The sequence below is a fragment of the Carassius carassius genome, chromosome 4 (genome assembly GCF_963082965.1).
Source record: "Carassius carassius chromosome 4, fCarCar2.1, whole genome shotgun sequence".
NCBI lineage: Eukaryota > Metazoa > Chordata > Actinopteri > Cypriniformes > Cyprinidae > Carassius > Carassius carassius.
Genome location: NC_081758.1, coordinates 11,684,846 through 11,800,085, shown reverse-complemented (window position 1 = coordinate 11,800,085; position 115,240 = coordinate 11,684,846). Strand labels below are relative to the sequence as shown.

At 38.6% G+C, this 115,240-nt stretch overlaps 2 protein-coding genes and 1 pseudogene across 13 annotated transcripts; 2 read left to right on the top strand and 1 right to left on the bottom strand.

Moving 5' to 3' along the window:
• The first annotated feature begins 454 nt into the window (after positions 1-454).
• Positions 455-8,111, top strand: LOC132129597 (TLC domain-containing protein 5). Of its 2 annotated transcripts, XM_059541242.1 has the most exons (4): positions 455-510; positions 4,791-4,938; positions 6,499-6,701; positions 7,228-8,111. In XM_059541242.1, exons 3-4 carry the CDS (start codon positions 6,506-6,508, stop codon positions 7,758-7,760), a joined length of 729 nt encoding a protein of 242 aa, XP_059397225.1. In that variant the 5' UTR covers positions 455-510; positions 4,791-4,938; positions 6,499-6,505; the 3' UTR covers positions 7,761-8,111. The 2 variants fall into 2 exon arrangements, with proteins under 2 accessions (XP_059397225.1, XP_059397218.1); XM_059541235.1 differs by lacking the exon at positions 455-510 and having other exon boundaries at positions 4,698-4,938.
• Positions 8,112-12,110: 3,999 nt separating this feature from the next.
• LOC132134566 (rho guanine nucleotide exchange factor 12-like) lies at positions 12,111-83,119 on the top strand. 11 transcript variants are annotated; one of them, XM_059547114.1, is made up of 40 exons: positions 12,111-13,529; positions 49,811-49,831; positions 50,688-50,782; positions 53,840-53,887; positions 57,310-57,408; positions 57,740-57,789; positions 59,134-59,191; positions 59,284-59,477; positions 60,449-60,568; positions 62,287-62,415; positions 62,533-62,658; positions 62,733-62,825; positions 65,323-65,433; positions 65,594-65,686; positions 65,775-65,817; positions 66,076-66,208; positions 66,348-66,485; positions 67,336-67,368; positions 68,181-68,280; positions 68,367-68,463; positions 70,126-70,332; positions 71,376-71,520; positions 72,043-72,078; positions 73,044-73,198; positions 73,286-73,432; positions 73,527-73,612; positions 73,865-73,990; positions 74,137-74,251; positions 74,714-74,814; positions 74,903-74,980; positions 75,065-75,140; positions 75,465-75,632; positions 75,812-75,899; positions 76,240-76,317; positions 76,413-76,507; positions 76,710-76,958; positions 77,122-77,364; positions 79,061-79,287; positions 81,473-81,548; positions 81,650-83,119. In XM_059547114.1, exons 1-40 carry the CDS (start codon positions 13,498-13,500, stop codon positions 81,658-81,660), a joined length of 4,320 nt encoding a protein of 1,439 aa, XP_059403097.1. In that variant the 5' UTR covers positions 12,111-13,497; the 3' UTR covers positions 81,661-83,119. The 11 variants fall into 11 exon arrangements, with proteins under 11 accessions (XP_059403097.1, XP_059403088.1, XP_059403102.1 ...); XM_059547105.1 differs by having other exon boundaries at positions 68,364-68,463; positions 73,047-73,198; XM_059547119.1 differs by having other exon boundaries at positions 68,364-68,463; positions 81,657-83,119.
• On the bottom strand, positions 82,799-103,654 carry LOC132134659 (centrosomal AT-AC splicing factor-like; annotated as a pseudogene).
• Positions 103,655-115,240: the final 11,586 nt, after the last annotated feature.

Sequence of the window (115,240 nt, the reverse complement as noted above, 5' to 3'; positions counted from 1 at the left end):
CTAAGACGCAGTACTCGTTCCCTCTTCTAGAGAGAACCGAGGTTACGTTAGTAACCAGTACGTTTCACTGAACATATTGTTCTTAAAGGGATAGTTCTCCCAAAAATGAAAATGTTTATCTGCTTGCTCCCAGGGCATCCAAGATGTAGGTGACTTTGTTTCTTCAGTAGAACACAAATGAAGATTTTTAACAAACCATTGCAGTCTTTCAGTCTTATAATGGAAGTGAATGAGAATCACGGCTAAAACATACAATAAAAAAAATTAAACCCTGCGGCTCATGACTATGCATACGCGACCACAACCTATCTCTCAAGTGGACCATTGACACTCCTTACTGAAATTGTAGATAGAGTGTCAATGGTCCATTAGAGAGATAGGTGGCGGGTAATGCACTTATAAATTTGTGATCCGCCATAAATCAAAAAGAAAAAGAAAATGACTTATGCACCTGCTGCTGAGAACGCGCTCAGGAGAGTTCTAACAGTTCGGACACTGCATGAATCAGAGGTAAAAAACAAAACAAAAAAAAAACAATATAAATACTGTATAGTTTCTGGCACAGACCGATCGTTTTGTGTCTTTACACATCAATGTATCGTCACAAGCCGTAGGGTTTAATTTGGTTTTGATTGTGTATGTATTTTTTTTATTGTGTTTTAGCCGTGATTCCCATCTACTTACATTATATGACTGACAGACAGTGCAACGTTAAGTGTTTGCCCCCCCCCCCATACCCCTGGTGTATCCTATCATGTTATATTAATTGAACAAACAGCATATAAAGATGCGCACATTCCGAAATAAATGCTCATGAAATAAAAATAAACAATGCGCACCTCATAATCCCATATAGGCTATTTACTTAAATTAAACAGTGTTATCAAGTAAAAATCTTACAAATCAGAAACAGCTCAGCAAATAAAATTTATTAAATATCACACACCACTAAAAGGGCTTCTTCCTGCTCTTCTTCAAAGAGACTTCCTCAATTAAATCCTTATTCGTCATACAAAAATGTCATGGAAATTATACATACAATATGGCATAATATTTGAAAGCACAACTGACCATCTATGACACGTCAGTCAATAAAGCGTTTTTAAATAATGGCACCATGTAGCCTATGAATGCATGAAAATGATTTTTATTTTTTACTTTTATTATGTTTTTAATGAAAGAACATATAGAGTGTGGGCTGCTTTTGGTGCTTGAATTTGGCTTTCAATAATGAGGTCCAAGTTCAATAGCTAATAAACTAGAAGTTAATCTTTTTTTTATTATAATTTTGTTTCTATATTTCGTGGCAGAGAATATGAATGTGCATTTCCAACAAGCCTTTCTTGCTGTTTCTTGCTGGTCAAGATCAGTGCAAATATCAACTCATGTTTTTTTTTATGCAGCAAACACATAGAGTTGTAAATTAGAAAGAAGTTAATGTGCCTTCTAAAAATCTAAACAATTAAGACAGTAATGCTGACCATTTTTATGTAAAATGACATAAAAATGGTCTAAAGGCTGAAATGCTGTTGTAGCCTATAAGACTTTTTTTGTGTGTGTGAAATTCTTGTATCTGAACTGTAAATCATGTAATTGTATGGCTCAATACTGTATGTTACCATAGACATTGTCCAACACCACTCATGCAGTGTTCATTTTACTTGTGCGGCTCTTTTTTTTAAAATTCTGCAGATACCCTATAAATAGTTAAATGAAATTATTTACTTCATATTTGTTGATATTTGTGTATTAAACATATTTTTGATTGCCATTTACACTCCTATCTCATTTTCTATATTTAAAAGTCTTTATTATTTGGGCTAGTAAAAGAGAATTGTCTCGGGGGCCCCCTAGTGTTTAGGGCCCTGGGCTGCAGCCCATGTTGCCCATTAGGATAACACGGCCCTGCTGACAGGCTGCACCGGTTTGAGTTAAAAATCTTGGTTTGTGTTCTACTGAAGAAACAAAGTCACCTACATTTTGGATGCCTTGGGGTTAAGCAAAAAACAAAAACAAACAAAAAAACAGCAAATTTAAATTTTTGGGTGAACTATCCCTTGTGGTTAGTGTTATTCTGAGTTTTAATTCCATATCGCTAAAGTTCAAGAAATTCACCAGACACATCATGTTTATAATGAAATTTGAAAACTTTAGTCATTCTTATGACAATAATCAGAAATGTCTGAAAGACCTGACTAAAATCATGAAATATGTTTAATTCAACTCAAAATAGTTTCCAGTTCAAACTGATAGAAATGTAGAGGAAGGCTGCCCTCTACAGGTCACTAAAATCACACACAGGACTCGAGCTGCTCTGAATCAGGATTTATTTATCATTGATCATTATCGACCTGTCCTGACCTCAGTGAGACATCCGTGCATGTGGATCACTTCTGTTTCTGCTCAGTCCCTTTAAACTCTTTAACTGTTACCATGTTGTAATTTAAGGAATTTATTATTTAAAATTGTTTAGCAGAAATACAGGCTTTCAGAAATATGCTCTGGTCAAGCCCATTTAAACTTTATTAATTATAGCTTGATTATTTACATTATTGCAAGATGATTAACAGGATACTAAACCAGATGGAATAAAGACATTCAGAGGATTGACAGTTATACTTTAGCTTACAATACAAACCAACCCCACAAAACATCATACAATTCATCAAATCCTATGCTTATAGTTAATAATGTTTGGCCTGCTGAACAAAAACATAAATAAATAATTAAATTAAATTGTCACGTCCTGGGTGATACAATTAAGGAACAGGTTTTTGATAGGGGGTGATTCAATTGTGTCATCATTAACTATAAAATTTGTTGTAATTCTGTTCTTGTTTTTAGTGACTTTCTTAAAATTTGTTGAAATTGTATTATTTTTCTCTTTTGTGTTATTTTGATTCCCATTTTTGTTACTTGTTATTGTGTCGTTTTGTCCAGAAATAAATAAAAAAATACATTTTCAGACATTTCTCAAGTTTATCATGTTATTATAACAATAAGCAGTATTTCTTTATATTCAAGAATCAAAACGATAGTAGTTAGGACAGTATATTCATTGAGACCAGATTTTAGAAGTCAGTCCAAAATACCTGAGAACATGGCAACAATAACGAAATATGATTTATGTCTTTAAAAATGTGAAGTTTCATATTTAAATATTTGCTTAAATTTGTTATATGTGCATGTGGACAGCAGAGCACAATCTTTCAACGTTTACAATTCTCTCTTAAAACTGAGCATACATGAATTGATGTTCATTTACGATGGCAGAACCAGTGTCTGCTAACATGACCTCAAGTTTTACTTTGTTTATTAATCATTGTAAATCACTGGACCTTCTTGGGTGAACTTGAAAAGTGAAAGCATCCGGGTGTTTTCATTTACATTATGCCACAAAATTTCGTTTGAGATTTACAGGTTATTATTTAGGCTCTGAAAAATTTGTATCAAATTTTTTACCTTGAAATGTCAGTTTCAAATGGTACACTGACTTCTAAAAAGGCGAATGGCTTCTGTTTCTTTCATACATAAAGGTCCCCAAAAGTCTGCTCTCTAAGATTGTAATATTGATTGGGTACGTAAATTTACGTACATTTAATTTAATGTACGTAATTCTGCAAGAGTGGATTACTTTACGGCAGGAATCAAACCTGGACATACAATATTTGTTATTTTGTCATTGTCATGTGACCTACAAGCATCAGTCGCATCACTTCACACTGTGGCTGCATCCAAAATCGCATTTTATACTCTTTTAAGTACTTTTTTGTAGAAGTAATTACTTCATGACCGCAGAAAAAGATTATGTTCTATATACCTATGGTATTAATGTAATCTGGACGTACTATATTCTCCATGTTGTCATTGTCACGTGATCTATCAGTATTAGTTGCATGACTTCACTGCCATTTAATGTGCTCTGCTATGAATCGTGCTGTGCAGACCAATTGATGTATGACATCAAAGTCCCGCTAGGGCTATGGAGAACATATGGCTGCATTCAGTATCGCATACTACCCTGCTATATAGTAAGCGAAAAACTGTATGTGAAAAAAGAAGTATGTTCGAATGTGTACAGCTATCCACCACTCTGTTTACGACAGTAAATACCACTCATTTTACTGTAGGGGGCTCCAAAGTCACAAAAATACACAGAACTACATGCAGTTGCTTTAACATCCATGGAACCTTTCCATCACACAAAAGCTACTATTAGTGGAAATGTTCTTTACACTAACAAAAATGTGGTTCTTTTAAAAATGAATCACTTAAAGTTTCTTTAAAAAAATAATAAAACGGCTGGCTGCAACAAAACCTCTATTTTTTCTAAACCTTTATGTATGTCATCACTTTTTTCAAATTCCGCAAGACGTTCTCTTTTATTTTTCTACTAGCATTAATGTATCCCTGTTGAATGCCGTGTACTGTGAGTATAAAAGTAATCCTGTGTCTTATAAGTAATGACCTTCAGGCACCTGAGACTAAGATGTTGCACAATACTTCCTTTTTTGGCACAATTCCCAAATCCCTCCTTACTACAGTAAAGCTTGAATGAAATTAAAGTGGGAAGTTTATGAGGGCACAAATCACCCCACTGTTAGGTCATAGGATGGGCAGATGAATGGCTCCATGTAGTGTGGAATTTATCTGGGGGTATATTGGGAGTGAAGAGTCTAATCTCATAAGAGGCTAAAGCCGCTTGAGGCTGCAGAGAGAAAAGGAAGTGAGTGATCAGAAGCATTGTAGTTTACACCGTGGTTGTGTCTGTCGTGTCACACCGCTTTCAGGACTTTTCTGTCGGAGATGTCACATGCATGGATGATGTCCTGACATGATCTGTAATGCACTGAGAATGCACTGGGTTGTGGAGAGGCCTGGAGCTACATCATGGATTTACCAGGATGTTTAGGTCCATACGCATGAGTTGTATCTGAGGTTTGTAAATGACTTTTTTTGCAAAATGCATTTGAACAATTAAGACACTCAACTGAGATGATATTAAGCATTTTTTTTATAACTTATCTGTTATCTAAGGTATAATATATTGTCAAATTTAAAACTAGATAAACATTTAGACTAGTGTTTTTTAGTATCATACTATTAGATTAGATACCATTATAGTTATTATTAATATTTGTAATTAGTATCCATATTTGAAATTTTAATGAAAATGAGGAATGGTGTCAAATTGATTTTATGGTTTTAGTTTTAGTTAATTATAATAACTATGATGCAGCCAGAAATTATTTGGTAAACACAATTTATATTTTATTAAACTTTCTATTTATCTTTAATTTTTAATAATTCTGCTTTGTTATGCTTTTTTTAAGTAGCCTATGTATATAGTGTTCATTATGTTTTATTTGAGTTTTGTTTGTACATCAAGTTACATGACATAAAAATGAGGAATGTGGCCTCAGCAACTAACTGAATGAAATATGTTTTTAAAAAAATGCATTTTAGTTAAATTACACTCACTGGCCGGTTTATTAGGTACACCTTCCTAGTACTGGATTGGACCCCCCTTTGCCTTCAGAACTGTCTTAATTCTTGGTGGCATATACTCAACAGAGTATCAGAGATCAGAGATTTTGGTCCATATCGACATGATAGCATCACTCAGTTGCCTCAGATTTGTCGGCTGCACATCCATGATGCAAATCTCCCATTCCACCACATCCTAAAGCTGCTCTATTGGATTGAGATCTGTTGACTGTGGAGGCCATTTGAGTAAAGTGAATTTACTGTCATGTTCAAGAAAGCAGTCTGAGATGTTTTAAGCTTTGTGACATGGGTGCATTATCCTGCTGGAAGTAGCTTCCAATCTTCTGTTGTCCAGTTTTGTTGAGCCTGTGTGAATATAGCCTCTGTTTCCTGTTCTTAGCTGACAGGAGCGGCACCCGGTGTGGCCTTCTGCTGCTGTAGCTCATCTTGCTTCAGGGTTCGACGTGTTGTGTGTTCAGAGATGGTATTCTGTGTACCTTGTCTGTAACGAGTGGTTATTTGAGTTACTGTTGCCTTTCTATCATCTCTAACCAGTCTGACATTCTTCTCTGACCTCTGACATCAACAAGGCATTTTCATCCACACAACTGCTTCTTACTGGATATTTTCTCTTTTTCTGACCATTCTCTGTAAACCCTAGAGATAGTTGTGCGTGAAAATCCCAGTATCAGCAGTTTTTGAAATACTCAGATCAGCCCGCTATTCCACGTTCAAAGTAATTTAAATCCCCTTTCTTCCCCATTCTGATGCTCGGATTGAACTTTACCAACTCGTCTTCACCACACCTAGATGCATTGAGCTGCTGCCATGTGATTTGTGTTACCAAGCAATTTAACAGGTGTACCTGATAAAGTGGCCGGTGAATGCATATTTGATTTCAAGTCTTTTTGATTTTAGTTATAGTTAACTAATACCCTGATGCAGACAGTCATTTCAAATATTTGCTACACAATTGTTCATCTTATTAATATGTCTATTTTGTCTTTTCAGTACAGAGATGTCTTTGATGATTGTGGAGACGAGCTGCAGCCTGATTGGCTGGTTCTTTCTGTATGTGCTGCTGTGTCACTGGAACAGTGCGAAAGATTTTGAGTGGAACTGCAGACTGGTAACTCTGCTCCACGGCATCCTGATCGTCTGTGTGACTGCCTACATTGGCTTCATTGCTGGGCCATGGCCTTTCACACACCCCGGTAAGTTGTCCTGTTTGGAAAACCCTCTAAAGCCTGACATATTAAATAATAGTTAGAAAATAAAAAAAACAACAACAAAACATTTTCTATTAAATGGAATGGTTTATTGAACCTTTTAAACAAAACAGTAATAAAAAAAAAGAGTTAAAAAATTTACTCAACATTATTTGAGTGTAATATTTAATCAGGCTTATATACTGTACATATTGCAGGAAAAAAACACATCGGTTTTATTCAGAAGCCCAGTCTGAATAGATACATTCAATTTGGTGCAGTAAGTGATATTTAAATAGCAAAAAAAAAAAACTGTTTTATATATATATATATATATATATATAGATAGATAGATAGATAGATAGATAGATAGATAGATAGATAGATAGATAGATAGATAGATAGATAAATAGATAGATAGATAGCACCTTTGGTGATGGATTGATTATGAATGTCCTCTGTCTGTAAGGTTTATTAAAGCTTCAAGAATTTTATTTAGATTCATTGGATGTGACTTCTGACTCTCTTCCAGGTACTGAAAACACATCTCTCCAGATCCTGGCTCTTGTGCTCAGCTTAGGATACTTCCTCTTTGACATGGCTTGGTGTGTGTATTTCCGCACTGAGGGTCCGGTGATGCTGGCCCACCACACCATGAGCATATTTGGACTCGTGCTGGCACTAGGGCTGGGTGAGTCGGGCATCGAGACCTGTGCTGTCCTGTTCGGCAGTGAGATCACCAACCCGCTCCTGCAGGCCCGCTGGTTCCTCAAGCGCATGGGCCGCTATGAGAGTTTAGCAGGAGACGTGGTGGACCTGCTCTTCATTCTTCTGTTTGCCTCTGTGAGGATTGGTGTTGGGAGCAGAATGCTCTATTGTGAATTATCCTCTCTGAAGCCATCGCTCATAGTGAAAGTTGGTGGAGTGGCTATTTACACTCTCTCCTGGATCTTCATGATAGACATTGCACGTTTTGCCTGCAAGAAAACTCGCACCAAATACAGGCGATGGAAGGAACAGTACAAGTTGGATGATGCTAATGGACATGCTGTTAAAGTCAGATAGGCCTTTCTATGCTTTAGGACTGGAGAAATAGAATTTTTGCTGATAGAACTAAAAATATTTTGTTAATTTAATAGGGTTACATTTTAATGGATATTTAAAAAACTCTCTACAGTATATCTAAAACATACCTAGAAAAATGAAAATACAGTATGGCTATTCCTATCATTTCTGACTTTCTCAAGTTGGATTTACTCTGCAAATTGCCCATGTCATATAAAGATTTTTCTTAATTTCCATGACTTTTCAAAGACATATTATGATATTACTAATTTCCACTAAATATTAACATATTATTAATTTCCATTACTTTTCATAACTAATATATTATTAACTTCTGTGACATATTATGATTTTTTTTTATTTCCATGACTTTTGCATGACACATTAAGATATTAATTATTTCCACAACTGTTGCATGACACACTAAGAATTTTATTTTCATGACCTTCATTTCCGTGATATATTAAGATTTTTTAATTTCCACAAATTGTCCATGATAGGATTTCAATTTTCACGACTTTTGCATCACATATTAAGATTTTATTAATTTACATTATTTTTCCATAACATATTAAAATATTATTACTTTCCAATGACATATTAAGATTTTATTTTATTTTATTTTATTTGAAGGTTTATTAAGATTTCATATTAAGATTTTATTAAATGGCATGAATTTTCTATCAAATATTAAGATATTATTAGTTCTCATGACATTTCCAAAACAAGCAGGACTTCCTCAGACAGAACAGTACAATGGCATTACACTCTTGGAACAAATCTTCTAATGCCATTGAGCCTGTCAGTGGGAGAAGGTGTCCTTGCTCAATGTCATTGCCTGTTACTGCAAAAGACACCAGTGTATTTCCTCAGCAGGCAGAAAGGAACTTCAGTGATATTTGGAGACCAAATACAATGCTACTTCAAATTAGCAGAATTTTGAAAGAAACCCAAACTTACCGCACTCACACAGTTTCTTCTCAGGCATGTCTGCTGAATGTGTGCTTCAACTTCAATTCACCACTGAGGTGGCCAGGGGTGGCCACAGCCACCCCTGTATAAACTCTGGCCACCCCTGCGGCCACCTCTAGGATTATTTACAGTGGGTCCTATTAATTTAAACGCAGAATGTAAATTCACAATAGTTTAAGAAGTGAAAAAAGTGCAGCACCTGCTGCAGCCACAGTTTTGCGTCTCTGAGCAACATTAAAGTGTTTCGTTCCTGAATGAATCAACCGTTTAAATGATTCGGTTCAATCGCAATGACTCACTTATTAACAGTGACTCGCTGCCACCTATTGGCGGTTTTAATTTCACATTTAATGGAACCTTTTCATTTTTTAAATAATTTCAAACATCAGTTTTCAATGTTTTATCTTTAAAATATCAAAACATTATTTGTTCATTTGTAACTGCAGGTTAAAGTATTCCATGTTCCATGGAGCTGCATTAAACAGTGTGTAAAAACATCTAAATGGCACTTCAGATGCAGCTTCTGTTTTATCTGCATTGCAAAGATCAATTTTGTTGATACTGATTGTAGAGGTCTTCACGGGTCCACTTGGATCCGAAAACCCGAGGTCCGACCCGAGACCCGAGCGGGTTCGGGTCCAAAACTCCAACGAGTACCTCGGACACGGGTCGGATTCGGTATTAGTGGTCTCGGGTAATTTAAAATAAATATGCCTTTTCCAAATGGACCCGAGAAGACCCGAATTCTTTTAAACTATGTTGGGCATTTAACAAAATTGCATTATTTAAAACAACTATGACACCGTTCTCTCATTTTTTCTAAGTGTGAGAGCAAATCAGCGCTTCTACGTGCAACGGGCTATAAGCACGGTTGCCTCGCAACGCATTTATTTACTCAGTTCCACATTAACCAACCCCCCTCCCTTTGCCAAGAACTAGTGCGCCATCATGTGGATGGATGTTTGACTAAATGCAAGTACCGGTATTTGAATTGTCGTTAAGCCAGGCCTGTCAATCAATTTGAAAAATACGCGACACTGTCAGAAAAGCATGGAGGCGATAACAGACATTGCGAAAAAGGTGAGGGAAAACGAATATGTAGAACAGAAACATCCAGGGTCGTCATCGGTGTTTAGTCAAAATCAATGACTGGGAGACTTTGTATATTTTATTGAAAATCTGTTATTCTGTAATCTGAAAAGTTATATTTGAGAAACAGCCATCGGTAAATTTTATCCTGTGGTGGTTCTAATGTTAATCATCGTATGGTCCGGTAAATAACATTATGCCAACTTTTAAAGGACGTAATGGGTTACATGTGTGATTGACATTTCAGCACTTCAGCGCGTAGGCTACTCCTACTGCCGCGTCTATGTTAAGTGCATTTTTGAGAAACGCATGGTTGCAGGCTGTGCACATGTAAATGCCGTTTACGTTCGGGTCCAGTCGGGTTCTAAAGGAAATGCCGTCAGGTCGGGTCGGACTCGGGTCTAATTTTATCGGGTCTGTCTCGGGTCGGGTTTTTCTTTAAAAATAAATAATGTATGCATGTCGGGTTCGGGTAAGTAGTGATTCGGGTCGATTCGGGTCGGGTACAGTTTTTAGGACCCGAGAAGACCTCTAACTGATTGCATTTGCTTGGTAACAGCCCAAATGCAAGTATTTGACCTAAAATATGGTGCACACTTTTAGAAACAATGGTGTAGTAAAAAAAAAAAAAAATCAGGTGTCAGCACAATTAAAAATAATATATCAGCACAATAACACTCAGCAAAATAGTGTAATTATCGTTATCGGTAAAATCCTAGAACTCACAGAGATATAACTTTTTGTCTATATTGCAAACCCTTAATTTTTTTTTCTTTATTTTAATGTGCCACCCCCAAAATTTACTGTGGCCTCATTTGGCCACCCCTGTTAACATTTTCTGGGGGCGCCACTGCCACTGACATCTTATTGCTGAGGATTTTCAAATGCAAGTGGTTTCTTGTAGCACTGCAAGACCACTGGCTTCCTGTGTAATTCATACCTGTTTATCCTCAAAGCTGATGAGTTATGGTTGTTGGATTTAAAAGAATAGATTTAAGCAACTTAAAGGGATAGTTCACCCAAAAATTACAATTTTGTCATCATTTACTCACCCTCAAGTTGTTTGATATGATCTGTATGAGTTTCTTTCTTCTGCTGGATAGGTATTTTTATGAATGTTGTTAACCAAACAGTTGATGTTAGAATTGACTTCCATATTATTTTTTCCCATACTTTGGAAGTCAGTGGCTACCAAACATGAGTAAACTGTAATAGAATTTGCATTTTTGGGCAAACAATCCATTTAAACATTTTGTGTGATCTGTTTGAACTGGTACTCTTCTCTCTTACCTAAAGCAATGGCTTTTGTTACAGCACAGACCCTAAACAGGAGGCAGGAAGCCTTATGTATGTGATTGGTTGAAATAGCCAATGTATCCACACAGTAAAGGGTCTCTGAAATTTTAAAAATGGCAAACTATTTTGATGATGCAAGAAGGCTGTATAGGGCTGTTTACTATGCAGATCTTTTAGACAGTATGCATGAGTCCATATGAATCAAGTCTTGCTGCACAAACAAAATTCTCTAAAGATATATAAAATACTAAAGATACATTTGTGGATTCAGATGAAGTTAGTTGTTAACCAACTGCTTATTTGTTTAGTCATTTGATACAATGTGTGTGTGTGTGTGTGTGTATATATATATATATATATATATATATATATATATATATATATATATATATATATATATATATATATATATGTCTCAAACAGTTGATTATTGCTAAATGTTACTGAACTAGGCAATTACTAATTAGTTTAGTTTGTTTTATAGTTCCTACACCAGTAGGAATAAACCGCTAGGTGGCGCAAAAGATTTAAATATGCTCCTACTAATAACTATTGACAAATAAATCACAACTCTACTCTATCAGTCTTTCATTCCCAGATCTTTTTTTCTTTCTTTCTGTATTGCTTTTATTTCTTTTATCTTTGTTTTCATCCTAATTCTATTAGGCCTGTAAACGATATCTTATCTTTCACGGTTCATATTTCCAGATTCTTTATTGAATGTAACAATACTGCGGTTTATGCTGAATACATTTTTGTATATCGAAGTTTAAAAAAAAATTCTAATATGCATAAACATTGAAATATTGATCTGCTTCTTCATCAGAAAACATCTTTTTTATTTTATTTTATTTTTTACAATCACCTTTTTACAGACTCTGGGTAATTTGTATTAATTTACTACCTATAGTTTGTCAGTACTTAACCGCTGACAACTATACAGTAGGTTAGTCAAAAACATTTGGGAGGCGATATGCTGTCTGCGGAAGGATACGCCAAAAGGTGGTGAAGCGTCGCAGGCGTAGGAATCCGGGATGTGATTTTACTGAATAAAGGGAATTATCAGGATTTTTGTGATTTTTTTCCTTAATCGTTTTTTATCTTCGTACAGCGCGAAACTGACACATGTGACAACGCACATGTGTGTGTTTTCTTAATCCGCGTTTGTATAGAGACGAAGTCACTGGTGTACAGATTTAGTTGGGAAAGGAACGGCTAAAAACTACTGAATTTCGGAAAACATGGAGACAAGAAGGGATGGACCCGACTAAACCAAAGTTTCCAAACAAATTATTCCAAGAACAGAGGGAATCATTTCGCGAGAGGAAACTATGTGTTGCACATCCGTTATGTTTGGATTGTATTTATTACACTTTGAAACGAAGCTGTTTTAAGCAGAATTCCTGAACTGGGGACTAAACCGCTGCCTCTAGAGCAAACATCAAACGATTTGTAAAGTTATCTCCAGATTTTGGAGTGGAAAATATGGGAATTCTGGAAGTTGGACTATGTGAGGAAGGGATTACAATGAACGGTTGAACCGTGCGGATGCTTTAATCCATCCGTTGAGTGAATTTCCCCAGATTTCCACACATTGGAAGTGGCCAGGATACACATTCTTCTGGAGAAAAAGTCCATTCAGCGTGTAAGGGGCCTAAAAAGGATGTATATTTAGTTTACAGACTAACAGTAGCGGTTCAATTGATGTTGTAGTCTGTACTGTAAACTTTTGGGATTCTCCGTTTGGGATTAGGTTCATTTTAGGAATGCCGAGTTGGAAGTATTTCAGTGAGAGAAATGAAAGAAAACCGTCGAGACGGACGAAGTAACATTCGGGACTGTAATATGAGCGAAGATCTTTTGGACTGACAGTCTCCTTCATTCGTAAGGCAACATATTAACAAAAGATTATTTCTCTGGCTTTAGCCTACTTCCAGCCGTGGTTTGGGATTGACAAAGACGACTGTATCCAGTATCCAGACAGAGGCGAGGGGAAGCCTGTCGTTCTGTGTGAAGGCATTTTGGCTGGGAAAATGATGAAGCTTCTCAGACAACAGAACGCGTTTTGCTTCATTGATCATCTATGTGTCTGCGTTTAGCGCCGATTTCCTTCGCTAACTCTTGTGTCCTGTAGGGCTACAGTCAAATGACTACGGGAACCAACATAGACAATCCGTGGAAATATAAAACATAAGCTTGTTACATTCACGAGGAGACTTCACCATTCACATCAAGACGGAACTGTCAAAATCTAAAAGTGCCACCAGGCTGTTGCTGGTTTTTGCTTATTATTATTTTCTTTCCCCAAATACAAAGGTGTTTTACTATGGTAAAATGCTAATTGGATAAGAGCTGAAGAAAATCAAGAAAGGAAAGCCCAATGAGCGGCACACAGTCCACGCTTGCTGAGAGGTAAATTATGACATAATATATATATTTATTTTTAGGTTACATTGTGTTTATGATAATGATAGTGACCTGTCTTAGGTTTATGACGCTGTTTATACATATCCAAAACACTATTGTTGAGATTTATCTGGCAGCCTTTAACAAAATATATGATGGATGCTTTGTTGTTCATGTGGGAATACACACAGAAACAAATCACTTACAAAGTGCCATGGTTAAGACCATGATGTTTGGACATTTACCATAGTAATACCATGATATTCTTATAACTACCTCGGGATGCTATGTAGGCTACAAACTTTGGTATATTAGAATAGCTGTCATTCTCTACTATAAAATAGCATGGTATTACTATGTGATATTATAACTTTACCATGACGGTACTGTTCGTCACTGTACTTTTCAGTAAGTTTGTTTTCTTAAAAGAGCTCAAAAGTTTTCAGAAATGTACTGTGGTACTTCCATGTGTGGTACTGGAACCATGGTATTCTTTTAAATATCTTGGATTACCATGTAAATATGATCGTACAAGTATTTTTATTGTCACAATCACTTTAGTATCCCATCACACAGCATGGTTAATGTAAACCAAAGTTAATGTTCAGTGTTTAATGCCGAAACAATCTTAAAGAGCATGGTGGATATTCTGGATAACATTTAGTTTGAAGTCGTTCTGTCTGGTCTTTTATGTGTTAAATGCAGTAAAAACCTGTTTCTCACAAATTAGTAGAGTTGATAAGAATCTACACACTTTATAGCCTCTGATGGTTTGTGAGACTGTGTGGTTTGTATCTGTGGTTTTGTTTTGGCGATGCATTAGTCTGACTGGATGTGTGTTGATTGCACACACCTGTGAACACACAGCTCATGACAGGAAGCACTTAAGTTATTCAGTCAGTATGTCACTCCAGGTATCTCGCTGTGTTCTGCTAATGCTGCTCTTCAGAGCACAGCTGGCCTCGATGTGACTCACTTGTTGAGGTTTTCCACCCCTTGAGTTGTTACCTGAATTACTCGACCAGTCACGCTTCAAAGAACAAAACGTGGAAGCATGCTGGGTAAGCTGATGTGTTGTCATCTGTGTACGGAGTTACGGATTGGTGTATGTTGTTGGACACTTCTGTCTTTTCACACCCACTCTTTTTTTGATTATATCCATTGTGCAAATTGCATGAATACATATGTGGTGCACAGCAGGACTAAAGCTCTCTCAGTGTCAGAGTCTGAGCAGGGTCTGGCTGGTTTTGTAAGGTGATGTGCTGGGTGCGGTAAAGCTTATATATGTTCTGGTGTATATATATATATATATATATATATATATATGCAGGGGTGACCAAAATTATTATAACACTGTGTCAGTAGGAAATATCAGTTTACATTTCCAAACATTAATTTTGCCATTAATTGTAATAATCCAGTGAGATTTTTGTCTGACAACAGCCAGTGCTGCACACAGAGATCTGATCTGATCATCATCCAGTCTGTCTGGAATGACATGAAGAAACAGAACAAACTGAGTCAGACTAAATCCAGAAGAACTGTGGCAACGTCTCTAAGATGCTTCAACGGCTCTTGACTCGAGAACGAGTCAGTCTGTTGTTCGCTATCTGGCTCGGCTCAGTGTTCATCTTCAGTTCTCTCTTCACAGCAGTTCAGTCAGTGTACTGTTTGAGTAAATGAATTACTCCAGGATACTGGTTTATTCTGACTCAGAGGGAGTGTCAGCCACATTAAAAAATTTAACAGCTTAAGTCATTTGTGGATTAATGCATATTGGAGACACAAACCGTTTTAAACAATTAAGTTCGATTTGGTGAACTGGTTCAAGAAGATCCGCTTACATTGAATGATTCGTTTGCGAACCGGATATCACAAACTGCAGTCTTTTGAACTCTCTCTCACAACAGACATGGAAGAGAAGACAATGCTGAATAAAGTCATAGTTTTTGCTATTTTTGGACCAAAATGTATTTTCGATGCTTCAAAAAAATTCTAACTGACCCTCAGATGTCACATGGACTACTTTGATGATGTTTTTCTTACCTTTCTGGACATGGACAGTATACCATGCACACAGCTTCAATGGAGGGACTGAGAGCTCTCGGACTAAATCTAAAATATCTTAAACTGTGTTCCGAAGATGAACGGAGGTCTCATGGGTTTGGAACGACATGAGAGTGAGTTATTAATGACGACATTTTGATTTTTGGGCGAACTAACACTTTAACTAAACAGAGCAAAACATGCGTAAAATATGATTGTGTTTTTGCGCAGCTTGTCAGTGAACAATGGCTCTGTGTTAATGCTGCTCTTCTACACAGAGACTGAAATACAAAAGTGGAGTCCTGTCAATCAAATTGTGGTGTGGTTGTAATACCATTTAAAAAAAGGTAACCATTCAGTATTTCTTTCCAAATAATCAGTTCATAGTTTCTATTAGGGGTGTAACGATTCACTCGTTTTCTCGATGCATCGATTACAAACCCTGTCGATTCATATGCATCGATCTTGAAACATGATTTTTGAATCGTGAATCACCGATCTTGGACAGTAATCGATTCAAAATGCTAAGAATCGAATGAATCCCGATTTCTATAGCGATTCAATGCTTTCAAAATGTATACACATTAAATTACTACACGCATGAATTAATGGAGACCTTGAAGAGTGTTCGTGAATCGTGCCTCTTATCTGTCCTTCACGCACTCCACCGTTTACCGCCTGAGACTGTCACAGGATTGCGTTCGCGTGCCGTTCGTCTATGACGCAGCTGACGTGTGATCTATAGGACTCGTGGCCAGTAGTTTTTTTTCTCTTTAGTTTGTCAATGGCTCTCTGCATCTTACCGACGGAGTTACCGGAGCCGTCGACAGCTGTATTTATTGCATGGACGGAGCAGAAATGTAAGTGTCTAAATCATACGCACAGTTCCATTGAATTATAAATGTGTTTAAAGAATGCGGATGAACCGAATATACGAAGGAAACTGTTAAAATGAACCACAGCATTAACAACGACCTTGAAATAAGAGCACGAGATTTATCTGATAATATGCATGAAAGTAGCCTAGCGTTTGTTTCATTAGCAAACAGACATCTGGCGCGTTTTCTCTCAGAATCATTCGCTGATGGAGAGGAAAAGTTAAATAGAGATGAAGACGTTTTCACACTGAAAGAGAAGCGATCTCGCTCTCATAGACGTGCCAGGCTTTATCTGCAGCTAAACTGAATAAAAGCAGAATGAACTGATGAAACTAAAAAAAAACCCACAAACAATTTATGAATGATGCAGTGCTAATTGACATTTATTACAGTACAGAAACTATAAAGTATATTTTCTACCTTATTCTGTGCAGAAAATTTAAATAATTGCTAATTAAATGTAGCCTACTATATAAAACAATCATAAAATTGCCATTAGGAAAAAAATATCGATTACAAATGATTGAGTATTGTCCAGCAGTGTATTTGATTTATTACAGCTAATTAAAAGTAATTAAAAAAGAAGATAATTCCTTGTAAAAAAAATAATAATAATAATTATAATAATTATTATTATTATTATATAGGGTAAATACATAAAATGATTGTATTTGACATTTCTGTCACTTCTGAAATTATGGCTACGCCCCTGGTGTGACAAAATGTTAGCTTATACATAATATTCTTTAAGCTCTTTTTTAAAAACTTGGCTTACATACATTTTTACGTATGCCATGTCACATCATTAAACTATCATTTAACAATGGACAAAAGGTTTTTTTTTTCTAACCTATGGTTCTCTAACCATAAATGCTACTGTAATTTGCCCCCTGACTAAGCATTTAAAGAATTTAGTAGAAGCATTTAAATAATCCCATGAATGCACTTAAAGAATGCAGAATCGAATCGTTATAATCGAATCGAATCGAATTTAATTGTGAATCGAATCTAATTGAATCGTTCTAAATTTGCAAAAATCGTTCTTGAATCGAATCGAAAACCTATGAATCGTAATCGAATCGAATCGCTGCCTTGCCAAAGATTCACAGCCCTGGTTTCTATAGTTTTTTTTTTTTTGGCTCCAAACCGCCATGAGACAGCACACATAAAATCATGATGTGCCCTCATGTTCTTTTGTGATGATCAGAAGACTGGAGTTATAGCTGTCACAATATGTACTGTATTTTTGCTCTAATGGATGCAGCTCTGGTGGACATAAGCCATTACTTATATCAGTATATAAAAAGAATAATAATAACTTATTGGATAAGTTAATAAGACTTTGGTCATTGTAGATCTGGGTCAGTAACACACTGTAAAGTACATGTGCATAAGTGGAGTTGTCAGAAGCCTTTTTCTTCTGGAAATCTTTTATACATCATCACTTTAATCTCAACAGCTTCCCAAAAGCATTTTATGTTTTTAAAAATAGGGCAGGTGTGAGAAAGAAACGTATGTATCTGTTGGGTTGCATAGACACAACAACTGTGTCCGAAACTGCCTTGATGACTAAACAGGTTGATATTTGTAAAAACACCTAATAGGGTAACTAGGTTCAGACTACATAACTTCACATTGAATGATTAAGAACAAATTAAAGAAGGAATTACTCATAACCAAGCAAATGTTTAAATACTATAATATTTATTACTTGGAAGGAAAATGTTTGAATGGAAAATGAGAGGACATAAGGAATAGTTCACGTAAAAATGGAAATGGTCATTTACTCACCTTCATGTTCTTCTAAAAGAACCTCACAAAAGAAAAAAGAAAAACCTGTTCGTGTTTGTTCTTGTCAGCCTACTGTGTACCGTTGTGGCCAAAAGTTTTGAGAATTACATAAATATTAGTTTTCAAAAAGTTTGCTGCTAAACTGCTTTTAGATCTTTGTTTCAGTTGTTTCTGTGATGTACTGAAATATAATTACAAGCACTTCATACGTTTCAAAGGCTTTTATCGACAATTACATGACATTTATGCAAATAGTCAGTATTTGCAGTGTTGGCCCTTCTTTTTCAGGACCTCTGCAATTCGACTGGGCATGCTCTCAATTAGTGTTGTCAAAAGACCCGGTACTTCGGTACCAAGTCGGTACTAAAAAATATTTTATGTGACGGTACCAGGTTTCTTTAAGTACCGGTAGTACCGAGGTCCCGTTCAAACCCGGTTCAGCGCTATGATTTCCGCGAAGCAGAAAACGAGGACGGAATCTCAAAATCCAGTCATGAAAATGAAACTTACATTTTAATATGGACAGTCATGGAATTTGTCAAAGTTAGCATAAATTCAAATCTCCATATGGACCAGTATCTGTAAATGTTAAGCCGCAAAAGTTGTTTGAAATATGAATCCGTGTTCTGCGTGTCTCTGTGTGAATGATCGAATGACAGAGATGTGCGGGTTTGTTTACTACATATAGACAGGGGCGGCCTTAAGCATCTGGGGGCCCGTTTCAATAACTAATATGGGGCCCTGCCCACATAAAATGTAAACATAATAGAGCAGAAAAAGCAAGGATTCCTGTTGGTTTGCATCATATTATTTTATTACTCGCACTTTCAGCTTCATTAAAAGGCAGCTTTATACAAACTATATACAATACAGCGTTTTACGTTGGAATAAGCCTCGCCCTTTCACGCAGGGCAACATCACTGCTTTTTTGATTTGCGCAGTAGCTATATTTTCAGCTGTCTGGGCTGACTTAAAAAAAAAAAAAACAGCTCAAACATCCCCTCAACTTGCCGTATTACGGAGCCCGGGAAGTCACCTGTGTAAGTAAAAATAATTTTTTAAAAATCCGTGACGACGGTTTTGGCAATCCGTGCGCCCTAAACCGTACTCACGAATTCTCAAACTGTTCCCTCGGTTTAACAAATCGTGCCCACGGATTAATAAACCGTACCCACGAGTTTCTAACCCGCGCTCTCAGATTTGTAAACAGTGCCTGCAGTTTCTGAAATCTGTACCCACGAATTCATAATCCGTGCCCACGCTTTCGCAATCCGTTCCCACGGGTTTGTAAAATGTACTCACGGATTTGTGGCTCACTCATTTTAGAAGATCATTTGAGAGCTACTTTTTAAAAATGAAAGTGGCCGAGAGCTACTCATGCAATAATTAAATCTATTAAATAATGTCTCATAACTCTCATATTAACAACTATGCTAACTGTTTTAGACCTAAAAGAGTAATTGTAGGCCTATATATGTCCCCCTTAATTGACATAGGCTATATATATCAAAATATTATACTGTAAAAACACATAATTATTGTTGATTTTATAGTGCATCATAACTAAAGATAAAATGGTATGAAAATGTAATTTCATGATTATAGTGACCAAAATGAGCATGGTTATCACATAATCCTGTTCAAAAAGTACTAATACTACACAATAAAATCAATTCACCAAGTTTTATGTAGAAAACCAAATAACAAATAAACTTACCATCAATATGCACTTTTTGTTTACATGAACATTAAAATAGTAACATTAAAAATGATGGCCAAATTTGAAAGGAGTGTCTTGCAACATGTTATCTAACATGTACACGTTCAAATAAAGTTTTGACAAAAAAGTTTTTATAAAAAGATAAACCTCGCATATTTCAGCCTTTAAATCATTTTTATAGAAAGAATGATTCAAAAAAAGACAAAATACTGACATTTACAATGCACATTATTAGCTTATCTTTTATTATTAATAGTAAAATTAGGTTCCCGTGGCGTCTCTCGTTGCTATGCACCATGCGCTCTCCACAACGACAGAGAAGTTTTAATAGCTAATGGATTTCCACCACCGAAAAACGCTTTGCTGTAGCTCTGCTAGAAGATTTATTTAGAAAAAACACCCGTAGTTTGGGTGCACCCCCATCCTTCATGTTGACTTGTTGCGCCTGGAAAAAAATGAGCGCGTCGCTTCAATTATTTGAAATAATGAACTTGAGCGTGCAAAAGACGCGATATTGAACGGCCCTCGAGCTACCTCCAATCAGGTCACGAGCTACTCTCGCGAGCGACGTGTTGGAGACCACTTTAGACATTATGTCTGAAAATCAATATCCTAGGGAGAAAATGAATGGGATTTTCCTGTTCTGTTGGGGGCCCCCTTGGAGGGCGGGGCCCGTTTCAATTGAAACGGGTGAAACATAGGTAAGGCCGCCTCTGCATATAGACTGAAGCGCATGACGCTTGCATTAATTTCAGCATCTGAGCTTCAGAGTTCTCTCTCCATCAAGTGATCTGAACTTTTCAGTTCATCTCAATGGACGCACAGCGCACCTGTAATTAATGCTCTGTAAACTCTTTGTGAAGGCGCACGACTCACCGTCGCTTTACTGATAGCGCTGTTTCTCACACATGCAAAGAGAGAGAGAGCGAGAGTCTTACCACGATGAATCAACACGCTATATGTAAACTATTCTTTGTTGTCTTGTCCTGTCAAAATAATGGAGTTCATTTAGAATTATTCATATTCATTTTCGAACAAGCAGAAGACATACCGGTTTCTCCGGTAGTGGGTAGTACCGTCCCTGTTTTGATTTCAGCAAATCATTTTGACCGAAACGCAGACAACGTGATTAATATTCATGAACCCAGCAGCTCATCAATTCATAGTGCATTGTATATACATTGGTATGATAGTAGAATTAGTAGTAGTATTGTCTTTTAATAAAAATTAATATGATCTATTACTATTTTTTTACAGAAACCCTCAATGACCAAAAATATCTTAAGCATCACCACCAGTCTTAAGTTCAGTTAAAATGACAAATATGCATTCATTAGGCCTAAAAGTTAATTTTTACATAAAGGCATTGTGCTAGAAATATTACTATTATTTAGTAAAATGTATGTGATACTGCTACTACTGTTGAAAAAAATTTATAAAACTTTATTTTTTTAAAGAAATAAATCACAATATTTCTTCCATGTTTTAATTTTAATAGCAAATCCCCTTTATTTACCAAAAATCAAATGTGTTTAAATTTCAGAAAATTAAAAGACAAATTAAATTTGGGTGAAACTTGTTACTGTTTTTTATAATTATATAACTTGTAGAAAAACTTTAAACACAGTTGTAAATAAGTATAAAGAATGGCATTGGTTTTATTTTTAGTGCTAAAAAGTTATTTTTATTTTTAATTAGCATATTTTTGTGTTTTGCTTTGGTCCGAAATTGGTACCGAGAACCGTGGATTTTCCCTGGTATCTGTGCCGAATACTGAAATTTTGGTACTGTGACAACACTACTCTCAATCAACTTCTGGCCCAAATCCTGACTGATAACAACCCATTCTTTCATAATCACTTCTTGGAGTTTGTCAGAATTAGTGGGTTTTTGTTTGTCCACCCGCCTCTTGAGGATTGACCACAAGTTCTCAATGGGATTAAGATCTGGGGAGTTTCCAGGCCATGGACCCAAAATTTCAACATTCTGGTCCCCGAGCCACTTAGTTATCACTTTTGCCTTATGGCACGGTGCTCCATCGTGCTGGAAAATGCATTGTTCTTCACCAAACTGTTGTTGGATTGTTGGAAGAAGTTGCTGTTGGAGGGTGTTTTGGTACCATTCTTTATTCATGGCTGTGTTTTTGGGCAGAATTGTGAGTGAGCCCACTCCCTTGGATGAGAAGCAACCCCACACATGAATGGTGTCAGGATGCTTTACTGTTGGCATGACACAGGACTGATGGTAGCGCTCACCTTTTCTTCTCCGGACAGGCCTTTTTCCAGATGCCCCAAACAATCGGAAAGGGGCTTCATCGGAGAATATGACTTTGCCCCAGTCCTCAGCAGTCCATTCACTATACTTTCTGCAGAAGATCAATCTGTCCCTGATGTTTTTTTTGGAGAGAAGTGGCTTCTTTGCTGCCCTTCTTGACACCAGGCCATCTTCCAAAAGTCTTGGCCTCACTGTGCATGCAGATGCGCTCACACCTGCCTGCTGCCATTCCTGAGCAAGCTCTGCACTGGTGGCACTCCGATCCCGCAGCTGAATCCTCTTTAGGAGACGATCCTGGCACTTGCTGGGCTTTCTTGGACGCCCTGAAGCCTTCTTTGCAAGAATTGAACCTCTTTCCTTGAAGTTCTTGATGATCCTATAAATTGTTGATTTAGGTGCAATCTTAGTAGCCACAATATCCTTGCCTGTGAAGCCATTTTTATGCAACGAAATGATGGCTGCACGCGGTTCTTTGCAGGTCACCATGGTTAACAATTGAAGAACAAAGATTACAAGCATCACCCTCCTTTTAACATGTCAAGTCTGCCATTCTAACCCAATCAGCCTGACATAATGATCTCCAGCCTTGTGCTCGTCAACATTCTCACCTGAGTTAACAAGACGATTACTGAAATGATCTCAGCAGGTCCTTTAATGACAGCAATGAAATGCAGTGGAAAGGTTTTTTTGGGATTAAGTTAATTTTCATGGCAAAGAAGGACTATGCAATTCATCTGATCACTCTTCATAACATTCTGGAGTATATGCAAATTGCTATTATAAAAACTTAAGCAGCAACTTTTCCAATTTCCAATATTTATGTAATTCTCAAAACTTTTGGCCACGACTGTATGTGTAATATTGTAGTCTGTACTGTGACAACAACTAAATATTAACTATAAAAACCAATAAAATATGACCGTGAGTCCTCATAATCTTCCAGGACTGTAATGTTAGCTGAAATCTGTTAGTTTACAACGCTAACACAATGCTAAACAGACACCAAAAAATGTCTGTGATCTTATTTGTAGTAGTGAATTCATGTAGCTTGTGGCAAGTATGATGGCGCTGAACATTTGCTAAAGGCTGTACTGTTCAGCTTGCTCTCTGTCACAGCAATTCGCTGATCTGTGGTCCGTATTTTTATTTTTTTTACCCCGAGGCCCTCTCGGGAAGTGGTGACATCACTCATAAACAATGTCTGTCAACTGGGCCAGGCCACAAGCTGGAGATGCTTTATTACTTTATGATATTGCCATTTTGTATGAATTCACATAAGAGAGCCATATAGGCAGTTTAAAATGGCTTTTAGGGGAATGTTTTTTCCATTCTGTTTTTCTAAAGCAAGAAGTTAGTCGCTGTAACTTATATTTTTAGCATTTTCTTTTCAATAATTCATTTTTGTGTGTAAATCTATATCTGTATAATTTTATTATGTCTTTTAAGAAAGAATCATTATTATTATTATTATTATTTTTTTACCAAATATTAGCATTACATTAACCATGTGAAACAAGACCAAGACGGAGGTTTAGGTTTTTAAAATATTGAGGCTGTTTAAAGGACTCCTTGTGGCAAGATATATAATGGATTAATTCATTTACAAACAAAGTCTGGTCTGAACAGCCCAATAAAACTGCTACATTAATCACGTCAGAGATGTCAAACTACGACTGTAAACTGTACTATAAACACTGTATTTCATTATTAAAAAAACAACAGTGAAGCACAGGCCACCTCCATGCAGCCATTAACAAACACATTTAGTTATAGATAGAATAGCACACACATTTGTTATTTAGCACAATATGCAATATTTCTCCTTTAAGATACAGACATGTTCTTTAGACATCACTTTAAATATCTTTCATTGGAGAAGTCAAACAACGGGTCAAGGTTTAGTGTTTGTTAAAAAAAATCCTGGCTCTGGCTCTTATGTTGGTGTAAAAGTATTAGCAAATTGCAGCCTCTATAAGTGCATTTACAAAAATTATTTTACATTGATTATACTTGAGCTGACAGTGTCATGTAACTCCTAGCATGGTTTATTAACAGTGGGCTGTTGTTTAATCAAGAAATGTTCTTAACAGGTTTTTACAGTTTTTAAAGTAACTAATTCTTTGCATGAGCTGGCACATTTTAATCTCAAATATTTTATATTGTGCTTTTTTTTATCCCATATCAGTTCAAAACAGGAAAAAAGTATTTAAATGTACTTTTTTAATGCCCCCGCCCCCACCTCAAGTTTTAATCTAGAATTACAAAATTTGAGAATACTTTAGATAATTTAGATAAATAGATAATTACTTGAGAATTTTTTTTATATATAATAATAATAATAATAATAATAATAATTGGCAGAAATCATAATAGCAGAAATCAAAATAATAAAAATTGTTATGCATATATGTTGTTGAAAACTAAAACTGGAAACTGATTATGACATCTTACCAAGTATATTGTCCATCTGAATGACTTTTTGTTAATAATAAACCAAAAGTCTTGTCACATGAAGTTCTTGTACAAGACCTACAGCAACATGATCCTCACAAACCTAATTTTGACCCGGCATTTTAGCTTTTAACTGTCTGTCCTGATTTTTATCGGATGACAAGTCTTAAGTTGTCACCAACATTTTGGAAAAACAGTTGGAGGGGAGCCATGCTTGGCTATGATTCTAAAGATGGGACATGACACATGATGTGGGAAAGATACCATCAGGTACATCCTGCTACAGGTGCTCGCTCCCTAAAAACTCATAGTGACACTAATCTTGCAAGTCTGCTTGTCCCTAGTTTCTGAAAAAGAATTTTTAGACTCATATTAATGTGGTTATTTACAACCAACCAGTTTGAATTATACAGGATTTCCGGGAGATGTGTGTGTCGCGTTCTTTAACGTTCCACCTCGAAACAAAAATGCTGTGGCGCCAAACCCTCTCAAGAAAGAAGAAAGCCATCGAGTTTACAACTGTGACAACAATGTCAAATATTCAAAGTCAAATATATAAAGAATCTTTTAATATACGTTCGAGAATTTTACACACTGTTATTGTGGCGACATCTCCACACCCTGAAATGTGACACTGAATGAAACTAACTGTCATGGGAGGGCCTTGGCCAATGAAAGCTGCCATAGATTCCAGACCCTCAGCCGTCAGTCTGAAGGTCTGGGTATGCAAGACTAGGTTCATCCTATTGAGGGCTCAGTCTTTTTCTAATTTTATTGATTTAAAATAGCAGAGAATGGAGAAGATGTATGGAGCAGGGCCACCTGCCAAGCTTTCCCCAGCTAGGATGGTTTTGTTGGTGGAAGGCAAGCTTTGCTATGTTTGGTCAGCTGATGGTCGGCAGGCCTAGTCAGCATTTTATGTGCCTCTCTCATTGGCTGTGCAGAAAATGTGTGCGAGCGTGTTTGTGAGAGATTGAGAAATTCTTGAAAAAAAGATGTGTTGAATAATGCTGTAATGATAATATATTAAATACCATGAGATAATCCTTCTAATTTTTCTGGCTCGGAGACAGATCTTTTCTAGTTTTCAACTTTTATTCAAATATTTAATTGAAGTTTTGATGGCAAAGCCATTTCTGATTTGTTAAAGTATCTTAGCCATTTATGTTTTCTAAATATTGTTGTAAATATTCATTATTGCTTTATTGCAGTAGTCAATCAGAAACATTAAATGTCATAATTATAAATCGGACCCAACATCAGCTGTGTTCATTATGGAATACTAGTGTACACTGCATACTGTACTTACTTCTATTTTATCAGCTATTTTTAATTTAAACACCACCCCACAGCCCATTTCACTGGTCAACTCGATCATGCAGTAGGCAGTCAGCACTGTTATTGCCAAGACCAATTAAATCTTTAGAATCGTCTGTGGGGCAGGGATGGTAGCTTTTGTTATCCAATTTTTGCCATTTCGATCAAAAACAGAGACAGCTTATTAAAAGGTCAATCTGTGTGTATTAAATTGAGGCATACAAAATTATATTGCTGCAAAATAAACCTAAATTTATATGACATCAATGTACTACTGCAGAAATATTATATATAATACATATATATAGTGTACTAAAAACAACTTTTGCATCAGTGTATTGGAGGTGATAGCGCTGCCTATTAGTAATGAGGTTACCTTTCGGGACTGTGTATGACCACATAAATATAGACCTGCATTCTTCAACATTTCACCTACAGGGAATACAAATGACATGAGAAAGGATGGGTAATAGATGAGCAGTTCCACATGGTAATTTTGGCTCATTTAATTAAATACCCCCCTCTTACTGTGCTTGACATGCCTCAGCTTGCTAATGGCGGCCCACACCCCAGCGAACCAGACACTGGAGGAGAAGAGTTCCCTACCAAATACGACTTACTGTTCATTTCTAAATTAAAGAACAAATGTCTTTCAGAAAGCTTTTGATAATACAACGTTTGATTGAGTAAACATGGGCTATTGGAAAGAGTTGGGAGAAATTAAAGAAACAAATAGAGAGACTCTCAGATTCTGGCCATAGTAAATCATGGCACTGAAGTAGAGGGGGAGGGGTGGAGCTTGAGTACAACAGGAAGTGACACAATGTCATGGTGTTAAAAGTTGTGGTGATTTTAAACCAGACTATTAAACACTGTGATTTCTTACAAATGCTGCTTCTCCCAGTATTTACGAGCGATCAATTTTTCAGAATGCGTGGTTGAAAAGGATATGTGCAAGTGTTACTGTGATTTTACTCCCATAACTTTTTGACATACTCACTGGATTTGCATAATACATTACACACACACAATGCTGTACTGTGTCATTAAGCAGCATTCAAAGCAATCTAGTAGTGATGCACTGAAATAACAATTTCCAGCCATTTTGTATGCCTCAAATGAATTTTCATTTACTGAAAACCGAACTTCTGTTTTTGGTAATTGTATTGATCCAGTTATTGGTTAACCAAAATAAGGATCCTGTTCGCAAGTGATAAATTCTGAAGTTCTTTGTAAACATGCGCCTCTTGATGTTTCAGCCAAACAAATTTGACATGTTGCAAATCTAGCAGCATTTTTGGTCCATTTGTACTTGCTAGAATATATATTATTACTTTAATATGGGTAACTGTTCTTTAGGAAGGGGTAAGGCCAATACACAATTGCACCATACTACTAACTGACAGTATGTTTAATGTTATCTCAGTGTAATTAACATGAGTTTAATAACTAAAGTAGTAGGCCTGTTTAAATTGAAAGGACTGAAGGATGTTAATCTCTTAAATGGCTTTGCTGCCTACAGTTCCCACAGGAAGTGTGGCTGGGGAGAGAGAGTGAGTGAGAGAGACAGCGACGGGGTTAAAGACCCATGTTGAAAAAGTAGGAAGTGGCTGTGGGAGCCAGTCTGCTTTTGGAGGCTGGAGTTATTGGAGCCAGAACAGCACACAGAGTCCTCGTGCTACACACACGTGACAGGCACTTTGACTCTCCCAGCTGCATCACCTTGGAAACTGCAAGTAATGTTGCTGCTGCTTTCCCATCATCCTGTGCCAGACGAGTAGTTAGGAAAGAAATTGACCTTCACAGATCCAACCTTTGGACATGCCGACTATACAGCTCGTCAACCTGCTGACACACTACAGTCTTTGGGATGAGGTGGTTGTTGAAGTTTACTGCAATTATCTACTCCAGATCTTTGTGTTTTCATTGTGAAAGTTGGGAGGAAAAAGACACATCACTGCAAAAATGTATTTTCAGTCAAGAATTATCTTTTTTTCCCCTGAAATATATTTTCTGCAGTACAACTTTGATCATCATTGCATGTCATGCTTCAACTTTGTCTTACAATTGTGGCATTCCCTCAGCGTGCCAGATTGTGAAAGGTCAGTTACATCAGTCTTGTTAAAGCATGGACAAAAGTGTGTGTCACTCAAGAAGGACCTAATGCATCACTTTCTATAACAATCAATGTATGTAAGAATATGAGAATGGGAAAAATTAGCTTACAAGAACTGATCTTGGAGCCACTTTTTCCTTAGGCGCATCAGTCTCAGAAGCAAAAGATTTTACGGATTGGCAAAGGCCATCCATGCTGTATGAGACCACAGAGCAGACATAAAGCCAAAAGATTTTGGAGCCACAAATATTATACAGCCATAATGACTTGTGACACTGACTGACTGCATTGTGCAATTTTAGCTGTAAGTCAATATTTGAGGTCAAAACCTCAGTATTCTTGTTACCTTAGAGGTGAGGATCTGATAACATGGTCCTAAATAGTGCTTTCTTAATAAAATAAATATATTTTTCAATTTCCAGGTAAAATGTGACCTTGAAGAGTTTTTAAGTGGCTTGTTATATCAGGTCATATTGAGTTTGATGCAAGCTGTGCTGTGAAGATACACATAGATGGATGCAAATAAGTGTTCAGAGGATGTGAAAAGAAAAAGTGGCTTGGGGATTTGTCATGCAGAAGTCAAGGCCAGGCTCTGTTGGTTGGTTGTAGGTACAGAGTTGTTTACGTGGCGACTCAATGTTGTACAGTAACTTAAAGGACAGGTGGTGCATTGTTGGGGATTAACTTAATTTTTCTAGTACCATTTTTGTCATTTATTACTTTAATATAATGTCATACCATTTAGCCTAAGTATCTGCATAAACTCGCATGATATTTCTTGGTGCAGTCAGGGCTAATTTTATGAGGCAAGGGAGAATTTAAAACTGAACTTGTATTCATCTCTCTCTCTCAAGCAATCCTCAAGTCTGATTTATTTATGGAAGTCAATTTGTTTAAAAAGTTCCAGTGCAGCAGCTTACGTCAATTCGTCACTCAAACATTTCCCTGTGGGCATTTTTAAAATGTGTAAGTATTTAGTTAAATTTTGCTTCTTATATTTTTAATTAAGTTGTGTAAGTAGATGCCACATTCACAATCTCTGTGTCACAATCTCTGAGGTGAAAAGCATTTGGAGCTGTGAGGTCTCAGGGAGCTGTAGGTCATGGGGGTTGGGTGGTGAACCAAAGAGGACCTTGACTAAATACTATTTAAAAACTGGTTCAGCTTGTTGGCCATCTCCAGGTTCTTCTGCTGCTCCCGAAACAGTGTTACTGTTAGGTGTCCCTGAATTCTTTCCCTCAACTTCAGTTTAAGCTTTCTTTGTACACATTAGTTTTTTTTCCCTGTCTCCCTTGTTTAAGGGTCTCTTGCCATTCAGTAGAGCCTTTAGGGCACTGGTGTTTTTGGGAAAGCAGGTGCTGTCAACACAAATGTTAATAATATTATTATTATTAGTAGCACTGTCCACCATTCTGTCAAACAGACAGGCAAGTTTGCTGGTTCAGTATCTATCACCATTGTGCACTTGAGTAAGGCCCCCCAAAGCTGCTCCAGACAGGTTGTTTATGTTGCTGTTATATGCCGACATTTATATGATAGTCAGTTCTTGGTTTCACAGACAGAAAAACTGGTTTCACATAAGGAAAAATGTTATGCTTTTGTTAATTCCAGAGGTGTTGATGTACAGTAAGCTTTAGAAGCACCTGATCATGTTAAATTGTCTGAGAAATGTGTAGCATTTTAATGGACTTGGCTCAGGGGTAGATGACGCATTTCATTTGACCCAAAAGAAAACATGGCATACAGTCAGTATAATTTGTTGTACTTTTGTGTACCTTTGTGTTGATAATTCAGTTGTGAAGTACACGGTTGAGAACACATGTTTTCAGAAAATCTCAAAAAGTCATCTCAAGTGGCACTCTTAAAAAATCTCTCTCATGTTGAAATTGGCTGAGATATGATTTATATTATGTTCAACCATGGCATTTTTTATCATTGGTTTTGAATCAGCATCAGGTTGATGTTTAACATTTTAAGAAACACAGTTTTGACCTGCTGTAGGCTCAGTAGAATCTCTGCTGTCAGAATCTGTGGTTGGGCCTGTAAAGCTGTATCCCCAATGTATCCCGCTTTCTCCCCCACCTCTCCGCTCTCCAGTCCATTGGAGCGAGTCTCAACAGGAGGCGCACCCCGATCACTATCTCTGCTCCACACAGCTGGCAACATCTGCTTCTGAGAGGGAGATAAGACGGGCTTGGCCGCTCCACCCTGCCACACGTTCCACACAGCATCCGTGCCCGTCTGCTTCCTGCTCCAGCAGACCATTACCAAACCCACAGAACTATAGCACTGCACGTCTGCCTGCTCCATCCCTCTAGGACTTTCCCAGATGACGGCGTGACTCAGGGATTCAGGTTTAGCTTGACATCTGCCAGGACATCAGAATATGCTTGTGACAGTAATTAACAGGAAATCTCTGCTTTCGTTTTAGCAGCTTGTTGCCACTGTTTTATATTTATGAGATATGAGAACAGTGTAACTTGATGAGCTATGATTTTAGGGCAGGGGTCAGCGTTGCCAGGTCTAGGAAAACCCCCCCGACACATTTGATACTCAAAACCAGCCCACATTCCAGGGAATGCTATCACACTATCAAAATTGTGTTCAGGGAGGTCAAAAACTCCTTCCAGGGCATTAAATCTCCGTTGAAATCACGTTCCATGGGGGCAGGGGGTTTTGCTTCAACCTGCAGGCTAAAAAAACAACCCATGGCAGTAGTATAAAAGTTTCCCAAATCTGCAGGAAAACCGCAGACTTGGCAACACGGTCAAGGGTGTCCAATTCTGCTCATGGAGGGCCAAAGTCCTTCAGAGTTTAGCTCCTACCAGCCCAAATCTCCTTTCCTGTAATTAGTTATAAGGATGCACTGATACGATACTCTGTATCGGTATTGCTCCGATACTGCCATTTTATGCTCGATCGGGTATCGGTCAGATGAGACGGATCCAAATCTGATATTGTGCGTATACTATTCTGTGTTATTGTTTAAGCCCCGTGAAAGGTGCAAAAACTTCACAAAGCATCATAAAGTTTGCGTGCACTATATTCCAGGTTTTCTGAAGCGGTTACATAAATTAATGTGAGGTACAGATATACATATGTTCAAATAAAAGACTGTATCACAGATATAATGCACTGCGCAACTAGGGCTGGGCGATATATCTAACAATATGATCATGCACAACTAGTCAGTAAATCCGGTTCCGTGATTACCGCTAAATCGCCATCACCTGCTTTTAAATGGAGCGGCATTTGTCACAGATGAATCGCCTTTGATAATGAAAGCGATATTGCGTAGCTTGTCAGTGATCTACGGCTCTGTCTATTAACTGCCGCTCCATTTGAAAGCAGGTGAGGGCGATTTAGCGCTAATCACGGAATCGGATTTACTGACTAGGTGCGCATGATCATATCGTTAGATATATCGCGGCTGTAGACGGTAATGTTTTCTCTTGGTTCATTTCTCTCGGTCCATGTCAAATTAATTTTGATAAATAAGTCGCACCTGACTATAAGTCGAAGGACCAGCCAAACTATGAAAAAAAGTGCGACTTATAGTCCGGAAAATATGGTAATCTTGAAGACTTTGATTAGCTGGTTCAGGTGTGTTTGATCAGTATTGTAGCAAAACTTTACAGAATATCTACAGGGGTTGTGTTTGGATAAGGGTTTTGGATACGGCTTTGGATTGTTGTTTGGCATTATTTATGTTTCAGGAGCAACAAAAGATCTTAACCCAGGAACATAGCTTTATCGTTTTGGCACGTGGTTAAAATTTCTTCCATTAAGTTCAGCAAATGTCAAAAATCAACAGACAACTGATCCTTATCATCAAACATTGCAGATAGAGAGAGTGGTATGTTGCTATACCTGAATAGGCCCCAGATGTAGTGCACTGTTAAAATTTCAGTGTACTCTCCCTCTCTCTCTAAGTAACTGGTGACAAAAGCAACTGCTGAGCCCAGCCTTTTGTTTTTGTTCTCCCAACAAAGTGCACAAGCCAACCTCCCCCGGTGTTACAGCACTGGGACATGCCAGCGCTACAGAAATTTATCAACTAGAGGAGGCAGAGGCTACTGACAGACCTGGGAGTTGCCTGGAAACTACTTCATAGCCGATACATGAACTGAAAGATTTTGGTATTCAGTATAGCTCTCGCTGTTCACAATCTCATTCCTGCTGCAGTGATTATCTGCCTCGAGCCTCGAGCCTGATTATCGAGCCTGATTTCATGCATCGTTAACATTCAGAAATTTGTCAGACCTCAGTTATCAAAACACAACAGAGGTATGATGCATTTGCAGCTCTGTTTCAAGAGGTGATATAGTGAAAATGAATGCGAACTTCTGTGGTCAACTACTGTCATGGTGGACAGTTTGGCTACATTGACACTGCAAGCATTAGTACACAATTCTGATTTATTGCTCAGATCTGATTTTTTTTTTTTAATTATGGCTGTTCACATTATCATTTTTAAATGTGGCCAATATCAGATTCCAGTGTGAATGATGGTGCTGAACTGATCCGTATGCGCACAAGAATTGTAAGTCGGCATGAAAAGCGCTGTCATACGAAAGTAAACACAGAGGCCATTGAAGTAAGAGTTTGCATGGTCATTTAAAAGCTGATTTGCAGCGAAAGCCAGCAAATTTGTGAGAAGAAGATGGGGAGAGATAAAGAGTGAAGTTTTTAAATATTTACAGTGCAACCTCTTAAGTTTAGCTTGTATAGAGCTGTCACTATAATACACAGTATAACAACACCTCACTGACTGCCTCCACAGCTGTCTGTCATAAAGAACTACTGGTATGTAAAATCTTTGCAGTGACTCCCATCATCACAGAATTATGACAAGTGGCGATCTATGTGACGATCTATGTGGAATTATGACAAGTGGCGAGTGATGTAAAAATCAATTCCGATATGACCGTTCAGACTGATGTTGCATTGCATTGCTAAATCTGACCTGAATCAGATTTAGGATCAAATATGTGAAAGTGGCCCAAATCTGATTCCATTTGGTTTGGGCTGTTCACACTGTCAAATATGTATAGGCTGTCTACCTAGGCAGCTCTCTAGGTTTTGGAGCAGAGCTGTTTTGAGAAAGCAAGGATTAGTTTATTTGTTAGTGGTAAAAGGGTTTGTTGTAATGGATAGTGTTAGACTTGAGTAGATAAAAGCATATGACTCAAGCGCCAGGCTGTGAAAGGCCAGCGCTTGAATCACCCCTCAGGAATTGTCTGGTATTTTTGGCATTCAGGACATGAGAGTATTGTTGTTGTGCCTTTTTTTTTTTTTGTAATCAAGTTGCTATAAATAGAGCGGGGTCCTGGGTTTTTGGGAATTCTGGCATCAGAACCGGTATGACTGCTTTCAATGGTTCCAGAGGTGTCTCTGTGTTTTGGAAATATCTTCATTTTTTCCTATTCTTTGGATGTCAAGTCCAAAACTCACAGCTTTTGCATTTGAATCTCCCCACCACTGACCAACATAACAATCTTAAAAAATTAATTTACCACTGTGGGAAACTGGAGCCCTTGTTCACTCTTTGTTCGAATGGTCATATCGCAGCAAGACTCATACAGGTATACAGAGTCATAAAACATCCAAAATCTGTTCTCTTCTGTCCTACAACTCTTAAAACACCGTTCTTATGCTGACAATGCCAGGAAAATCTATCTATCTATCTATCTATCTATCTATCTATCTATCTATCTATCTATCTATCTATCTATCTATCTATCTATCTATCTATCTATCTATCTATCTATCTATCTATCTATCTATCTATCTATCTATCTATCTATTTATCTATCTATCTGTTTGTTCTTTTGATTTGATTAAGACATTGCATTGGCATGCTTTGTGAGATGAATAACTTTCTCTTCTGCTGTATTAATGTTTCTATGGTGGAGTTGGATGGATTTCTGGCTCTGTGTACTGTTGTTTGGATTGGCACTTAATTTTGTATTGAGCTCTTTGTCCGTCTGGTTACTGGTATCAAATTTTTTGCCCTGCTGGACGCTCAATGGTTGGTTTAACATTTGGTTAGATGAACTGTATGGTTCAGTGGGGTTGAGACTGATATAATTGAGTTGGTGTAATTGGAGCATGCTTGAAATATTGATCTGTGAGATGATGTGGAGAATCCCACACTGCTGCCAAACAACAGACACTGACAGTCAGAGAGGATGTCTCTCTCTCTCTCTCTCTCTTTCTCTCTCTCGCTCTCTCTCTCTCTCTCGCTCTCGTCTTTCTAATTTCAGCACTAATATTTATATTTTAAGTCAAAAAGTTGATAAAAGGACAAAACCCAGAACAAAATTATTAAAACTGAAACTAAAATTAAAATGAAGGCTGAAAATATCATATAAAAGTTAATTCGAAATATTAATAAATCTAATCATAATCATATATACATAATAAAATAACTAGTGGTCGACCAATATATCGCCAAGGCTGATATATTGCCTGATATTTGGCACTTTATAAAAATCGGCATCAGCCAATACATTTTTTTTTTGTTAACCAACTAATACTAGCACTTTTCCTTTTCTTGTCTTTTCATTTATTAAAAAAAAAAAAAAAAAAAAAAATGGCTATGCGTTCTATACTAGACTAACTGAGACTTGTCATGGCACTTGTATACTGTTGTTGTTCTCTTGTTGACCTGACTGCTTCTATTGTTCTCATTTCTAAGTCGCTTTGGATAAAAGCGTCTGTTAAATGATTAAATGTAAATGTAAATGTAATTGTTGAGAACGCCAGCGCCAGAGCACACAGTGCTCACATTCTCCCTCTTGTTCGTTGTCGTCACTAACAGGTCTGTATAATACAGATAGTTTGTCTAAAAATTATGATAGAACGTTTAAACAAAGGAATTAATGTATACAGAAAGAATTATAACGATTGATTATATATTATTAGTAATAGAATGGAAAACATTATAATAAGTCAGCATTAAGCAAACACACGTTTATATCATTTAAACAAATGTTTGAATGACTAATGAACATTTAATTTCACAAACCTTGCAAACTTAGTTGAATCCAGTTGTGAGATCTTGTGAAGTGTGCATGTGACATGATCGCGCGTTCTCTGTGTGACGGTCGGCCCGTTTTAATGCTTACAAATTTAAACTTGTGATTTCAAATTATGCTGCGCTTTATGCATTTGCCCACTGTCATATTCATGTCATTTTCTCTGTGTGCTGTATGTAAAATGAGTGTTACCTTTGCTTTATTTGAAAAATATGATTCCCAGTGCACACAAACTTCCCAGAATACTAAGTGAATATATTTTTTTTTTGTGAAAAATACTTTGTCATCTAAAGTATAAGTATGTTTATTTTACACATTTATTTTTTTAATCCATTGTCAAATTATTTAAAATTTCTTAAATATATATATATATATGGATATAAAGCCAAGATATATATATCTCGGCTTTATATCGGTTATCGGCACACCTGCTTTCCAAGATATCGCCATCTGCTATCCAAAAAACAAAAAACAAAAAACAAAAACAATATCGGTCGACCACTAAAAATAACACTGATTTACAGTATATTTAGTATTGTTTGGAAAAACAACTTCAGTAAAGTAACAAATAGGCTTCATTCACGTCTGTGAATTTGTTCTGTGGCCTGTTTTTATGGCAGTTTTACTGTCTTTTAATTACAAACTGATTTAACAATCAAAACTCTCTTTCTCCTCAACAATATAACATTTTACATGTTTTTGAAAGATTTTAGTTATATGTAGTAATGTATTTATTTTTCCATAATAGTAATAATATTTTTGTTTGTTTTGTCCACGTAAATATTCTTCCTTCAGGGTTCATATTGACTTTTGGGACTTTAGAAATTCTTTAACTATAATAACATCTGGGCTCAATTATTTACTTGCCTGTAATGATTAAAGTTAGCCTATATTATAATATAGTATTGTCTTACCATATGTGTCATTAGTTTCAACAAGTAACAGTAGCCAGGGGGCAGACATACAGTTCTAACCATAATGTATCTCAAGCCATTTAAGTTTTCTAATGAGTGGTGCACAGAGCAAGTCTCGACTCATGTCAAGCGTGTTTCTTGCATGTACGCTGTCAATTAAAGAGTTGATTGAAGCCTGCAGGGATTGACCTGAGGAAGCCACTGCATCTGTCATGAACACTGTGCTTTTTTACACTCGCGCATCATTAGAAATCTTTCTCACACCACTGTGACCAGACTGTATCTTCTGAGCCCGGAGCCTTTTTGCACTCGTTCTTAAAAGGATTAAAGCAAGGAATTGTGTGAGTAAATTGAGTTTGTGATCGGTGAAGAAATGCTGTTTTCTGGAGGGAGAATCTCAAGTCTGGGACTGCACTGCTATGCAGCCGATGGCCAGCTCAGTTCAGCTGCTGGTGAGTCAGCTGTGTGCCTCAGCTTGTGTTCATCCATATTCTTTGACCTTTGACCTAACCTACCATCATGTTTGCACATTTTTTGATGTTAAAATAGGTTAAAATGCTATTTGTAGTTTAATATGTAGAGTCATTAAGTAAGCCCTTTGCAGGTAGATTTTGACAATATGACCAGTACAAGTAAAACCAGTGCTGATACATTTTTTCGTCAGAGGTTCATGAAGAGTTTCATGAAAATATTATCTCAGCTTCTGTCTCTGTGAGCCGTCCACTGTGTTTATTTAAAATATCTTTGATATGGTTTTAAAGATGCGTTATAGTCAAGGACCGCAGCATTTGCATGCGCTGTTGACAATGGCAATAAAGGAACTAGGCCAAAAAATGCACCGAAGTCTCCTTTTAATCACAATTCAACTCCCACACAAATGTCATGAAAGCAAATCTGCATTCATAAACTGTCAGTATCATGTCTGTTAGACTTTCTCTTGCCAATTGGAAGCTAGTGAAATTGTATAATCAACTTCTTCAAAGCAGAATCAAAAGAGGGCTTTTCATATTAACTCAGCTTTCAATACCTTAAAGTCACCCGACCTCAGAATCACTTTCATTTAAGTGATCGAATAGTGTTGCATACCCAGACTATTAATTATCTTTGCAGTCTCATTTACTTTAAAGCTTTCTGACCAAGTTCCACACATTCAGTAAAGTCATTCAAATAATGTACTATTCAACGTTCTGTTCATCAAAGAATCCTGAAAAATATCATGGTTCCCACAAAAATATTAGGCAGCACAACTGTATTTAACCTAGATAATAATAAGAAATGTTTCTTGAACAAAAAAAAAATCTATAATTATTTTAAATCATAATAATATTTCACAATATTAACTGTTTTTACTGTATCTGTGATCAAATAAATGCAGCCTTGGTCAGCAGAAAAGTCTTCTATTAAAACCATAAAAATAGATCAATCCCACACTTTTTAACTGTGGTGATTTACTGATTATTTTAAATTAGAATTGAATTCAATTAGAAAGGATAAGTGTCGTGACCCGTTAGAAATACTAACATTTGTTTCTGAATGAAATAATAAAATGCGACTTATTATACGTGACTTATGTTTTGTTTTTTCTAAAAAACACAATATTTTATACGCATAGCATATTTTAACCATGCAGCAAACCTTTTTAAATATTTTGATAAATTACTGAAAATAAATAAATGACTTTTTAAACTGTTTAACTATGATTGTATTAATTGGTCAAAATTCTTAACAGTCGGTTAACTGTTAACCACTTAAAATGAACATCCCAAATATATATATATATATATATATATATATGTATGTATATGTGTGTGTGTGTGTGTGTGTGTGTGTGTGTGTATATATATATATATATATATATATATATATATATATATATATATATATATATATATATTCCTCTCACCCTCTCTCAGTCCCTGCCCCCACCAGCCCATCCTAATCATAATAAAACGTGAAGAGACAGTCTAGCGTGAAGAAATGTGCATCCCCGAGCACACTTGTTCTGTCGCTCTCATCGGGTTTATTGGGGCAGAATGAGAGCTTGCTCTGGAGATGAGACCCCATACTTCAAGCACTTTGAGACAGTGAAATGGGGCAATAGGACAGAAAGTGTGGTCACTGTTACTATCATGCTTGAGGCAAGTTCTGCTGTGATCCTACATATTTTAAGACTTGCCAGCCAATAGGATTCGAGAAGAGTGTTACCCGCAAAATAGATGTAAACAAAGAAGGAAGGAATCCAATGGTGTTTTTTTTCCTCATTAGTTGATTTCTTTGTTGATTGAACCTAATGTGGAGAACCTCCTCCAGTATAGACAAAAATATGTGGTTTTTCCATGGTACAGTGTTGATATCAGATAGTTATTGTTCTTTGATTAACATATTCATGTTATTAACTGCATACTCCAGTATACTACAAAGAAAACCACAGTACTTCTATGGTACAAGGCCAGAAACACGTGATATCAAACACATATCTTAATAAACAGCGTATTACCATGTTACACAAGTAATTCCCATGGTACTATTATGCTTGGTGGGCGTTTACCATGGTAGTGTTTTGAAAGCACTGTAGAGTACCAGGTGAAAGCTTTGGTATGTTAACCATGGTATTACCATCTGAAAAAATCACTTGCCATTGTTTCACCACAGTGCTTTTTTTGTAAAGGGGAACCACTTCCAAAGTCAAGACATTGTCATTGTTCCATATTAAAATAACATGTTATTACCATAGAAAACATCTAAAAAAAGTAAAAAAAAAAAAAAAACCTAGTTAAAAAAAAAGTATTAAACCTAGTTTTTTGTTTTTGTTTTGTTTTTTCTTACATGGTTCCTTGAATTAACATAGTTGGTGCATATGTGTGTTATACCACCTATTCTTAACCATAGGGCCGCGGCCCACGCTTGGGCCATGAGCGCCACCTGGAGGGCCGCAAAAAACTTTACGTTTTTCACCTGTGGGCCGCGAGGGCCGCGGGACCAAACAAGATATCAATTGAAGACACCAGAATGACCACTGTTATCCACGAGACAGTTACAATACATCATCCCACCACTAGTGGCAGTAATGCCTCAGTTGTTTAACAAACGCTAATAAGCAGAAGAAGACACTGTCAACCGTAGCTTGAAGCAAAAGTTACGCCTGTTTCACCCCTGATTTCCACAGCACATTACAGCTCGTTACGGCTCTGACGCGGTTACCGGAGCTAATTGCGGTCACTCTAGTGTATGCTTGTGTTTACACCAGACGCTCCGCGGCACTTTTCAAAAGCGTCCCAGAAGTAGCTCTCCGCGCCGCTTCGCTAAAGATAGGCGCCTAGTCTATTTCTGACGCACCCCACTTCCAAACCGCACAGAAAATACAAAATAGAGGTAAAAAAATAATGTGCATTTCAAAATAAACACCCTGTGCAGACTCCCAATCGTATTTCACATTACTATATTCATGCCGCCAGAAATAGATGACAAGAGGTTCATCCTTTGATGTTGAAAAACCTCACATTATTATATGACACCACCGATCCTTTTTACAAGGACAATTAAAAAAAAGGAAGTGGTGTGGAGTCTAACTGCAGGAGTTGCATGACTGGAATAAACATAATTAAACCGGACAAAGCATTAACATTTAGCAGGTGTGCACCGTTCTGAATGCGCACACACCCAGCCATCTACTCACGTGAACAGCTTCAGTTGACTGACAAAGACCGTGAACACGGGTGATTCATGTAAGCAAATCCAATATATTGTCTTTCATTTTTATATGCAGGTCTAGTAAAATTTGACCAATCAATTGATCACTTTTGTCATGATTCCATAACATTAATGTTAAACGATTCTGGGCTAACTTAGCAAAGTAACGCCATGTTGGTTATTGCTTACTTCTAGCTAGAAAGTTTAGCAGCTTCTACAAGGCTCGAAATTGCCAACATTTTTGTCGCATATGCTCCTGAAATTTAATCTGTGCGACCTAAAAATATATTTGGGAGTAATGTTATATGCGCGGAGCATATGAACATATCTGTCCACTAATGACTCGTCCGATTTGCGAAGTAATGACTCCTTTGCTCCGATTCACTTTAATTAATGAATGCTTAAATCTGATCTGGGTCGAGTTTCCCAAAAACAATGTATCTTAGCTCTGAAGAGCACTCTCAACGTGCAAGGTTATAAACGCTCGCTGCAATTCCACGCGCTTTTCCCAAAAACTTTACTTGACATGAACGCGTTCTACGTGCTACTAAAGAGTCGTTGTCCATTCGCGAAATTCGTGCTGAAATATAACCTATGGAATCGTATTCTGAACGTTCAACCTAATAATCGTCTTCTGTTGTGAATTAGCAATCATAGTAGTCTATAATAAAGCACTGACAAAATGGCTGAACAAAAACACAAGAAAAGATACCTTTCAAAAATATAGATGTTATTTTAATAGATGTAAAGGACACCATAGAAATAAGGAAAAACAAAACATCTGGGAGGACAAGAAATGCCCAATAAATGGCTAGTTTTCGTGCACGTCAGCAGCAAGTTATTGACAGATTTTTTGGATTTCATCCCTATTTTTCCCAGTCTTTGAAGCATATTTCCCACATTACTCCTTTTATGATTTTTTTTTTGTTCAATCATTTAATATAGATGTGTATTTAAATTTTTCTTCCCTTTTTTAATTATTTAATTTATAAATTCATTTAAACAAAAAACAAGTACAATATTTTTTATTACTTTATTATTATACTATATAAATTGTCACTGTGTACGTGTGGTGGTGGGGGGGGGGTGTAAGTGCACCGTATAGTTTCCTGCTTTTTTGTCCTTTGTCGATCACACCTAGCCAACCATGTTAGAACAAAAATAAATCAAGAAAAACAATGTTGGACCATAGGCTTTTTTTTTGTAAGTAAAATCTGTCAAATCTTACTGATTTTTTGTTAATATGCCTGACTTGACCCTTTTAATTTTGTTCTTGATGCAGATTGATTTGTTCCTTGAATTGTTGTGTGTTTGACATATATTGTTTTATGTGCAGGTTTATATACACATGAATAATAAACTGTTAAACTGCAAGTGGATTTCATTTAGTTATTGAATACTACTAATCAAATCAAGGCTGAGATCAATAAACCAATACAGTGCTAATATTTGATTGGGCCCTGGGCCACTTTGTACTGTAAAATTTGGGCCCCGACATCAAAAAGGTTAAGAACCCCTGTGTTATACTGTGTACCAGTGCTCCTGTGTGCGATTCATTGATAACTTGTTTGGTTAAAGTCCAGTCTTACACTAACCAGCTTAAGAGCTCAGTGAGGCAAAGATGCACAAATCATTTCAAATACAACCAAAAACACGCAATTGACTCTCTAATCCAAAGACTGCTGTTGGCCATCAAACGAAGGAAAAATTAGGTGCTAAATGTTTTCTGAGCAGTTTAGCATAATCATTATTCCCCTGTTACAACGGCATCATATTTCAGATCTACTGCTACTGTTGAGTCATTAACATTGCTGGTGAATCAGCTTGCTGGTGGGGTTTTTGAGAGATGTGGCTTGGGAACCATCTACTGTTTGACTGATTTGGGATCAATAATAGTTTAATGGATTAAGGGTTTTAGAAATTGTGGATTGTCCCATAGTTTGTTTATCTGAAATGGTTTAATGTCTTGAGTAACCTGCACAGCAGAGTGTTAAAAGGATAGTTCACCCAAAAGTGAACATTCTGTCATCATTTTCTCACATTTACGTTGTTTCAAATCTGTGTGACTTACTTTCTTCTGTGGAATATAAAAGGAGAAACTTTTCAGAATGCACAAGCTGCTCTTTTTATTACAGCGAAAGTGGACTGTGCTCCACAATCTGAACCGTAGGACTCGAGCTGCATGTTCACAAGTCTCAAAGTTGGCATAAAAAGGAAATTCACTCCATTTATTTGTGCATATTGATGATCTTATTTCAGAAAATTATGTCCATTCATGTGTTCAGCATTCTTGTAGCTCAAACTGTAGAGAATGGTGCTAGTAATCCCAAGGTCATGGGTTCAATTCTCAGGCAATGCATGAAGTTATAAATTGTAATTACTTTTGAAAGCAATATAAGTCTCTTTGGATAAAAGCATCTACCAAATGCATTATTAATAATATATTAATTTTAATAATAATGTTGAATTTTTAGTTTTTCCCCATGAAATGACCTCTGTCTGGTGACGTATACTCGAATCAATTAATGCGCTTACCCCACCCCTTTCTTACAACCTCAAGCTGTCATTCAGATCTTTCAATTCCCACCTTACATTTTTTCTTTTTCCATAATATGTTGCCTTTGGATGTACGTCATAATATATTATATTGGAAGAAATTATCTGTCGCTATACTACAGTTTCTGAGATACGATACCTTTTTCTGAAGAATAGACCAATATTTATATCTTTATTATTCACGTAATCTTAATTGATTGTGTCTGTTATGACCAGTGATGCATGATGCACCAGGTGTGTATGTATGTGTGTAGACAGACAGACACTTGTGATTTATGTAAAAAATATATGGCAAATGCTATATAGTAACAGGTTGTAGCACAGGTTTATGTCACTATACACTTGGATGTGTTTCATGTTTGTGTCTTTGATGTCTTCTATATAGAGACTGTTCGCAGATCTGTGACATTCATAGCTAGTTCTTTAAAATATATCCCTGAGAATATTTGGACATTTGTTTTTTTCTTTTTTTCTTTTGAGAAACTTGAAGTCTATGGAGTCCCAAGATATTGGAGTCGACAAATATATTATTTAAATAAAATGAGGGAACAGTATTTTTTACTACAATTCAAGACCAACATATAGTTTTTAACCAGAGTATAGTATCTTGTGTGGGTGTCCTTTAAACTCTTTACTGCATAATAAGTAAAGATTTAATGTTAAAATATTTGTCTGAGGAGGAATATGACCAAGTGAACCATTTTCCTTTACAATATCTTTTCAGTCACGTCTTATTTTATCAGTCTGTTATTTGCTGTTTAGAATCAAAACCAGCATTGCTCCGATGCGAACTAATCACTATTCGGATCATTCATTTATATATATATATATATATATATATATATATATATATATATATCTATCAGATTTAATAACTTTTCAGATTTTCTTTTGAGTCAATAATTCTTTAATTTTCGCTGAGCATTAAGAAAAACACCTCACATTTGATTTCTTGGAGAATTGATGTTCTCCTTTATCTCCACCTTGTTTGTTGTGGCCTGGATCGGCAGTGCTTCAGGTTTCAGTTATGTTTAAGCTGTGATTTTGTTTGTTGGTCGTTAAAAGCTTAAAGACGTTCTTCGAGAGAAAGAGAAAGCAGTGGTTTGGAAAAGAGAGAGAAGTAGGATGCGCAAGGGAGCAAAGCCCTGAGATTTTTTATTTTGGCCCAGTCCTGCCCCCTGCCTTCACTCTTAGCCATCCCAAACGCCCCTTCCCCCCTCCCTCCCTCATTCACACATTCAGGAAACAGGGGACCCTGCCAGAAGCCCTTTCTGTTTCCGGGAATCAGGCCCACAGGGCTGCTGTGTAGTGGGCCAGCTCTGACGTGAAGGCTATTGTTCCCGTTTGGAGCTCCATTGTGAAGGGGAAGGAACAGCAGCAAAAACAAAAAACACCCGAGGAAGAAGCCGAGAGGGAGGGAGGACGAGATGTCTGAGCTATTTCTGTAAAGAGGCTCCTTCTCCAAGAGTGGTACGCTTTCTGTTGATGAGATACGGCGACTCTTACATGTTGAGCTGCAGAGTTCATCGCTGTGATCTATCTCAGGAGTCAGCCATGTTTAAGGCTGACGCACAAGTCAAAAATACATGTGGCTCTTGAGAATGGAGGATCTGATGTCCATGGAAACATCAAAACTTGTGTGTTTGATGAAAGTCTTTCTGTACATAACCAATGTCTTTTCCGCTCTGTGGTCAAGGGCAGAAATCCCTGCTGGAAAAATCATGTCAGCTTAACATGTTCATGCTTTATTTTGTTTGTTTTGATTTTTGAAGTAGTATAGTACAAAAATACATACTTTCAAAATCACCTAATCAATTAATTGTTCTTGAGTGAGACCTAAGGGGAATTCAGGTTCGGATACATTATAGGGCAATTGCTTAAGACCTCTAGATACATTTTTAACTTGACATGCTGTCAGCTCTCATAGTAGGACATTCAGGTTATGCTCACACTTGTAGTTCAGTTCTCTTGGTTCATTTGTTTTTTTTTACACAGAAATAAAAAGATACATTTTGTCCTGGTCCATTTAGCATTCACACTGGCATTTTTGACATTGAACCTAAACTAAAGGCATAGTGATACATTCACAACCTGATTGGTCGGGTTGAATGATGTATCTTTCGTGACGGAACCCACCGAACACCCCAAACAAAAGCTGTGTTTGACTTAAAGCGGCGCTGCGCAGACCGATTGGTGTATGACATCACGCTACCCATTCACCGATCGGTCTGCTCAGCGCTGCTTTAAGTCAAACACACCTAATCCCATCAAGTGCGAACCCCCTGTGAATTCATGGAGAGCTCAAAAACAGCACTTTACCTGCACGTTTGCTCTCTGCTCATTTTGTTTTGGATACACTGCTCGTTCCTTGTGATCAAATCATGTCGCATAGCATCGTATTTCTTCATTACTTCCTGTTTTTGGTTAGTTTAGAAGTATTTGGTCCGTGTTGCGTTCATATTTCATTCGAACCGCACCAGGGTTAGTGCAATCTTTTTAGCGGTCTCGGTCCACTTGTTTGGTGTGTACCAGGGTTCGGATGGCAGCATTCACACTTCCTTAAACGAACCGCAATAACAGGGCAAAAAAAGCTATTCCAAGAATATTTTACTGTGCAAACTGTCTGAAATCTTAAAGGGTTAGTTCACCGAAAAATCAAAATTATGTCATTAATAACTCAACTCAATAACTCAAGACCTCCGTTCATCCTCGGGACACAGTTTAAGATATTTTAGATTTAGTCCGAGAGCTCTGTCCCTCCATTGAAACTGTGTGTATGGTATACTGTCCATGTCCAGAAAGGTAAGAAAAACATCATCAAAGTAGTCCATGTGACATCTGAGGGTCAGTTAGAATTTTTTGAAGCATCGAAAATACATTTTGGTCCAAAAATAGCAAAAACTATGACTTTATTCAGCATTGTCTTCTCTTCCGTGTCCAAATCATGTATAGTATTTTCTATTCAATGGCAAGTGAGTCTTTTGCAATAATAAAATACTCAAAAACATTCAGAAAACTTTTTAGGGTGTGACAGCATTTGTACAGTAATAATTTGATATAAATACAGTGTAAAACCTTAATTTAATTCAGGAAGTTTTCTCTCAGGACAGAACACAAAATTACCATTAATGTATCCAGTTTAACTGGTTTGGCACAGATAGCATTAGGTTACACTGACCCGGTGCTGGTTTGGTATGTGATGGTGTTCATAATTTGTATTGACAGTAAAAATGACCCAGCAGCTGAGTTACAGTTACCTGTGTCAAAAAAAAAATAAATAAAATAACCTGATAAAATGAACCAATAGGCTGAACCCAGCATTTGGGTAAAAAAACAAAAACAAATAAATAACCCTAAAAAAATTGATTGATTGATTGATTAATTAATGATTGATTGATTTAATGTGTGTGTGCTGTGTATATTTATATGTATATATACATTCACACACATACATGTATATATTTAAGAAATGAATGTGATACAGTTCTAGACATGTTAATTTGTTATATTTTATAGAAATTTAAATAATTTGTTTTGGCCTTAGTGCAAGAACAAAATGAAAGACTTTTCATGCAGTGAAAGTGAATCCCTCACAATAGAATCATCAAGTTTGTAATAATGTTTGAAAACCCCTGAAATATTCGACCTCACCAACTTGTGGACCACCAGTCGACCACTGTGACCTGTCTCTTATTTTAGTCATGGTAGTTGGCCTGCTGGTCAAAGGTGGTCTGTTAGCTCTAACTAGTCTGAGCAATATGATCTGCCTGGTCAAAACAAGATTCACAATCTGGTAGTCCATCTGATCAACCATGTAGACCAGCTTGGAGCAGCTAATGACCGTAAATGTCCTACTATAAATCATGTAACCAGTTCATTTACTAGGAGGTGGTTGTAGCTATAATGTACCACTAAACCAAAATGTTTTTAGCAATTGCAATTTATGTCCTTTATGTAGAGGATGAGCCTTAAGTCTTGTGTTTTGAAAGAAGACAACATTTTGTCCAAGGTAATGTTGGGTCACAAGAGAGTGCACACAGCTTAATCTCATCCTGGTACAGTACATGAAGATACACTAAACAGATTATTGGCTGCACATGGGGCAGGGGAAAGTTTAGGGTGATGGAAAGTCAAATATGCAAATTTATTATGCAATAATAACCATCAGTGGTGCACATACAGTGTATATAGGCAGTTACAACATAATAGTGACGTAAAGCAGAGCGTGTCATTTCCGCACCAACAGAACTGCAAAAATAATGATGTAATGTTCCTAAGAAAACAAGACATGGCCCTTGTGGGCTTGTTTGGATATGTTTGGAAAAAGTCATTAGTGATGGTTGCTGAGGACAGAATGTCATCCAGTAGAGATTCCAGACTGTTTATTTGTGCTAAATTATAATTCACTAGATTATCAATAAATAGTCCTTTCTAAATAGTTATGAAGTATATAAAACTTTTCTGTGTTGAATTACAGAAATGGCTGTATTGTTATTTACCCTTACTGTAATGTAAGATTATGTTTGGTTTTTCTTATCAACTTTTAATTTGTTTTTATTAACATTTTATATGAAAGTGAAAGTCGTGACATTTGCCAAGTATGGTAGCCCATATTCAGAATTGGTGCTCTGCATTTAACCCATCCCAGTGCACACACACAGCAGTGAGAAGTGAACACACCATGAACACACACCCGGAGCAGTGGGCAGCTTTATATCCATAGCTCAAGGGCACTTCAGCCATGGGTATTGAGGGAGGAAGAGAGCACTGTTCATTCACTCCGCCCACCTACAACTACTGCCAACACGGAGACATTAAACATTTCATGTTTAATGTGGTATTTTAAAATAAAGTTAATATCACACATATTCACTACCATTCAAAAGATTGGGGTCAATTATATTTTTTATTTTATTGAGCAAGTGAAAGGCATTTATGTTGTTACAAATGATTTCTTGTTCAAATAAATGCTGTTCTTTTGAACTTTTAATCAGAGAATCTTAAAAGAAAATTTGGTAAGACTTTACATCAAGGTTCATTGGTTAACTACTTTAGTTAACATGAACTAAGAATGAACAATACTTGCTACATTATTAATCTTAGATGATGCAAATTTTAGGCTACTAATGCATTATTAGAATCAAAAATTGTGCTTGTTAACATTAGTTAATGCACTGTGAACTAACAATGAACGACTGTATTTTCATTAACTAACACTGACAAAGATTAATAAATACTGTAACAAGAGTATTGTTCATTGTTTGTTCATGTTCGTTTATACATGCACTAACATTAACTAATAGAACCTTATGGTAAAGTGTTACTGAAATTTTCAACATAATGAGAAATGTTTCTTTAGCAGAGCTCTTGTCACACTCCTGAATAGTTTTCATTCCTCATGTTCTCTGTGTGACCTCGTTTCTATCTCGTGTTGATTGTGTCATTATGTTTAGGTGTATCTTGTCAACCCCTCATTAACATTCCCCTTATAAGTTGCATTCTGTTCAGTGTTTGGTTGTATGGTCTTGTCGATGTGTACTTGTGTTTCTGCCTTCTCCTTATGGATTACCCCTATGTGGATTAGCACGTTTAACGTGCTTCTTTCCCGCACCACACCGTGAAAGCGGCGTGTTCCCTTCATTTTATTTTCAGTTTTGTACGTTTTTCTTTTCATCATGTTTGATCCTGTCTTCCTCCTCTTGCTGTAGCAGAGGAGCCTTTCTCTCGAGGATCATTCAAAACTATTTGTGGAAATCGCCAACTATACCCACTAACCAGACTACTACCTCTGCACTTTCTACAAGACCAGCCTGAACGATGAATGCAGAGCGCAGTTGTCCGGACATGGTCCTTCTAGGAATTTAGCTGCCTTTGAGGAGTGGGTAATGGACCCAGAGCCCAGCCCACCATCTCCCCACTGCGCGGAGCCGAAGCCTGAGCCCACCACTGATGGAGAGCCAGAGCCCACTGCGACCGACGAGTCATCTCCATGGAGAGCGACAGAGCTGAGAATTGCATCGGAGCTTAAGTCTGTCCCATCAGACCAGGTGTGAGAGTCGGCAACAGAGCTCGCCACGGTGGAGAACGCTATGAACAGCGAGAGCGCGGCGGAAAGCTCCGCCCACTCCATCATGGCTAAGGGTGAGCAGCGCTCTATGGACAGTAATGAGGATTTTATTAATCTGGATATATAGGCAGACATGCCTGTTCTGCTTCTGCCTTCATCTGAGCTCTTTAGCTACCCTGAAATGTATACATGCCTGGATTTCCCACCCACCCTCCCTCTCCTGCCTCCTTCTATCATTCCTAACGCTTCAGCTCTGCCGCCGCTGTATCCTGACAGCCAATCAGCTCACCCTCAGCCCACCATCTGTGCACTGGATTTGACATGGGTCTGCCACTCTCCATCGGCGTCATGGCTTGAGGATCCCTTGTCTCCGCCTCCAGCCTCTGAGACCCGGACTCCACCTCGGCCCTTCGACCCTGACTCTGACCTGACCTTCGATTCTGTCAGGCTCCTCCTGCCCTCCTGTTCCACCTCAGTCCTCTGTTGCTCCGGCTCCACTGCGGCCTTCCTGATCCCCGTCTCCGCCTCGGTCGCTGGTGCTATCTGTTCCGCCTTGGCCCTTCGGATCCTCTTTGTCGCCCTGGCTTATCGGCTCTCCGTCTCCACCTCGGGCTCCTCCTCCACCTGTTCCGCCACCGTCGGTTGGCCACCTGGAGTTGTCGGCCTTTCAGCTCCACCGTGGGCAACCATCATGGCTGTCGCCTGGGTCCTTGCCTGGCTCCTCCTCCTGCGCCAGCTCCCACCTGTCATCTTCCTGGCTTCTTCCTTCATAGTCACCTCCTTGGATTCTGTTGGTCATCCTCCTCCTGGGACTGGGTCCCGTCTTTTGCCCAAACCTCCACCTGTAAGGTTTTTCTGCCAGCCCATGGCCATCCCTCGATCTCCTTCCTTCTCCACGGCACAAGGTTGTGCCTTCCGGGAGGGGGGCGATCTGTCACACTCGTTAACTGTTTTCATTCCTCATGTTCTCTGTGTTACCTAGTTTCTGTCTCGTGTTGATCATGTCACTATGTTCAGGTGTGTCTTGTCAATTGCCTTCAATAACGTTCCCCTTATAATTTGGATGTTCCTGGTTCGTCGATGTGTACGTGTGTCTGTGCCTTCTCCTTACGGATTTCCCCTTTGTGGATTATTAAAGACTTTGTATCATCATCATCTTCCTCGTTTACGTGCTTCTCTCCTGCACCACACTGTGACAGATCTATATATTAGAATGATTTCTGAAGGATCGTGAATAAAATAATTTTAAGGTTTTTATTATTATATTTTAAAGGTTTCTTTTTAAACCTTGTCACTGTTAAAAAGGAAATCCTGTCAACCTTTTGAATGGTATTGTGGAAATCAAATTACTATTGTTATTCTTTATTAGCATTTTTTTTTTTTCAAACATCCTTTGTAAAAAAAAAACAACTTCCTTTGTCTTTCAGGTTTCCCAAAAAAGCGAGCAGGTGAGTGCAGTGCCTCCCTCCTGTTGCTCTTTCCTAGTGAAACGCCCTCATAGCCCCAGAGAGAAGCACAGCAGCCAGACAGGCAGCTAATGGCAGTTTTCTGCAGACAGCGATATGAGCAGATTGAGCGTAGACACAACACTGATGCTGCCACTGATATGAACATGTGATAATAAAACGCTCAGATCCACAGCATTAACTCAAGTTTTATATGCTTGTAGACAGTTATCTTTTCCTGCTGTTTCAGCTTGTTTATTTGCACGTGAGCAGGGTCCAAAACGTACACTTGTCAAATGTGAAAAAAAAAAAATGCCATTGATAGGTTTCCAAAGCTCACCAGCTGTTTAGGAATTAAATATTTAAAATGAAGTTGTAAAAATCTTAATCTGATGAATTTAAACAAATAATTACTTGGTGGAAAATATAGATTTTTTTTTATTTTTTCTGAATTTACACTAACGTTCAAAAGATTGTGGTTAGTAAGTGTCTCAGATGTGTCAGCATGCTAAAGTCTGGTCTTGAAAGTGTCATTATTAAATTCATCCTCTTTGAAGTACCATATTATAGCTAAACTCAAAATATGATCAATGGATGACTAGCTGATCATCCTGACCCCTCCCTAGTCATGATAGTTCTTTGTAACCGTCAAATTCACAGTCAACAGTAGTTTGCATTGTGTTGGTCAGAAATGTTTTGTCTGCTCTCTCTGTGCCTGTTTTTGGACGGGGTGCACAAGTGTGACCTTTTGTAAGTGGATCCACATTTCCTGTCTAGTTTTTTTGTGCTGCTGGATAAGAATAGCATGATGTGGCAGAGACGGTGACCCTTTTTCCCATTTGTGTGTATTTGTGCACAGGACAGGAAGTATTCTCAGCAAGGACCATCCCCCAGACAAAAAACCCAAAAGCGACAAGGCGTCAGTCCCCTCCTCGCATGAGTTTGACCCCACAGGTAAGAACCTCTCTTTGAAAGGCATCTCAATTATGCACAACTGTCTCATTCCACACTCCCAAGAATATTTTGTAGTGCAAAACAAAATGTTTCAGTGTTACATTGTTTGAAAACTGTAAGTAACTGACCAATTTAATCAGGTTATTTATAGTCAAATGCATATATCTGGGTTGTGACAGCTTGGTTAGTGTGCAGATACAGTGCACATTGCTCTAAAGACCAGTGTACTGTATGTCTGTAGATTTATTGTGGCGGTGAGATTGAATGCAGACCCGGTGTATGCTCCTGGACTGCTTCAGTTTGTATGAAGTTAATTACAGCAGGACCAGACTTCAGAGGGACCACATGAGCCTCAATCATCATTTAAATGCTGGAGCAGCACCTTGTTTAAAAGCTTAACACTGACTGTTGGTCACTGCTGATCATGGATGCGCAACTCTTAAAGGGATTGTTTACCCATAAACAATAGATCCTGGCATTAAACATATCGGCAACTACTATTTAAAAAATTGGGGTCAGTACGATTTTTATTTATTTATTTATTTTTATTGAAGACATAAATATTTTATTCAGATTTATTCAGAAAGGATGTATTAAATAAGTGAGAAAGACTTTTACATTCTTACAAATAATAATAAGAAATGTTTTTGAGCACCGAATTAGCAAATTAGAGTGATATCTGAAGTATCATGTGATACTGAAAATTACTATTTTTAAAAAATTTTTATCTAATAAATGCAGCCTTCAATGCAGAGACCTAATCAGAAATATTACAAAAATCTTACTGACCACAAACGTTTGAATTGAGGCAAATGAAAATGAGAATAAGACAATGAAAAAACATAACAAAACATATGAAGCTTTAAAAAGTATTTGGCTTAACATAACACATATTAAATTCAGTTCGCCCTTCACAATACATATTGTTTCAATGCAGCCTTAAAGAAATATTCTAAATCTATGCAGCAGAGGAAACATCCAAAAATATTTATAACAAATACCTTTTCAATAAAATGAAAATGAATGAGACCTTAGGTTGCCAAGCCTAAAAAGAGAACCAAAATACCACTTAAAACTAGGGCTGCAACAAATGATTATTTGGATAATCGATTACTCTAACAGTCATTATAATGATTAATTGACATATCACATATTAATCAGTAGGCTTTGTTCTATTATCTAGCTTTTACAGTTGGTTACACACATTCTAACTAATAAATAAAACAAGGTAATTACTTCAGCTTTTGAAAATGTCAAACAATTATATTACCACTGTAAAATTACAATTATTATACAATCGTTGATATGCCACTGTAAAATTATAATTATTATACAACTGTAGAAATGCAAATGTTCACGGTATGATAACCTTGCATGTTCAAACCATGATAAACTGTTATACCGGTATACTGTTACAACCCTAGTGATAAGACATTTTATTTTTAGACTCAATTATTTTATTAAAAAAACATTAGTTTAAATCTCAAAACTTAAAACACCTTATAGTGTATAGCTAGATTAGGCTTTAATATATTCAAACCAAACTATCACTTTAATGTAATAATATGATTTTGTATTTATTTATTTCAGCTATTTATTTTTGCATTTACTAATAAAAAGATTTTAGTATAATTTTATCATGATCATTTTATCATCAATCTAAGCGCTATATAAATAAACATTATGTGACTGGAGTGCTGATTGCAGAGCTGGTGCAAACTTATCCACATCGCTATGATCAGATACTTTCTTAACTGCTGTTTTCTCACCACTGTTATATTTGTTGCGTTTATTTCATTATTGAGAGGAAAGCGTGCAGCACATATTTACATATTCATATGATGGTGTCAGCAGCGTCTGGTTTGGTTTGGCAGCGTTTACACTGTCTTGAAAATACACTGTCTTGCTCTAGAGCGCCACACTGGTCAAACCGCATTATTGCAGGCCCTTACATTCAGTCTTACGAGATAAAACTGGATTAGGAGACAAACTAGAGCAGAGGAGAAATACAGAGAAGAAAAAGAAGAGGATCTTTAATTATAAATATTTTATATTTCTATATTTGTTCTATTTTGTTTACTTGGTGTATTTGTGTTTTTTTTGCATAATTTATTTTATGCTTTTTGCTGTTTTACTCGGCAAACAGCAATATCAAATGCTGATTCCAGACACATGAACAAATGACAAAAACAGATAACAAAAACAAAATGCCGCACTGTCACAGTTTGAGTGTTCACACTCAGTGGAAAAAAATGTATTATTTCATTTTAACATCATTTAGCTGTGAAAATTTGCTCCTTGTATACTGAAGGGAACTTATCTCACATCTGTGCTTCAAACCTGGGTTTGAAGTAGTGACTCATTTATAATCTTACTTGGGATTAACCAGACATGACTGAAGTGATCAAATCAAGCACACCAGAGCCCATGTTGCCATGCAGTATGGAAGTTTAACTCTTTAATTCCCAGTGCTTTGGGCTTGATGTCGTTTTAGCGGCTTGGTTATACCATTATATGGGAGGCCCAACTCATCACAAGCTCCAGATGTTGTCAAAGGGCTGTAATCCCTCTCTCTCTCATCCTGCTGCGGGGACACAGAGCTGTGCGCCCATCAGAGAGGGAAATCTCTTTTGAGGATGGAGGTTTATTATAGTTAGGGATCTAGCTGAGTCATCAAGGAGGATATACAGGGTGTGTCTCAGATGGGTCTGAGTCATCGTTTTATAAATTGAGTCGGGAGGAAAAGGAAGCGGTGTCTGTTGGTCATGGATAAAGTGTCTCAAATTTGGTAAAAGTGGGACTGATTTTGTGAGCCCAAGAGATACTGAGATTAAGAACTAATGTTTTATTGTGTTTTAGTTTTTTATTATTATTCATTATACGTTTTTATTTGAAACAGTTTTGCATTTTGAATCTTGCATAATGCTTCCATATAAAACCTAAATATTAGTTACTTTTTCTTTTTTTTGTGTGATTTTTCATAATCGTATTCTTTCTCCTGCTGTTTGTGTGTGTGTGTGTGTGTGTGTGTGTGTGCCGCATGTTTTCTCCTGTCAGAACTGCCTGTTCAAAGTGTAGTATCCGACAGAAGGCCAGAGTCCTGCGGTAAGAGTCGCTGGGTCACTGCCGCTACTTTGGGGATTTGCTGTGGTTTGGGTGTGTGTGTGTGTGTGTTTGTGTGTGTGTGTGTGTGTGTGTGTGTGTGTGTGTGAGCCTCATTCTTTTTCTTTCATGACTGCCGCTCATCAGACTTGACCTGCATCTATTTCCTAGCATGTCTTGGTGTCAGGCTGTACCTTGATGGAACTGCACTTGCTCAAAGGTGTTTAATTGTCAGCAATCTTGAACCGTTTGCATTATGTTGGTGGCGTGCTGTGCCTTGTCCTCACACATCTTAATCTTTCTGCAGTCTCTTTCTAGCTCACTTTGTTTGGCTCTTTTAATCTATTCTATCATGCCTTTAGTTTTCTTTTAAACTTACTTTACAGCCATCTGTTTGATGTAAGTGAACAGAATATATGAACAGATGCTTGAAACATTTAGCCAATTCTTTGTGGTGACTTGACCAAGTGCACTCAGCCCAAGTTGTTAACTAAGAATTTATTTTAAATAAATACTTTGTTTTCATAAAGTAGCTTGACAACCAAAACAACGTACTAGTTTTGTAACATGGGTTCTCATCCATGAACCGGCATAGACACGTATTTTTGTGCTGTGTGAACATTTGCATGCAAAAGTCTGGATTTATTGATTTAAGCTTAAATTGTCATTTAATTCTCTTTGTGTAAATTTGGGTTAAAATAAAACTCAGATTACATGCACAATTTTTTTATATATAAATTTATAATAATATTGATGATAGTCTATATTTAAGATTTATATAATATTATTAATGCAGGATGTTTAAATTTATAAAATGTGTACACTACCATAAAAACAAAAATACACACACACACACACACAAAAAAAAACATTTATTATTAACAATGTTGAAACAATTGTGACTTTTTTTCAGGAAACTTTGATTAGAAAGTTTAAAAGCAAATGCATCAAAGTTCAAAAGTTTTTAATGCATCCATGTTGAAAAAAATATTAATTTATTAAAAAAAAAATACTGAACTGTAGTGTATATTTCACATGTAAAAAAATAAATAAAAAAGATAACTATGGTAATTTATGCCAGCTACATACATGATACTCTAAAATTTCAATTTCAAATACTGTTTTCTTTTTATTATTGATGATAATATTTTCCAGATAATGTTTTAATCATTGCTTTTGGCTTCAGCACAATAAATATAAATTTTTAATTTGAAATACTGCTATTTTTCATCACACAGTATAAAATATTTAGCTGCTTTCATTTGGTCAGGTTCCTCACTGGGGAATCAACATATCTGGGTGTTTTTGTCTTTAAAAAAAAATTAAATCCCCATTTCTACGCTACATTTTACAAACAATGTTGTCTACATTTACTTTTGGAGATGATACTTATTACTTTCAGGTTGACAGCTTCATACATTTACACTGAAAACAACCGGTAAAACAACTAGTCTGAAACAATCTTTCAAATGAGGGATTCTCTTGAATCAGACTTTCTAATAATGCATGAGAACGAGGTTTAATCATTCCAATCATTCCAGCAGTTTCCAGGAGGTTTGAAAGATGCATACATTGAATTCATCCAGGCCAGATGTCACATCCATAAAGCAATACAATACCCAAGGCAGGTCGTCTGGTTGTGTTTTATTTAGTGTAGCTGTCACGAATTTGGAAAACACCAGTTAATCAATTTCAATATATTGGCTACACTCAGCCAGAGTGTGTGTGAGGGTGCCTGTTTTTGTGTTAGTAGCACAAATGGAGGAAAATGCACTTTTGTAGCCATCACACATGAATGGCTTATGACTTACACCAGTGTTTGGGTGAAAACACATTGCAGACAGATCCAGTCTGGTGAGATACTTGTCTGACATGTTCTTGTTTTTCTTTCACACATCCACTCTTCACACAAGCAGTGCCCATGTAAAAACATTAAAAGACACCAGTCTGCAGAGGCGTGAAACGTTTTTGTGCTTTACATTTGCATTGTCAGATCCGGAATGACAGTATGCTTGAATCTTAATCTGTTTAGTTGGTATACCAGTGTTTTGTATCTCGATGTTTATCTGTTTGCGAGGACTATGATTTTATTATTTTAAACATGCATTTTAGTTAAGTTAAGAGATTTATTCTTATGTGATGATGCTGACACAAATGTGCCTGATTGATTGCAGGGTATGGCTTAATTTATGATCTGTACAAAAGGTCTATTACAAGTATATACTCTTCATAGTAGTGTAAGGATATCCCACTTTACAGTCATCTTGAAATCAAAATTTACCTCATTTATTAATACACTTTCAAGATCTATATGTAAATTGTGCTTTAACATGTTTACATTAAAATGTATTTTTGTAATCTTTCATCGTAATTTAATAACTTGATACTATTCTGAAACATCTTAACGTTTTGGTATCATCAAGACCTGTAAATTTTTTTAATTTTCATTAATGTCTTTTGCTAATTCTACTACTACTACTACTACTACTTATAATGAATGTTTTATTAATAATTTATTTGTTGAAAATCTATAAAATTTAGAAATATGTCTGATTACAAAAGTAAAATTGTTTGAGAACACCATTACTTGTAGTCTTTGCCATATACTACAATCTCTTGAATTTCTCCTTGAGCATATTTATATCGTCAAATGAGGTTTAGTTTTACACACATGCTACCATTCTTAAATATGGGGATTTTTTAAACATATTTTTAAGAGTCTTTCTTGTGCTCTCCAATGCTACTTTTTTTTTAAAGCAAAAATACAGCAAAACAGTAATATTGTGGCTATTACCATTTAAAATGAATGTTTTATATTTTATTATCTTTTAAAATATTATTTATTCCTGTCATGCCAAAGCTGAATCATATGGAAGCCCGTTTCCACCACTGAATAAAGAATAAAACCCTTTTTTTTCTCATAATTGCTTGATATAAACTCGCAATTGCGTGTTATAAAGTCAGAATTGCGAGATATATTATGATTGGGTGCTCAATAAACATCTTACATTATCAGTCATGAATTTATTAGATTGATTTATTTATTTTTATCTTCTTGACCACTTTTGATCAGCTGTGTATGGTAGAGTAGCTTTCTCACATTTTCTCACATAGACTTCCTGTAAAGTCACAAGCATGCCAGAAAAGAAACAGGTATTTGTTGTTTATGTAGTTTCTAAAGCACTGTGATGACTGAGTGCATCTGGAATGTTCCAGGCCTTTTAAGAAATCTTTTTTGGGTACGTTTATCTACTGTCTCTCAGCCATTTGATCTGGTATTACACACACACAACCACTATACTGTACGTGAACACACTCTATCCAGCTCCTTGAATGCTACTTACCAAGTCCTTGTCCTCTCTTTTGCACCCCCCATATCTTTCCATTGCTTTATCCCCCTCTCTCCCTCTCTGTCTGTCTCTCAGGGCTTGTGCAGCGTTGTGTTATCATCCAGAGAGATGAGAATGGCTTTGGGCTGACAGTGAGCGGAGATAACCCTGTGTTTGTACAGCTTGTAAAAGAGGGTAAGAAAGACACAATCCCAGTAGTTCATCATTCTTGTTTTGCCCTCCATAACATGCACATGCAGAACAGTTTCACGAGTGACTTAAATACACACTTGTCTCCTTTAACCACCAAGGCATGGATACTTATCTGTTTGTGTAACACAGAACAGTATAATTACGACACTAACAGTGCTAAATACATAGTTGCTTTTCCTGTAACTACAGTGAGGCAGTAAAATGTGTATTCAAGCTACATACACTGTACTGTGGCAGTACCATGGCACAATGAAGGTATCAGATGGTACCGTGGGATATGCATGACCTCTTTTTCCTCCTCTTTTGCATGTAGATGGAGCTGCCATGCGAGCTGGTGTTCAGACAGGTGACCGGATCATAAAGGTGAGGATCATCAGGGGCTCCACCGTGATGAAGTTCAGATTTATTAGTAAGAGAAGTCGATTTTAATAGAAAATGGCACGATTCGGTTCAAAATGAGCACAATCTGTCTGACCAACCCCAGAAACTGTTACCGAGGCTTGTGTCTTTAAGCCCTGAAGCTCACCTGATGTCCAGGATGTCTCCGGTGCTGTGCTCTGCCACCTGCTGACTGAATGGAGAATTATAGCTCTACATATTTCTCTGGTCCTAATTATGAGTTCAGAAATCATAATTATGGTGTGATGTACACTATCATTCAAAAGATTGGGGACGGTACGCTTATTAATGTTTTTGAATGAAGTCTCTTATGCTCACCAAGCTGCATTTATTTGCTTAAAAATAAAGTAATATTGCTCACAGTAATATTGTGAAATAATTTTTCCAATTAAAATAACTATTTTCTGTTTGAAAATATTTTTAAATGTAATTTGTGCTTATGATGGCAAAGCCGAATTTTCAGCATCTTTACTCCAGTCTTCAGTGTCAGACAATCCTTTAGAAATCGTTCTAAAATATTAATTTAGTGCTCCAGAAACATTTCTTACTGTTATTTGTTTTATGAAAAAATATCACCGAGCATTTGTCAAGATTCACTGATGAATAGATGGTTCAAAAGTAAAGCATTTATTTAAAATATAAACATTATACATGTTATTATTGTGACACTTGACCAGTTTAATTTGTCCTTGCTGAATAAAAGTATTAATAAGTAATAACTAAACCCAAAGTTTTGAATGGTAGTGTATGCTCATATCATATTAAATAACTAAAACTTAAACCATAAAAAAACAAACAAAAAAATGTTTGTTACTAAATAAAATAAACATTAACTGAAATTAAATATTAAAAAAAAACTTCTTTTATTTCTGCTACTGTAGGTACCAGAGCAACGTCTCATTTTTATTGTTTAACTTGCATTAAGTAACCAAAAATAAAAATAAATAAAAACGATATAGGCGCATTTAAAAAAGCAATAACTAATAGAAATTATTCCAAACACACTCTACCAAAATGTTTTATACAATTGTAAAATGTAATATATATATAAATTATAATAGTTTCTCAATGGGACTAAAATAACAGTTAAAATGAGTATTTTACCACCATTTTCTTCATTGCTAATACAGAAATAGACAGCAACTGGCAATATTGTTCTTAATATTAAGAAAATAGTTTTATATAAAAGTAAAGGTGGGCTATTACGTAAATACAGCACAAACTAATACTAATGTAACACTGTGATTTGTTAAGAATCATCTATGAATTTCAATTAATCAGCGTGTTTAATGTGTGTTTTTTATGCAGGTCAATGGGACATTAGTTACACATTCAAATCATGTAGAAGTTGTAAAGCTAATAAAATGTAAGTAACGTCATACACTTTAATCATTTTACTGAAGATATTCACGTTTAAAATGAACGGTACTGTACAGTTGCTGGTGTGTTTGTGTACAGCGGGCTCCTACGTGGCCCTAACCGTGCTGGGGAGACCGCCGGGTTTGCCTCAGATCCCCCTCTCAGACGGCGAGGGGGAGGAGGGGCCTCTCTTCTCGCTCACCATCCCTCACTCCCCGGGGCCCATCGGTCCAGACCGCTCGTCTTCCTCCCCCAGCCCCTCGGAGCGCAAACTGAGCCCTCTTCCTGTATGGGTAAGAGAGCACTGTATTCCTTTTTACTACAGTAACTCATCATGTGTTTTTCTGGTTGAGTTTAAAGCATCACAGCAGCAAAACAGCAACAGCAGTCACATGCTTTCATACAGGCAGCATACAAAAGTTATTCCTGGGTTATTAAATTGACTATTTCCTTTCATAATGGATTCAATTATACACTGCTGAACTAGGTTGACTTTTTTTTTATTCAGCACAGACGCTTCAAATTGATTAAAAGTGACAGAAAAGGCATTTATAATGTTGCAAACAATTTCCATTCACTCTGAATTGTCTTTTAACATTCATCAGAGCTGCACGCTTCTGGATAAACTGAGAATCACAATTGTTTGGTTTAAAAATAAAGATTGCGATTCTTGCGTAATTCTGAAGTCGTAACAAGATAATCGATACAATGCATGCAAAGTGATTTACTCTTAATTATAAACGCTTTTTCACTATCGGGGTGAACAGTCCTTTTTTTATTAACCGTTCCATTTTGTGCCGACTTGAGCCGGTCAGCACAGATATGGTTTCATTTTCCACTGTGGTGCTCAAAATGGAGCTCTGTGGAATAAAATACAAATGTGTCAGTTGTTGCCTTGGTAATGCACGTGTAATGTAAACAGTGATATATGGACGATGATCAGATATTTCTGTTTTTGGGACTCCTTTTTTTATATCATATTTACTTTGTAAAATAATAGAAAAAAAAACCTTCTCTTGTTCCAAACCTTTGAGTTTCTTTCCTCTGTGTGTGTGCATGCATACTGACTTAATTTGCAGAACTGAAGCTATTATTATAGACTGACTGATGTGTGATTAAGTCCGTCATTGCACTCATACAGTTAAGTGCACTTGTATCAACCACGTGATGTCGTGACGGCACTCTCTGAGTGTTCAATCTCACATCCTCTATGACAAGAGACGTGGGAATAATCAGATCTGCTGTGATGTTTGATAAATTACAGGCCATGACGGAGGAGCAGAGCAGGAACCCTACAACTAAACTACTGAAGGAAATCCAGGACGCCAAGAAGCACATTCCACAGCACCAGGAGCAGCTCAGCAAGCCCACTGGGACTGGACAGGTAAATACTCGTACACACACACACACACACGAACCAACCAACAGGCTGTGGTTCAGAGGAATTCTCACTTCTGAAATGTAAAATAAAATAGAAATACTGTAATACATTCTATATATACACATGCTAATGTAATGTTGAAAAAAATTGTGACATCTTTGCATAACAGTAATAAATTGGGTTATTTTTATTTTTTACATTTATTAAATGTGCTTAATTGAAATGACCATATTTGCACTTAAGGGCCTCGTTTCTTTTATGCAAAATATAGTTTTGTATTTTCTTTATTTTTATTGTGTGGTGAAATATGACAGTCCTTCATGAGATTCACCCAAACACAAATAATATTTATTTAGTATTTTTTTGGTATAAATACACTCTCAGCTATAATATCAAGTTCATCAAAATTTAAACTAAAGGAAAACTTATTGAGTTTGTTCATGTTAAATCATTAATTTTTGCAAGTGACACTGTATTTAACACCAGGTGTGAAGGCAACTTAACCATCACTTTACATCGTAATTTGGCTCTTTAATGGCTAGAATTAGTAATGCTCATAAATTTTATTTGTCAGAAAAACATGTGGAACGTGACATCAAGTTACATATTTCAAATGGGAACCCCTGGTTCAGCTTCAGTCGGACGTTTGTTATGTTATGTAGTCTAGGGTTAACTAAAGCTAAAAACATTTTCATTACCTGAAAAAAAAAAAAACATTTTAGTCGGCAACATTTCGAAAACTCAATTTCTAAAGTAAACTAAAATGTAATAAAAAGCTATATGAACATGGAAAAATAAACTAACAAAAAAATTACTAAAACTGTAAAAGTAAAACTGAAAATATAAAATAAAATCTAATTAAAAATATTAACCAAAACTACAGTAGTATATCAATAATACTAAAATAGCACTGTACTCCAGTACTACACCGTGTCCTAACAAGACACAATGTAATAATAAGATTCCAAAGACAAGCAATTTGTCCACACTTGAAGAAAAATATCTACAAGACACAACAAAATCAATTACAAATCACAGCCAGTCAGAGGAGCATGTGGGTGGGCTCTCTCTCTGCAAGTACATAATCAAATTGCAAAAGAATAAACCATTTTAAAAGAATAAACCATTTTTTTTTTTTTTTTTTATATATTTTATTTACATTTTCAGATTAAACAGACAAACAAACAAACAAACAAACAAACAGGGCTCAGATACAGCTATTGCCAGTTGTTTACATTCTTAATTAGTACAGCAGTAGGAGGAAAGGTTGTTAATACAGGAACACAGTTAGTTTACTGTATTTTAGCTTTTTCAAAATGAGTTAAGAAAGGGGTCCAAGAACGGAAAAATGTGTCCATTTGAGTGGTGCGGAGTTTCTCCATTTGTATTATGGATAGCATGTCAGTGATCCATACCTGAAAGGAAGGAGGAGTGGAAGACTTCCATTCCTTCAAGAATAAACAATTTTGAAACCATTTTAATAATTCATTTTAATTTTAAAGAACAATTGGTAACAGAGCTGTCAGCCACGTTGCTGCACCAGCATGGCTGACCAAGTCAAAGCATTTCAATCATAGAATCCCCTGCTGCTCATTGCATCGCTGTCATGGCTTGTTAAGACAAAAAAATCTGGTTAACATACTGGTGCTTGAATTACACTTCTTGCAATATGTCATGATGTCACGACAGTCCTAATAAATGTCTGTTTGTGTTTGTTGTAGGATGGCTCCTTATCTCCAAGGCCACGAGAAGGAGAGCAGGAGGACGGAAGGCGAGATTTGGATCGGCCCCCTTCCTGGCAGGGTGATGCTGGAATGGAGCCACCGTGGACCAACAATACCACAACCCCTGTCAGTACACCTCCTGAACTGCTGCTCCCCATCAACTTCACATTTCACACATTTGCTTAGATGCTGATTTGTGATTCCTCTGTGTGATTGACATTTACTCTCAATTGATCCATGCAGGTCACTCCCAGTCCTGTCCCAGAGAGCCCATGCCAAAGAGAGACCCCCTGCCACAGCCCAAAGACCACACCCCGAGACAGCCTCAACTCCTGTCCTTCACCGGACGCTGAAGACACACCTGACCTTGTGAGTGACCTCTTGACAGCATGCCTTCATTTTTAGTTTTTGTGCTGTGCATGATCTGAATGTTTCTCATTTAGGATTCTCAGTTGAGTGTGGGGAGCCCCAACTCTCGTCCGGTAGCACACATCATTGGTGCTGAAGATGAAGACTTTGACACAGAGCAGGAACAGGTAGGTGGACTGTGGCTCGGTTGTTGTCTGTATGTTTGTTTTTTCCTTTTCATTTTTGGACTCACAGGCTCTACTCCAAACACTAGTGAGCTGCCTAACTGGCCCTAATGTATTCACAACAAAGTTATTTTTTGTTCTTTGCTTAGGGGTAAAATGAAGTTTGAAATATCTGAACAGTGGTATACTGCAAGCAAACCTCCCAGCGCTGGCTATGCTGCTGAGAGTTTAGAATAATTTGTAATACGTGCTGCAAGCTTTCCTCTCAATAACAAAAAAAAATATAGCGGATATAGCGGTTTCCCCAGTAACAGCTGAACTGAAAATTCTTTTCAAAGATACATTCACAGAAAACACCCACGCTGCATTTTAATTTGGAAACGTCAAGCTCTCATTAGGCCATCGACTTCGGGGAAGTCGTGGCCTAATGGTTAGAGAGTTGAACTCACAATCGAATGGTTATGAGTTCGAGTCTTGGGCCGGCAGGAATTGTGGGTGGGGGGAGTGCATGTACAGTTCTCTCTCCACCCTCAATAACCACGACTTAGGTGCCCTTGAGCAAGGCATCGAACCCCCAACTGCTCCCCGGGCGCCGCAGCATAAATGGCTGCCCACTGCTCCGGGAGTGTGTTCACAGTGTGTGTGTGTGTGTGTGTGTGTGTTCACTGCTCTGTGTGTGTGCACTTCGGATGGGTTAAATGCAGAGCAAGAATTCTGAGTATGGGTCACCATACTTGGCTGAATGTCACGTCACATTCACTTTCTTTATTCAACGAAGTATAAGCCTTTTGAGAAATCTATTTGTGGTGGTCAGTTTTGAAGTAGTGACAAGCCATCACAAATAACTCAATGTATAGGAAACACACTGCTATAAGTCAAATAACCATATTGATAACAAAAATGATGAATGTGTCTACTTTTACATGCAAATGACTTGTTGCACTTATGAATATGATAACATTCCAGCATCAATTCTAGTAGGGTAAAACGTAATTCTGCTTTTGAAACAGGCTGTTTTGCCCTGCCATTAGCTGAAGCTGTGTGTGAACAAGCCACTGCTGCATGGGACACGCGACACATTCAGAATGGTTAAACTTTTAATAAACTATAGAACAGCGCGAGCCAGAAGCTTATATACTCCGAGAACGGACACTGCACTAGTGATACAAAACACACAGGTATATTAAGAGCAATACTTTTAATATAGACAAATTATTATTAGGCTGGGCAACTGTATACATTGTTAAAACTGCCGTATTCGCAAGTTATTTCCAAGCAAATTAAGTGCACGTTTATATCATGGGTAATAAACAAGCCGGATAAAAGCAGATTGTTTTTTTTTTTTTTTTTACACCAACAATATACTATAGTACTACTTACAGTGATTTCTCAAACTTGATGTGCTGTTGTGGTAGGCATTTTCAAATAGCATATTTGGCACAATCCCTTTGTCTTGTCCTCACTCAATTTTAAGTGCTCCAACACAGCTGAGTTCTTCAGCATTTTTGTGTACTCTTCTAGATAAAATGAATCATGACGTTCATGATGTTCACTCATGGGCGATTCATATTCAAGGGCCAATGAGAACCGTTTTGTGGGGGATGCCAGGTGTACGAAAAAAGAAATGAAAAGAATATTCAAATCTCAAAATTGAACATCGAATGCCAACTCACCGAACGATTATTCGAATAATCGAATATTCTGGTCCAGCCCTAGAATGAAACATGAAAAAAGAGTGTTGTGCCATTTACAACTTCAATTTTTACCGTAAAGCAGCATAAAGCACTCTCCAGTGTGTTTATATTTTTACTTGTGTCTGACCTCAGTGGACTTCTCACAGAAATCCCTTTAAAACCGAGCAGCACAATGAATCGTTGTGACCAACTTTAACACGTTACTAATACTTTGTATGGAAATCATGTGCCCTCTCACGAAATTCCTAATTGTGTATATTTGTATTGTAATGACTGGACATTAAATGTGAAACAATAAATGTGAAAACAAACATTATGCTCAAATAGTTTTAAAAAGCATCCCGGTATTTCAGTTTGCTCAAGCGAATGCATGTGTAGTCCTAAGAGCAAAACTCAGAACACTAAGTTTCTATGGGAAAGGTTGATCGGCTTTTGTATTTAGAAGGCAGAACCTTTTCCACCATATTCCTCAGTTTCTCCCAGTCATAGTAATATGGGTGAGCCATCTTTGTTTCAGGTCTATCTGTAAGGGTTTGATCTCACACAAACAATCACACAATTTAAATTTCACTCCTGTTAGAATTTTATGCATTAAATCATTTCTCATTTGCATAAAATCATAAAAGAGTATCTTTTCTCTATGGTGTTGTGTTGCTTTACAGGCCCACCCACATTGCATTTGAAATGGCAATCTCTCTGCCGGGACCACAATCCAGTCTGGGCCCAACCCAAGCAATGCCTTTAAGTTTAGCATTAAATCATAAAGTTGAATATTATATATTAATTTGTACTCCCTCTGTCTCTAGATGAATGGCCAGTGTAGCTGTTTTCAGAGCATAGACTTTCTGAAGTCTCGGCCTGCTCACCTGGCAGCTTTCATCCATCACGTGGTCTCCCAGTTTGACCCTGCGCCGCTGGTGAGATCGATCACCCCTCTTACCCACAAACCTGGAATTTCCAGGCATCTAAAAAAAAATTATGTATTACTTTCCATGTTCCATGAATCTCTCTTGCATGCTTATTGTTTGGTCTCAGACAAGATGAGTCTCATCACTCATTTCCCTTCTCGCTCTGCAGCTGTGCTACCTCTATGCTGAACTTTACAAACAGACCAGCTCCAAAGAGACACGACGAATCCTCATGGATACCTTCTTCATAGACAAAACAGCTGTGAGGAACTTTAAAACAGTCTCAGCTTGTTTAGCTTGTCACAGATGATGTGGTCTCTGATTAAGAGTTGAATTTTGTTCTTAAACAGAGCTTGAAAGTAACAGTGCCTGAATCCATCATCTCTGACCTGGGTAAGTTGAAACTTTTGTTATTAAAAAGGAAAACAGCTAAATATCATTTAGCATATGGCTTTTAACCATATGATCTTTTGTATTTTGTTTTTTAATTTTAAATTAATCTGTATTGACTGATGTATTGGTAAATGAGGAAAAATGTCTGATTAACAATATATATTGTTCATCTATTTTCTTTTAAAAGCCACCCATCTCATTTTAGTGACACTACAGCGGAACTTTGCATGACTTTTATACATTTTTGTGTGAATGTAGAACGTACTGCACACTCAGTAAATGTGGAACGGAAGAGGCCGGAACCAAACTCAGAGGATGTCCACCGACAGTATGTGCAGCAACTGCAGGACACACTTCTACCTGACATCCAGAAGAACCTAGAAGACTTCAGGTGAAATGCACTTACCTAATACACACACAAAATCAGATAAAACCCTCCACACACTCTACAACTCTAATGTTTCAGCACAAGTGTCAGACAAATCCACCTTTTCCAGTATGTTCACCCATGTATTATTTGTATGTCTCAGGCACAAGCGCAGTATGGGTTTGACCCTAGCTGAAGCAGAGCTAACCCGTCTGGATACAGAGAGAATGAGAGACCGTGTGGCTCTGGAAAAAGAACGATCCTGTGCAGAGCACATCATCTCTAAGATAGAAGATGTACTGTAAGTGCACATGGCCATTCTGACATAAATGTATGTGAATATACTTGCTATATAAGCTACCTAAAAGATATTTATAAAAGATATAGCTTCTCACTAATAGAGAACACTTAATTGCTGTCCATGACTTCAAATCTTGCAATACTCGTCTAACACAGGGTGTCCCACAGGGCTCTGTTCTTGGTCCTCTTCTTTTATATAAATGTACATTTTCAAGGAGTATGTAAATTTTGCACGAGACCAGTATGTAAACTGATTAGAATTGTGTATTTCTTCAGAAAGGTAATAGGTTACTCATAACAGTTTGTAAGGGGCTTTTTAAAAAGAGAAATTCATGCTAATGTAATGCTGATTTACGTACTATATAGACTTTTAAATAATAATAAAAAAAATTCCCAACTGATGAATATAACAAAATGAAAATAAAGTTGGAACAAAGAGGAAGCATTTACTTTTCTTAGCTGTGTTCACTTCCTCAGAGGATAATGATGTCATTTTGACCAAATTACTTGATTTACAGAATGTTACATTATTTATAGAGTTAGTCTTTCTATTATTTTATAGTCATTTACAGCTTTCTGTAAAGTTGCTTTGCCATTATTTGTATCGTAAAAAGTGCTATACAAAAATAAACTTGAATTGAATTGTATTGAATAGTTAGATTAACTAAGATTAAACCTAGACTAATATGATAGCATTGAGTTTAAACTGATTATGTTAAAATATTTGGGTTTACCAACCAAAATTGGTAAATAATATTTAAACCTTACACCTTTCAAATGAGAAGTAAAACATTGGAAGTTGTGTGTGTCTCTCACACTTCATTAAATGTGCAACTTTTTTTTGGTTTCAGATTGTCGTCACAGGCCACAGAGGAAGACAAGTGGTAAGGGGAATTCTCATGTCCTCTCCCTCCATAAATGACAAATTACTTCACCCTAGATTAACCCCTGAAACAGTGTCCAGCCTCATAGCTTGAGGAATAAATTCAAGGTCACATAGAAATTGTATATTTAATAAAATGGCACAATTTTACTGTACTTTATAATGTAGTAAAACCAAACATTTTTAAAGGCAAATACGGGCTACAAATCATACTAGTCCTATAGTTTCCCTCCCAGTTTTAGCTGCAGTCTTGTGAGTGGTGTGTAGTTGCAGCATATGATCAATCAGGAGCCCATATGGGCAGCAGCAGGGATTGAGGCGTTGTGTGTCCATCCAGATGGCATGCAAGCGAGTGGAGCCTCATGAAGCCTCTGACAGGAGCTTGTGAGGGCTATTTCTGCTCTGGCACTGACTGCAGTTACGCATTGTACAAGTCATCTGTTTGGCTTGTAAGTGTTTGTGAGAACAGCTTTGGAAGTTCTTCAGCTGGGGTCCTAGCTGTCAGAATAATTTTCTGCACACTGTAAAGTATTTCGGCATGGACTGAATGGAGCTCTTGCTTCCCCTGCTGGAAGTTACAGATAATGATTCATCAGACCTGTTAAACTACAACAGTGACACTTAGTTGAAGTCAAAGGCTGAATTAGAAAAATCTGCTAGTATTCAGTTTTGACTGAATCATCAACACCTGGGTATATATATACATATATAATAAAGCAATGTGAATGCATTACTGTTGTTCATACTTAAAGTAAGGGATTTGAACAAATTCCAAGTGTTATTTTTTTCTCATATTGTCATTTTCTTTCACAGTAGCACCATGCAGTTTGTGATACTGTCGTATATGAAGCAGCTCGGTGTAAAAGTGAAGCACAAGCCCAAGCTAATGAATCTTTTCCCTAAGAAAAAAATGGTACAAACTCTCAGCTAAAATCCTTAGTTTGTCTCCAAATGACTCCATGAAACCAAACCAGTGTCTCTATGCTTCCTAAACAGAAGAAGCCAGAGAAAGATGGAAATGAGGAGAAATCGAAGAAAACAAGATTTCCAAATGTTTTTCCTCAGAGAAGGCCGAGCAGGATTGAAGCTTCATCACGTAAGTTTATGGTTCATTTCACTAACAGTTAAACCAGTGGCCCCTTTAAAGGCCCCCATCGTCCATCCAAAAAGGTCCCCATATTGGCTAAAATATTTCCTTCTGTATTTCTGTTGTAATGATGACAACGCTGCTTGTTTTCAATCTTCTTTGTTAACAGAAATTGGGAATGTTGATGTATTAACCAAATTTTTTTTTGGGATACAGAAGTAACAAAATTATGATTCTATATGTTTTTCAATAAAAACTATTGTTATTGAGGGGGCAAAATAAATCTTGATGTGTGTGTGTGTGTGTGTGTTTGTTTAATAGGATTTTTTACATTTTAAAGTAATCTGGCTTGGAGAAACCACTGGGTTACAACACAAAATGATTATTGTAGTTATGCAGTCAGTAGGGGAAATGTCAGCTAATAATAACAGAGGTCGTTTACATGTAGCTTTATAAGTCCTTAGGGTACAGAAGCAAAAAAAAGACCTGTTTAATTCTAGGCTTTACAGATGGTGAAATGGTATTTAAAAATGTAACTTCTTTAAATAATATTTCTCAGGAAAACTTGAGTTTACTTATTAGTCTTAAAAGTAAAGGGATACAAACTACAAGGAAAAACAAACTGGTTAATTTCTCAGTGAAAAGATTTTGTTTCAGTTTATGTTAGGATAAAATCTCTGTGGTATTATGTAGTTCCTTGTGAAGCTCCTTGTTGGTTTGTTTTACTTCCCTATTTATGACCATTTTATACAGACAACAACCTATTTGTAATCTTCTTTATATTTTGAAGGGACACACACCTTTTTTCCTACTGGGCCTGCAACACACACACAAACAAACAAATAAATAAATAGCTGGTTTTGTTTTTTAATAATGTTGTCAAAATATCAAAATGTTGTCAATTCTCGATTCCAGTTTCGATATCACAGGAAAAACTACTAACTATTACAAGTTTAAACATTAGTAAAGACTAGTAACCGGTTAGTAATAAAATGAGAAGAACAAATTACAAGCAACAGAGGAAGAAATCACGTAAGGTAGTCCATCCAAAATGTACACTGCTTTGTCTTCACTGGTTTAAATATATTTTTCCAATTTTATATATGCATACATGCAGAACATCCCGGCATAACAACAGTTTTTTCCCTCAGGCAATCCATCTCATGAACAGTTAACTTGGCAATAAACGTGTAATACACAACACTATCTATGCATTAATTTATTAAACTTCTTATTCACATTTCCTTGCATTTGTACATATCATACCTGTACACACAAATACCATCTATTGTCTATATTTGTATATTGTTTATTTTTTATATATTTGAGGTATATTATTATTTCCTTTTTACTTATTCTGTTTTGTCACTCTAATCTGTTTGTGCTGTGGAACCAAAACAAATTCCTTGTATGTGTAAATATACCTGGCAGTAAAGCTCTTTACATCACATAAACCTAACAAACAATTCTGTCCCAGGAGTCTTTCAAACTGACCCGGCCCATCAGGCAGTCATCATTGGTGAGCCCCAACACTGATTTCTCTCTCTCTCTCCCACTCTCTCTCTCTCTCCCTCTCTCTCTCTCTCTCGCTCTCTCTCTCTCTCTCCCTCTCTCTCTTTCTCTCTCTCTCTCTCTCTCTCTCTCTCTCTCTCTCTCACTCTCTCCCTGCAGTCAGCAAGGCTCTGGAGCCGAAGCAGCGTCCGACAAAGCCTCAGCTGCCATTGGGCGCTGGAGAGCAGGCAGACGGGTCGTCTCCTCCCGTACGGGGCAGTCAGTCCAGTGAGGGCCCAGATGGCACTGCTGCCCTGGTCACGTTACCCCCTTACAGCGCTCCGGCAGCACAGGGCACAGAGGGCATCAGCCGAGAGTCCGAGACAGGTGAGAGATGCTTCGCAAATCATTACTGTCAAGTGTCTGGGGTCTGCTTTTACAAGCTTTCCTTTTTCAAATCTTTTTTGTTATTATTGGGATTGTCAGTCATTTAAAAATCCCCCCAGTGAAGATCAGCCATACTTATTTTCTTGGTAACACTTTACAGTAAGGTTTCATTTGTTAACATTAGCTAAAAGTGAACATGAACCAACATTTGAACCAATAACATTTGCCAATACAGTATTAAAATCTAAAGTTGCATCTGTTAATATTATTTAATAGACCCGAGTAAACATGAACTAACAATTAACAGTGAGTTGTACATTTATTAACGTTGCCGAGGATGAATACATACTATGTTTAAATAAAAATAAATACTGCATTAACTAATTTTAACTCATGGGACCTTATTGTTCTTTAATGTCTTTTGTCTTTCTCTCCTCTTTTTCTCCACTGTCATTGTCCCTTCTCATTGTTATCTGCCCTTTAATGATTCCTCTTTCTCTCCTTTCCTTGCAACATATTTCCACTTATTTTCTGCAGCTGTTTTACAAAAAGTTAGAATCTTATTTCTTGACTCAAGATTTGAATAAGGTCTAGTTTCTAAGGGATGTAACCATGGATTCTAATTTAGGATGTTACAGTAATACTGCCCCAGGTTTGATTTTAGATGTTTTTTATTGGTTTGCTTTGTCTGAGCTCTGCCAGTGCTCTCCTGGTTATCAGGGTCATAGCTCAGATCTGCTGACTAACCTTTGTCAGAGAATAATTGGCAGCTTTCCTTTTTTTTTTACTTTACACTTTAATTGGAGATGGCCAAATCGGATGTGCCCACATTTAGAGAGAGGGATTTTTCTTACGTGACTCAGTTGGAGACTTCATTCATTGTGTGCATAAATGTAAAGTTTTTTGTTTGTCTGTTTTTGTTTCAACTTTCAATAGTAAAAGCCCAACCAGCAAAGGCCAGTTTCAAGTTGTCTGATTTCAAGAGCTTTTCATTTTCTGACCCACTGTCTCTCTCTCTCTCTCTCTCTCTGGCTGTGGATTAGGTGGACCTCCCTTTTCTGCACTTCCCAGACTGGGAGACGGTGTCGTCCCGGGAGATTCGCAGGACTCGTCTTCTTCGAACACTCACTTTGACTTCAGCCCCTGTACACTGGAGCATCTACAGGAGGAGGAAGCTGAGACAGAAAAGTGAGTCATGTAATCACATCCAGTGATCTTATATGAATAAAATCACTTTTTCTCACTGCGCACAATCCAGATTTATCAAATCACATATGTTTTCTGTTTGCTCAGTCTCTTTCTACTGCATTCTGAATGAGACTATAATCTGACATTTAATACTGACTGGACAAAATGCTTCTACATTGAATTTGTATTTTCATTTTAAGACGAGCAGTCGCTGTCTCCTAATCAGGCTGTTTAGAGTAAGAGCGGTCACATCTGTCTCAGTGGCCACCATACAGGCCTCACAGCTATTTTTTGTTCCTTAAGTCTCTATAGTGATGATGCACACGCAGCGTTTGAAACAAAGCTTTGCTCTGTGGTGCTCTGCTCTGTAAATGATCTTATTGGGACAGACACAGAGAATGAAGCTTGTGCCTCATGACTTGGTGCTCTTGAGAAGAGAAAGGGAACGTTGAGAACATGCAGCTTTTGTGATGTTGGGATTCTTACTTCTGTATGGTAACTGGAATGTGATTTCCCTTGCAGGACGCAGGACACCGGCACCCCCAGGTCTGACAAGAGGTGAGGCTTCTTCTGTGGTCCACCAGTGTGTGTTTTTCAGTGGTCAAGGCTGATATCATTTCATGGCCTTTTCAGACAGTATAGACATTAATATGAAAACACACACACACACACGTCAAGTCTTCGATTCAATATCACGATGCTTCACGATTATATCAAATTTATTTTGCGCAAGTTTATTAATTATATACGCAGGCTACTTTTTAAAATAATTACAAATTAATAATAAATCAAAATTTAACCAAATAAAGACAGCTTCAGAACATACAAGCAAATATATAGTAATAAAGGGGGGAAAAGACAATTACAAGTGATAAACAAAATGTACTTTCAGTAGCTGAGAGTGCTTTAAGTATCTGAAAGTTTACAGACAATCATAGTTATGGTTTTTTTTTTTCTCTGGATTCTTGTGGTTTGATTATTACTGATGAGATCAGACAGTGGCAGCTTTAATAAGCTGCATTTACATTAATGTATATACACGCACACATATATTTACTGTATAATTATATAAGGACTCTCTACATGAACGTCATCTCCTGAGCGTTTCAAATATCATTTGATAAAAATAAAAAAAAAATCTTCAAATTCACAGAGAAACTTAATCTGTTAGAGTAAAAGTTTGGTTTAACAGAAATATATTACTCTCTGTGTAGTAAATGTACTTCTCAATATAATACAAAAATTAATTTTAAACATTTTTAAGGAACATTTTAATGAACAATATATTTTGATTTATAAAAATGTTTTGAGCTAATTACATTTGAAAATGCTGCTTACATTTTTAGTTGTAAGAATTTGATTATCACAGTTTTTATTGCAAATTAGCAGTAAATCATAAAACAGTAAAAAATGATTGTTCCAAATGTTCTAAACTAATAATTTTCAACGTTTTCTGAGTTGAAATGATTAGACGTGTGGTTTGATGAGGATGTGTTCTCATTGCGTTTGCTGTGTTTGTACAGCAGGATGGAGCCGCTGGGCTCTGGAGAGGTGCAGAGTGAAGATGATCAGTGTGTTGAGCTGGAGCTAGAGCCTCCTAACTGGCAGACGCTGGTGAGCAGAGACGTCCTGTCCACACTTACCAATCAGGAAATCAAGAGACAGGAAGTCATCAACGGTGAGTGACAAGTGTAGTGTACTGTATGAGCAGTGGTGGGGAAGTGTCTCCCTAAAGTAATCACAACTACTGCCATTGCTTTCACAGAGTTGTTCTACACAGAAAGAGCACACGTTCGAATGATGAAGGTTCTGGAAAATGTGTTTTACCAGCCGCTGATCAGAGAGGCCATCCTGCCTCCTGCAGACATCAAAAACGTCTTCAGCAACCTTGAGGAGATCGTTCAGCTGCACGGTAAAACACCAAACTTCACAACCCTCCTAAATCCTTGAAAACCTCTAAAGTAAACATTTCTTCTAAATGCATTCCTCTTCTCTTTTCACTTCAGTGTCTTTAACGGAACAAATGACTGCAGTTCGGAAGAAAAATGAGACTGCGCTCATTGACTCAATTGGAGATGATCTTCTATCCTGGGTAAGAAGCAGCAAATATACATTAAAGAAAGTTTCCTGCAAATAAAACCCAAAAGATCTGGTCAGGATGGTTTTTGAACATGGTAGCTGGTTTGTTTCTCTTACAAATTGGCTTGATTTACCAACTAAACCAAGTTGGACCAGCTAATGACCATAAATAACTTGTTTTAACCAGCTAGAATCCATCTAAAATGAGTAACCATTAGACTACCCAGCAGGGATATTTCACGCTCAGTTGTGTCTTTACCCACAGTTCAGTGGGGAAGAGGAGGCGAAGATCAAAAGAGCTGCAGGCACGTACTGCAGTAATCAGCCTTTCGCCCTGGAACTCATCAAGAGCAAACAGAAGAAAGACCAGCGCTTCAACTCCTTCATACTGGTCAGTGGCTTAATAGCACAGTGGTTGCTTTCATAATTGTATGTAACTCTACTTGTATTCGAGCGTGTGTGTATGTTTTCTATCTGGCTGTTCCAGATGGTAAAGATAATAAATGTAATATTAACATGAAAGTGTTTGTATTTCAGGAGGCAGAGAGTAACCGTCATTGCCGCAGGCTGCAGCTGAAGGACATTATTCCTGTGGAGACTCAAAGACTCACAAAGTATCCCCTGCTCCTGGAAAACATCGCCAAATACACAGGTACGGCAGTCTCATCAGCAGCATTCAAATCAACGTTTTTTAACCGATTCTGAACATTTCAAAACCGATTCTGAGTTTAGCTTTTTCCATATATTCAGTTTTTGACTTCCTTATGCTGTATGAACGCGTACTTTTTGCTGCTTGGAATGTAGTATACATTAGCTGTTTAATTCACTCATGAGTTAAAACTGCTTTTATGTATGATGCAAAATTAATGTAGACAGTCAATTGTGTCTTCTTAAGACACCTAATATGTTAAAATAGATCTGTCAGGAAGCATTGATAATCGTTTTATCACCACATCGCATCCCTCTTAATCGTAATCTAATCCAATCGTGGGATCCTTAGAGATATCTCTTTATACTCACAATTGTATCAAACAGTTGTGATTGGGTACAGTAAATATGTAATATTTTTGAGTGGGGTTAGTCTGTAACCTGTGAATGTGGTTTTTGCCTGCAGAGGATCCTGAGGAGAGAAGTAAAGTGAAACAGGCTGGCGAATGCTGCCGAAATATTCTCACTCACGTCAACCAGGAGGTGAAGGAAGCTGAGAACAAACAGGTGAGTCAATACCACAGTGGGACCTGACCGCAGATCAGTGCTAATCTAAAACATGCTGACCTGATCTCTGATCCTCTGCTGCCCCCAGAGGTTGGAGGACTACCAGAGACGACTGGACCTGTCCTCACTGAAACAGAGCGAGAACCCCATGATCGCCGAGTTTAAGGTGAGACCTCGTATTTGAAATCTATTTAATCAACCTGTAACTGACCACTTATTATAAACAACATGGATTTTACCCTCCATCTAGAACCTGGACTTGACTAAGAGGAAGATGGTGCATGAGGGACCGCTGTCCTGGAAGGTCAACAGAGACAAAACGATTGGTGGGTGTGGCTTGTCACAGAATTCACTGTAGCCCAAACTCAAATTAGAGAACTGACTTCATGGAAAACAGGATTTTAGATCATTACTATATTGATTATTTGCATAAATATCTCTTAAAGATGCATTCCCAAAACAGCCCGTTTAATTCTGAGGAGGAAATGGTCATGAGAAACTAAATTATGACTGTGTTTGGTGCAAGAAACCACGACTAACATTATAAGTTGACACCGGGGCACAAATTGAATGCTGCAAAAGTGTGTAATATTGCATCTTATGCTATATTATTGTGAAATGTTTTCATATGATGTGGTGTGTGTTTCCAGAGCTGTACACATTGCTGCTGGAGGATATATTGGTGCTACTTCAAAGACAAGATGAGAAGCTAATCTTAAAATGCCACAGTAAGAATCTGGCGGGCACCGCTGAGACCAAACACATCTTCAGCCCCATCATCAAACTCAGCACTGTGATGGTGCGCTCCGTCGCCACCGGTAAGAAGAAGCACTGCTTTTAAAAACAGGATAGACAGAGTGGGGGAAAAATGTGTCCGATCATACATTTGTCAAAAACCTCACGATGTATGTATAAAAGGTGTTTATTTGCTTCTTGATGAAAACAAAGTATATTCAAGAGTAATTTGAACTAATATTGTTGTCTGAATGCTTTACAGACAACAGGTCATTCTTTGTGCTCTCTATGTCTGATAATGGAGCCCAGATCTATGAACTAATGGCCCAGACTGTATCTGAGCAGAAGACGTGAGTGCTGCATTCTTTACCCATAGTTCCATTTGATCTGCTTTTAGAGTGTTCGGTTATTAAAAGTGAACAAAATTGACCTCTAAAACAGAATTAATAGTGGATGTATGTTTATTTACCAGTTTTATTTTAGTTTAATTGAGTTTTATTTAATTATTTATATTATAGTGTTATTTTTAGTTTATGAAATATTGTAGTATTTAATTTTTTATGTTACCATATAGCTTTTCTTTTTATTATTATTATTTTTAAACTAATTTTTTCAATTAATTTTATCATTTTAACATATTTCAGTTTCTGTTTACTACTTGCAATGTTTGTTTGGATTTCCAATCAATAGGTGGCAGTTTCTGATAACACAAAGAGCAGATTGCATGAAGACCAAACTACTCAACATCATTCCATTACCTCAGACTGAGTGAGTTTAAGGTTTCTATATCATTTATAATATGAGAGAAGTGTTTTATAAGCAGTGAGGTGATATATGATGTCAAAACATATGATGTTTTGCAGTGGGGAACGGGAAGCGGTCAAGTTGATGAACTCTGGTGTTCAGAAACTAAACAAAGACTCTGAGCCTATTTCTTTAGTGAGCATTCAGCCTCCAGGTAAACTTGTTTCTTTCATTTATTTTTTTGAGAGTAAATATAAAACTGATACCATAATAATGGTCTGGCAATAAAGTGGTTCATTCATATAGAGTAGTCGTTCAACTGACATAGCATGGGCATGGCAACATGTCCGGTGTCCATCCTCAAAAATATCTTTCAAAATATTTGTATGACTCAGTTTTTCTGTGTATTTCTGTAGAAAAAGATTGCACTGAGGTCATGCCAGCCCCACCATGTAGCACCAACCCATTTGAGACCAAATCTGATGAGGAGGATGAAGAAGAAAATTCACTACAGGATCAAGCTGAGGATGATGAAGCGTTCGAGGCGGCCGATGTGACCGATCGACTGATATTCCTGAAGCAGCGCTCGAGGCTGGGCATCGCCATAGACGAGGACGAGGCCTTTGAGCTCCAGCCACTCAGAGCTGATGAAGCTCTCAGAACACGTGAGTAGAAGACATGACTGTAGTCCTGCTATGAGCTGTCCCTCTGCTAATACACTGAAAAATCATACAGGTAGGGACATCTACTGAAATCCAACAATCTTGGATTCACTGTAAGCCTCTTAGTCTGTCCATTTGCCCACTCATTTATTATTTTTATTTTTAGTGGCAACATTGAGGCAGCTCCTGATCAACCATATGTCCAGTCAGGAGGACACAGACAGAGATGGCGAAAGACGAGAGCAACAGGAAGATGTGGCTAGGACTGGCTCTCAGCAGGGATCAGAGGACAGCACTGCGATCAGCTCCACTGTTGCGAACGGCTCAGAAAGGGGCGAGAACAGAGGGGAGAATGCACAGGAACTGCCCTCCGGAGACAGAGGCTTCTTTGAGACGTCTGAGGATTGTGGTGTGTTGTGGTGTTTTTATTTTTATCATAAGTCATCAGGAAATGGTCATTATCTCACTTAACACTGTTAAGACTGTTACAAATGAAAGGATTAAAGGATTAGGAAACTTCTGGAATAAAAATTCCCTGATAATTTACTATAAAGACCCATGTCTTTTCTTTCTTAATTCCCAAAGAAATTCAGGTTCTTGAGGAAAACATTCCCAGATTTCTTTCCATATAATGGACTCAATGAGACCCAACGTGCTAAAGGTCCAAACTGCAGTTTCAGTGAAGCTACAAAGGGCTTTACTAGATCCCAGCCAAGGAATAAGTGTCTTATCTAGTGACACAATCTGTCATTTTCTTAAATAAATAAAAAATGTATATACTTTTAACCACAAATGCTCATCTTGCACTAGCTCGACTTCGTGCATTAGTCATTTTGGAATGGTCAAGCGTGACGCAGGCGGAAGTAATGACCCAGTGTTTACAAAATGAACACGCAAAGAAAGTCAAATGCCCTTTGCAAAAAAAGGTAATGTCCAACGATTCTGAAGTTGGAGAAAATAAGATGGAGTTTTTCGCCCTAGCCTAACCTTTTGAACCGGAGCACACAGATGAAGAACTAACTGTGTGTGAACTTTCCAACGTGACTACGTTAAGCATTAATTTGTGGACGAGCCTCAAGAGCTAGTGCAAGACGTGCCGTTGTGGTAAAAAAAAAAATATATATATATATACATATATTATACTTTTTTTTGTAAATGACCAATCGTTTCACTAGATAAGAACTTTATTCCTCGGCTTGGATCGTGAAGAGCCCTTTGAAGCTGCACTGAAACTGCAGCCCGGTGATCTCCATTGAAGTCCATTATATGGAGAAAAATCCTGGGATGTTTCCTAAAAAAACCTTAATTTCTTTGCGACTGAAGACAAAGACATATTGGATGACATGGGGGGTGAGTAAATTAATAGGTAATGAACCTGAAATGTTGATTTGATAAGATGAAAAAGAAAAAAAGCCCACAGAGTAAAACAAGTGATCTGAAAATAGCACAGTGTGTAGGACATTGGTTGCCTGGGACAACCATCATGTAGGTGTCTCTAGGTACTTCTTTTGAATGATTAATTACATAGGACAAATGTTTGTAGCGTGAATGTAATCTGGACATACAACATTTGTCCTTTCAAGTTAGCTATCGCTTCACTGCCATTCACAAATTCTCTCCTGTGGCCTCATGGGATAGAAAAGTGTCCATTGGATGCACACATTAGAGTCTCGCCAGCGGTAGTAGGACATACTTCTCTTTACACATACCATAAAACAAGTGGTACACACTGATGCAACTTATCCATGTACAATCAGGTAAGTCACATTTTATAACATTAATTAATGTAAAATACTGGTAAATAAAATAAAGAAACTGCAAAACAAATGCCAGCATGTGAGAAGTGTGCTTTACAAAATATCTAGTGCTCATGTACCACAAATTTGTGCTTTTGAGCATGTTTTGCATGCTGGACATTAGTTGCATTATATAAGTTGCTTTGAAATATGTCACAACTCGTTTCAGATCATTTAAAAAATATATATTCTGTAAATTACAACTTCCTTTATAGTAGGGCAGTATGCGTATTTGAATGAACCCTACTTTTTACACTACATTTACACCTCAAGTTTCAATCTAGTTAGCCTTCCTCTTGTTTCTGTCAGTCTCCGCAGGCAGTTACATGGTGCTGGAGGTGTGTGGCGGCTCAGGCGAGAGCAGCACAGATGATGAGGTGCAGGGCAGCAGCGGGGAGCCAGTGGCCGGGGGAGACTCAGGCATTGACTTGAAGAAGCTCCTCTCTTCCTCCTCTCAGAGCAGCGGAGGACCAAACCTCAACAGACGGATCATGACACACATACGTCTACTACAGGCCAACCTGCAGCATCTGAAGGTGACGTGTTTGTCCCTAAAAAAAACTGGTCACAGATAGACAAATATACAATGACCAAAAAGTATTTGAATGTATAAAATGATTTAGTTTTGCTGAATTATACGAGTTATGAATTATATTATATAATTTTATTACGTCAAAACTTAAAGTGTTAGTTAACCCACATAGCAAATTTATGTAATTATTAACTTACCCAGATGTTGTTTCAAACCCGTAAAACTTCTGTTTATCTTCGGGACACAGTTTAAGATATTTTAGATTTAGTCCGAGAGCTCTCAGTCCCTCCATTGAAACTGTGTGTACGGTATACTGTCCATGTCCAGAAAGGTAAGAAAAACATCAGCAAAGTAGTCCATGTGACATCAGAGGGTCAGTTAGAATTTTTTGAAGCATCGAAAATACATTTTGGTCCAAAAATAGCAAAAACGACGACTTTATTCAGCATTGTCTTCTCTTCCGTGTCTGTTGGTGAGAGAGAGTTCAAATCAAAGCAGTCTGGATATCCGGTTCGCGAATGAATCATTCAGTTCACCAAATCGAACTGAATCGTTTTAAACGGTTCGCATCTCTAATACGCATTAATCCACAAATGACTTAAGCTGTTAACTTTTTTTAATGTGGCTGACACTCCCTCTGAGTTCAAACAAACCAATATCCCGGAGTAATTCATGTACTCAAACAGTACACTGACTGAACTGCTGTGAAGAGAGAACTGAAGATGAACACCGAGCCGAGCCAGATAATGACTCGTTCTCGAGTCAAGAACCGGTTGCATCGGATTTCAGATCACCAGTAGTTCTTTCGGACAGTTCGATTCAATAAACCGGTTGAAGAAAACGGTTCACCGGTTCTTTTGCGCTCGATGTATAATGGCGTCATTTGCGATGATTGCCCTTGATTCAAGCCTTCGGTTTACTCGCGCTCATAACACTAGCACAGAATCAGTTCAGAATCAATCACCAAAAGAATCAGTTCAGACGCCCTGTGTGTCGGTCTGCTTCACGCTGAATCACACATGCGCAGTATCATCAGCTCCTCGGTTCTCGAATCGGATGCGTATGACAGAAACGGTTCTTGACTCGTGAACGAGTCATTATCTGGCTCGGCTCGGTGTTCATCTCCAGTTCTCTCTTCACAACAGTTCAGTCAGTGCACTGTTTGAGTACATGAATTACTCCGGGATATTGGTTTGTTTGAACTCATGGGAGTGTCAGCCACATTAAAAAAAGTTAACAGCTTAAGTCATTTGTGGATTAATGCGTATTAGAGATGCGAACCGTTTAAAACGATTCAGTTCGATTCGGTGAACTGAATGATTCGTTCGCGAACCAGATATCCAGACTGCTTTGATTTGAACTCTCTCTCACCAACAGACATGGAAGAGAAGACAATGCTGAATAAAGTCGTTGTTTTTGCTATTTTTGGACCAAAATGTATTTTCGATGCTTCAAAAAATTCTAACTGACCCTCTGATGTCACATGGACTACTTTGATGATGTTTTTCTTACCTTTCTGGACATGGACAGTATACCGTACACACAGTTTCAATGGAGGGACTGAGCTCTCGGACTAAATCTAAAATATCTTAAACTGTGTCCCGAAGATGAACGGAGGTCTTACGGGTTTGAAACAACATGAGGGTAAGTTATTAATTACATAAATTTGCTATCTGGGTGAACTAACCCTTTAATGGCATATGCTTACAAATGGTGCTGTGGACTGTTTCTCAGAAGTAAGTTTTCCTATATAAAATCTCTGCTGTTCGGGTATTTGGAATTCATTGTGAAAATTTTTTATTGAAATATTCTAATAATAGGAACAAAAAATATTCTGTTGAAAGAAATATATGCTGTAATTACTGTAAATATTGTCCAGAAAACATTTTAATGCTTTTGACTTGTTAGAAGCCAAATAAAAGCCAATTGTTTAACTTTTTATATAAAATCATGGCATAGTATCATTATATCCCCAAAATAAATATTTCCCTTGCAAGGGCCCCCTTTCCTAAAATAGAAATTACATTTAAATTAGAATCCATTTTTTAACTGATTTAATGCAAGAACATTCATACCTTTTAAAGTGACTTTAGTGTCCAACTATATTAAAAACAAAATTGTCTATTTCGTTTAAGTCGGTCTTATCTGTTTACACACACAAAAACACTAATACTCAATCTGTTTCGCAGGATACAGAAATCAAGTATAATCAGCTACGCCAAAGGCTATCAGAGGAAACCGCTACTGACACAGAGGAAAACAAAGGTACTGCGCTTTTAATTCTACCTTTTGTGGTTTGGTGGTGTGCTGCCCTAAAAGAGCTTTCATTCATAGTTCTCTTTCTCTTTTATCCTTCTCTCTCTCAGATAAAAGTTAGTTAAGCAGAGCACTCGTTCTGTTTATTGAGACTGGAGGAGACACTGGGCTGCTGCAGTCCTGCTCCTCTTCAAACAATGCTCATGCCTGGACAGAGACAGACAGAATAGACAGGAGAGCTGGAGTTATTGTTTACGCTCACTATACAGGACGACCCCAATCACTCACTCCAAATCTCTGTCCATCTGCACACCAGCATGGTCTTGGTACTTTGAGAAAGACTGCCATGTAAGGACGTTTCATCACCTCTCACTCCACCTGCTGCATTCACAAAGCAGCAAACCTCCGTCACTATCAAAACCAGGATGGATGGGAAAAAAAGCACCACAAGGTTTGAGGGTAAACTTAAGAGTGGATCTACAAAACTTCCCCAGGTTGCATTACATTTCTTCATGAAGTTTGATGACGTTAGAGTCGATATTAACCAATGGCAGTACAGCATGAGTGGTCACATGATTTTAACTAAGGTAGCTAAACAGATCTTTGACCTGACTTCCAATTCGATACGGCATGCGTTATATGTGATTTTATGATGTAGAAACCACTTTTGACAACAATGGTGAGTGGGGTGAAAAACTTCTTCTGATTGAAGTCCTGTACTGCTAGAGCATGTGCAGAGAATATCAGTCATCACGTGAGCCTGAAATGAGACATCTCAAAGAGGAACTAGCAATGTTTACTGACTGATGAAGGCAAATACTAGTAAGGTAAAGGGTCTGAGGATGGGCTGATGATGATGTTGGTGGTGGTGTCTCTCCTCATTCCTCCTCTCTTAATAAACCACATTATTCGCTATTTAATGAAGCTACTGAAAGTGTTTTCTCTGGCTTGCGGCCATGGGAAGACCGGACCTTTCGTAATGTCGTCGGGTCGAGCTGATGCCACATGTTTCGGGCAGCTCGGCCCGATCCATCTTTCAGATATTCTTGGTTTTGAGAATGAAGTTAAATAGATAAAAGCTTCAGTGCAGGAACTTGATGAAGACCCTTAACCCGGTCCATTTTAAATGTAATGTATTGTACAGTTATGACCGACACTGCATCTCTTACAGAGACACTTTTCTTCTTTTGCGTTCTAAAGCATTCAGTCATGTATTATTTTAACAGAAACTACTAAAACAAAGAAGAAAAATAAAAGACTGCAAGGTATCCTTTATTAATGTAATCTGTATTTTTTTTATTCTGTCTAGACGTCTAAGGTATTTTATTATATTATTGAACATTAATATGGTCTTGGCTTTCCGTTGAGAACATGAAATATCTATAATAGACAAGATTTTATTAAATTTGAATGAACTGATGTATTGTTCAAAATGGAAAGAAGATATTGCACATTATATCTTCATTTTATCACATTTACCTTTCGAGAAGAGTGGGAAGAATATTTGGTTTTGGATTTATGACCAAAAAGGAAATCACAACATCTGTAGCAAAATGTATTAAATAAACTGGAAATGCAAATGGTGATGTTCATTTCTTGTACAAAGCCTTCATAATGATTGTTTTGGAAATACACAAGTTGAAACGCACGTAAAATTGTAGCTTGCTTTTAAATAGTTCTCAATATGAGAAAACCAATGTATACACCACCTTTCCCATACTGCCGATATATGTGGGGCATCCAGTTCATAACTCTCCATTACTGAGGTCTTTTTGCTTCTTTGTTGCTTTCCCAACATCTTCCCCCTAGTTTTTGCCTCCTCTTCTCTGAACTGATGCCTGAGGGTGAAAAAAACAAGTGCCAATAAGAACAAGAAGTGAATGAACCTGCTAATGTGCAGTAGTTCGAGCTCACCTAGACTGCCAGCGCCTGCCACTATTCCAAACACGTCCAAAAGATGGCAGCCAGTTGGCATCAGTATGTGAGCCGTGGTCAAAGTTTGAACCCACTCGGTTGGGCGGAAGCTTCTTGAGCTTCTCTTGCTCTTCTGTAATTCAAGATTCTTTATTTGTAACATACACAGTTATATACGCAAAACAACTTGCAATGAACATAAACCTGGTTGACTACTTAAACTGGCTTAACATACATAAATAGTGAGATCAAAATGGTAAGAGGTCCCACGTTACATTAACTACTATGTACTTGGATCAAAAAATAAGTATAATGTACTTATTGTGTTCATAGGTGTAAGGGATTGGTCAACAGTATAATTATATTACAGATGTATTTACACGCAATATTTTTCAAATATAAGTACAATGTAAAAACATGCATGTACACAATAAGTGCATTGTAGTCAAGGCCAATTAATATAGTGTGGAACCAAGTTTTAATATAAAATCATTAAAATATTAAGTTAATACTACTTTTGTTTAAAATAAGATTCAGTTTTAAGAAAAATACAGGTATGTTTTTATATAGTATTACATTTATGGACAAAAATACAATGGAAGTCAATGGGAACTGAAACTGCTCATTTACCAACTTTCTTTCAAATAACGTGTTCTTCTGAAGAAAGAAAGTCATACGAGTCTGGAACGATGTGAGGGTGTGTAAATGATTGAATCTTCTTTTTGATTGAATCATCGCTTTTAAGTGTTTAAAAAGCCCAAAACGGAGAGTATGAATATGAGAGTGGAGTACACACTGTGCTTGAGGAACTCCTGAAGTGAGGGGCCCATGTCCTGCTGTCCACTGCTCGAGGCTTCATCAGCCTCCTCAAGAAGCCACGGCGGTACAGCTCCTACAGTTCAACACAATCTGCTCAGTATCTTCTCAAAGAAGAAACCCAAACCAAGTCTATTTTACTCACCGGTATGAACATTTCCACTGCTGACTGAGTCCTGCAAATAGGAGCAGCAAACCTAAATGATCCTTGACCTTCTTTATTAATCTTATCAATAATTGTTGCATTTATATAATTTATATATTTATGAAGATGGTTACCTGGTAACCAATGAAAGTTAAGCTGAGTTCTGGTTCATTCCACTGACTGTGTGAGGTGAAATCCTCGTGGCTCGGCCCGGGTTGTGCCTCCATTTCATAAGAGCGACTGTGAGAACTTCTTATCAAACATCAAAACTCATTAGAAACTCTTAAGTTTCAGATTATGAAGAAAAAATAAATCTGATCATCCTGAGATAATAAAGAAGAAGAAACATAATCAAATGTAATTTCTGTTTATCAGTACCGGAACCAGCATATTAAAACCTTGACTTGTATAAGCAGAAGTAAAATATCTGGACACAACTATGCATTTATTATTGAGATTTTTTACAATTAAGTCTTGTATGACAAATGTACTGTCATTACTGTTAAACTCTTTCACCTTAGGTTATCTGAAATAAAACTGCAATATATCTCTCATACCGAATAAATACAATAACTATTTAAAAAATCTGGGGTCGGTAAGAATTTAATATTTTGAAAGAAGTTCATGTTCTTGTGAACATTATACATGTATTTTATAAATTTGTCTCTGTGTTACTTTTTGTTCAATTTAATGGATCCTTGCTGAACGAAAGTTTACATTTCTTGAAAGAAATCTAAAATCTTACTGACCCTAAACTTTTGAATACTAGTGTATTGGAACATCATTTTTGCATTTCTTTTACCTGGCTGCATGTTGACTGCTGTGCAGGTCCACTACAGCAGCTTGGACCAGTTCTAGATCAGGCTAAGTTTGATTCAGGAAAGTCAACAGTAATACTCCATGTCTTTTTAACATCTTTCCCAGCAAAGGAATAACTTTGATAATTTATACATGCTCTTTTAAAAAAGGCTAACTAGCAACAGAGTCACAAATAACATTTCCTATTCATTTTTAATTAATAATTGCAAGCTTTTTAATTTTAACTGAGAGCTGAGATATGGATACGCTTGGAGCATCCCAGGAAAACAAACCTCTGATAATGACTGAAGGATGTCCAGTCTGTGCTGCTCCTGGGATCGGATCACTGCCGCCTGCTGAGGATGAAAGAAGAGAAGAAATGTTCAGATATGGTAAAAACAACATCCATTACCACCGAAAGTACCTGTAAAAATGTCTTTACCTGTTTAATAAGCATGTCCTCTTTTTCCTCAAACTGTTCCAGAGCCTTGGAAACCTCAGACTTTAATCTACAAAAAAAAAAAAAAAAAAGATATATATATAAATAAGTGGGGGGCCGTTATCTGCGTTAACGTGCTGCATTAATGGGAGCTTCTTATAGGGCGATAAAAAAAATATTGTGTTAATCTATTATCAAAGTTGGGTTCTTTCACCTTGATATTTTAGCGCTGATGTATGCCTAATCGAATTGCACTGTAGGGGCCGAGAACGAGTCTTCGAACCTGTGTGTATGCCTACTGTGAAATTACCACATCAAACGTGACGTGCTAACTAGTAATGGTGGAAATTATGATTCTTTCAAGAGATTCGTTCACTGATTTGTTCAGTGACCATTTCTTCGTATTACACAAAATATGCCAGCAGGTGGCAAAAAAGAGTGTCTTATGTGTTATGTCTTAAGTCAACGAACGTATTCACTTGTTACAAAACTGATTTGGATTTATTAAAATGTGTGCATAATCGCATTCAATATATAAAGTCTAAGTTGTTCAGATGAAAAAGCACGAGGTTTTCTTGCATAAGTAGCATTTTAATTGTTTGGTCAGACAGTTCGTACCTATATTATATCTTCACATTCATAAATCGGGGATTAAACGTGGAGTTATGTTCTGTTTGCTAAATATGAAAAGCGTATATGTGCACAGTACCTATAACTGCGCTTTGCATTTTGTGAGATTGACATGCTAAATGGCCAACTGAACGGGTTTACTCTTAATTCATTTTGTTCACTAACGAGATAAGCTATGTACCAGTTCATTGCATTCAAGAAAGACGTGTCTGTTCATTTAACTCTTTCGTGAACGACATGGGTATCAGATCAGTCATTTCATTAAACTCGTTCGCAAACTACATGTGTACCAGTTCAGTCATTTCGTTCACGAACGATATCTCTAGAGCTCGTTCAGACTCATATGAAACCCGTTCAGTGAAGGGCGTATTAGTTTACTACATTCAACAAATCACATGTTTTGTCACATGTCATACTCAAAGGCTATAGAGCATCCCAGTCCCGACCACAGCCCGAGAGAGCTTTGGTGCCGGAAGTAAATTTCCCATTCATTTCTCCCATTGACTTTTGGAAATATCCGTATCTAAAGAGTTTTAGAGCATGTCTGAGGATAACCAGCTACGGCTGAACTCATAAGCATTCAACATATCATTTCGAGTGAAAAAACTAAGAGAAAATCAAAAAAAGTCAAAGGTACAAGACTGTGTACATATTTTCATTTCGAGCGAAGGAACTACTCATCCCATAAACCACCGCGCCTCACTGAATTCGACTGAAGCCACAACCGCGAACGAGCCTTTTGAGCGACTTCCAAATCTGACGACGGCCACGCGAACTTTTTCCTCCAGTTAATTTTATTTGAATGTGCAGTTAATAGCAGTTCTTTCAGTATTAATCGTGTAAATAAATAGTGTTTTATATAGGTGTTGTGTATTGAATTTTATATTTATCATCGTGTATTTTATATTGTGTGCGTGTGTGAAATCGGTTAACGATAACGTCAGCAACATGGTGCAGTTCTTTGTACCTGACTGCAATCACCGCTCAGTCATCAACACGTGTCGTTGCCATGAATTATTACACAAATGTTCAGTAAATGCACAAAAAGGTATGCCGAGGCTAAATATTGTTTTGACAGTGCCATCATAAAATGCTTGATATGACTCATACCATATAAAGGCTACAGTAGCCTAGCTAAAGTGGACGATAATGCTAACAAACGTTACCAACCTACCTGCAAAACTCAACAAAACTTTGTAGGTCTTGTCCCTCATGCTGGCCCTTACAAAACCCACAAGCTGACCCTCGGACACGCTACACTCTACTACATGACCCGATCTGAAGTGGTTTTCACCCCTTTGAACACTTTTGTTTTCCTCCTTGAAAAAAGCCATTATGGCAGCCAAGGAGATCATGGTTGCACTGATAAGTCTACCGTGCAAAAACGCAACACAGGTTTTTATTTTATTTTATTTTTTTATTAATGATCTTCAGTCTTCACGGACCTTCGCGGGGTTTAACAAGACAGTTACATGAGTTCCACCTATCAGATACATCACTGTGGGATTGTTCAGGATTGTGGGTAATAAAGTACTTATCCAAGACATCGCGAATAAAAGGCATTTATCTCAAAACAAGGTTAGTGCCCCATGAACTTTTGGCGTTTATATGAGCATATACTATCGCTTAGTACAGCCGTAGCTGGTTTTAAGTCTACCATGTATGGTTAAGTTTTTATGGCTTATAGCCCAATGCAGAAATTGTATTGAATTTTTACTTCCGGCACCGGCTGTGGGCGGGACTGTGATGCTCTATTGGCTCGAGGTTGAGTAACTCTTTGACAGGATGAAACAGTTCACAGAGCTACCCGCTAATAGCGCCGCGCTGCTGTGGAGGAAGGAACTTCAGTGAACGAGAAATATGAGTCAGTGGATTACGTGAACGAGAACGATTCGTACACCTAAAAGATTCGTTTAAAAAGAACGATTCGTTCATGAATGACACATCACTACTAACTAGGCTTGGGTATCGAGTATCGATTGGAACCGGGAGTAGCTTTGCGATTTTCCCGGAATCGTTCAAAAGTTAAAATTTCGATTCCTAATTTTGATTCCTAGTCCGCCGACCGGAAGAAGAAGAAACCGCTGAACACCAACAAAGCAAAATGCAACATTTGCAATAAGATTGTTTCGTGCATAGGAGGGTGCACGTCGAACATGATAATGCACCTCCGAGTTCATGGAGTAGAAATAAATATGTGCCCTGTCTTTGATGCGCTGCGCCGACCGTCCTCCGCTGCCTCTTTTTTCTCCTATTTATGCGTTCAAGCTTCTTCTACACCCAGCGAACGTGTTTTCTCCACAGCAGGAGATAATAAAGTTATCTGTCCAGAACGCTCATGCATCCTGCCTGAGAAGGCAGATATGATAATTTTCCTAAACAAGAACGGTTTCTGATTTTATACTGTACCTGCTGCTAATCTATACTGGGTTTTAAAAGTTGTTTCTTATTGTAGGACCATGATTTCCGCGATGCAGAAAACGCGTACGGAATCGCGGAATCCAGTCATAAAAACGGAATTTACAGTTTAATGCAGAATGTCACAGAATTTGCCAAATTTTGAATGAATTAATCAAAAGTTGGTCATTGCACTTACATCAAATAGCGATATGGACTAGTATCTGTAAATATTCAGCCGGACTATAAGTCTATTTAAATATGAATCCTGCATGTTCTGCATGTCTGTGTTAATGAATGGCGCAGAAGCGCGTCTTCATTCATCACACACACGGAAGCGCGCGTGACACTCGAGGTGATTTCAGAGTCTGTCCTATCTCTGTGGTGATGCGCTCCATCATGATAATGATTAGGGGCGGACCGGGTATGTGCGGCAGATATAAAAAGGGGACTGGAATGACGCTTAAGTGAGCGCGTCATTCACGTTCTGGAAGTGACGTCATCCTGGCACGCAGTGTTTACATTCGGGAGTGCGACTGAGGAGGACCGTAAACTCATTGATAAAGTATCCGTTATGGCAAGCCTGTAATTTGCACCCTATTGAGAACATTGAGCGGTATGATTCACCATTTACCGTAATACAGGGGTGGTGTTACAGCAGGCTTGGTGGGAGTAGCTGGGCTTAGTGACGACCGATTGGATTGTGTTTCCCCTTGCCAGAAACTCATTGACCATTTCTCAGTGACTATTACTGGAATAGCGCATTTGTTGTGATCATCTGACTAACACTTTCTCTTATCTCTCATCCGTCTTGAGGTGGCCGGAACAATAGTGCATTTTCGGCCGTAGTGACGCTTTCTAAACCTAGCAGATTCAGTGCTGATCTTTGGGCTGGCGTACAGCGGCGAATAACTGGGTTGTCATTTCTATTTTGTTCTTTCAGCAGAAACATTGTCATTTAAAGTATTTTAAAATTGTTATCGTCTGTTTTTGAATGTTTTGTATGGATTTCTAAATCCGACCTGAGAAGGGCATACTTTTAAAATATTGTAATCATCGGGCGACGCAGTGTTGGAAAGCTATTAATGAGCGTTTGCCAGTGTGTGGTTGTTTTTATTTTTTGTGTAAACAACTGATTCCATCTGTCCACATGTGATAAGGGTTCAACCAAAAGACTATTACGTGGAAAGTGTGTGTGTGTGTGTGTGTGTGTGTATGGTTGCTTATGTCTCAATTTGTCCTCTCTTCTCTTTTATCCAGAGTTGGGTTGCCAGTTCAACGCCCACGTCCTCTGGTGTGGTGGTGGTGTGCTTCTCGCTTGCTGTGTTCACAGAGGGTGATTGGGTGCTGTGTGGTGAGAGCAGTAGTTGCAGTGTTTACCGGGCGGGTGAACTGAATCCCCAATTCTGAAATGGATAAGTGTTATGGTTGACATATTTATTTTAATGTGTGTTTGTATTATGCCTTTGGGTATTTTTCTTATTTGTATTTAATAAACGATTTGAAACGTCTCCTTGTTGTCTGTTATCTGACCCAGTCACCGCGTATCTGTGTGCTTTGCACTTTATGTACAAACGGGTCCCCGGCCCATCTTTTTCCGGGGTGGCGTAATCTATTTTTGTGCCATAATTGGAATTGTATTGCGCTTAAGAGAGCAAGCTGCCACATTTGGCGTATAGTCGGCAGGGTGTTGTGACTGTGGTCTAGATTCAGACACGGTGATATTGTTTTTCTCTTTATGTATTTCTTTTGTTTAGTTGTGACAACTCAGTGGAGATTCGTCTGGTAAGTACCCTTTAGTGTTTAATCATGGAAGCTGAATTACAGGAAATGAGAGACCTTGTGGCCCAATTGAAGGCTGATAATGAGCGACTGCGACAGGAGCGGGCACCGGTTGAGTCGCCTTCTCCTGGCGCGGCCTCTAGTAGTGCGTCACGGGCGAAATAAAATATCGACCTAGCATGGATAAAGACGATCCAGAAAGAATTGTTTCAGCACTGCGTGAGCTATATGCTTGCGCCGAATCTTATGTTGCACTACAAGAGGCTTTTTATTTGCGGCGTCAACTGGAGGGGGAAACATTACAAGAGTTCTCCCTGGCACTGTTGGGTCTGTTTGATAAATTTAAGCAACAGTCACCATATGGCATTTCAAATGCAGATGTAATGGTGAGGGATCAATTTATCGAATACGTATTAGATAATTCTTTGCGCAGGGAGCTAAAGCAATTGGTACGACGTCAGCCTGCTGTAACACTATTGGAGGTGCGTGGGGAGGCTATCCGTTGGGAGCAAGAGGGAATGCCGGGTAGAGCAAGGGGGCAGAGTCAATCCGCACCCCTGGTGCACGGGATTCAATGGGGGGTCCAAGGTAACACTGGACTAAATCCCAAGCATAGGGAGCATTCATCGGAATTCGGTGAATTACGGGAAATGCTGAATCAGCAGCAAAAGCAACTTGACCAGCTTACTCAAACTTTAGCCCGTAGTCAAAGCCCCCAGTTCGTCGGTCGTTTGCCCCATTTCACGCCTGTGATTTGCAGACGGTGTCAGCAGCCCGGTCATTTCGCACGGGAATGTAATTGGCAACCTCGTTCTCCTGGTCCTCCAGTCCACCCTCCGATCGCTTCGGCCACTGGCAATGTAGGGCCGGTTAGGACTGGTTTCCCTGATCAGTTGGTTAACTAGCTCCCACCGGGCTACCGAGCCACAGTCCGGTTGGGGGTATGCATGGCTCCCATGTTTTTCATAAGGGCATATCAGTGCCTCGTTTGGTCTCCTCATGTCCGCACCTCGTTGTTGTTATAGGGGGTGTCTCCGTGCCCTGTTTGATCGATACTGGCTCCATGGTGTCGACCATTACAGAGAGTTGTTTTAGGTCATGGTTTGAACCATGGGGCCAGGATCGTTTGCAGTCATGTCGTTGGTTGCAGCTCAGAGCAGCCAACGGATTGGAAATTCCCTATATTGGGTATATAGAACTAGACATCGAACTGTGCGGTCGCATGGTGTCAGAGTGTGGAATACTGGTGGTCCGTGATCCTCCCGGGGGTAGCCTTAGTACTCCTGGCATCCTTGGAATGAACGTTCTTAGTCGCTGTTACCGTGAGCTTTTTGGTCAGTACGGGTCCACCTTATTTGAGCTACCACTCGTGACGCAGGTGGCGGAATTGTCTCAGGCCTTTCAAACCTGTCAAAGGGTGGATGGTGTCCTTACATGCGGAGGTAATGTAAAAGTCAGTGGGCGTCGAGTGTGCCGCGTTCCAGGTGGCTCTTTGAAATTCGTGACCGCAACGTGTTCATCCATTTTTAGTGGTAAGACCGTATTATTCGAGCCCCTTGAGACGGGGTTACCTGCTGGCTTATTAGCCTCCCCGTCTCTAGTGCATGTGGGTAGTGGTACTGTCCATGTGCCCATCGTCAACGTTGGTGTGCTCGACGCTGTCTTATACCCTACAATGATCCTCGGGAAACTGCGGGAGGTGTTTCTGGTACATTCACCTCCCGGACTGACCGAGGGTTCAGTCGCAAATACTCGAATGGCATTCTGCGAGGGGATTGTTGCATCGGGGGTAGGGCACGTCGAAAGTGTAGAACTCCAAGGGTTGCCTGACGAGGAACAGGAGCAGGTAAGGGCTCTCCTTAGGGAATTCCAGAGTGTGTTTTCTACTGGTGAGGGAGACCTGGGTTGCACTGACCTCCTGTCTCATGAAATTCCCTTAATAGATGAGACTCCAGTTCGTCAGCGCTATAGACGTACCCCCCCGTCCGACTATGAGGTAGTTAAGACTCACATCAGCCAGCTCCTAGACGCCCAGGTGATTCAGGAAAGTTGCAGCCCCTATGCTTCCCCACTGGTATTAGTCAAGAAGAAGGATGGTAGTCTCCGCTTGTGCGTTGACTACCGTCAGCTCAATGCCAAGACCCGAAGAGACTCGTTCCCATTGCCTCGCATTGAGGAAACCTTGGATTCCCTAACGGGGGCTCGCTGGTTCACCACATTAGATCTGGCCAGCGGGTATAATCAAGTCCCAGTTGCGGAGTCTGATCGTCACAGAACAGCTTTTTGTACCCCCCTTGGGCTTTACGAGTGGAATCGTATGCCCTTTGGGCTGTGCAATGCACCCGGCACATTCCAACGTTTGTTGGAGCGGCTCTTTGGCGACCAGCGACACCAGTCCGTCTTGTTGTATCTGGACGACATTATTGTATATTCCTCATCGGTGCAACATCATCTACAGAGATTGAGGATGGTGCTGGGTCGCCTACGAGCCGCTGGTCTCAAAGTAAGGTTGGAAAAATGTGCATTTTTTAGGGAGAAAGTGCAGTACCTGGGACATGTAATATCTTCCCAGGGGGTGGCCACAGACCTGGGTAAGGTCGAGACCGTAGCCCAGTGGCCATGTCCTAAGACCGTGTCGGAGTTGCAAACTTTTCTGGGCTTTGTTAGCTACTACAGGCGTTTCGTAGAAGGGTTTGCCCAGATAGCAGCTCCGCTACATCAGTTGGTGGCCAAGGCAGGTGGGGGAAAAGCGAGTAGCAAGAGACAAGAATTGGCGCAGCTTTGGTCTGAACAGTGCGAACAAGCCTTTCAGGTCCTGAAGCAGAAACTCACTACGACGCCAGTCCTTGCATATGCTGACTTTAAGCTTCCATTTATCTTGGAAATAGATGCCAGTCATGTAGGGCTAGGGGCAGTGCTCTCTCAAGAGGTTGATGGTAAGGTGAGGCCAGTGGCTTACGCTAGCCGAGGTCTTCGGCCGGCAGAGCGTAATACTGCCACATACAGTTCCATGCGGCTTGAGTTTCTGGCCTTAAAGTGGGCCATGGCCGAAAAATTTCATGAGTACCTGCTGGGGCATCGATGCATCGTGCGCACCGATAATAATCCACTGAGTCACTTGGCTACAGCAAAATTGGGCGCCACAGAACAGCGGTGGGCAGCGGAATTAGCGGCCTTTGATTTCGAGGTTCAGTATCGGTCTGGCAGGTCTAACCAGAATGCGGATGCGTTGTCGCGCTTGCCGTCTGCGGGACCATCCAGGGAGGAGAATGGTCAGTCTGGAACGGTTGTGCCTGAACTACTGAGGCGGGTGCCTGTGGGGGATCTGATGGAACCCACTACTGTGAGAGCAATGCAGGCCATGCCAAGTCGATCTGGGCCAGAACTGATGGCGCTGCAGGAGGAAGATCCCATTATCGGTGCAGTTCTTAAATATTGGCGCCAAGGGCGAGGTCCAGGGCCTCAGGAGCGACAATTACTGCCTAAGCTCGGGTTGGTTTTGCTTCGGCAGTGGGACCGGCTAGAGGAACGGGAGGGGTTGCTATATCGAAGGGTCTTTCGTCCCGACGGGGGTGAGGGGGTTTTACAGCTGGTGCTGCCCGCGGTTTTACAGCCTGAGGTGCTGAACCAATTGCATCAGTACCATGGGCATCAAGGCACTGAACGCACCCTGGAGTTGGTGCGACAACGGTGCTACTGGCCAGGAATGTCAGCCAATATAGCCCATTGGGTACAGCAATGTGAGCGGTGCCAGCAGGCTAAGGGGGCTGCACCAGTTGCTCGAAGTTATATGGCTCATCTACTGGCCTCTCGCCCCAATGAGATAGTGGCCATTGACTTTACAATTTTGGAGCCTTCTCATTCTGGGCAAGAAAATGTGCTGGTAATGACAAGATGTCTTTAATAAATTCACTGTGGCAATCCCTACTCGGGACCAACAGGCAGAAACGGTAGCCCGTGTCTTGGTAGAAGAGTGGTTCTTTAAGTTTGGGGTTCCTGGACGGATTCACTCCGACCAGGGCCGTAATTTCGAATCTCGTCTCATTCAGCAGTTGTGTAGCCTTTACCAGGTGGGCAAATCCCGCACCACTCCGTACCATCCAGCCGGTAATGGCCAGTGCGAGCGATTTAACCAAACCTTGCACAATTTGCTGCGGACATTTCCCACCGGGAGGAAGAGGGACTGGGCCTCTTGCTTGTCTCAGGTGTTATTTTGCTATAACACTACCCCTCATCAAGCCACCGGGGAAGCCCCTTATTACTTGATGTTTGGGCAAGAACCTAGGCTGCTGGTGGATTTCCTGCTTGGTCGGGTGCAGGAGCCAGTGGCTGGTAGAATCCATCACTGGGTGGAAGAGCATCAAGCTCGGCTCCAAGTGGCTTTCAAAGGTGCCCGGGAGCGACTGCAGGCAGCAGCCCAATATCGAAAGGCCAAACATGATCAACGGGTAAGGGAGAAGCCCCTGACTGAGGGCCAATTGGTCTACCTGCGAGAAAATGGGTTTGTGGGATGACATAAGATCCAAGACCTATGGAGCTCCACGGTATACCAGGTAGTTCGGGCTCCGCAAAATGGCGGGTCTGTGTACACTGTGGCACCAGTACATGACCTGGAGAAGGCCCGTCAAGTGCATCGGGCATCCATAAAACCCCGTATTCAAGATCATACGGTACTAACGGAGTCTTATGGGGGTCAGGCTGAGCGGCCACCACAACTGGTGGAGGATGAGATTGAGGAAGGGGACTTAGCCTATGTGGTGGTAGAGGGCCCCCAGGCCCAGCAAGGAGGTGCAGAGGGGAGTAGACCCGGATTTGTAGGGTCGGCCAGTAGGTTCTTAGCGAGAGGGAGTAGGGATAGTACGAGTTCACAGGCAGGGCCGGGATTAGTCGGTTTTGAATCACCCATTCGATCTGAAAGGGCCCCCAGGCGAACTGGACGGGTCGGGGCAGGTCAGCATTCCAACAGACATCACTTACCACGAACCATAGGTGGTGCGGCTAATCAAAATTCCGTGTCTATCGCAGGGCCCATAACTCGGTGATGCCCTGGTTTAGGCCTTGGGATCAGTAGAATGTCCATCGTCGGGACTACGATGATCAATGGGGGGGGGGGGGGTGTTGTGGTGATGCGCTCCATCATGATAATGATTAGGGGCGGACCAGGTATGTGCGGCAGATATAAAAAGGGGACTGGAATGACGCTTAAGCGAGCGCGTCATTCTCGTTCTGGAAGTGAAGTCATCCTGGCACGCAGTGTTTACATTCGGGAGTGCGACTGAGGAGGACCGTAAACTCATTGATAAAGTATCCGTTATGGCAAGCCTGTAATTTGCACCCTATTGAGTACATTGAGCGGTATGATTCACCATTTACCGTAATACAGGGGTGGTGTTACAGCAGGCTTGGTGGGAGTAGCTGGGCTTAGTGACGACCGATTGGATTGTGTTTCCCCTTGCCAGAAACTCATCGACCATTTCTCAGTGACTATTACTGGAATAGTGCATTTGTTGTGATCATCTGACTAACACTTTCTCTTATCTCTCATCCATCTTGAGGCGGCCGGAACAATAGCGCATTTTCGGCCGTAGTGACGCTTTCTAAACCTAGCAGATTCAGTGCTGATCTTTGGGCTGGCGTACAGCGGCGAATAACTGGGTTGTCATTTCTATTTTGTTCTTTCAGCAGAAACATTGTCATTTAAAGTATTTTACGTTTGTAAAATTGTTATTGTCTGTTTTTGAATGTTTTGTATGGATTTCTAAATCCGACCTGAGAAGGGCGTACTTTTAAAATATTGTAATCATCGGGCAACGCAGTGTTGGAAAGCTATTAATGAGCATTTGCCAGTGAGTGGTTGTTTTTATTTTTTGTGTAAACAACTGATTCCATCTGTCCACATGTGATAAGGGTTCAACCAAAAGACTATTACGTGGAAAGTGTGTGTGTGTGTGTGTATGGTTGCTTATGTCTCAATTTGTCCTCTCTTCTCTTTTATCCAGAGTTGGGTTGCCAGTTCAACGCCCACGTCCTCTGGTGTGGTGGTGGTGTGCTTCTCGCTTGCTGTGTTCACAGAGGGTGATTGGGTGCTGTGTGGTGAGAGCAGTAGTTGCTTTGTTTACCGGGCGGGCGAACTGAATCCCCAATTCTGAAATGGATAAGTGTTATGGTTGACATATTTATTTGAATGTGTGTTTGTATTGTGCCTTCGGGTATTTTTCTTATTTGTATTTAATAAACGATTTGAAACGTCTCCTTGTTGTCTGTTATCTGACCCAGTCACCGCGTATCCCTTGCACTTTATGTACAAACGGGTCCCCGGCCCATCTTTTTCCGGGGTGGCGTAGTCTATTTTTGTGCCATAATTGGAATTGTATTGCGCTTAAGAGAGCAAGCTGCCACATCTAAATAAGTAAAAAAAAAAAAAAAAAAAAAAAAAAGGAAAAAGAAAAGAGTAAAACGTTCATAGATTTAAAATAGATGAAAAAGTGAGATATGGGGAGTTATTCTCAGTGATAAATCAAATAGATGCTCTTGTGAATGTGACCAGAGGATTGAGTGCTCTTTAGTATCCAAACCTGCTTTTGGAAGCCCTCCAGATAGGTGCTCTGTGCCCCCTCACACAAACTCTCACACTTGAGCAGTGCCTCATAAATACACAGATGTACTGTACATAGGGGTGTAACGGTACGCAAAAATCACAGTTCGGTACGTACCTCGGTTTTAAAGTCACGGTTCGGTTCATTTTCGGTACAGTAAGGGAAAGAAATGCAAACATTAAACTGCAGATTATTACTATAAACTTTTTTAACAATTTGTTTACAATACTTTTTAATAAAATATATATAAAATAAAAAAGAATAAGAAATAAAATACTGCTGCAAAGTTCTCCACTAAATAAAATACTCTCAGTCTAAAAAACAATATAATATAATAAAATATAATGAAAAATATAAATAACAATGATTACAGTGCAGCATTACCAATCCCAGCTTGTAGGCCTGCTCATATTTAAAATATATATATAACTTTTCCAAAGTGTAAAGTGCAGCATCAACTGGTTCAGTTTTTAGACCTGCTCAGATTTTGTTATTGCGTTGGACCGATCAGAATTAAGAGCAAAGGTCTGTTTAAATGCCGACGGGAGCTGCGTTTGAATTACAATCGTTTTTTTCCTAGTTGTAGTGATGTTCACACTCGCGTGATGCCTTTTGAAAACCTTAGGCCAGTGACACACTGGCATATTGCACCTGTCAAACAGCCTATTTTGCCGTCAATACTGTTGACGGTGTCCTTTATCAGTAGGCTTTATATTTATGCTCAACATGAAGTTTAGATATTGTTGTTGTGAAGACAAGATCCTGGTCTGTCGGTGGTCTCCCTCTATGTCACCTACAGTAGCAGCAGCGTGCCAGCGCCGCGTCAGGCACGAATCTGGTGTGTAAAGACACAGAAAACGCGAAGCAGCCGTCATGCAACAGAAACGCCACGCTCACTCCACGCAGCCAATGTGTCACCGGCCTTAGAATCAGCTGTAGGGCGGGATTTACGCTGAACGTGGAGACTTCTGCCACTTAATATGTTCGTTTGGAAACACGAAAATGTACCTATGTTCCGCGTACAAAATATTGAATTCGGTCATTCGGAATCGAAATCGTTCAAATTCAAACGATACCCAACCCTAGTGCTATGGGTGCAGTTGAAGCCGCCGGGTTTGATTCAGGTAATTTTTTATTTTTGTTTAAGAAGCTTCCCAATGGAAACCTTGACAAGACGTATGCATGTTTCACACATACTCCGTCTGCAGTGCGTATGCAGTCCGTGTGCATTACGTATGTGGTGCTGAAGCAGCACGGACTCATACTCATTGTGCTTTCACACAGGACGCGTTTGCAGTCCGCTACTCGGTACGTGAACGATCGCTGCACTGCTGCAGACTAGGGCTGGATGATTATGGCCTAAAATCAAAACCTCGATTAATTGAACATTTTACCTCGATTACGATTAATGAACGATTATTTTGTTTCTGTTTAGTTTTTTTGCCCTCATAGTTCACTGACAAGGTTTGTACTGTAAACAGAGGCGTAGCTGGGGTTAGCAGGGCCCCGGTGTAGGTTGTACCAGTGGGCCCTGTTTGAAAGTGTTTAATTTGTATGTTCGTTCTGTTTATTTGTTTGTGCTATTTACACAGTGTTTAAGTTTTTTCAAGTTTGTAAGTGTCCAGGTACAGAAACCGAATAATTAAATGTAAAATAGCACTGTAAAAATTCAACACAGTCAAACCAAAATTTATTCAGACACCTTCAACATTTCTCACATTATCAGTTTATTTGCTATAGTTTAGAAAATGGTAATAAAATATGACAAGAACTCAAGAGTTAAACTGTCAGAACAAATTAATCTTGATAATATTAGATAACTTTGATAGAAAGATATGTAATGGATTACAATCAAACAAAACTTCAGACAACAGTCAATACTTTGTTGGCCAATACCAATCAATGATTAATTGTGTTCAGTCTGTGGTGTGAAAAGGTTGAATTAGCAATTCCGCAAAGGAGAGCTCAGTTCAGTGTTACTGTCTGTGAGACGCGGCTCTCTCTCCGTGTGCGCACCGAGCTCAGTGCAAGTAACCAGCTGCTCAGTTCAGCTTTTCCGCTTCTTGTGTTTGAATGCTTTAAAGGGTAACTAAACCCCTGGGTCAGAGCCTGACTCCACCCACTGACAATATTTGAAAAATGCTGAAAAGTGGGCAGATCACAGCGGAGATAGAGGGGACGAACCGAGGGCGGGGCTGAGCGAGAGCGGCGTGAACATGAGACCCGCAGTGATGGATTGATTGACAGCTGCTGTCAGAGACGCTAAAATGGAGAGTGACTGTAATGACGCAAGTAGCTTTGCAACAGAGCGATCATTTGAAGTAGAGGACTTTTCTCACCTACCTTCACCTGAAGTGGAGGATGTCGAGGTGTCTGTTCATATCAATTCGAGCAACTGGCTCAAACTGCGGTCTTAACTCCCCCATCACGTCACTTTTCAGCGCGAGCTGTGTGGAGAAGCCCATCTCCACCTCCATTGCGTTGGAGAAGCAATCCCGTGTAAAATGCTGTTTGCACACTCCAGATCTAGGCGGGAACTCACGGTCTTCCAGGCCAAGTGCATGCAACCACTGGTGCCTAATTTTAAAGTCTGCTGGTAAACTATGCAGTCCAGCAGTGCTGTCGCAACCAGCAACACATCTACGTACCATCCTGACCACTGTACTAAATACAGATAAATCTACGCTAACTTAAAGATCTAAATAACTATATAATTGATATGCTAAATAGATGCTATAATAGTCTATCCTGATCGTTTCAATACTCGCAATTCCAGCTCCTGACTCACTACAGTGATTTTGATGGTTTTATACTGCCAAGGGCGTGTTAGCTCGTACCAAGGGGCGTGGTGAGCTGGAAACTGCTTACATCACCTGCCACCGCTTACGTCACTTGCCACCGCAACATCCAATAGGAAAAATCAACTGCAGTAGCCACCGTTCAACCTGAAGAGGGCAGCACTCAGACGTTTTTACACCATATATTATAGAATTAAAACACTTTATACTCAAATGTCAAAAAAGTTACCTGAAACAATGAACAGCACTAATAAAGCCCCATTCTTATAGATCATTAACTAAAAAAAGTTGGTTTAGGGTTTAGTTACTCTTTAAAGTTTTTTTGAATGGTTAAATTGGCAAGTGGCAAGGCTTAATAACACGTGAAAATGATACGCTTTCTGTCAACTGTCTTGAACGTCTTTTTAGACTGGCCTCAGCCAGACGGTTAAGATCGACTAGTAAAGGTGGGATATTTTTTCCTATTGAAAGTGCGATCTGACATCATAGCTCACTATCAGCAGTTATTTTATCTATGTTCGTCACATTTCTTAAAGATTATTGCTCTGTGTAAGAGATAAATAAAGATCAGATAAAGATAAATTAGCACAGTAGCCTACCAGTACGAGTGATTGCGTGTGTGAATTAGTCATACTGTCTCTATATTATTGTGAAGCTGTGGGTTGTAAATAGCATAGTTCCTTCAAAAGTAGAAAAATATGCTATAATAAGTTTTGAGATTCTAAGCTACTTTAGTAATAAATCACAGGACAGCACTGACAACTAGTTTTTGCGTTCCTCTGTGTGCGCAATCTTCACAGCTACTGTTTATGAGTGGTCATGCCACAATGCAGCTGCGCGAACATGGTAGCTCGAAATAATAATACACATCCGACTGTCTAATCGCTTGAATGTCCAAACCATAAAACAAATACAACTGACAAAGTTTAGTGAAGACGCAAGGCTCACCGCTCGCGCGCCATCAGTATGTGTTGAACCAGCGTTCACGTCCGTGTTTTGCTTTTATGCCACTGACTGGCAGAATCATGTGGCTACACACGCGGAAGTATGCTTTTAAGGGGGAAGTATTAACCTTACTGTCTATGGTATTAACAGGATTAAAAACACGAAATAACCGACATGGGAAAATTAAGTCTGTTAGAGGTTCTGAATTTCGGTTTTGATTACTTTTCGATTAATCATCCAGCCCTACTGCAGACGCACCGCTCCTGGAACACACTGAAGGAACCCGCAGCCACGTGAATGCTGGAATCCGTTAACAAGGGTGCGTAAAAAAATACGAAATGCATACGCACTGCAGACGGATTATGTGTGAAACAGGCGTAAGGTTGTTTGCACCTTGTGCAATGTGGAATTAGTTTACAGCTTTCTCAAGCAATTTGTTATGCATTTTGGAAACAGGAGATGAGCCCCTGGTCTAATGCACCACCTGGCGTGAGAAACCCGTTCTCAAAGACTTACTTTTAGTCATTATTTTATTTGGGTAGCACACATATTCTGAATGCCTTCGGCAGAATTAATTCCAAGATTACAGTGAGATTAATCCAGATTAAAAAAATTAATCTATGCCCACCTCTAATATATATATGTATATATATATATTTCTTTCTTTGTAGAACATCTGCAAACTTTTACAGCAATTATGAAACACACCCATGTCCCCAAACATAAATAAGCAAGCAATGACCTCTCAGTTTCCTCTTCTGTTATGATAAACTTTTCTCGCAGTTTGGGCTCTGCTTTATTGTCCCACCAGAACTTGTGCGTGTTTGTCCGGTGCTCTGGGCTGAAATGAGAAGCGGTGAGTGAATGAAGTGCTAACTCCGCGTGTGTTTCTCACGGGTTCTGATGTGAGCTCACGTGCTCATGTGCTCCAGCAGTCCTACGTACAGCACGCTGATGTTCCTGTCAGTCATGTGCTTCTGCACCTCCAGCGCGCAGCAGTAACACCAGAACTGCTCATCGTGATGGGGACTGGATTTCTCCACCTTCTCCACAGGGTTTTTAATGGTCCGCCGCGCTTCTTTGACCTTTTATAACAAAGAAATGTTATTACAAAGAGCAACAAATACGGGCATTACTGTTCACGGCACCCAAACATAAATACATATATATACATATATATATATATATATATATATATAAATGACATTTTGTGGTTGTCAACCATCAGCTGACGTAGTTCATAGTTTGAAGAACTAAACTGACTTCATATAGCCACTGAATTTTATTTAACCAGGAGAAACATATCGGAGATTAAAAGATAAGCAGCTTAATGTAACTTTTATGCACAAAACCTATACAAACAAAAAAACATGCAACGTTTAAAACATTTACAGGTCATCGACTCATCCTCCCATTCTCACTTTTGACACCACTTGATTAAAAGGAACTGCAAAAAATGCTTACTTTATTTAATGTTTTATACGGTGCCTGTAAGGTGACTTGTTCGGTTTACTTAGTTTTGTCGTGGTCACGAAATAATAACTAGTGGGAACGTGATAATATGTCGAGGCCACAAGATATTAATATGTGGGAACGTCATATTAACTCGTGGGAACGTCATATTATGTCGTGGCCACGAGATCATTTTGTCGAGGTAACGACATCCTTATGTCGTGGCCTCGAGATCCTATGTTGAGGGAACAACATCCATTTCTCGTGTCCACGACTTCTTATGTTGAAGGAACGACATGTTTTTCTCGTGGCCACGAGTTTAATGCGTAAACAAACCTGCGTGCCCATAGCAACCCGGGATTATCCCATCAGAGATGGATTCATTCATATTTTATCTTGAATTAAGTAATTATTATATTAACCGTATGCTTTGGCTACCAGGCTGTATTACATGCGATTGTCAGCATTCAAATTAAGTTTATCATAAATAAATATTACATGAAGTGCATAATAAAATATAAAAACTTTTTTTATCCATCCTACAGTCTTGTAAGTCCATTAACTTATAGTCTTTCCCCCGTAATATGTGTACATTATTATTATTATTAGCCTATTATTATTTTTTTTTTGCTTCAACTTCGATCTCTTTACTTAACATTATGAATACTTTTGTAAATAATAGCTTACTGTAAATGCTCGACATTAACATAAAATGTCATAATGTAAATGCTTAAATTTTATATGTATAAATAATAAAATAATTTCGTAATTCAAAATAAAATATGAATGAATGCATCTCTGATAATCCCGGGTTGCTATGGGCACGCAGGTTTGTTTACGCATTAAACTCGTGGCCACGAGAAAAACATGTCGTTCCTTCAACATAAGAAGTCGTGGCCACGAGAAATGGATGTTGTTCCCTCAACATAGCATCTCGAGGCCACGACATAAGGATGTCGTTACCTCGACAAAATGATCTTGTGGCCACGACATGATATGACGTTCCCACGAGTTAATATGACGTTCCCACAAATTAATATCTCGTGGCCACGACATATTATCACATTCCCACGAGTTATTATGTCGTGGCCACGACAAAACTAAGTAAACCGAACAAGTCACTTTATGGGCACCGTAGTTTTATTATTGTATGCGTTAACCAATAAAGTGTAATCATTGTGTGTCCAAATCGCATTTGGATCCACTGTGGCAGCATCTTCAGCTAACGTTAGTTGTCCTGTTAGCACGCTTACCTTTTCCATGAATTTGACGAGAATTACTTTAAATTTTCTTCTTGTGGCTTTTCCCATAAATGTGTCCTTTTCGAGAAAAAACGTTTTTCTGCAGATAGAGCAATAAAACGCGCCCATTTGGCTGTTTTGGGGTTTGTTTCTTTAGCGAATGCAACAAGCGTGATGTTGTCCAAACATAGTGACGTTTTGTGATTTCAAAAATGCAATAGCGCCCTCTTGTGGATGGGATGAGTTCTCCCCTTAAAATTATTAAATATGATTTATTTCAGAAGGACCATATGACACTGGAGACTGAAGTAATGAGGCAAAAAATTCAGCTTTGTCAACACATGAATAAATTACATTTTAGGATATATTAAAATAGAAAACTGTTTTCTTTTCTTTCTTTTTTTTGCCATTGTAAAAATTTAAAATAACTTCTTAACCAAATACAATTGCCTGTAAAGCAGTTTGAACTGCGTCGATTTGTTTGGAAAAGTGTTACATATTATATAAATAAAAGTTGACTGATACATACTTTATAAAAAATAAAACTTAATTCTGAACCTTTGAGATATAATACACTGCTAAAAAAAAGGTGACACTTAAATCACACATTGGATTTCAGTGAATGAAATAATAATTTTGAAAATTATCTATATACATTTGATAATTTAAGAACAAACTTGTGTGACAACAGTCAATGGAAACCAAAATCATCAACAAACTGAGGACTGGATTCACAATCACACCAAAAACCCATGAAAAAATAAAACTGATGTTTCAGGCTGATCCAACTTGCATGAAGTTCATCACATATGATGGTGTCCTGAGTCCTGGTTCAGAGCATCAGTGAAATCCCAGACAGTCTGTGGCTTCAGATGCTCTGAAACATAATGTTCCAGAGGTTCTCAGGTCTGGGGAACGTGAGGCCCAGACTGTGGCATTATCGTATTGGCCATCTAAAAACTAGCCACATGAGGTCGGGCATTATTGTGCACCAGGAGGAACCCAGAACCCACTGCTCCAGCACAAGATCTGATAGCAGCTCTGAGGATTTCATCCTGGTATCTAACAGCAGTAAGAGAACCATTTCCTAACTCATGGAGGTCTGGTCATCCTGGAGGAGCTGGACACCTGTGCAACCTGATTAGGTACTGCCTCATGCTACAGACAAGGCTTAACTCGACAAGGACCCTAACAAAACTAAAAACAACTGTGTATGGCCACCACCCTTAAAATTATTCCCTTATTGGAGATTGTCCTGCTGTTGCCTCTCCAGTGCACCAAAACAGGTGAAACTGATTCACAATCACCCATGCTTCCTATAATTGGACAGACTGACATCCCTGAAGTTTAAATGACTTGGTGTGTGTATACAGTATATAATAATATTGCATAGATTTAAGGCATTCATTTTTTTAGCTAACAGCCACTTTAAAGAAACTACAATAGCACATCAATGCATTTGTTTATTTAAGGTTCAATGTGTCATTGAAGAAGAAAAGACAGACACACAAAAAGAAAATATGATAATAGTAATAACAAATAGTGCTAACATTCACAAGTTCATAAAGAAAAATCCGTCTCAGCACTTCCAGTTGCCCAGCCTGATGATGTCATTTGCTTGGGGTCAAAGCTGGATTACAGCTCTACCAGCTCTTGAATCAGATCTGTAACAGACACAAATGAGAGGGAAATCAGGTTACTTCAGCACTCAGTCCCTTTATGATCCAAGTCCTTGCCTGGATAGTTCATGCTCCTTGTCAGCATTCTGAATGAATCTCCCCTGAGTGTATTAATCTCAACTCTTTCAGACTCTGTCGGCCATCCAAGAACTGACTTCCTCTTGCCATCCCCAGACACCTGCTGCAGGGTCTTTTTTTAAACTGTTGCTGAAACATAGATTATGGTGGGTTGCGTTTTTCCATCCATCTGGAGCTGTAAGGGGAAAAGGACAAGTGCTCTCTAGACAAACAGAAAATAAAATGGAATGAGAAACAGTTTTCATAATTTGGGATTTGTGTGTGTGTGTGTGTGTATGAGAGAGAGAGAGAGAGAGAGAGAGAGAGAGAGAGACAAAGAATGACTGAAGCCATGCTAGGAAAAAATATTAAATAAAAATAATTCAGCCTACACACTCTCAAAAATAAAAGTTATTTATGGGCAGCTTCGGTCCATTAGGAAACCTTTAACATCCATGTAATCTTTCCACTAAACAAACGGTTCTTTATTGTGAAAAAATAAAATAAAATAATATTTGGGGGGAAATTGTTGTTTTAGGAACTGTTCACTAAAAGGTTCTTTGCAGAACATTAAAAAATGGTTGAAATGTTGCTTTATGACATCATTGCAAAATCAACTTTTTGGAACTTTTATTTTTAAGAGTGCCCTGTCAATTTATTCTTATCTTTAAGTATATAAAAGAGACCTGGTGAAGTTATCGATCTGCTGCTGAGGATGCAGTAGTTAACAGTAGCAGTAGTTAACCCTTCAGTGCACCCTTTACCTTACGACAAACAGGCATATCTACAGAGGAAGCGTCCTCTTCATCTGTGAACTGGGATAAAGTGGTGATAGGTCAGCTGCATTAGAGATCATCTTATTATAACAATCTTTCACCTAATTTTATTTATTATATATGTGGCATTCTCCAGGCATTATTCTCTCAGGTTTGCATGACATAATTGCAAAGTGTCAAACAACCAAAGTGTGCAATGCTGCTTTTCTCACCTGGCACTCGCAGGAGAGGGAGGTTTCGTGCATTGACTCATTCAGGCAGGTCTCATCATGCAGTTTCACTGGGCGCAAACCCTTTCAGAACAGGTGTGGTGGTTCTTGGCAGCGCTGACTGCTGTAACGGTTTTGGGGGTGTTGGGGCTCTTGGGTAATTACTAGTGTAATTGCTCTTTAAGGGACAGGTTAAACTTGGATTAGCATGAACAGTGAACGACTGTATTTTCATTAATATTAACAAAGGTTTATAAATAGTATAATAAATGTATGGTTCATTCATGTTAGTTGATACATTAACAAATGGAACCTTATTGTAAAATATTTGTCCTACAAAACCAGTCTGTTAATAAATATGATGATACACATCAAGCATAATAAATGACTGACTCAAGTTACAAATGACCAAAACCACCCTAATATTAAAGATATAAAAAGGATACGATTATAAAAAAATCTTGAAAGGTTTTCTTCTTCTTTGGCTTTATATATATATATATATATATATATATATATATATATATATATATATATATATATATATATATATATATATATATATATATATGATTGGCTGTGTGAAGTTGTTGTAAATTACTCTACAAACACACACCTTTGTTTACTTCTGTGTGTTGCTTGGCAATCACTTTGTTGCAACCACTACTGATTCTGAGGAACTACATTATTTGGTGGAAGAATACTGTTTTTATTAATATCATTACACTTTATTTGCTCTGTTTTAATTTGTGTAACCTTACTATGTATATGGAATAAGCATTTTATAAAAGCAATAAACCCTGTGAAGCTGTGGTTTACAGTGAATTAAGGGGGCTTAAGTCACTCCACTTCCTGTTGGCCTAACAATGCCCCTTAGCAGTTATAAATTCACTCACGGCTTCTTGCTTTAATATATATATATATATATATATATATATATATATATATATATATATATAGAGAGAGAGAGAGAGAGAGAGAGAGAGAGAGAGAGAGAGAGAGAGAGAGAGAGAGCTGTGTGTGTGTGTTTTTGTGTGTGTGTGTTGTAGCGTATCAGACCCGAACCAAACAAATTAAAGATTTGATCGGGAGCATGGTTGAAGCCTGAGGAGCCGAATTCCTCAGAAAGGCAACCGGATGTTGTAAATCAATGCCTAGCACCACAGTCTGACGCAGGCTAACCAACCAACTCTTTCACAGAACAGCTTTCAAAATTAACACCTTTAGAATAATTATTGACAATTTCAATTCGGAAAAGAGATTGTCAAATTTGGGGCAAGTAATCCAGATTGTGTGCGTTTGAATCTTCTAGCTTGAAAAGTTTCTGATATCTAATTGGTCAAGACAACATTTGAGGTGTGGCCAAAAGGCCAGTTTAAATACTCAGGACACCATCAAATTTAGCTTTTAGCTTTTGCTTTTCAGCTTTGCTTTTAGTCATCACTTTTAGTGTTCTTTGAGTGTGGTTCCAGCGTGCTTCGGCCTGCACGCCTGCTGCTACTTAGCCACGATGAGAAGAAACACCATCTACTCGATGGTGCCCGCCTAAAACTTCAACCAGCCACACAACTCTGCATCGTCAGCCAACGCCCAACCACGAGCTTCCCAAGACGTCACTTCAGCGACTACTGAACTTCCAGCCAATCAGCAACCTCAGGAAACCCCCTTTTCAATGACAACGAAGGGGACTCCCTTTACACAGGAGACGCAAGTAACTTACCTCCACACTCTGAGCTGAACTGGTGTATTTAATATAATTTTAACCTCACTGAGGAACTCAGTGCAAGGGTTAATTAAGTGATTGATGGTTGTTCATGCCTATGCAATTTCACGTATTGCTGTAAACTTGGGACTTTTTCATTCTCTTAAACTAATTCTTTCCTGCCTTTCTCTCTCTTGTGTGAATGTGTGAGTGCGTGCGTTTATGTGCTAGATTAGTTTATATGTTTTAGATTTATCTAATAAAGCCTTATTCATATTGAAAAGAGAAGTATCTTGTGTTTTGTGCTTACAAGTTAATGTCTTAAACTGCCGATCTTGTTACTGTGCTAATTAATAGTGTTTTCACTATAGTTTGGATATTAATATCCATTGCAGATTTGATGTTAAACGGCTCGTTCAGTGAATCGCAGGGCGCCACAGTGATCAGCCGTGAAACAGTGATTCAGTTCAAATTCCCTTTAAAATCTTAAATGATTCACTAAATTGACCTGTTTCCTTTACAGTATGTATGTGTGTATATTTATTCTGTCATCTATAAATACATTTATTAGCCTAATTTATATAGGCCTACATGTAAATTATCCAACATCTTCATAAATAAATATTTTTTATTTTACATAATTGTATTTTTTCACAAGTAAATGACATGCATTGTTTTATTTATCATAAATAACATCCAGTTTTTACATATTTAATAAATATATTTATTTTTCACAATGTTTTTTTTATGTTTGATTTTTTTTATTTATTATTCAACTAGCCCAAATCAATGGATGTAGCCTATGTAAGCTCTATGTATGTATGTCTTTGTTTGTTTGGGGGTCTCTGACAGTTAAGCAATTTGATAATACCTAGAATATCAAAATCAACTGCGGGCGGCAGATTCTTTTCCTATTTGGCGCCTAAACTCTGGAATAACCTACCTAACATTGTTCGGGAGGCAAACACACTCTTACAGTTTAAATCTAGATTAAAGACCCATCTCTTTAACCTGGCTTATACATAACATACTAATATGCTTTTAATATCCAATCCATTAAAGGATTTTTAGGCTGCATTAATTAGGTAAACCGGAACCGTGAACACTTCCCATAACACCCGATGTACTTGCTACATCATTAGAAGAATGGCATCTACGCTAATATTAGTCTGTTTCTCTCTTATTCCGATGTCACCGTGGCCACCAGATCCAGTCTGTGTCCAGATCAGAGGGTCACTGCAGTCACCCGGATCCAGTACGTATCCAGACCAGATGGTGGATCAGCACCTAGAAAGGACCTCTACATCCCTGAAAGACAGCAGAGACCAGGACAACTAGAGCCCCAGATACAGATCCCCTGTAAAGACCTTGTCTCAGAGGACCACCAGGACAAGACCACAGGAAACAGATGATTCTTCTGCACAATCTGACTTTGCTGCAGACTGGAATTGAACTACTGGTTTCGTCTGTTCAGAGGAGAACTGGCCCCCCAACTGAGTCTGGTTTCTCCCAAGGTTTTTTTCTCCATTCTGTCACCGATGGAGTTTTGGTTCCTTGCCGCTGTCGCCTCTGGCTTGCTTAGATGGAGAAACTTCATCTACAGCGATATCGTTGACTTGATTGCAAATAAATGCACAGACACTATTTAACTGAACAGAGATGACATCACTGAATTCAATGATGAACTGCCTTTAACTGTCATTTTGCATTATTGACACACTGTTTTCCTAATGAATGTTATTCAGTTGCTTTGACACAATGTATTTTGTTTAAAGCACTATATAAATAAAGGTGACTTCACTTGACTTTTGTGTTGTAGTCAGGACAAGAGGATGTCACAACCGGGGCTAGAACCCAGAATGTGTTGTTGGTAGCCCAATGCTCTAGCCACTACACCACAGAGCAGTATAGACCCAAGTTGCAGAGAACCACACAAGGCAGGATTGAAGAAAAACAAACTACTTTACTTAGTGTCCTTCTTGAATAAACATAAATTAAAGCTTCCAACTAAGCAGGTCAAAGTTCTGAGTAAAAAGTCTCTCGAAGAAATCAAAACATAGAGCCAAAGGACCTGTCTGAACAAAAGAACTTCAAGACTGAGCAAAGATACAAATAAATGCAGGTCTTATATATGCCCACACATACACACTAACAAGCCAGACACAGGTGATATCATTGAGCTAATAATTAACAGGTAATCAGGAAGAAGTTGTGGAAGGTCTTGTGCTCTCGGTTTCCCTCTGCTGGACAGACCGTGGTGTGACAGGGCACCCCCCTTTATGGCCGGCTCCAGACGGCCCAGGACGGTCAGGATGCAGGTGATGGAATGTATTGATCAAGTCTGGGTCCAAGATGTGTCGTGCTGGCACCCAGGTACGCTCCTCAGGCCCATATCCCTCCCAGTCGACCAGGTAGTGAAAACCACGGCCACGGCGTCTTGAGTCTAACAGTCTCCTCACTGTATACCTGAGGCCACCTTCTATAACACGAGGGGGGGGAGGGACAGGACCTGGGGGTGACAAAGGAGAGGTTACTACAGGTTTCAGTTGAGAAACATGGAAAGTAGGTCTTACTCTCATAGATCTTGGTAGAGCAAGCTGGTATGTAACAGGATTGACCCTTCTGGTGATCTTGAATGGGCCAACAAATCTTGGGGCAAGTTTTTTGGACTCAACTCTTAAAGGCAAATCCTTAGCCGAGAGCCAGACCCTTTGTCCAATTCTGAAGTATGGAGTCACCCTTCTTCTCCTGTCAGCATACTTCTTGTAGCGAGTTGAAGCACTTTTCAAGGCCAAGTGAGCCCTTTTCCATGTCTTTCTGCACCGTTCAACAAATTTTTTAGCACTAGGGACTCCAACCTCTATTTCTTGACTGGAGAACAATGGTGGCTCAAATCCAAATTGACACTTGAATGGGGATAATCGAGTGGAGGAGCTGCGTAAGGTGTTGTGTGCCAGCTCTGCCCATACAAGGAACCGACTCCAAGAGGATGGCTGATGGGATGTGAAGCAGCGAAGATATTTCTCCAACTCCTGATTCACCCGTTCTGTTTGGCCATTTGACTGAGGGTGGAAACCTGAAGAGAGACTCTTCTAGTGCTAGTTTCACAGCTAGGAGTTCTCGGTTACCCACATCGTAATTTCTTTCTGCTGAAGACAGGCTTCTGGAAAAGAAGGAACATGGATGAACCTTGTTATCTGTAACGGACCTCTGAGAGAGCACTGCTCCTACTCCCACTTCAGACGCATCCACTTCAACAATAAAAGGTAATTCAGGGTCTGGGTGTACCAAGATTGGGGCAGAAGAAAACAGTTTCTTTAACCTGTCAAAAGACTTCAGCGCTTCAGCAGTCCAGTGAATACGAGTGGGTGAACCCTTCGTAAGAGCGGAAATGGGTGCTGCAATTGTACTGAAGTTACGAATAAACCTCCTATAGAAATTGGCAAAGCCAAGAAATCTCTGTACCTGCTTCAGGGTTTTGGGCTGGGGCCAGTTTGTGATGGCAGATACCTTCTTTAGTTCCATGTGGATGCCTTCTTGAGAGACAACATAGCCTAGAAATGAGACTCGAGACACATGAAACTCACACTTTTCAAGCTTTACAAAAAGATGATTCTCAAGTAGCTTCTTCAGAACCTGTTGGACATGGTGAATATGTTCCTGTAGAGAGTTTGAGAAGATTAATATGTCATCTAGATAGACAAACACAAAACGATTCAATATCTCCCTCAGGAGATCATTAATGAAGGCTTGAAACACAGCTGGGGCATTAGCTAATCCAAAGGGTATGACTTGGTATTCCCAGTGGCCAGTTGGAGTACTGAAGGCTGTTTTCAATTCATCACCCTTCCGAATACGTACCAAGTTGTACGCACTCCGCAGATCTAATTTAGAAAAAATCTTAGCTTTCTGAAGCAGTTCAAAAGCAGATGACATGAGTGGGAGAGGGTAACGATTCTTGATAGTTATTTTATTGAGCCCACGGTAGTCTATGCAAGGTCTAAGGCTACCATCTTTCTTGGGGACAAAAAAGAAACCAGCACTAGCTGGTGATGTTGATGGGCGAATGAAACCAGTCCTTAAAGCATCCTGAATATATTCATTCATGGCTTTAGTTTCTGGGGCAGAGAGGGAATAAAGATGACCTCTAGGAGGGAGTGTGCCAGGCAGGAGATCAATTGCACAATCATATGGTCTGTGAGGTGGTAGTTTGGTAGCGCATTGTTTGCTAAACACTTCTTTCAACTCATAGTATTCAAGGGGCATAAGTGTCAGATCTGGTAGATTGTTCAATGAACAAACACTCACCTCTTCAATAGCTGCCAGAATTTCTTTATTCCCAGCCACAAAGGAAGCAGGAGAGGTGCAGGAGTCCCTACATGCTGAACCCCAGTCAAGGAGAGTTCCCGAGGTCCAGGAAAATTGAGGGTTGTGAAGCCGCAACCAGGGGTAACCAAGGATAAGGGGTTCTCTGGAAGACTCAATAAGATAAAAGGAGATTGTTTCATGATGATTAGCTTCAATGGTTAAACACAGAGGAACGGTTCTAAACCTAATCATTCCAGACCCAATAGGCCTGCCATCCAGGGCTTCAACTTTCCAGGATGCAGGACAAGTCTCATAGGGGATACACATCTTTGCCAGTTCAATGTCCAAAAAATTGTCAGCCGCACCTGAATCCACAAATGCCTTCAAAGATATTATCTTCTCTTTTGCATCCCCCCCAAGTAAGGGTAGCTGACAACAGTAAACGGGAGTGAGGAGTGTTAAACTGGGCAGCTCCACTCGCTAAGGTCCCCACACACCCTAGCGAGCCTTGGCTTTTAACGCTAATTCAGGGCAGGAAGAGCGCATGTGGCCAGTACCTCCACAGTAGAAACAACGACCCTCTCTCATGAGTCTCTCTCTCTCTTTAGGTGATAGGCGAGTCCTGCCCAGCTGCATTGGTTCTTCCTCTGTCTGTTGGTTGAGATGAACAATTTCTGGAACATTTGTAGGTGACAACATGGGCATGACTTGGGGAGAGCAACGTTCTCTTCTCCTCTCACGAATACGGTTATCAATGCGGATGGCCAAGGTTATGAGTTCCTCCAGACTTGAACCCCAGTCTCTACTGGCTAATTCATCCTTAACATCTTCAGAAAGGCCACGGTAGAAGGTTGAGAGAAGAGCCTCTGAATCCCATTTACTCTCAGAAGCCAGAGTACGGAAATCAATGGCATAATCAGCCACAGATTGATGCCCCTGGCGTAGGTCAAGCAACCTTCTTGCAGCCTCACGGCCACTGACTGGATGGTCAAACACCTGTTGGAGAGTCTCTGTGAACACCTTTAGATCTGAGCAAATGGGGGACTGTTGTCTCCAAAGAGCTGAGGCCCAATCCAGGGCACGATCACACAACAGGGATATTATATATGCAATCTTAGCCTTCTCAGAAGCAAAGGAAGAGGGTTGGAGTTCAAAAATCAGAGAGACTTGAGTCAAGAAACCCTTACAGGTACCGGGCTTCCCGTCATAGCGCTGAGGGGCTGGGATCTTGGGTTCCTGGGAAATAGGTGCAGCTATTGGTGGCAGATCTGGGGGCGGTGCTGCCACAGGTTCTCTAGGCAAGTGGGCTTGTAGTTGTTGCAGAGATTCCCCAAATCCTGTTAACAGCATCTGTCAGCCTCTGTAGCTGTGATGCATGTGTTCCAAGCTTGTTTACTAAGGGCCCTATGAATCTGTTCAGCCTCTGCTGGGTCCATCATTTTGCTGGCTCAGTCTTGCTGTCACAACCGGGGCTAGAACCCAGAATGTGTTGTTGGTAGCCCAATGCTCTAGCCACTACACCACAGAGCAGTATAGACCCAAGTTGCAGAGAACCACACAAGGCAGGATTGAAGAAAAACAAACAGTCTTTACTAAGTGTCCTTCTTGAATAAACATAAATTAAAGCTTCCAACTAAGCAGGTCAAAGTTCTGAGTAAAAAGTATCTCGAAGAAATCAAAACATAGAGCCAAAGGACCTGTCTGAACAAAAGAACTTCAAGACTGAGCAAAGATACAAATAAATGCAGGTCTTATATATGCCCACACATACACACTAACAAGCCAGACACAGGTGATATCATTGAGCTAATAATTAACAGGTAATCAGGAAGAAGTTGTGGAAGGTCTTGTGCTCTCGGTTTCCCTCTGCTGGACAGACCGTGGTGTGACAGAGGAGGCTGTAGTGTTGCTGAGGGGCAGCTGGTAGCTCCTCTGTGCTGCTGGGAATGATCTTCTGCGCCAGATACTTCTCAGTCCGCTTATCATCTGCCAAACCACACCATATCAGTCATAGGCCTACTGAAAAACTCCTGTTTCGCGTACTCGAGTCAAACTACTCACTGAATTATTTTGCCATGGTAAAAACTGATCAGTCGTCGTTGTTAAGTTTATTTCCTCATTCATGCCGTGCCTAGTCGTGTAAACCGCTTGATCTAGAAATCTGCTTTTGGATTGAAGCTGTAAATACATTTCTTCGACTAGGCCTATGCAAGAACTTCTCTTCTCTTCGAAGAAATGTCGTGGAATAAGTAAGGAAGACAAACTGTGGTGATATCGTTCATCTGCTATAACAGGTGGAAATCATTAAGATCTATTATTAGCAGTCAAAGGTATTCAGCAGGTTTTCATCTATAGTTCATAAAGCTAATTGGGAGTATTAGGCTATATTTTGTGCATATTCATTCAGTCTGTCCATATGAAAGTGAAAGTGACATTCAGCCAAGTATGGGGACCCATACTCAGAATTCATGCTCTGCATTTAACCCATCCAAAGTCACAAACAAACACACACACACACTGCGGCACCCGGGGAGCAGTTAGGGGTTCAATGCCTTGTTCAAAGGCACCTAAGTCATGGTATTGCCTGACCAAGATTCGAACCCACAACCCTAGGGTTAGGAGTCAAACGTACTCTAACCACTAGGCCACGACTTCCCCATCATATGCAGATACATTTTGACTATAAATATGCTGTTTAACATTCCGTTCTGGGTTTATTGTCCAAGACAAAATAAGTAAGTCTGACATCAGGGCCGGTTCCAGGCAAGGGCAGGAAAACTAATTAAAACTAATCTGAAGCCGACTGTATTTTGAGAAGTTTAAGCTATGCTTGAGACTGGCCAAACAATCATAAAGTAACTCCAGAAAATTGCAGCATATTTATTTTATTATCTAAATGTAACGAGCGCTGAGTTCACGTGGAGGCTTTAGTTTGTTGCAGAAAAGCAGAGGCTGACCAGTGTAGAAACAATGATACAGAGAAAGAAAACAAAGTTTATTATTATTATTATTATTTT

Bases quoted from the DNA above. Each gene is read 5' to 3' on its own strand.
- LOC132129597 (XM_059541242.1), top strand. From the start codon at position 6,506: ATGTCTTTGATGATTGTGGAGACGAGCTGCAGCCTGATTGGCTGGTTC. The intron at 6,702-7,227 runs GTAAGTTGTCCT...ACTCTCTTCCAG, and splicing joins ATGGCCTTTCACACACCCCG to GTACTGAAAACACATCTCTC.
- LOC132134566 (XM_059547098.1), top strand. From the start codon at position 13,498: ATGAGCGGCACACAGTCCACGCTTGCTGAGAG. The intron at 49,832-50,687 runs GTGAGTGCAGTG...ATTTGTGCACAG, and splicing joins TTTCCCAAAAAAGCGAGCAG to GACAGGAAGTATTCTCAGCA. The intron at 79,288-81,472 runs GTGACGTGTTTG...TCTGTTTCGCAG, and splicing joins CCAACCTGCAGCATCTGAAG to GATACAGAAATCAAGTATAA.